The 144,179-nt window shown below is 37.1% G+C and overlaps 4 protein-coding genes and 4 pseudogenes across 4 annotated transcripts; 6 read left to right on the forward strand and 2 right to left on the reverse strand.

Moving 5' to 3' along the window:
- Positions 1 to 8,950: 8,950 nt before the first annotated feature.
- On the forward strand, positions 8,951 to 15,889 carry LOC147820579 (vomeronasal type-2 receptor 116-like; annotated as a pseudogene).
- Positions 15,890 to 25,476: 9,587 nt separating this feature from the next.
- On the forward strand, positions 25,477 to 26,439 carry LOC101714397 (olfactory receptor 7G2). Its single transcript, XM_004870730.3, has one exon. The coding sequence runs from the start codon at positions 25,477 to 25,479 to the stop codon at positions 26,437 to 26,439; it is 963 nt and encodes a 320-aa protein (XP_004870787.3).
- A 1,583-nt stretch (positions 26,440 to 28,022) lies between these two features.
- On the reverse strand, positions 28,023 to 29,061 carry LOC101708928 (phosphatidylinositol 3,4,5-trisphosphate 3-phosphatase and dual-specificity protein phosphatase PTEN pseudogene; annotated as a pseudogene).
- A 1,225-nt stretch (positions 29,062 to 30,286) lies between these two features.
- On the forward strand, positions 30,287 to 50,968 carry LOC110347223 (olfactory receptor 7G2-like; annotated as a pseudogene).
- Positions 50,969 to 60,611: 9,643 nt separating this feature from the next.
- On the forward strand, positions 60,612 to 61,651 carry LOC101706891 (olfactory receptor 7G2-like). Its single transcript, XM_087204036.1, has one exon. It carries the CDS (start codon positions 60,716 to 60,718, stop codon positions 61,649 to 61,651), a length of 936 nt encoding a protein of 311 aa, XP_087060162.1. The 5' UTR covers positions 60,612 to 60,715.
- A 13,539-nt stretch (positions 61,652 to 75,190) lies between these two features.
- LOC101707501 (olfactory receptor 7G3) lies at positions 75,191 to 76,800 on the forward strand. The gene is made up of 2 exons (XM_004874701.2): positions 75,191 to 76,104; positions 76,776 to 76,800. Exons 1-2 carry the CDS (start codon positions 75,191 to 75,193, stop codon positions 76,798 to 76,800), a joined length of 939 nt encoding a protein of 312 aa, XP_004874758.2.
- A 39,270-nt stretch (positions 76,801 to 116,070) lies between these two features.
- On the forward strand, positions 116,071 to 117,182 carry LOC101699613 (26S proteasome regulatory subunit 4 pseudogene; annotated as a pseudogene).
- A 19,781-nt stretch (positions 117,183 to 136,963) lies between these two features.
- On the reverse strand, positions 136,964 to 138,137 carry LOC101706779 (olfactory receptor 7G3-like). The gene has a single exon (XM_087204028.1). The coding sequence runs from the start codon at positions 137,963 to 137,965 to the stop codon at positions 136,985 to 136,987; it is 981 nt and encodes a 326-aa protein (XP_087060154.1). The 5' UTR covers positions 137,966 to 138,137; the 3' UTR covers positions 136,964 to 136,984.
- Between the last annotated feature and the right edge of the window lie 6,042 nt (positions 138,138 to 144,179).

Genomic DNA, 144,179 nt, shown 5'->3' on the forward strand with positions numbered 1-144,179 from the left:
GTGGCACCACTGAGCCAAACCCCCAGCACACCCATGACAACTTAGATATTAACATACCATAAGAACCAGTTGGTTACCACCCTTATTCCTATAGAGGAAAATGTCAATTAAGATGTAAATATTATTGCAACACAGATACTGACTTATAGCTAATATGTACTAAATGGAACCACTATATCTCTACTAATGGAAAAATAATTCAACAGTAATTTTAAATGTAAACATTAATTTTAATTCAACAGTAATTAAAAATGAACAAAGCTTTATAGTTATACTATTAAAGATTTAAGGTTTGGGAATGGAGGATGCAAAAGGAAAACCTTGAAACATTAAACTCTATGATATGAGAAGAGGGAGAGAGAAGTGGTACAAAGGATCTTATTGTGGAGTAGAATTATGTCTATAAAATGAAGTAGAGGTAAGAGAAAAACCAGCAAGAAAGGAAAGATACAAGAAAAAGGACAAAAAAGAAAAAAATTATATGGAGAGAAAAAACAAAAGAAAAGTAATCAAGGGTAAAAAATGTAAAAAGGAAAAGAGAAAAAATAGAAAAAGAAAGGAAGCAATTGGAAGCAAGTCTGAAGGATAAAGGAAGATTACCCAAGCCTTGGGAAACTGATGAAGTAGACAGGAGGGGAGGAAAGAAAAAAAACAAAAGCACAACTGTAACATAAAAAAACCTAAAAATTATGTTCACACTAAAAAAATAAAAGAAAATTTAAACAAAACCAAAACAAAAAGCAAAGAAAAAACACTTTCTCTGGGATTTCAAGGCTATAGTTATCTTCTGGGCTCTAGCATTTTGGGCAATGTCAACTGCAAGGCATGACTCTGCCCTCACTGGCAGATGTGGGAGGCTGTCACAGCCCAGATCCATGCTGAGTAAACACCAGCAAGCTGATAGTAACATTAGGTGGGGTGGCCGGGGATGTAGTTCAGTGGCACTGCACCCACCTCGCAAGTGCAGGGTTCTGAGTTTGATCCCCAGCACTGCCATAAGATTAGGCAGGATGACAGTACTGTGACTTTCAAATCCATGGAACTTCAGGCTGAGCCTGGCCTCTGGTCACAGGGTTAAGGCCTGAATTGTTTAGAATATAACACTTTGGTATCTCTTGCCCATCTGCTACAGTCCCCTGGCCATTGACAATCTCCTATGGTTGTCTCTCACCCAGTCACTGTGGGAGTTTAACACAGGGAGCCCTGAGATGAAGCCAACCCATACAGAAAGCAGCATGAGTATTCTTCAAAAAATAATACTTTGATCAAGCTATACCACTCTTGTATTCATGAAAATATTAAAAGAGTATATTATGATATATGCATTTCCAATTTTATAGTGGCATAAATGACAATAAGTAAGCTAAGGAAGTGTGATGCTCAAAAGATTAGTGGATAAAGGGAAAGTGGTATAAATACACAGTGGCCATTAAAAAATGAAAAATCATTTCATTTGAAGGAAAATGGATAGAACTGAAAACAATGTACTTAAATCAAATAACCCAGTCTCAGAAAGTTAAAAATGGCATGCTCTTCTCAAGTAATAAACCTCCAAATAAGTAAAAATGAATGCTAACACCAAGGAAAGAGAACAGAAAACTAAATGATGTTCTTCTTCTGATGGGAAGGTGTATTTGGGGGAGAGGGAAAAGGAAGAGAGAGGGAGGTAATGGGGAAGAAAATAAATAACATTAAACACATGTAGTAATATACAATCACAAACTTTTTCTGTCCTACAAATATGCATTAATAAAAAGCTTGAAATGTAGTAAAAGTTACTTGACGTGTACTGACAAGGGAACACTTGTACAATGCTGAAGGGAATGTAAAGTAGTGGACTATTAAAGAAACAGTTTGGAGGCTTCTCCCAAAATTAAAAATAGAACTACCATAAGATTGAGCAACTCCTCAACTGGGTATATATGCACAAAATTTAAAAAATGACTTTGTTTAAGAGGTACTTGCACTGCCAGTTCTTTGTAGTGATATTCAAGTAGCCAAGATATGGAATCAAGCTGAGCATCCATCCACAGGTGAATGCAAAACAAAACTGTTGTACATATTCACTGTAAAATATTATGCCTTTTATAAAAGGAATTCGGTAATTTTCAACAATATCAATAAATCTACAGGATATGTTAGATGAAATAAGCCAGACACTGAGAGGAAAACTCTGTAGATCTCACTCATGACAAGGGTTAAAAAGTCAAACTCATAGAAAAAGGAAGTAAACCAAAAATTGGAGGTATTTAGGAAGATTTAGGGCAAAGGACATAAAATTTAAGTCAGACAGCAGGAATAATTTTAACAGTTCTGTTTTACCTCATACTCAATATCGGTGACAATAAAACTCTGCACTTTGTATCTTTTACCACAATGATATATGAGATGCATAGTTTGATAGAACAATCCCACACCATATACTAATGACAATATATCTAGTTCAGTTGCATGAATATATTCAATTTGTACTTGTCCACAGCAAACTATTAATTAACACATAAGCAGGAAACATAAAAGTTTTCTATGAAGAGTTGTGGAACACAAGGGTAAGAATGCAGGACATAAGTATTGGGTCAGAAATAAAGTTCCTTTTCATTGTGACACCAAAAAACAATGTGGGGCCAGGGATGTAGCTCTATGGCACTGTACCTGCCTAGCAAGTGCAAAGTCCTGAGCTTGAATTCCAGTTACAGAAAAACAAAAAGAAAAAAAGAAAGGAACAATGTAATAGTGTGAGAATTCAAAGTGGGAAGAGTACAGATCGAGCTCAGAGATAACAATGGGAATTCTGAGATGTGGGAGGGCTCCTGGTCTTCTCTGTGATGCACCTTACAGCATTGCAAATTGTGAGGTCCAGGATTTATTCCAGGAGTGTACCACAGGAGTGAGACTGACACGAAACCATGTAAAGTGTATTCTGGGGGCTGCACAACTGCTCATCAATGCTTAACCTCCATCATGCACTTTCTTCTTAAGACATCATATGGGATTTTGCCAATAGATGTTTTCTTGATTTCAAAACCAACTTTCAAAATATGCCAAATTCCTCAAAACATTCTCTGACAAACAGACTGTTGTCCCTGATGACACAAAAATACAAATCCCTCTGTTTTAGGAGGAGGCATCTCCAAATCCTTGGTGGACCATGGTGAAAAAACAAAGCCAAGGGAAGGAGCCCCAAACATGTTTTTCAAAAATGTTTTTCCACCAAGTTGGGGGTGACAGGTGCAGAGCCCCAGGTCAGGTCGATCCCCAGAGCTCCTAGCTGAGGAGACATGAGGCACTGAAAAGAGGGAACCAGCAATGCTCTGGCCATCATGTCATCATGGGTGACATGTCACCACCATGGCTACGTTACTAATACATCACTGTGCCTCTAGCTCTGCTCCTGTGTAGAAGCTGGTTTTTCATGTTCTCCACTTTGGGGAGGCCTATGATGACTGTGGGCCTTCTCTGTGCCTTACACAGAGATTGATTCTCACTACAGAGGGCTGAGTTGACAGACACGACCCCGCTCCATTTCCTCACCCCAGACTACAAAAAGAACTTGGTCTCCATTTGGGCAGAGCCTAACACACTCTTCCCAATTTTGCTCTTCCTACTCCTGGAACCACTACACACATCCCAGTGGGACATTTCATGGTGTTTAGGATACCTGAGTCCAAGTGTTTACAGAGATGGAGACTTTGTTCTTGGTGGGATTTTCCCTCTGTACTACATGAACCAGGACCCAGAAATATCCCATCTATCTTTTTATTCCAGCCTAAAACTAGCATGAGAGCCAATAGGTAAGTTCCTGGTTGTGTGTGTGTGTGTGTGTGTGTGTGTATTAAATACACTATTAATTCTTTGTTTGGAAGTGCTTGTGTATGTGCAAATCTGTGGTTCATATTTATAGAGAACTGTACTTTAAAAAATGTAAAGACATGGCAGAAAAGCATGATTACTGAGGTTCTTTTACTTCCCAATACTTGCATATTTTTTCACTTATCTTTTGCTCTCCTCTCCTTAAAAACAGATGATAGAATTCCTCATCCTCTTGTCCAGTCTATCAGATGCATGCTTATTACCAAGCAGGGGATCCTTCAAATGAATGACATTGTTGCTGCCTCAGAACCTGCTTCTTGAGCATCTATGATGTGACAGCCATAGGCACCCTAGAAACTTAGCCCTGGCCTGACATTAATTTTAAAATCAGTGACTCACTATAGGTGCCCAGTTTGGACAAGAACCTTGTTGAACTATGACTCATGGTGAAGCCAATTGTAGCTGAGATCCACCAGCCAAAACAGACCACGTCCCCCAAAAGATCCATAATTGAATCTTTTCTTTCCTTAAATCCTTTTATTGGTACATTTAGTTATACAATATATTTACATTTACCATTGCATACTTGTACCTGTACATGACATATCTTGGTTATTTTTCCACAATTCCTGTCCTCCCTTCACCCCCTCCACCCTTCCCTATTTATAAAAACTTTGTTTCCATTTTTTCCTTTTCTCATAATTTTCCTTTCCCCTTCCCCTCCTACTTCCCCTACTCCTTTGGACATTTTGTTCCTATTTCAAGTTATCAATTATTCATTTTAATCATTTTAATCCTTATTTACACTTTCAGTTTCTCATGCCAGAGAAACTATTCGGTATTTACATGTCTGTTCTATTTATTTCACTTAAGAGTATGGCCTCAATATGCATTCACTTAGCTACAAATGTCTGTAGTTTCTCATTCTTTATCACTGAGCAGTAGTCCATTTTATAAAAAACCCACATCATCTTTATCCAGTTTCCAGTTGTTGGGCACTTGGGCTGTTTCCAAGCTTTAGCTATTGCAAACTGTGCTGCTATAAACATGGGTGCACATCTATCGCTGTGGTATGATTCTTTTAATTCTTTTGAGAAGATACCCAGCAAGGGAATAGCTGGGTCAAATAGGACCTCTAGCCCTAGTTCTTTGTGGTATCTCCATACTGATTTCCTCAGTGGTTGCATCAGTCTGCACTCCCACCAACAATGAAGAAGCGTTCCTTTCTCCCCATAACTACACCAATGTTTGTTGTTGGTTCATTTCTTGATAGCAGCCATTCTTTCTAGGGTGAGGTGTGTAGGGAACAGGGAAAGCGGATGTTACTAGAACTTCTGCAGTAAGTCCTAGTCTCCTGTGAGCCACGGGAGCACAAGGTGAATTAACTTATTATACAGGAAAGGTAGAAAAAATGAGACTTTGAGAAGAAGTTGAGCTTTAGACCTGATCAGTGCTGCTCTGGGCGGCAAAGAAAAAGCCCCCTGAGTTCGCTGCACCTTTTATTCAGTACATTGGGAGAAATAAATGTAACAAATGACTCAGAATAGAGCATTTGGTACATCGGGAGAAACAAATGTAACAGACAACTCAGGACAGAGAGTTCAGTACCTGAAGTGCAGTGGAATATCTAGATCAATGAGGAACTATGCAGATGAAGATTTTGCTCCTCCAAGGATATCTTCAGCTGCTATAATCTTGACCTGGAGCATCACAGCATCACCGGATCATTGAAGTCTCAGTTGTTACCAGAGACCAAAGTGGAATTATGTCTTGAATCACCATAGCTGGCATGTAGGCAAGAGAACTAGACCTAATCAAATGATTTTTCTCCAAAATTATGTAGCATTGCTCCCAACAGAGGTGGAATCTCTGTGTTGTTTTCATCTGCATCTCTCGAATGATCAGTGATGTTGAAAGATTTTTCATGTGTGTATTTGCTGTTTTTACTTCTTTCTGTGAGAAATATCTATTCGTTTCAGATGCTCATTTTTGAATTGGGTTTTTTAATTGGGGGTGTTTGATTTTTTTAAGTTCTTTATATATTTTGGATAGTAGTCCTTTGTCTGAGGTTCTGCGGCTAAAAATTGTTTCCCATATTGTAGGTTGTCTCTTAGCTCTGTTGGTGGTTTCTCTTGCAGTGCAGAAGCTTTTTAATAAGATGAGATCCCAGTTGCTGATTCTTTATGCTAGTTCCCATGCTACTGAGGAATTGTTCATAAAGTCTTTTCCTATGCAAATGTCTTCAAGAGTTTTATCCAACTAATCTTCCAGCAAGTTTAGTGTTTCTGTTTTAATATTTAGCTCTTTAATCCCCTTTGAGTTTAGTTTAGTGCATGGTGATAGATATGGGTCTAGTTTTAGTCATTGGCAGGTTGAAATCCAGTTTTTCCAATGCCATTTATTAAATATTTATGTTTTCTCCAATGAGGGTGGTTGGCTCCTTTGTTAAAAATTAGTTGGCTGAGGGAGGGAGGGATAGATAAGTAGAAGGATAGGGAAAGGTTAGCAGTGAGGCAGAGGACACAGGAAGATCATGCAAACTCTAAGAAACTGTTGAAGACAAGAGTAAAAGACAGAATTAAAGAACAAAGAGACCAGAACAACCTAACAGCAATAGGGTGGCTAGAAATTTTATTTACTTTCTTTTAAAACTAATGACAATTGAGAGGAGGAAAAATAGAAAAAGAGAAAAATAAAGAAGAAATCCAAATTAGGGCCAGAACAGAAACAAAAAAGAAGATGAAGTACAAAGTAAGACAGAAAGAGAATGAGAGAGAGAGAAAGAAAAAGGAATAAAAAAGAAAAAGAAAAAAGAAAAAAATGAAGAGTAGAAAAAATAAAAACTAAAAATTAAAAATAAGAGCAAAAGATGTTTTTGAAAATAAGAAATAAAAAATAAAAATGAAGGGCCTCCTTTAGGGTATGTCTCTGCTGTCACAATAGGCAATGCAGGCAGCAGTGTGCAGATGTAAGTCAATGAGTCTCAGCAAGACTGTAGCAGACCCATGTGATTCAGGCAGATTTCTGGCTCCAAGGGCCAAGTTGAGCTCCCTGTCCTCCTGCAGGGTTGAACCCTGCAAGGCTCTACTGCAGGCTCCGGCTGCCCTTCCCTATAGGATAGTCCATGTTCTGATGGGAGGTGATGATCTGTCCACCTTACCAAGTATGGTGGTCTGGTGTGCCTTTATTGCAAAGATTCTCTTCACTTTTCTAATAGGCTTTAATTTTCATCAAGGAGCCTGAGAAAGGCCCTCTTTTTGTTGTTCACTTTTGCTGTATCTTCTGCAGTTCAGGACAATGGCCTTTATGCCCCACTTTGCCTCTGTAGTGTGGAACCAGGAACCGGCACAGCCAGGAGGCCAGAGGTGAGGGAAGGGTGCAGCAGGTCCCCACATGGCTAAACTAGTCACTGGGGGCCGGGGCACAGGCAGGAGGGAGCCCAGCTCCATGTGGTGAGGTCCTCACTGTCTGCTCACTGGTCCCCGTAATTGAATCTTATCAAACATGAGACATTCATTCCCCTAAGCTTGATGTTCACGAGAAGAAATGAAACCATCTTTTAAATGGGGTTAATGCCTTACTCCAGGAACCTCATTGTTAATTTTTCCAGAAAAAAAAGCAGAAATTCATTCATTCTAGACTTACTCAACAGTATGGCATGTGTTTGTACTAACTGGTTTCCAGATTGATTTTATTAAGGGCTTAATTGTAGATTACCATGTTTCTCCTTACATGGTTTGCTTGTGCAACAGTAGAGCATACTGAAAGAAGGGCTCAACACATCAATATATCCATATCCCAAGAGAGTTGGTCATTATGCAACTTGATTCCATGGGTGTCTCTATTCTTACCAGTATCTGCTGACATCATTTTAAGTCTTGTCATTTCAGCAAAACCACATTCAATAAGAAGAGAAGATATTGGGCTGCCAACTTGTGGGAAGAATTTTAGTTTTCTGACTCTCTGTCTTTAGTATTCTGACACATCCTGCCTGTTATCCTTCCTTTTCATGTTTTAATTTTGAGTTTCCCTTCCTTTAATCTCTTTCTCTTCCTTTACCAAAAATATAAAATGGACTATTTTCTGGCCATTGCTTCATGTATGTGAAATCTCTGGTTAGGTGACAGCTACTGATGCTTCCCATCTGTCTCAGTTAGGGTGTAGGCACTGATAATAGAGAAGGAAAGAATATTTAATCCCAGGCATTCTGTGGACCTCCTAAGAACCTGTGGGTCAAGAGAGTTCATGAGAGCCAAGGGGGTGAAGAAGAAAAACTGTCACCCGATTTCCCAAAGCTGGAAGCCCACGTTTGCACTCTGTAATCTATTGTCCAGCCAGGGAAGCCTCAGGCCACTCTCCTTCTCTGCAAAATAGCCAGTTACAATTAACATGGTCAGAAAACAATAAAAATACATATTCCTATACTTGTGCAAGCCTAATATGGGCACAGACTCTCAGCTTTATTCTGTAAATGGTCTTCTAGTCACTAGAAGTATATCACAGTCCTAATTTTGTAGGAGTAATGAACATTTCTGTTATTTTTGCCAGGCCTACTGTCATTTTACTTGAGTATGCCACCATTCATTTAACTAATTTTGGACGTTTTGGTTGTAACTCAATTTCTGTACCCATGATACCTAAATGTCCAATATTTTTAAATTATGCTATGCACATTTTCCCTGATAAATATAAGTAAAATAAAAGTATTGGTTACAAAGGTATCCTCATTGACAAAGCTGATGATATTTAATGCTAAACACTTACAGGAAAGCCAGTGTATTTTCATTACCACATATTCATTTAGAGTTTCTCATCATTCTTCCTTCCATTCCTGGAAGGCAATAATTTACTTTGCAATGCTATATATTTGCCTACTTGAAACATCTCCTATAAATGGATCCATATGATTTGTGATATTTCCATCTGGATAATTTCATGTTTTGCAGTGTATTCGGGTTTCATTCATAGTGTAGCATGTATTAGTCTGTACAATAATCATAATCTTACAACCTCTTAGTATCTTTGTGCATTTGACAATCAAGTAACTTCTGTTTGCACAAAATAGGAAATATACTATGTTCTAAAATTTTATGGACACAGTTTGTAGAACTGATATAATTTCTAATTTAATAGATGGTTTTGGAAGAGCTACCAGTACATACTGGCTTTCTACTTTGCCATGGAGGAGATCAACAAGGACTCTCAGCTCCTCCCCAATGTGACCTTGGGTTTCCATGTCTACAATGCCATTGCCAGTGACCACTTCTCCTTGTGGAGCACAATGCTTTGGCTGTCTGGAACAGTGAGGGAATTCCCAAACTACAACTGCCAGACACACAGTAAACTTTCTGCCATCGTTGCAGGAACCATGGCAGCATTTTCAGCTGAGATTGGAACACTTTTGGAACTCTACAAATTCCCACAGGCAAGTAGGACATGAATTTTGGAAAGAAAAATTTTTTAATGCTTCCAATGTCATTCCCTCCCATCTGGTCAATAGGACATATGGAGACTAGGAATGGAAATCCTTTAAATGCCTAAGACAGATTATAGGAAACTCCCTGCCTTTGGAGATAATTGAGATTAAAAAGAGAGAGAGAGAGGGAAGAAGTAGTTACTGTGAGCTTCAATCCATATTTATGCCTTGTGCCAGTGCATTAATTTCCCAACTTCCTTTACCATTGATTGCTAGCAGCTCACAGCTGTGTGTTGTGGGGAATCTCCACAGCACAATCTGCACATCACAGAGCATGACAGTCTCAGGAGCCTCCAGGGGCCAGTGACTCTCCAGTGTGGGTCGAGGGACACGGGGACATCTGATTTATTTGAGACAACACTGAGGGCTTAAAGTTTTAGAGATCCAAAGTGTAGCTGAAGCTCCTACAACTCTATTGAGATTCATCCACTTTGCACAAACCTGCCTTAAATTCACCCACACAGATATCTTGAGAAGACTCCCAGAGAAATTTCTACTACCAGGTATCAGTATCATATATTCTTTCCTGAAGAACCTAACAACATGAAGATCAGTTAGGGGGCATAATGGATAAATAGATTTGTTACATTGGGAGCATTCTGGAAATACTGTCTTTACACAGTTACCCATTGTAGGTGATTGTATTTCTCAAGACACTCTAGGTAACTGCAGGAATAATTTGAAGACATTCAGAGATTAACACAGTAAATACCTGTTTCTTTCTCAGAGATTACATCCAGTATTGGCTGCTGGCAGGTGGCACTGGAGCCCAAGGGAACAGGGAGGGGGTGAGGCAGACACCAGCCAAAGTTTACTCCTTCTTGACCTATCTGCCAGAAATGAAAAGAACACGTGGATCTTAAGAGTTCTTTCATAGAACATCACATATACACACCCTTCCCTAAATGCTACGGATCAAGAAAACCCACAACTCTGCCTGTTCAGAATGAGAGGACTGTGAAATCTCTTAAGGCGATACTCTTAAGTGAAGTAAATAAGACACACATGTGTAAATACTGAATCGTTTCTCTGGTGTGAGAAACTGAAAGTGTAAATAAGGACTAAATGTATAATACGTAATGTGAAATAGGAAGAAAAGGGGCCAAGGGGAAGGAAGTGAGAGGGCTAGGGGAAAGGATAGAAGGGAATGGGATTAATATGAGAAAATGGAAAAGTAGTAACAAAATCTTTGTAAATAGGGAGGAATGGAGGGGTTGAAGGGAGGGCTGGGCAAAGGTGAAAAATAAGAACCAAGAGAGACGATGTAAAGGTGCAAATTTCCAATGATGAATGTCATTATATTGTATACCTAAAATGTACCAATGATTAGAATGAATAATCAATAATATAAAATAGTAAGAAAAGGTCCAAAGGGGTAGGGGTAGTGGGAGGGGCAGGGGAAAGGAAAGAAGGGAAAGGAAAAATGCTGAGAAATGGAAAAAATGGAAATAAAGTCTTTGTAAATAGGGAAGGGTGGAGGGTGTGAAGGGAGGGCTAGGAATGGGGAAAAAATAAGAACCAAGATGCATTATGTAAAGGTACAATTCTGAATGAGAAATGTAATTGTGTTGTATACTTACAATGTACCAATAAAAGAATTTAATATATTTTAAAAAAAAGATCCTAAATGAATTCACTCATATAGATCCCTTTTCAGTGCAAAAGATTGACATGTACCAAATCCAAAATGAACTTAGAGCTCAGAGTTGCAACAAAGATTGTGCAAAATGCTGCACAGGAGCCAATATCCTAAAATTGTTGTGATTGGTTTCCATTACTCCCCCACTCTTTAATGGGGAGAAGAGTTCTCAGTTGGACCCATGGGGTGGTGAACACCCAAACACAACAGACCATCTATCAAAGATGAAACTTGAGTGTACGGTGGAGGGAAAAGCATTGCTTAGTACACATTGGTTTTCCACCTCTAATTTGCATGAATTTCTCATTTTCAAACTGAGGCCTTTCCTCTAGCTTCATCCATTCCTGAAGAAAATTGAATTCAGAAACAGTGTGAGGATGCACATTTCCTTAGATGACAAAAGACACCATATGGCACAATATGACATTAAGAACACTGTGAATTTCCCAGCTGGTCTTGGGTTACTGGTTAAAGTAGGAGAATTTGTCTCCAACAGTCCACATAATCAGGCCTTGGTCATCAGCAAAGAGATGATAGAATGGCCTGTGGATTCACAGAGTTATGACTCCTTTCAATAGTGGATAAAGCAGATATATGAATATAGTCTGAGATCAGACTAAATGTAAGCCTTTAACTCAGCACTAAATTCACCTTTAGCATCTGACAGGTATTCTGAGCTAATTCTGGTAGAGAGAGCAAATTTATACCAACAGTTATATTTTATCAAGCTATATTTATTCATATTGCAGTGAATGAAAAAGGAATAAAAATAGTGAAAAGGGGTGGAGATGAAATAATAGGTAGATACCACACATATCCATCCAAATACACAAAAACCTTTGCCATACATTGTCAGAGTCTTTACTATACTTTGAAGGACTATAAAATGGCAAGTCTTAGATTGAAATAACATTCACACTATTCCTTTTTTCCTTTGTCCTTTGGCATAAGATTTAGTCTTCAGCTTTTGTTCTAGTTAGCATCTCAAAGCACTGACAGGATGTAATGTCACCTTTATATGCTTGAACTATCCCACAAAATTTTAGAGGCGATTTATATAATAGTCATGCTCTGTATGCAACAGACTGTTAGTGTGCAGAAAGCGGTGCCCGCCTTGATTTTGAAGTACAGAGAGGCAATAAATACACATACAGTTCATAACGTATTCTCTTTATTTCTCTATTGCATCACTCTTTATATTTCTTGGAGGTAATTTTTTCTGTAGTTAATTTCAGTGGTTGACCAACTTATCATGTCATTACATTCTGCTCTCTAGAACTTAAAAGATTATGTTCAATCAAGTGTGATGCCACTGTAAAATAATCTCCAGAGTAAACCCTCTTTGAAGCATTAACACATAAAGACTTAACACTCTAAAGATTTTGGAAGAGACAGGGATTTAGCTCAGTGGCACCATGTTGGCCTTTCAAGTGCAAGGTCCCGAGTTCCATCCCCGGTACCACAGACACAAAAAAGATTCTGGAAGAAGTTGGTAAATAAGAGAAAATAGTCAAGCAATGTTGCTGGTGACATATTAAGTTAATCAGGGTACTGTGTATTATATTTGGCAAATAGCTTAAACAAACAAAGGGAAGTTAACTATTGTAATCCTGAATTAGATGTCTAGGTAGTATCAAATTGGGAAAGGATGGGAGAGAGGAAGTGATGATCTCATAGAGAAAGTCAAATTTCTCTTTGATGAGGAGGGAAATATTTACATCAAAGCTAAGTTGCTAAGAATGTGCAAAATCATGACCAGTGCTTCTCTCTTCCTCTTAAGACTCCTCAATCAGTGTGTAGCCAGAGCTGTGGTCCAGGATTTAGAAAAATTCCACAGGAAAGAAGACCTGCCTGCTGCTTGACTTGTGTATTTTGCCCAGAGAGACACATTTCCAATCAGACAGGTAGAAAACATTAAGCTACACCACGATAATTGTGCCTCCAATACATTTATTTTTTAACCTCGATCACTAAAATATGTCCATATTCTCATCTGACAGTGCACATTCTATTATGCTCCTCAGAGGCACTGATTCCAGTGGTTGCCTTTCTTTGCCATCCAGGGCTGAGTCAGATGGCATTAAAACATGAGTCTCATGGTGAGCCATTCTAAAGACTGTCCAGGGAATGTAAGATATATAATTCCCCTACCTATCTGCCAGTGCTTTGAAGTTTCCCACCCAATAGTTTCCATAACAAAATATAAGTACATATATTGTTACTTTTTTATTGGAATATATTTGGAATGCTTTATAATTGCATTCATCTGAGGAATGTACACTCATGAAACAATAAACTACATAAAATATTGTGGAAATATTCCATTATGCAGTGTGCCATGTTCACAGTCTTAAGTGTGCAGAGTTAATATAAAGATAGTATAATATCAACTTTTATGTTATGGTACAATAAGAAAATACAAAGACACAATATTCCAGTGAAAGATACAATCATCTGATATCTCTGAAAGTAATGTCTACACATTTAAATTTATGCAGTTACAAATCAAACAAAATGCTTTTGTAAAATAAGAAATGCAGGACCAATTTAAAAATACTTCAATGTTAGAAAGTTTACAGAATAAACATTGTAATTGTTTGAATTCCTGCAAAACTACTGGGCCATTCCAATTATATCAGCGGGAAGCATCATTTGGTTGTATTCACTTAGCAAAGCTAGTAACTGTTTTCAGTAAAAATAAGTTACCAAAACTTATTCTCTTCCTTGTGACAGGTTTGAAACATCAAAGTAATTCATAAAATTAAAAAAAGAAATAAAGGATTTGGAATACGTGCTGCCACATTCACCTGTTTGTCTGTGTCAAGCAGATCTATGGGCAAAAACCAGGAGCACCTGGTGACTATGAAGAGGGATGAGTATTCCAACAAGAGAAACATGAAAGACAATCTGTATAAACAGTTCATAATCTTGTCCTCTTGCAAGAGATTTACCTATAAAATCTAAATAAGAGCCCAGCATGGAGGTGCAGTCTTGTAACCCCAGCTACTTAGAGGCTCTGAAGCAGGAAGATTGCAATTTGAGGCTGGCCTGAGTAAGTTATCAAGACCCTGTCTCAAAATGAAAAACAAAAGAAGCTGGGGATATAGTTTACTGTGAATGCATGTGTTAAATCTCCACCTGAGTGGGAAGAAAAAGCCCTTAGGACCCTTAAAATGGGAGTAGGAAAGTTCCTTATTACTTCTATAAATAAATTTTAAATTGAACAAAGAAATACTCATTAATAGAGCTGTGCCCCATGACTGCTTTCAAGCTCTATAAAAGCAGACGTGAACATTTGCAGCAATGATCATCATATATACTAAGGTCTCAACTTATTGTATAACACATAAAAAAAGGTTAGGAAATGATAATTTCAGTTGTAAGTGCATGAAGTTTTTAGAAATACACATATTCTTCACTAATTGGATAAAAATATCAGTTACTCTAAAGTGTTGTATACCAGCAATATAGTGGCATACAAAATACAAGTGTTTTCAATTCACAGTTTTCAATATTTTTATGAAAAATTTCCTGGAATAGTCACAGAAAAATAAATATGTTACATGAAGAAAGACTTGTTCTTCCATGAATTAAGATCAATTAGTTAAAACACTGAGCTTGTAAAAAGACAAATAAATATTTCTCCATCTGAGTATAGATATTGGAAAGCCTTAAATTCAATTGCACTAAGTGACTATTACAAATGTGTCTACACATGGATTTTCATGAGGAATGGGCTGTGGTGGTAACAAAGGGGCTGAGAGAAGTCCACAACCCATAGCCTTGATGACATTAACAAATCAGAGCATGATGTGACCTCAAACCCCTCTAACGTTGAGGGTCCATTTGAAGGACTTTGATATTAGTCACAGCTGAAAGCTTTCTCCCTAGGTTAGGCATGTACTCTGATGGATCTCAAAACTACATATGAGCCACCGGTACTTATAGAGATATTGCAAGGCTAACCACTTTGTTTAACTGGGCAGAAATGAAAAATTTGTGAAAAAGAAATGCTGAATCTTTGCCTTCTCCCCAGATGCAGATCAGTGTACATGGTGCCCAACGCATGAGTACCTGAACAGAGACAGAGATCGCTGTCTCCCCAAGACTGTGGACTTCCTGTCCTTCACAGATCCCCTAGGGATGGCTCTGATTTGCACAGCTCTGTGTTTCTCTGTTCTCACAGCTCTGGTTTTGGGGCTCTTTGTGAGACACTGAGACACTCCCATAGTCAAGGCCAGTAACAGGGCTCTCAGCTACACCCTGCTCATCTCCCTCCTGCTGTGCTTTCTCTGTGCCTTGCTCTTCATTGGCCATCCCAACACAGCCACCTGCATCCTCCAGCAAATAACATTTGGACTTGTGTTCACTGTGGCTGTTTCCACTGTTTTGGCCAAAACCATCACTGTGATTCTGGCCTTCACAATTACAAAACCAGAACAATCAATCAGGTGGTTACTGGTGTCAGGAGTCTCTAATTTTGTCATTCTCATCTGCTCCCTGATCCAAATTATTCTCTGTGCAGTCTGGCTGGGAACCTCTCACACAGATTTTTGTTGACACAGATGCACACTCTGAACATGGCCACATCATCATCGTGTGCAACAAGGGCTCCCTCACTGCCTTCTACTGTGTCCTGGGATACCTGGGCTCCCTGGCCCTCCTGAGCTTCACTGTGGCTTTCCTGGCCAGGAACCTGCCTGACACAATCAATGAAGCCAAGTTCCTGACTTTCAGCATGTTGGTATTCTGCAGTGTGTGGGTCACCTTCCTCCCTGTGTACCACAAGCACCAAGGGGAAGGTCATGGTGGCCATGGAGGTCTTCCCCACCTTGGCCTCCAGTGCAGGATTGCTGGGCTGCATCACTGCTCCTAAATGCTACATTATTTTGTTAAGACCTGATAGAAATTATCTGCATGGGTTCAGGGGTAAAGTACATTCTAGCAAAAAGAAAATTTATTAGTTAAAAAAATATGCTCTTTATAAAATATAGAGTGTCTCTAGGCAAATCTGCAACATTTTTTGTCTCAGGTTTTAGAATAAATCATGGCATTTACTTCAATAATCAAGGGACTCATTTTTTTCTACAATAGTCTTAATGCTACCATTACCTGTAACAATCACCTTTTTACTTTGAATTTTATTTTGGAAATTTTTTGTTTTGTAAATTCTGCAATAAATTCTTATAATTTTGCTTAAGACTGATTATATTATATATTTTTATCTCGTGATCCACTTGTTCTTCTCCATCACTTTTATGAATTACTCATATTATAACTCTTCTCTGCAAAACATTATATTTCAGAATTCCCTAATGTATTTCATTATAGTTTTTCCTCTTGGATAATTAGTGTGCCTTTAATATGCTGATTAAACTTTATTCTGGTAACTGGGTTTGTATTTCCTTTCTCACACTTGACTACCAATATTTCTGAAGCCCTTTATTTGCAGAATGTCCCTCTCGTTTCCTTCAGAATCCTAGGATTGGTTGATCATATGTGATATCAAATGTTCTTGGGTTTAAAATAGCAATGAATTGAATTTTTATGTTAAATTAAGGCTAACTTTGCAGAGCTTCCAGTGAATTTTCATATCAGTGGTTGGCTAAGTCTATTTATCTTGTTTAAATATCCTTTTATAATGGGAGACTTCTGTCAACAAGTTTATATCTTGTTTTACGATTTTACACACACCCAAAATATTATACACAATAGTTTTTCTCCTCAGATTTATTCCTGAATTTTTATAATTTGTTGTTAATGCAAAAAGAAATTATTTTATCTGCCACATTTGAATGTATTCAATGTTTTATAAAGGAACAGTTATTTGTTGAATCAAATAACCAAATTATTTGGGTGTGCATTTGTGTTTGTTGAATCCCTTGGATTTTTAATGCATATGATCTTGCAATCTATCATACATTTATCTTCTTTACTCCTTCTTTGCAGTTTCTTTGTGATTTTCATTACACTGCCAATATGGCATCTTGTTATAAAGGTGATCAGATATGTATTATATATTCCTCAGAATTTTCATCAGTTCATGGTCAAACTATTTCTTACTTCATAATACATTTTTCAGCACTCCTAAATTTAGAAATTTTATTAATAGTATTAACACTATTAGCAAGTAGTAAAAACTTAATTGTTCACAGTGTACTGTTTTTTTCTAAGATAATTTTGAGCAAAATTGAATTTAATCTGTTTGGATACATTGTCAATGATTTGATGAACAGCATTTTTTGTAGTGCCATTCTTGTTGGATTTTTACATTTAAATACACTGTAAAACCATTTCTTAAATGAGAGGAGGAACTGGATGAATGGGAGGTCTGATGATGAAAGCATGGGTGGGCAGAGGGAAGAGGCAGTGTTAGCAGCAAAACAACGGAAGTGGTCCACGCATAACTAGAAGGAAGCATAGAGGCAAGGAGTGCACAAAAAATAAAGCAGAGAAATGCAGAATTTTAATTTTTATTATATTTTAAAAGGTTCAATTTTAATCTATCAAAATTTATTCACTAAAATTTTAAAAATCATCACTTTCCTCTTTTGCCTATACCCACGGAAGTACACTTATCCTTGTTCTCTGCTAAACCCTGCAAAACCTTTAGCTCTGACTGATTCATCTGTGGGAAATAAACTTCACCCTACCCAGAAATTGATCATCCACTCTTTTTTTTTTTTTTTTTTTTTTGGTACCAGGGATCGAACTCAGATCCTTCCACTTGCAAGGCAGGCGGCGGAACCACTGAGCTAAAACCCCGGCCCAATCATCCACTCTTTTACTTATCTCTATTTTCTCTTTGTCAAAATATAAGCAAGCTCTATGCATTAAATTAAGTATTTAATTGTGCTTTTCACACCACATCTTGTCTAAGGAGAAATAAACCAAGGGAATCCACATCTCTCTTCAGTATATTTTTAATTGGGCTTGGATCCAAGTAGTATCAATTTTAAGAATCTGATTGGTTGTGTATCATTCTGTGCCACAGTAGTAATCAGAGAGTTCTGGGGAATCTTGCCAGGAGCTCAGACTTGTGAATGCATCTTGGCAACATTGGATAATTCAGGCTAAGACAAGAAAATTGTCCATCTGTTGGCAGTAAATGGCATTTTAAGAAACAGTCTAGGTCCCTTTGTTTTGGAGAATTCATTGTAAAAATCCTACCTGCATCCACCTTTCTTTGCCTGAGTCACAGCAGGCAGAGCTGACCAAGCAAGAAGAACTAAACTCCAGTCTTGAACAATTCCAGACACATCAGTTACAATTTCCCCCCCAACCGTCTGAGACTGACCCCTCCAAAGTCCATGCACATGTTCTTTCAGACTGCTCTGAAAAGCAGAGGGCGCTCTCTTCTCTTCCAGTGCCAAAATTCAGACTTTGGCTCTTACTGTGCCTAAACAATGTGTTCATCTGTGCATGGAGGTGAAGGCCTGCAGGCACAGCCTGTTGCGATGCTGATTGAGGAGGATCATGTGTTGGAGAACAACATGGGCAACAGAGTGAGGTTTTGTCATACACACACTCACACAAAATAAAACAGATCATGGTTGAAGATGTAGGTCAGTGATAAAGTGCATTGAGGTTTAATATTCATACCTATAAAAAGAATATATTTCTATGCCAATTTTTCATTTAAAAAATGAAAATCATTTTTTCAGAATGAATTTCCCTTATTGTTCAATCTTTCCTCCTGAAAGCCAAATCCTAGGATAACCTGATATATGTTGCACACTGACATTTTTCTCCTAATTGAAGAAGTCACTTTCAATTTTTAAAAATTTATTTTATCTTGGCTGGATATAAAAGCACGTTCATCCCTCACTGGTTCCAGAAGCTCAGAGCCTCACATGCTCCAGGGATTCTCAGAGGAGAAATAATTTTAGTGGTGTTAGTACTTTCAGGTAAGATATTCAGGCAATGCTGATGCATCCATCCTGACATGTATCTCTGCCACATGCATCCTCTGCTACTCTCTGTATTATTATCCAGCCCAGGATAGAGTCCATGGAAGGTTAGGCAGAACATGTTGGAGGAATTGGCACTCTTATGTGGCAAGCCTCACTCCCAAATCTGTTACCCAGCAAAGACACAATGTAACCAGGTCACGATGCCAGTGCTGTCCCATGTGTCCTATGACCCTGAGTAGAAGCAAGGATCATAAAGTATAGAGAGAAGGAGTCCAGAGAAATTTCCTTGGTTCTATCTGATGTACTAGCAATGTAATACTTCAATTCTGACCTGCATTAATTATCTCTGTGAGCTGCAATATCCCTCATGCACATTAGTGTATGCGAGACACTTCTAAGCTACAGTTCCCAGTCAGTTAATAATAAAATACACTGTATATATAAATGATGATATGTGTCATAATAAGAAGGGTGACTCAGTTTTTTCACTTTAAGGTACCTGAAAAAAGTATTATTAAGTATGAATATATTCATATTTTACACAGAACGAGCATTTAACATTCAATATACAGTTTGTTGTAGGCATTAGCTACCTACTTCTAAATGAGGACATGCATTTCTCCAACTTTTAGTAATAGATGAACATTCATGACTAAAATATGACATGGCTAGATTATAAACTTAGATGTGTCTATCTCCTTCCGGATCTCAATTTTCTAAACATGTTCCATTTCCATGACACACACACAAGATCTGTTTGTCCTGGAATATTATCTTCTAAATAATTCCCACAATTACTGCACATGACACATTTTTGTCATCATAAGGAAACCATTTCCATCTCTCCATTTTTACTCCTCTGTCCACTCCAGTTACTCCTTATGAATATGAGGTGTGATTGCAACATGGAGTGATTGTACAAATTAAAATAATTTTTACTGTAACAGACACACTGCCATTAATCCACCTAAAATACTTTCTCTTCCTCCAAGCACACCTACCATGATCCTTGCCACTTCCTGAGCAGTTTTGGAAGTTCTCTGCTCTGAGTGTCTTTAAAAGGTGTGGTAAAAAATGAAATGAATGTTACTGCTTAGTGCTGTCCAACAGAAATGTAGGCTCGTAGAACATTACTCTGTGCCCTAAGTCACTGTACTTACCAAATACAGCACCATTTCAATTCTGCCTTGAAGCAAAGTAAAAAGTTACCATGAAAGGTAAACATTTTGAATCAATTCAGAACACTGAGGCAGCCAGGTCGGTACAAATAAAGACATTCATAAAACAGACTTTCCAAGACTCTTTCAGAAAGAGGTAAGAACAATGGGCTGAGTGTGTCTCAAGTGTTTGGGGGAAATGAAGGCAAAGTCACTTTTACTGGGTTTTTTTTTATTAAATTCTTTTATTGGTACATTGTAGGTATACAACACAATTACATTTCTCATTGGGAATTGTACCTTTACATAATGCATCGTGGTTCTTATTTTTTCCCCATTCCTAGCCCTCCCTTCACACCCTCCACCCTTCCCCATTTACAAAGACTTTATTTCCGTTTTTTCCATTTCTTAGGTCACTGCCCCCGCCGCCACCGCCGCCACCACTTAGGTCCCTGCCGCCGCCGCCGCCGCCGCCTTGGTCCCTCCCACCGCCGCCGCCGTCGCCGCCGCCGCCCTCCGAGACCCTGCTCTCCTGTAAGTCCTGGGGCCCAGGCCCAGGCTTTCGCTGCCAAAGAGCCAAGCTTTTCCAGAGGGCCGCCAAGGCGCTGGCCAAGGTGCCGACCAGCGCGTGTCGGCGCAGGCGCTTGACTGTCTTTCGGACGCGGGTCTGCGCCAGCACTTGGGCGCTCACCGGCAGGGCGCAGAGTTTCCGCAAATACCTGGCAAGCCTGTCTGGGTCGCTGGTGGCCAGCAGGCGGCCTCGCAGCTTGTGCACTGCTCGCCCCACCCGCTCCTCTGTCCCCCCAGCCCTGGCCATCTCCGTCCGCCCAGGCCTCCCCTTCCCCGCAGGGCCCACTCGCTCGCTCTCTGGCTGGCTCCCGGCGGCTGCTTCCGCCTGGCGTCCCTGGCTCACTGAGCTGGCCCGACCTGGGTCCTGTAGGCGCGCTGGGGTGGCGGCGGTTGGGGGCAGCGCGCGGGCCGTGGGAGGACGGCCCGCGTATCCTCGCGGCTCACCGCCGGCTGGGAGGTCAGCTGAGTGTCCTCGGGGTGCGTGTGAGGCCTAGGCCTGGAATCACCCGTGCGCCGGGCGTGCTGTGGATGTGCACTTACCGACGCTAGAAGCCTTGCTGAGGCTTGGTCCTGGCTGCCAGATCTCGCGAGGTCTCCTCTCCTCTCCTCTCGCCCCGCCCTCCCCGCCTGGAACCCCTCTCCCGAACACCTGCTACTGGCTACCTTTGTGAGCCCAAGGACCCCGACCATACCCACGGACCAATCAGCTCCGGCCTCAATCCCGCCCCCTTGCACACACTTCCGGGGAGCCGAGTTCTCAGGCACCACACACCCATGCGCGGGCATCCAATCACATCACACGGAAATAACAAGGGGCAGCCAGAGCTGCATCCGGGTAGCTGCTTCTATTGCAGTGTGTGCGGAAGCCTTGAGCCCTGGACAGAGGCACTCCTCTTCAGGGAAAAAGCTGAGTTCCACGAGGGCAATCTTTGGCCTCCTGTTTCTCCCTTGTCTCTCAACACACGTCTCTTGCATAAGCATCACAGAGAGTCGTCTTCAATGGACCAAAAAAAGAAAAGAAAAAAACCCAAAAAAACCAAACTGCCCGGGTGAATGTGTGGATGTATGAATGGCTGGCTGGCTGGCTGGATGGATGGCTGTCTGGATGAACGGGTGGACGGGGGGATGGGTGGATGGATAAGTGGATGGATAAGTGGATGGTTGGTTTTGTGGCCGAATGGGCCTCTGGATGGTTGGATGAAGGATGAGGTTGGCGTTTGGTCTCCTGGGTCTGGAAACCGAAGAGCCCAAGATTTTCCCAGTTTGGTCTCAGGGGTTCAGACGAAAGGAGGTTTGCTCTGACCTGGTTTCCCACAATGCACCTGGCCAGGCCTCCCACCCACTTGGGGAAATCTCGCAGGTCGGTCTTCATTTACCCTATGGTAATGATCAAAGAAATCTAGAACCTTGCTCTTCTCCCCACTCTGTCTGTGTGTCTGTCTGTCTGGCTGGCAGGCTGCCCGGGTTTCTTTGTTTCTCTCTTTCTCGCTCTCTTGCTAGCCCTTTTGAGTCCCCTGCTGCTGGGCCAGTAGGCAGAGACGTTTGAAATGAGCTCTCTCCCCGAGGGCATTTTGCAAAATGTTTTCATTTGGGGACGGCTTCTCCGTCACCCGCTAAACGGTTGGGGCTGGGCTCGAATGACTGGCGGTCCTCCTGCCCCCGCCTTCCAGCGTTGTGGGGTGAAAGGTGTGAGTGAGTCTCCGGGCCCAGCCTGGGGAACTTTTCTCCATCGACTCTCCCCTTTTCTTGCCAGCGTATTGAGCCAACTGTACTTTGCCCTCCTTGTAGGGTTGGAAGAAAAGTCACGAGGCTTAGATTTGATGACAAGACAGTGCTCCTGAGAGGATGAAGGGGGCCTGTGCTGATCGGGGGAGGATGTGTTGGCCGTTGTCCTGTTGAGAGGCTGGTGAGGTGACCGCCCCTACCGTTTGCTCAAAGATAGTGGAATGGTTCGGTCGGTAAGGAGGTGGTAGAAAAAAGCCAAAAGATCTTCCCACGATCCAAATCTATCATCTATCTATCTATCTCTCTACCTATCTATCATCTATCTATCTGCCATCATCTACCTATATGTTAACAGGCATACAAATCACTTGCGGACAATAAATTGTACTGTGACAAGAAAGTGGGATGCTGTAATAGTAAAAATTTATAAAGAAGGACTAAATGCAACAAAGCTAATTTTAAAAAAATTACCAAAAACCATTGATTATAAATATCATATGCTATAAGATTCTATTTATATAAAGTTTACCAAATACAACATTATGCAGTTTTTATTATTTGAAAGAAAAATATCAATTTGATTAAAACTGAACAGAATAATGTATGTTTCATGAGGGTGGTACTTTCCCTGGGGAAAGAAGAAAATCAGTTTTATGGAAGAATATAAAATGGAGGTTTCAAATATGCCTCTAATATTTTTGCACTAAAGATGTCTAAAGGAAAAATGGTGAAATATATGAGTTTTTATCCTATGATACCGTTTATTTTATTTTTATTAGTACATGTTTGCAGTACATATAGTTTACAATCATCTTGGGGAGTGGGTACAAGTACATAACACAGCTTGATTCTTTTTTAAATGCCCTAACTCTTCATGAAATAGAATAGTTTTAACTGGTGAGTGATGAATGCTGACTGGCATGATTTTACTTCCCATCATGCCTGAATAATCTGTAATAAAACACACTTCTCTGAGGGTTAAAATATTTCCGGTTTTCTCAAGGAATGCTACTTACATATACATTTTTTCCTATTTAGGTAGTCATAATTTTGTGATTCCTGTGTCTAATGCATTTACCATTTGATTCATTTTCAGTGTTAGATGTTATATGGCCAAAGGAATATCGGTATCACTGATGCATCTTTCTGTACTTTTCTGCAAACCAATATTCCTAGTGGTAGATTCAGCACATAAAATCTTCCCCAAAGTGTGCAGTTCATATGCTGGAGATGTTCTGTCTTTCTTCCTTTCCCTGCTCCAGACGTCTATTCCTTCTAAGGGGTGAACAACATCACTTGCTATTGTCATGCACACGATAGGACAGATAAATGCCAGGGTTCCAATTGCCAGCACTGTGCTGGTCACTTTGCTGTATTCATTTCTCATCAAGCAAAAGATTCACATGCAGTTTCCTCCCAAATTTAGTGAGGCATAATTACACAAAGAAAAACTGTGTATACTTAAGATACACAATATGGGCAGAATTCTAAACTGAGAAATGATTATCAAACTACAGCTAAAGAACACATTCATCAAACAGTTTCATTAAGCAAACGGGGACACCCCGGCTTCTTATATTGTTGAAGACTTTCCCTCATTCAGAAAGGAAATACCAGGTCCTGGATTAAATTCAGACTGTGTGAATCTAATGTTACACCAAATGATCAGCATCCTACTGCTTCTGTCTTCCCCAAGAGAGGAAGATCTTTGCTCTAGAGAGACCCTCTTATTAGGAAACCTGATTATCTAAATCAGTGTCATCTTGACATCTCTGCCATCTGAAGATTAACAAATTGGTTGTTATTTCAATCTGTCTATATAAGAGCCTCTACATTTCATTCTTTCACTCATGTGGCTAGTACTTGTTTATTCTGTGTAATGATATGATACCTCTCTCACTAAGAAAAGATGTTCCCTTAGGATAAGACAAAGTGTTTTCAACATGATTACCCATTTCTTCTAGAATTTATTGCTAAAGCAGATTTCTGGCATTTCCAGGGAGATTCTTATGGGCTTGAATTTAAAAGCAATATTTTCTAATTATTGTTCAAATCTACCTGGATGAATCTCCCTCTCCTTAATTGTAGAAGTGGTAGAAGTGGGCATACCTAGAAAGAAAGGAAAACAAAAAAATATCTTTGTTCATGACAGTTTCTCGGTGTGAGAAACTGAAAGTGAAAATAAGGATCAAAATGTATATTAGATAATGTGAAATAGGAAGAAAAGGTCTAAAAGGGAAGGGGAACCAGTGGGGGGAAGGAAAAGAAAGAAGGGAAACAAAAAATATGAGAAAAGGAAAAAATGGAAGCAATCTCTTTGTAAGTAGAAGGGTTGAAGGGAGGGCAGTGAAATGGGGAAAATAAGAACCAAGATATATCATGTAAGGGTACAAATTCCCAATGATGAATGTCATTGTATTGTATACCTAAAATGTACCAATAAACCTAATGAATAAAAAAGAACTATACTGAAAATTTCAAAGACCTATGTGATCATTTAGCATTACTGAATTTATGCTGTCCACAATCATTAGCAGAAGTTGGTCATGAGAATCAATCGATCCAGCAGCCAGATAACCTAAGTTCTGACTCAGAGTTTGCCAAACATGAACAGTGTAGTTTATGTGCATTACATAACCTTGTGACATTCATGTCTGGCAGGGAGAGAGCATCAACTATCGCAACTATAATTTGACAAGCCCTTCAGATGATCTGAAGCCCTTGAGATGCCAACGCGGCAGACCATGGCTTTGGAAGACATATTTGATAAGTTAATCCTCATCTTTATTTCTATTGAAGGCATGGACTAATTCTTATGGAAATTGCATGTCTTATTTCTTACAGTCTCAGCACTTACAACAATGTGTGAAAAAGTGTTGGTTTCCAATAAAGGGTGTGGAAGTTAGAGGAGGAGAAGAGAGAAGAGGAATGGAAAGAAACAGTGACAAAAATACCTGAATAACCCTTTGGTTCCATTGTATACACAAGATAATTTTCCTTTTTTTGTAAAAACTCTGGTTTTCAAACTTTAGATATATAAAATCCACCTGCAGCGTGGGTTCCCATTCCCATATCTTGTCATCAGTAACACTATAACAGTACCAAGGATTTTCCTTTCTACCAAGTCACCATGTCATACTCCTGCTGTTTGGCTAGAAACAAATATTTTTATTGTATTTTCACACCATGTTTTCTATGAGATTTACTAGTAACATGAAACTCAGTAACCAAACAACTGTTTTAGAATTCCATCTTATGGGACTGACAGATGACCCGGAGCTACAGCCCCTCATCTTCAGCCTGTTCCTGTCCATGTATCTGGTCACAGTGCTTGGGAACCTGCTCATCATCCTGGCTGTCAGCTCTGACTCCCACCTCCACACCCCCATGTACTTCTTCTTCTCTAACCTGTCCTTCATTGATATCTCTGTAAGCACAATCGTGCTTCCAAAGATGCTGGTGAACATCCAAGCACAGGATCAGAGCATCACCTACACAGGCTGTCTCTCCCAGACCTGCTTAGCTCTGCTTTGTTGTGGCTTGGAAAATTGTCTGCTTGCAGTCATGGCCTATGACCGCTATGTGGCCATTTGTCATCCTCTGAGGTACACAGTCATCATGAGCCCCTGCCTCTGTGTCCTGATGGTTCTACTTTCCCTGCTCATTAGCACTGTGCACACCCTGCTCCACACTTTCATGGTGCTGCGGCTGTCCTTCTGCACAGACCTGGAGATCCTCCACTTCTTCTGTGAACTTGCTCAGGTCATCAAGCTCGCCTGCTCTGATACCTTCATCAACAACCTGCTGGTATACATAGTGGGTGTCATACTTTTTGGTGTACCTCTTTTTGGGATTATTTTCTCTTATATACAAATTGTCTCCTCTATTCTGAGGATCCCATCAGTGGGGGGAAGGTACAAAGCCTTTTCCACCTGTGGGTCTCACCTCTCAGTGGTGTCCTTGTTCTATGGGACAGGTTTTGGAGTCTATATGAGTTCTGCAGCTACTGACTCTTCCATTAAAAATGTAGTGGCTTCAGTGATGTACACCGTGATCCCTCCAACACTGAACCCACTTATCTACAGTTTGAGGAACAAGGAAATGAAGGGAGCCTTGAGGAGTCTGATTGTTGGACTATCTTTTGTGTGATTGTGCCATTGGCTTGGAGCTTTGGTTTCTAGAATAAGTTCAAATTACAATATCAAGGAGCCAAAATGCCCAATTCTATGATGTCTGAGTACCTTTGAACTTGGACTTCAACCCCGATTTTACTGTTTTGCCAGGGGTGTGATGATTGACAAATGATTTTAATCTCTAAACTCCATCTTGTTGCTTGGACTTCATGGAAGTAGCACTGGAGTTAGACATTCAGTTTTAGCAATTCCATATGGCTGAATCTCAGAGGGAATGTTGGAAAAGGTGAATGGGGAAGAGAAAGGTTTAAGCAAGGCTGTGTTAATATACGGGGTTGGCTTCTGTGTTTGACATTCATGGTTAAGGTCATATGGGTTGCACCCCCATATATACTTACTATGAGCCAAAATCAGTAACTTCAGGCTCAATGAAAAAATTTCTGAGACTTGTCATGGGAAAACAGTCTCCTATAAGGGTCATATTACCATCTACCTTACTCAGTTTCACTAATTATATAATTATCACAATTATATCACCTCAGAAGTTTAAGACGGTCTTGTGAGATTCGAAATTTTGAACTTCATCAGTGAAAAATGCCTTCATTTCTCATAAAAAGGAACTCTAAATGTATTATGCTTAGACAATGAGGACTACTGTTCATTATAAGGACTTAGAAATTGGGGACTTAGAATAGCTTCAAGGATTAGGACTTTATTTAGAGGTGCCTCTTCCTAGGATAATTCTCAGTTTTTATATATAGATGGAGGCCAGAAACTGAAACGGATGTTCTTCTCCCAGTGCATTGATTATAGACCTATCTATGGAGTCAATCAAATATATTTCTGTCTTGAGTTAAATGGTGGCTGTCCAAATAATACTTCCATATCCCGATCCCCCTCAATGGTGACTATGAACTTATAACATGAGAGGGGGGAATGTCCCTTATATACAACAGAGGTCTTTGCAGAGAAAGTACATATGCCAGTTTATTTTCTTTAAGTGTACTTTTATACACTCTTTCAAGGTATGCAGAAGTAGAAATAGACATTGAATTAATGCAACCAATTTTTGATGACTTTTGCTTACATAGTTGTCCACAAAACCAATTCTCTATGACTATAATGTCTCATAGTCACATTTAAAACATGCCCGGATAACTTGTAACATCAGTTTGCTTTTTGTGACATTGATAAACTTAAGGTGATGAATTATTTCTATATTTTTGTTATTTTCTATATATTGTTATTTTCCTCATTGATTTTCTGGTATTCCATCATGTCATCTAGTTTACCAGTGATACATTAATTTACAGTGTTCTCCATTTTACATGATGTATTGTGACAAAAAATAAGGAGTCCTTCTAATATTGATGAATTTTTGGTAGATCTTTTTCTGACCTTGTGGATAAACTGAATGTTCTCTCATGTTTCCACATGAAAATGAAAGATAGATTTTTTTGTGTGACATTATTAGTTTTAAGAGTATAAATTTTCTTTTTTTGTGTAATCCCCCAAAACATCTTCTAAATAGTTGAATTAATTGACATTCCCACTAGACGGTTTGTAATTTCTACATCATCAGAAACATTTTCAGTTACCCTAACAATCTGTAAAATATTGTTTGGTTACTCTATATTTCTCTTTTTTCCCATGGACCATATCTTTATTTTCATTGTCAAGATCATTCTTTGTTAAAATAAGACCTTGAGATTCTTTGTCATTATCTGAATGTGCTGTACTGCAAATATAAATTGTTGGATCATATGGACTTTAATTTTCTGTTTTTTCTGAGGCTTCAATTCTGGTCCAGGTACAAAGAAAATATTTACCCCAAAGTGGAATATTTTGTTCCTTTTTTAATCATCTTGTTTTGTTTTAGGGAAGGAAGAAATTTTGTTTTCACTGCACATAGGCAATGGCCGAGTGAGCTCAAATGAAGTGAATTTGCATTCTTGTCTTGTGGGCCCTGAATAGGAGGGATATATCTTCACTTTTAGCAGGCAGATCACAAACAGGATTGCCAGTTCCCCAACTCAACATTGCAACAGTTTCAAGCATCATCTTGTGAAACAACAGTGACACAGGTCTATAATCCAGATGATTCTTTTACAGGGAGCTTTAACAACACTCATAGTGTCTCTGAGTGGGAATAATTTCTTCTTTTTTGTCTTCTGGCCTTGATTTCAGCATGGAAATCCAAGGCCTCTTATGCCTTTAAAAATTTGCCATGATGTAATAAATATGCATGAACCATTTCATCAGTAACTCCCTTTCCAGCTTTACAGTGAATTGCCACAAGATAATTGTCATCTTCCCTTAGCCATTGGTCAAGATCTTCACAAAAGAGTGCTACATTCTAGTTGTGGTGAGAGGCTCTTCAAATGAATACTCTGCAAGTGAAGGAAATTTGGGGTGTTATAATGTGTTTCAGCACATACACTGTACACCTTGTAATGGTTTTAGGCTTTGAAAGCAAACACCACACTACATCATCAATGTTATTCCTGTGTATACTTTCAAGTCTCTCTGCAGGAAATCCCATAGTAATAATATTTGGATAAATATAAATCAAGCCTAACTTAAATTTATTCTCTTGATATCTCCTTTTGTTTCTGCTAATGATCTCTTTTGCCATGTCTGGGACCCTGTGGCTGAAGAAAAAGGAGAGAGATGGTGGAAGATGCTTGTGGTGGGTATTCTTCTTCAGGATGAAAATGGCTCTGGACTTGGTGGTTGTTGATGCCCCTCTCTTGGCTACAGCTTGGCTCTGAACAACAGCTGAGTAGAGGCCTCTGTATTAGCTGCTTGATGATTGCAATGATTTTCTTTTTGTTTCTCCTCGGCAGTCACTGACCTGCCAGTAGCAGCCTCAGCAGCAGCAGCAGCAGCAACAACAACAGTGGGAAAATGTGGAGAAGACAGTCTTTACAATTGCCTCCTTCAGTGGCCTCTGGAGCTCAGTCAGGAAGGATGCTGTGGCAGGGAGTGGAGGTTTAAAATCAGCCCCAAATGACCAATAAATACATGACAAAAAATCTTCAACATCTTAGGCCATTAGAAAATGCAAATCAAGTGCTTGCTTCAGCAGCACATATACAAAAATGCAAATCAAAACAATACTGGGAATCCATCTTATTCCAGAAATAATGGCTATCATCAAAAAAATTTTAAATAAAACAAACAAATGCTGGTGAGGTTGTGGGGAAAAGAATCTTTCTCCATAATTGGTGGTAGTGTCAACCAGAACAACCAATATGGACATTAGATTCTTCAAAAAACTAAAACTAGAAATTGTATTTGACTCAGCTATTTCACTTCTAGGAATCTTCTCAAAAGAGTTAAGGACATCATATTTCAGTGAACCATGCATACCATGTTTATAGCAGCATATTTCTAATATCTAAATCTTGGAAGTGGCCTATATGTAGATCAACAGATGAAAGGAAAAGGAGAATATAGTATATATACACAACAGAGGGATAAATTTGAGTCATTTGTAGGAAAATCGATGCACCTCGAGACCATAATGCTAAGTGAAAAAAAGCAGGTACAGGAGGTTAAATATCACATGGTTCCTCTTAAATGAAAAACTCAAAATACAAGTAAAGGGCAAAATAAAAGTTAGATGACAGAAAACAGGAAGGTAGACTTGCTGGAGATGGGAAGGGGATCTGGAGGTGGGGGAGAAGGGAGAGAGATAAGGGGAAGGGGAAATAAAATGATTAAAGTGTGATATGTATTTGTACAATTCCCCAAGATGAGTGTGATTGTTAGGTATTGCAAACGGATGCTATTACAAATACTGTCATGTGCTGCTGCCATGTTGGAGGCAGCAGAAGGGGAGGGTGTTTCCAGGCCTGGGAATGGTGACAGGTGACCCTGGTCCCCCCTCCAGACCTGCAGCCACCTCTCTGGAAGTGGAAGATGCAGCTGTAGATCCTCAACGGGCTCCTGCCCTAGCCCACGGCTTCCACTTTCCTTCTAACAAGAAGCCAACAGGATGCTGCACAGTTATGGAAGAAGAGCAAAAGGAGGTGGAGAATGCTGCTGCTGTCACCTCTCTCGCCTTCCTAACCCAAGCCAGGCCTGGTCTCATGGAGATGAACTCACACACTTCTATCATGGCTGCAGTTTCTGCTGGGACAGGTTCTATATTTCTCTTTTTCTGGATATTTCTCTTATTCTTTTCATATATTATGGAGCATTTGCATTTTCCGTTTTGGAACACTATGCTTTTAAAATTTTCTGTTGAAGTGTTTGTCACTCCTGTGGTTTGAACCCAGCACCTGTACATGCTAGGCAAGTGTTCTACTAACAAGTTATGACACCCGGCTTGTCTTTTTAAATTAATGTGTACTTGAAAGCATTCTTAAATTGGCATATGGTATCAATGTTTTTGTGAATTATATGAATTGCTAATTTCTTTAGATATGTGGCTCCCTTTCAATCATCTATAAAGTGTTCAGTCAGTGTATGCACAAAATCACTCAGTTTCAATATGGTTGCATTTGGCAATATTTTTCCTAAAGACTTGTGATCAATTTTTTGAAAAAAAAAAAAAAAAACTTTGTGGTACTGGTAATAAACACAAGGTCTTCACATTGCTTTCTACCTCAACCTATTTGTTGATTTTTTTAAAAAAGTTTCTTTCTAAGTTGTTAAATTGTTAAGACTGAGTTCAAACATGCAATCCTCCTGCCTCAGTCTTCCAAAGTCAAACGCCATTATGCTCCAATGTGCTTAATAATTCTTGATAATGAAAGCCATACTTACATCAGTACACTTAGAGCACTGACTTGTAGACTTGTAGTTTAGACATAATACCACCTGGAATTTAGTTTGCCTTTGAATTGAGTCAGAAATCTAGGGTCATTTTTGTGCTCAATTCACACATGAATAAATATCATTTAGATGATATTTTCTTGACATCTTTTCTGAACAATGGGGTGATCATATTTATCCTTGCCCTAATCCTAATCACGTCTTAATGATTGTAGTAGCACAGTGCACGTGTTTTACTTTCTGTTTTTGGAGGATGATAACAAACAAATGATAGTTTTGTATTTTTGTATTGGGGATTGAACCCAGGCCTTTATGTATCCCAGGTGAGTGCTCTATCACTGATCTGTATCACTTTCTTCCTTTTAATTTTTTAATTTTAAAATTATTTGTTAATTTCCCCAGACTGGCTTTCAAGATTTGGTTCTCTCACCTCAATTTCCTAAGTGGCTGGGATCACAGGCTTTGTGTCATCACACACAGCTTCATGAGTTACTCTTAATTAAAAAAAAATACTCTCCAAAACTCTCATTCTGTTCTTGCTACAATCTCATTCTCTCCTCCCTTTGAAACAATACCCCTCAAAGGTGTATTCACTCCTCTTAATTCTTCTATATTTTTCTGAGGTCAACACAATCAGGCTTTAGTGTGATTTTTCATCTTTCATTCTCCACCAGTCAGATCTTTGCTCCTGGATGCAGCTTCTTGACTTCTGGTGCCTGATGATGTGGAATGTGTCCCCAATCCATCCAGCAAGCCAACAGTGAACTTGCATACATTCTTCTTGGAGACATTTCTGACCATTTCAGGTGTTCTGAATCTATAATCATGGGGTATAAAAGTAATATAAATAGGTCCCTAACACCCGGAAGGAAGCTCCCCCACCACTAACCCATGCTCCTAGGACAGAGAAGGTGAGCCAGTCCCAGAACCCGGAAGAAAGCTGCCCGGCCACCATCCCATGTTCCTAGGGCAGAGAAGGTGAGCCATGCAAGTGCAAGAAGCACCACCCCCCTGGAAATGAAAAGACATGCAACCAAGACTCAAAAACAGACTTCCAGATCACCTACAGCAACCCCAAAAGGAAAGGAGATGGAAAAATCTGGTACTCAACCACCTGGACTCTCTGAACTGGCAACAAAAGAGGATCTGGAAAAAATGAAATCAGAAATAATAAATCAGATAACAGCAAAGATTATGCTTATAGTGCAAGACATGATTAATAAATCTAGAGAAGACATAGATGAAAAAATAGAGGATCTGAGGAACATGATGGAATCCCAACAAAGGAAATAAATGGAATGCATAAAACAGATGCAAACAGATTTCAGGAGATTAAAAACTCCATCAAAAGTCTGCACAGCAGAATGAACCAATGTGAGGATAGAATTTCAGATATAGAAGATAAGATTGCAATTAGTGAGGAGGAAAAGAAAAAATGTTTTAAAATTGTAAGGACCATGAGAAAACAATCCAACAGCTGCTAGATGAAGCAAAGAAGAATAACATAGGACTGACTGGAGTCAATGAAGAAAGAGGAGAGAGTGCAGATGACATAAAAAAACTCTTCACAGAAGTGATGGCAGAAAACTTCCCAAGGAGGGGAAAAGAACTTGACATACAGATAAGTGAGGCATATAGGACTCCAGCTAGCCTTAATCAAAAAAAAAAATCTACACATAGGCATATAATAGTTAGGATTCCAGAAATCCAACAGAAGAACAAAATTCTACAAGCAGTGAGAGAAAAGAAACAAATCACATACAAAGGGAAGCCTATCAGAATCACAGCAGATTTCTCAGTGCAAACCCTCAAGACAAGAAGAGCTTGGAGTGATGTATTTCAAGCCCTAAAGGAAAACAGCCTCCAACCCAGATTGATATACCCTGCAAAACTATCTTTCAAAATTGATGGAGAAATAAGACACTTTCATGATAAAGAGCACCTCAGCAACTTCATGAATACCAAACCAGCACTCCAAAAAATTTTAGACAATATCCTAGGAAAAGACAATGAGGATCACATCCCCAGGACACCCAGCAGAATGAATCCATTGGGCATGACAAATTAAATGCAAAGGAGGAGAATCCAACAAAAACAAAAAGTCATGACAAGGCTTTTAAAACTTTTAATTTCATCTCCCTAATGAGTGTATAATTCAATCTTGTTATTGTACAGATTGGTATTTTTCTGGTTCTAGAGTTGTGCACCTTTCCTTGTACTATACTGGCTATTTATCATCTTCTTATGTCTACTTTTTAATTGGGTTGTCTATTACTGAGCTGTAAGAGTTCTTTATATATTCTGGTCATAATTTATATGCATTGTAAATATTGCCTAAGGACTAGTTTTCATTTTAATGGTGTCATTTAAAATTCTAAATTTTTATGGAATCTCATTTATCAATTTTTTTTCTTTTATGCATCATGTTTTTTGTATCCTAGGTAGTTCTTGCGTACCCTAAATTCATAAACATTTTAACTTAAAATTTCTTCTTAAAGTTTTATTCTTTTAGGCTTTCATATTTAGTTTCATAGATCCCTTCAAGTTATTTTCATGTATGAAAATAAAGGATTGAGGTTAATTTTTTGCATATGGATACCAGGTGTTCTACTGCCATTTGCTAAAAACATTGTCTTTTTCCTCAGCTCTTGAATTGAGTTTATATTCTATAAAATGCTAATGTTAAATAATCTTTCAAAACTGAGTGGACCATATATGTGTGGTTCTATTTTTGGATTCTCTGTATTATTCCAATGTTCCATATGTCTTTCCCTACACCAACACTGCCTTGATTACTGTAGCTTTAGAAGAAGTCTTAAAATTAGGTACTAAACATCTTCCAACACTTTTTTAAAATTTTTCTAGGCCCTTTTTACTCCCTACATAACTTTTAAATTTCAATATCCAATTCTTCATTTATAACAAGTATACACAGATCTGAATTTTTATATATACCTTGTGTTTTTTAATCCTGCTGAATTCAAATACAAGTTCTAGGGGCCCCTAGAGATTTCTTCCTATTTTCTCTGTACATAATCATTTCATCTACATATAAAGATTTTGCTTCACTACCTTGCCAATCTAATTGTGTCATTTTATTGCCAGACTATTTTGGTTGGGGCTAGGTTTCAAAGTTTAATGGACAGATGAAGAGTAAGCATATCTGCCCTTGTTTCCCACCTTAAGGAGAAAGCATTGTATCTTCTCCATTCATATAAGGTGTTCTCACTGGAAGTATGGAGTACATGTCTTTAATCTGTTGAGAAGGTTCTGTTCTACTTCCAGTCTCCTGATAACTTTTACCATGAACAGCTGTGAAATTTAGTCCATGACTCTTTCTCCAACTAGTGACAGGATCATATGGCTTTTTCCTTTCCTCTGTTTAAATGACGACTTTTTGGGCTGGATATTCCAATGCTGAACCAACACTGCCATCCCTAAAATAAAACCACTTTCTACATACTGCCAGAACTGACTTCTAATAGTTTGTTTTGTCAAACAAATTTCTATCTATGTTAATACTTTTTTCTTCTATTATCTTTATCCAGTTTTAGGATTAGCACAATGTTGATTTCCTAAAATGAGGGGAGAAGTGTTACTTTCTTTTTCTGCTTTAATTGTTTGATATAATTTATCAGTTAAAATGTTTATGAGCCTGCTGTTGTCATATAGGTAGGTTTTCAAGCTAGGAATATACTTTCTTTAATAGATGCTATTCAAATTTTATATTTCCTCCAGAGTTAGTTTCATTAATTTGTCTTCGATGTTACTTCTTAGAAGTTGTCAAATTTATTTCAAAAAAGATTTTTTGTAATATGCTTTCTATATCCTTTTAACTTCTGGAAAGTCTGTGGTAATGTCTCCTGGATCTTAATATTGTAATTTAAAAAATGTATAACTGATATTGTGTAACAGGAAGAAAAGGTCTAAAAGAGCAGGGGAATTGGGAGGGGTAGGGGAAGGGATAAAAAGAAAAGGAAAAAATATGAGAAGAGGAAAAAAATGGAAACAAAATCTTTGCAAATGGGGAAGGTTGGAGGAGGTGAAGGGAGGGCAGAGGAAGGGGAAAAAAATAAGAAACAAGAGACTCATGTAATGGTACAAGATCCCAATGATGTATGTAAATGCATTTTATACCTAAAATGTACCAATAAACTTAATGGGGGAAAATATTGAAAAGTAATATAAATAGGGAAGAAAGAAGTCAAACTGTCTTCATTTGAAGATGATATCATCCCTTACAAAAATGACCCAAAAAAATCCACCAGAAGACCTTTGAGATAACAAACAATTCAGCAAAGTGGCAGGATACAAAATCAATAAAAAATCAACAGTATTCCTGTACAATAACAATGAACCTACCTAAAACTTTATGAAGCAAATTCATTCTTGGTAGTTTACAAAAAATTAAATCCCTGAGAATCAACCTGACCAAGGAGGTAAAGACCTGTATAATGAAAAGTAAAATCTTTGAAAGAAGAGATTGAAGAAGATGTTACAAAATGGAAAGACATCTACTGTTCCTGGATGGGCAGAATCTATATTATTAAAATGACTATATCACCACCACTGTTATATCAATTCAATGCAACTCCGATCAAAATGCAAGTAGTATTTCTTTCTGTTTTTTAGTACCAGGGATTGAACTCAGGTCCTTGTGTTTGTGTACCAGGCGGTGAAACCACTGAGCTAAATCCCCGGCACAAGCAGTATTTCTTACTGAACTAGAAAAACCAATCCTAAAATTGATAAAATGTATAGGAAACCAGAAGAGACCTAGAATATCCAAAACAGTCCTGAGCATAAACACCAAAGTGAGATATTTTATAATCCCAGATTTCAACTTACACTGCAAATCAACAGTACTTAGAACATCATGGTACCAGAACAAAAATAGACATATAGACCAATGGACTATAATAAAAGACACTGAAATAGGCCCACTTATTAACAACGTTGTTGAAGACCCCTGTAGTGGGACAAAAAATTGAGTCATTTGTAAGAAAATGGATGAATCTTGAGACTATAATGCTAAGTAAAGTAAATCAGACTAAGAAGGTTGAATATCACATGATTTCTCATAAATAGGAAGCCAAAATATAAATAATTTAAAGAGAAAAAGAAATGAAAGATGATAGGAAACAGGAGTTAAATATTTTAGAGATGCTGAAAGGGATAGGGGAAGGAGGGAGACGGTAGGGTGGTGGGGAAAGGTGATTAAAAGTGAACGAGATGTGATATGTATATGTATTGATTCTCCAAAATGAATGTAATTATTATTGCAAACATACTAAGAAGATAAAATATTATATCATCATAAAAACAAAAGACAAACATGGGTGATATCTCTCATAAGAGGAATGTAACTGATTTGGTCTGATGGAAGTGGGGAGCAAAATAATTATTACTGGAGTAGGGGAGAGTAAGAGGGAGGGGTGAGAAGGTGCTGTCAATCAATAGGCACCATATTATTGACTGAGAATCGTAATGAGTTCCAGTGTTCTAGGGCACAGCAGGGAGACCATACTTAGCGAAAATGCTTTGTATATCTCAATCTAGGTAGAAGAGGAAAATTTGAATGTACTCACCAGAAAGAAAAGACAACTGTTTAAGGAAATGGATAGGGTAATACTCTCAGTTGCTTATTACCTAATGGATACAAGAATCAAAACATCTCACTGTACATCAGAAGTATGTGAAGATATTAAGTCAATCAAAAAGAAGAAACATTACATGCCCATCTATATATTCCTGCCTGCCACACCATATGTATATATGCTTATATCTATCGATACCTATATTTCTGTCTGTATGTCCATTTGCCATCTATCTATTATCTATCTATCTATCTATCTATTATCTATTATCTATTATCTAAAGAAGCTGGTTATCTTTTCTTGGAGACTCATCTCCTTCCTGGACCTTTGGTTGTCATTACCTAGAAAGAACTACTTTCTTGCTCATGGAGATGAATCCATAGAGCCTTTGACTTCAGCGTGCTTATTGGGTCTTGTTCGCATTTTAAAAATTTTAATTTTCATCATAGGAATAATTTTATCTACTTTTTAATGTAACTGTCCTCTCTGTGGTTCCTGGAAAATTTGAAATTATTTTTAATCCTGTTAATGATTTTCTATTTTTATTTGCTATTCTTTTTTAAAAAATGAATTAAGATGGTGAATAAAGATATCACAAGCCCATCTTGCCATGAACTTCAAACAATTTTCCTGAAAATTATAAATTCATATAAAATCCTTCAATGTGCTACAAACTGTGTTGATACACACATGAAAATATTGACGTACTTTTCATGGAGCACTGCCTATAATTATGAAATGATGGTTGAAATCTGAAATTATGTGCTCAGAATATAGACACATTTGCATAGTACTACCACTTAGTGATTTTGTAATTGAGTGAACACCTTTCTTTATTAAAAATGAAGTACTGAGTTAGGAACAGTGGTGCATGCATCCCAGAGTTCCAGCACTGGGGGAGGTTCAGGCAGAAGAACCTCAAGTATGATCTTTCCCTGGGAAATTTAGCAGTCTAGCGAGAACCTGTATAAAAATACAAATTAAATGGCTGGATGTAACTCTGTGTTCAATCACACCAGCCCCAAATAAAACACAAACCATAACTTCCACTAATGTTTTCTTTTTGTGAAAAAAATTATTGAAACTATGGTGACAATATTGAAAAACCTAGTGAAATTAGGGCTTCTAATTCTAATTCTAATCAGGGATTGGGAGTCCTGTGTGTATTTCTTGCAATCTACATTGACCACACAAATGAATTAAATCTTCCGTGTGAAATATAAAAAATAATCTTACGTTGGGACATCAGTCTTATATAAAAAGACACTCCAGAGAGCTTACATTTTATAATAATTGAAATAGGGCCAGGGATTTAGCTCAGTGGTGCCACTGCCTGCCTCACAAGCACAAGGTCCTGAGTTCAATCCCTGGTACCAAAAAAAAAAAAAGAGATAATATTAATAACTATGTTTTTTGTACTGACATATATATGGCATACATTCATGCCTAAATTGGGAATCAAGCTGCCTGATTTAAGTAGAGTAATTACATAGAGATACCTTCTCTTGTAACTTAAAAGGAACATGGGAATATGTTAGAGAAGTGCTCTGTATTTTGTATTCAAGATTCACTAAATGGAAAGGAACACAGCAAACAATCTCAAGGAATCTGATTATTTTAAAATTCTCACTTCAACAGATTTGACCTATGAGAATATGCATCCTTGAAATCAGAGTGATTGTAAAGTAGCTGATCTAATGATGAGCTTCGGATATAGACACTCCCACCAGGATTGCAGAGACTATGGGACCACCTTTTTCAGCAGCCTGTCATAGGGCAACACCTGGACATTTTCCAAGAGGTGATGCTTCCTGACTTAGAGCCTGGTGACCGTTTTATGCTATTTTCACTTCCTGATGGCACGGTTTCCATCTTACATATGCAGGTCAGATACTACTGATCATTGTTCCTCTTGGAACCAATCAGGTAACAGAGTGTCCCTTACCAAATGCTTTGAAAGTGAGGAGAGATATTCTACTAAAATTTCATTTTGTGAAGAAAAGAGAAGGAATGCATAAAATGATGAAAAATAAAGCCTATGAAAAATAAAAATAAAATAAAAATAAAGCCTCTCCCATCAAATATTGCCCATCCTCTTGGCAGTTCTCCTAAATATTTGCATCCACACTCAATTACTCAATCCACAAGGACTACTTCTTATGAGAAATCAGCTGTTTCTAAAGTGTGATGAGCATTACAAAACATTTTCACATTCACTTTTATTCTCATGGTAATGTTGGGCAGTGGGGATTTGATGAGTGTACTTATGGGTAGGGCTCTCAGAAACAATTACCAGAGATTACAATAATTAACAGTAGAATTTATTTTCACAGCTTCAGAGACTAAAGTCCAAAGATCAAGGTGCCTACAGAGGTGGGTAGCTAATATATTTCCATCTATGTTGTACATATATTTTAATATTTACCCCATTTATATCAAATTCTTCAATAGCATAAAATCTATAAACTAAATAGCTCTTCAGAATTCCTTCCCCTAGGACTATCAGATGACCCAGGGCAGCAACCTGTCATCTTCACCCTCTTCCGGGAGATGTACCTGGTCACCATCCTGGGAAACCTGACTCCCACCTCCATAACCCCATGTATTTCTTCCTCTCCAACCTGTCCATGGCTGACATCTTTTTAAGCACCACCATAATCCTAAAGATTCTGGTGAGCATTCAAGCACAGGATCAGAGCATTATCTAGAGGGAAATCCTCTCCCAGGTTGGCTTTATCATCACTTTTACATTCTTTAAAAACTCCCTCCTTGCTGTCATAGCCTACGATTGCTATTTGGCCATTGGTCACCCCCTCAGGTACACAATATTCATGAACCCTTACCTATGTGGTCTGCTGGCTCTGTTGTCTCTGTTAGCATTGTGCATGCCCTGCTCCATAGCCTGATGCTGCTGCAGCTGTCCTTCTGCAGAGACCTGAGAATCCCCCACTTCTGTGAACCTACCCAGATTATCAAACTTACCTGTTCTGATACTCCAATTCATAAGATCCTTATGAATGTTGTATCTGACATATTTGATAGTGTTCCTCTCTCTGGGATCATTTTCTCTTAATCTGCACTGAATTCTCTATTTTGAGAATGAAGTTCTCAGGAATATTGCATAAAGCCTTTTCCACCTGTGGATCTCACTTGTCTTTCATTTTCCTGTTCTATGGGACAGCTTTTGGGTGTGTACATTGGGTCCACAATTACTGATTCACCCAGGAAGGCTGCAATGGCTTCAGTGATGTATACCATTTTCCATCAAATGATAAATCAATTTATCTACAGTTTGAGCAACAGGGACATGAAAAAAGCCTTGAAAAAACTCAATGGTAGGTTAGTTTCTTATTCATGATGATGTGTAATTTGCTTTGGACTTATGTTTCTCGAATGAGTCAAAGAAACAGCATCCCTAATGATCTCAAATGTATGAAACTTCTGTCACTATTACCTGTTAAATGACTAAGCAATTGACTGACCAGGTGCATTTCATGTTGCTTAGATATGGGCTACTCCTTGGTCACATGTCCACCTCTGTGATGTGTAATGCCTGATTTATATTTTCCAAATACAGTAAATTTGTCCAAGTTCCACAGAAGCAAAATGGGAAGCAAATGTTGCAATTCTGTGAAATATTTTTGGTACACACTTTAGACATGGCAAGTTGGAGAAGATGTAAAGGATAGGACATTATTTAGTAAAGCCTTTGACCATATCAAAAGAATAGTTTCTACCTGATAGTGTAGTTAAAGTCATGTGAATTGCATCCTACAGTGGGGCTAAGCAGTGGAAGCTCTCTGTATGTGAAAGAATTACTAGGACCAGCTCTTGATACATTATTTCTTTCTGACACAGAAGAGAATCCACCATATTCAGGATCATTGTTTATAAAACTATCATTATTTAATGATAAGGTTAATTTGGACAGATTATGTGATATTTGGAACTGATCAATAAACATTTTAATTGTAATAAGAAAAAAAAACACCTTAATTTCAAAGCACTAATATCTTTAAACAATAGAGTTGCCTTTTGTTAACAAGGACTCCAGGGGGCAGGTATATATCAGATCAGTGTTTAGAACCTCATTGTAATCTCCACGAGCTATTCTCATCATAGAGCTAGTTCTCCTTCATGTTAACAGGTAGTTGTGGTAAATGCAGATGTCATACCTGGCCATGATGCCAGAGACAGGAAACTGGTTTTCTTGGTCCATTGGTGGTTAAGTTTCTCATGGATCATCTGTACTATCTCTGTAATGGACAGAATTGAGGCTCAAACATATGTCCAGATCCTGTCCCACCAGTATCATATTTTCTCATATGTCATATGGGTGAATGTTGCTTGTTGGCAGAAAGGAGTAATTTCTTGATTGTATGTTTGACTCCGAAAACGTGATTATATGTTTCTTTATTAGAGAGAGAGAGAGAGAAAGATAGTTCACTGGTAAAGTATGAGTTAACTATGGGGGCAGTAATTGGATTGATCAGCCCATATGTAATTGCTCCTATCTACTCATTTTTGCCCACCAAAGCCATTATTCCTCAGATCAGTTCCACAGACATCCCCAGTTTCTTTAACTAGTCTTCTTTTTGAGCCCATGGAGGTTCAAACTGCTAGAAGGATCCTCTATCTTGTTATGTTCCCCAACATTGTGTTTCAGAATCAATTGGTTGGATTTAGCTGTCATTTACCTGTTTTCAATGTTTTTCTTTTTACATTGGGTTTGATGGCATTAAAAAAAAGAAGCTTTATTAAAGTGTGTGTTAGTAATACAGAATGGTGTGCTTTGTTTTAGGAAGTTCATACACATATTTAATATATTTTGACCATTTTTAATCTCATTACTCCACTATCTGTCTTCACCCTCTCATCTTCCCCATCTCTAAACATCTACATCCTATTTTCCTGCCAAATCAAGTAAGGATATTTCTGATGTAGCCTAAGGGTTGGGGATTTTACCTACTCTTGGGATTGAAGTTAGGACCTCTGCACTGAGCTATAGCCCCAAACTTCTTGTCTTATGTATGTATGCTTGTATTTATGTATTTAGAGATATGGTTTCACTAAGGTGTTGTTACCTAAGTCAGGCTCTGACTCTCTTCCTCTCTCTCTTTTTCTTGAGTGGTCAATTCCATTGATTATTATTCTTTTAAGATGTTTGTGGTATGCAGTGTTTTTATTCAGCCTGGGAATATGCTATGTACACATATCACCATCTTCTTACTCTTCCCTTACCATTCTAGTCCTTCCCTCTCCCTCCTTACACAGATCCCCTTCCAATCTCTACAGACTATCTCCTTATTCCTTCATGTGCTTCTTTATTTTCCTCTTTAAATTGTTTATATTTTGGGTCATTTATATTAAAGAGAACATGCAATATTTAATGTTTCATGACGGACATTATCCTTAGCATCACTGTGTCAAGATCCATCCATTTTTCTTTGAAAAATTTCAGATTTATCCATTATGGGTCCAGAAATTTAGCTCAGTGTTACTGCACCTGCCTCATAAGCACAAGGTCCTGTGTTCGATCCCTGGTACCAAAACAAAAAAAAATTATCCTTTATAGCTGACTAGTGCTTCATTGTGTATACAAATCACACTTTCTTCATTCATTCATCTATTGATGGCTTTTTCCATGATTTACACATTGTGAGTTGTTTTGCTGTAAACATGGATATGCATATATCAATGCAGTAGAATAACTTTAGCTCTTCTGGGAACATAACCAGGAGAGAGAGGTATAGCTGGGTCAAATGGAGTTTCTATTTTCAGTTTCAGGAGAAATTGCTGTGGCTATTTTCAAAGTAGTTATAATTGTCTACTTTCCCCTCAACAATGTAGAAGGGTTGTTTTTCACTCAATTTCTCTAGCTTTTGCTGTTTTTTGAGTCCTTGATAGTGGTTATTCTTACTGAGGTGAGAGAGAATCTCAGTATTGTTTTATGCATTTACTAATAGCTAAAGATGGTGAACATTTTTTCATGTATTCATTGACATTTTGTATTTATTCTATATTTCATTAATATTTTATGAAGTGTATATTTCAATTGCCTATTTTTTTGATTGGGTCTTTTTATTTATGTGGTCTTTTTTTTTAGTTCTTTATTCTAAATTAAACCTCTGGCCATAGAATAGCTGATCAAATTTTATTTTCTATTCTGTAGGTTGTCTTCACTCTGGTGGTTGTTTCCTTTGCTGGGCAGAAGCTTTTTAATTTGATATAATCCAAGTATTTGATTCTTGGTATTATGTCTTGTGAAATTGTTTTTTCTAGTAGGTCTTTGCCTATGCCAATGTCTCCAGCAGTTTTACCAATTTTTCTTCCAGAAGATTCAGTGTTTCTATTTTTATATATAGGTCTTTAATCTATTTTGATTAGATTTGATTTGATTACAGGATGGGAGATATAGATCAAGATTCATTCTTCACCATGTGGCTAACTAGTTTTACCAGCACCAGTTGTTGAAGAAGCTTTTCTCCCATGTTTATTAGTAACTTCTCTGTCAAAGATCAACTGGCTAAAGATGCTCTGTGTTATTTATCCACTTTGTATTCTATTTCATTTATCAATATGTCTCTTTTGATGCCAGTTCCATGTTGTCTTTACTGCCATGGCTTGTAGTATATCTTGGAGTCTGGGATTGTAATGACTCCTGCCTTGCTCTTGGTTTCCAAGATTTCTTTGTCTATTCTGTTTCTTTTCTGTTTTCATATAAACCCTAGTTTTATGTTTTCTAGTTCTGTATAAATAGCTGCTGTATTTTGCTTTGAATCCATATCTAATTTTTAGTAATAGGGTAATTTTGATGACATCTGCTTATTCAAGAACAGGAGATGTCTTTCCATTTTCTAATGCCCTCCTCAATGTATTTTTTCAGAGCAATTTAATTGTTGTAGAGCTTTTTCAGTTGGTTAGGTTAATTACAAAGTTTTTTAATTTTTTGAGGCTTTTGTGAATGGGATTTTTTTTTTTTTTTTTTTTTTTTTTGGTACCGGGGATTGAACTCTGGTCCTTGCACTTGTGAGGCAGGGGACAGAAACACTGAGCTAAATTCCAGGCACCGAATGGGATGTTTTTGCTGATTTCTTTCAGTAGGCTCATTCTTAGTGCATAGAAATGCTATTGTTTTTTGTGTATTTGTTTTGTATCATGTCACTTTGCTTAAATTTCTTTTTGAATTTTAACAGTCTTCTGATGGTGTTTTGAGAACCTTTATGTAAAGGATTCTATCATTTGCAAATAAGGATATTTTAACTTCTTTCTTTCCTATTCAAATTCATTTTATTTCTTCTCACCTAATTGCATTAATTGCTAAAATATTGAGTTCTGTATTGAACAGAGTAATGTTAGTGGGCACTCTTGTATTTTTCTGGGGTTTTTTTTGTACCAGGGATCGAACTCAGGACCTTGTGCTTGGCAGGCAGTCACTGCACCACTGAGCTAAGCCCATGGCCCCTTTTTCTGGTTTTAATGTGATGGCTTTCAATTTTATTCCCAATTAATATGTTGTTGGCAGTGAGTTTTAAATCTTATCATTTGAAGGTAAGATCCTTGTAAACAAATTTTGTCAAGGTTTTTCTCATGAATAAATATTGGATTTTGTCAAAGTAATTTTTCTGTATCTATTGAGAAAATCATGTGAATTTTATCCTTACTCCTGTTTATGTGATGTATTATATTTATTGTTTTATCAATGTTGATCCATCCTTGCATTGGTAGTAACTGGTTATGGTGTTTGATCTTTAAAGATCTTGTTCTCTGGGACAGATTTGGGAGAGTAAATTTGATACACAGTTACTGATCACCCAGGAAGATTTCTGTGGCTTCAATGATGTATAGTGTGGTACATCCACTGCTGAATCTCTTTATCTATAGTTTGAGGAACTTGAAAACAAAAGAATCCTTGAGTAAATTTATTGGAGGGACAGCTCTTTTTCTAATATGTTATTTAATTTGGATTTGTGTTTCTTGAGTAAGTGGAATACACAGCATCCCTAGTGATCAAGAGTATCTGAAACTTCTACCATGACAGACTGCTATATGGCTAATCTAATAACCAGGCTCATTTTCACTTGACTTTAACTAGGATATTGATTTTTGTCTAGTTCACTAATTTTTGACACCTGCTTTATATTTTTCCAAACATAATCCATGCACAATTACATTGTTCAGGTTTCATAAAAGTAGAATTTGAAGTAGGTGTCCTAGTTTTGGTGAATTAGGGGGGACCCTTTAAATGTGATGTTGAAGAAGGTGTACAGGGCTAGAAGTGTTTTAAACAAAGCTTTGGTCCTATATAGAAAATATGTAGAGAATGGGTTCCACCATGTGCATTGATTACTAGTGTTAATCCTACTGCAGGAAAAGCAGCAGACATTCATTGTTTGTAAAGCAATTAGTAGGATCATTTGCTGGCAAAACACTCTTCTTTAAGGTAATAACAATATGCACCATATTCTGGGAAATCATCCAAAAATTGGCTTAATTATATGTTCTTTCAGTATTGTGAATTATGTCACATGAATTGTCTATTCCCCTTGTTCTGAAGGAAATAAAAGATACTTTTTTATTCAAAGGGGAACTATTGGCTGTAATCGAGTGGTTTTTCATATTTGGATATTTCCAATGAATTTTCCTAAGTGATTTCTATCACAATCTGTGCATATTTAATATTTCCATTAAGCTTAATATCTGATTTAAAAGCTTATATTTCTATATAGTTGAAGTAGATATCTTTGGGGCTTATATGTGTGTGTGTGTGTGTGTGTGTGTGTGTGTGTGTATAATTCATTTTAAGAGCATATGTCTTTGTGGATACTTCTAGTGTTTAATTCATGACCACAAATACTTAGTTTTAACATAGTTTAGGATTTTCCCTCATAGTCTGTGCTAAATAGGTTTTAATATCAAAATCCATAGTTTTCTTATAAGATTTGTCATCTTGTGTTTAGTAAATGAGACTAAAAGCACCTGAAATGAAGAAAAACTCAAATCAAGAACAAGACAAGGGCATCCACTCTTACCACTCTTGTTCAAAATACTACTTGAAACACAAGAATCAGGCATGAGAAAGCAATAAAAAGGATCTGGATAAAAATGAAGTCATATTATCTTTATTTACAGATGACATGATCTTTTACATAGAAAATTAAATATACTCCACCAAAATAATCTTAGAAACATGAAAAACTAGAAAATCACGGGTTACAAAAGCACTACACAAAACCAACCACTTTTTTGTATGGCAGCAATGAATGCACTGACAAATAAATCAGGAAGATAATCCCATTTGTAGCACTTTAAAAGTGTTTAATAAAAAGGAATTAAACAAGCAAGAAAGGAAAGACATCTATAATGAAAACTATAGTAATTTGAAAAAAGAAATTAAAGATGATAGAAAATAGAAAGACATTTTTACTTGATAAACGGGAACAATATTGTCAAAATGAATGTATTATCAATGATTCATAAATTTAATGCAATTCCAATAAATAAACCAACAACATTCTTTAATGAATACAAAAATCCTACAATTTATATGAAACCCAAAGGAGCCCCAGGATACACAAATCAAACCTGGGTAACAATAGCAAAGCAGGAGGTATCACCATCCCACTCTTCAGATAATATAACAAATCTGTAGTGATAAAACCCTGATACTGGCACTGAAACAGAAGAATTGATTAACTAACCAGCATTGATCATGAAGAAAAAACTCCATGCACTTTCAGCAATCTTATCTTTGACATAGGGGCCACAGACATACACTGGAGAAAAGATAGCCTCTTTTACACATGGTGTTGGGAAGACTGATTAATCCACATGCAGAAGAATGAATCTACACTCATTTACCTCACCCTGTAGTAAAATGAAACAAAAATGTATGAGATACCTACATAGAAAAGCAGAAACACTGAATATGCTGGAATATAAAATAGGTAAAACTCTTGAGATTATTGGTGTAGTCAAGGACTTTCTGAGCAGAAACCTAATTTCAGGAGAAATAATACTAAGTATCATGAAATGGAATTATATCAACTATAAATATGCACAGTGAAGGAAATAACCACAAGAGTAAAGAGACAAATTTTGGAAGGGGAAAAATTTGTTCAGCTATTTTTTGGATAGGGGAGTAACACCTAGATTATATAAAGATGTCTAAAAACCAGACATCCAAAAATTTAAAAAATACTAAATTAAAAATGGGTGATTGAAATGTATAGCCACTTCTCAAATGAAAAAATACAAATGATCGATAAGTTAAAATCAGAATTAGACTTTTATATTATACATTACATAAGGATTCATCTGAAACTAAAGGGTAACACTGGATGTAATATATGTAATGAGAAGTATGTAATATATGTAATGTTTTCAGGGCCCATGAAATGGAGATGAACAGACAAAATGCTGAGAAATAAGTGATGGAAACATGTTCCCATGGGCCAGAAAATCCCTCACTTCTATAGAGTTGATCTTTAAGGATATGTACTTCTGGGAGCAGATTTATAGTAAAATAGCTGGCTTAATGAGGAGCTTTGGATATTGATCCCCTGGGGATCCAGATATTGTAGAAGTCAGCCTGTGACCACTTCCCCCACTGTCCTGACCAGTTAAGAAGCAACACCTGAGCTTCCTGCCAAAGATGATCTTTGTTGACCAGAAGCGTGTTGATTCATTCAATCCACTAGCCCTTCTGGAGGACACATCTCCATTTGCAATACTCAGGTGAGATACTGAGCATCATTTTTTTAAAGACAACCAGGTAATAAAGTCTCATATTTAATGCTTTGGAAGTGAGGTCAGACATGACTCATATATCTAATTCATTTGTTATTTATTTCACTTTAGTTGCTACATATTTTATAATATATCTATGCCAAAGGAATATTGGTATTATTGATTCCTTTCTCATTTTTTCACCATGACCATCATAACCAAAGGTGGCTGCAACACATAAACACTTTCCTAGGATTTTCATTTATTATGCTAGCAATGCTCTCTTTCTTTTTTCTTTCCTCAGTTGCCTTGGTACACTGCTTATTTATGAAGAAAGAATAGTTCCATGTATAATAGTACAAGACAACACAAAAATAAAAGAATATGAAATGTGAATACAAACATTCCATGTGCTGATCTCAGTGCTGGGTGTTTGAATCTATTTGTTTCTCACCATATAACACCCCCATAGTTTTTTCCAGGTCTGTATAAAATCATTGAATAAAATGTATCCTTGGAAGGGATACAAAGTGGTGGTTGGTACCTATATAAAATGAAAAATGATCATTGTAATCAAACAGGAATCATATTACTCCTGCTGTACAAATATGAGGTCTGGATTCTCATATCCTTGAAGATTTTCCCCTTTCAGAAAGCATGTAATAAGGCCTGGGTCGGATTCAACATGTATGAGTCCAGAATTGCACTGAATGATAAATGATGTTGGAACCTCTTTTTTATCTCTTTGAAGAAAGGGACCATTGCTCTACCATGACACTCCTAGTAGGATCCTGATTATCTTCTATGTATCTTACAAATCTGTGTTTTCTTGTAAGTTTCTGTTTTCTGAATATGACCAAATAATTTTTATTTTCATGTTCTAGAAGTCTATGTATGTCACTATTTCTCTCATTTAGCTGCTTTAGTAATGATATGTTACTTCTGAAATTAAGAGAAGAAATAGCCAAGAGACAGAGAATGATATATACAGAGGTGTCCAATTTGTTCTAAAATTAATTGCTAAAGAACATGGCACACAGTTTGTAGAAGAGTCTTATGAACTTGAAGTTTACAGGTAACCTTCTGTCGTCTTTGCTCAGGTCCACTGAATAGATGTCAAAAACCTGCTGCAACTAATTTCATAGGTAGAGATGGACAGATCTTGAAAGAAAAAGACTAGAGGAAAATATTAAAATAATGAGAATAAATGGTGAGATCTCAATTATCAGTGTGCAATGACAATTCTGTCGTAATTGTCATATGCTAGTGTAGATAATCATTTTGTGTAAGATGGAAATCATATAACTCTAGGCCTGAAGAGAAAATGAAGTGAAAATTTATTGTGAGAAAGAAACACAGCTGGGTGCTCCATTGATGGAGTCCAGAACAAAGGAGACATTTGACTCTTATGAAGTCTTCAAAGAATATCATTAGTCATTAAAGTTTTCAAAGGTTCAAGGGTCTACAGTTGGAGTGGAGTTTGGTTTCTTGTATGAGCTTCTCCAGTTTGCCCAGGAAGTCTGCTATCTTATCTCAAGGAGTGTAGCCAGCTGCCCCTTTGATGAAACATCCACTTTCTTTCTCTCATTATTGCACGGAAGTGTAACTGCCCACTTGTTTCTTTCTTTCTCTCTTTTTTTTTTACTTCTGTTCTGCATTCATTTATTATTTATTTATTTATTTATTTATTTATTTTTGCTTAAATTCTTCTATTGGTACATTTTAGGTATACAATACATTTACATTTATCATTGGGTGGTTGTACCTGTACATGATGTATCTTGGTTCTTATTTTTTTCTCCATTACCTGTCATCCCTTCACCTCCTCCACCCATCCCTATTTACATAGACTTTGTTTCCATTTTTTTCTTTTCTCATAATTTTTCCTTTCCCTTCTTTCCTTTCCCCTTACCCTCCCACTTCCCTTATCCCTTTGGACCTTTTCTTACTATTTCAAATTATCAATTATTTGTTTTAATCCTTATGACCACTTGTTTCTTTCCAAGTTGTTACTTCAAAGTCTTTCCCTGCCTCAGTATCCAGAAGCATTAATAGTGCAAGCTCTAGAGAATTATCTCAGCAGTTAGTGTAGCTGAGGTCAAATATAGGTTTTTCCAAGTACTGTTTATTTCATATGCACAATGTAACATTGCTCTACCTGAGGATTCTCTTAGATAAATAGGGATGGTAGCAGGAAATCCCATGTGAATTTGACACAATCTACTGGTTTTCTAAGGCAAGCTAGATTTAGGGAACCATTGCATTGGAAGACAGATTTCATAACTGCATTCTCATCTTTGGTTTGCCTGAGACATGGAACATTTCTAATTGTCAGGTCATACAGAAGGTTTATTGACACATGCACTGCTGGCCCCATCAGCAGAGTTTATGTTGAAAAAGTTTGGAGATGGGACAATGAACTTTCATTTTTACATGCTTCCAAGTGATACTGCTGATGGTGCTAACACATTATTTCATGCCATATTTCCATCAGATGCAATGTGGAAGCTAGAAACCAAACAGATGTTGCAATTTTTTTCTTCTTGCAGTAACAGATGATCCAGCCCTGCACCTGCTCATCTTCAGCCTGTTTCTGTCCGTGTACCTGGTCACCATCCTGGGAAACCTGCTCATCATTCTGGCCATCAGCTCTGACTCCCACCTCCACACTCCCATGTACTTCTTTCTCTCCAACCTGTCCTTCACTGACATCTGTATGAGCACCACCACAATCCCAAAGATGCTGGTGAACATCCAAGCACAGGATCAGAGCATCACCTACATAGGCTGCCTTACTCAGGCCTGCTTTGTTTTGTTTTTGCTGGTTTGGAGAATTGTCTCCTGGCAACAATGGCCTATGATCACTATGTGGCCATTTGTCACCCCCTGAAACACACAATTATCATGAACCCCTGCCTCTGTGGTCTCCTGGTTCTACTTTCCTTGCTCATCAGTACTCTGAATGCCCTCCTCCTTACTCTGTCAGTGCTGCGGCTGTCTTTCTGCACAGATCTGGAAATATCCCTCTTCTTCTGTGAACTTGCTCAAATCATCAAACTTGCCTGTTCTGACACCATCATCAATAACATCCTCATATATGCTGCAGCTTTCATATTTGGTGGTGTTCCTCTCTCTGGAATTGTTTTCTCTTATGCTCTAATTGTCTCATCTGTTTTGAGGATTCCATCAGTTAGAGGAAGGTCTAAAGCCTTTTCAACGTGTGGGTCTCACCTGACAGTTGTCTCCCTGTTCTATGGGACAGGATTGGGTGTCTACATTAGTTCTGCAGTTATGGACTCCTCCAGAAAAACTGGTGTGGGTTCAGTGATGTATTCTGTGGTACCTCAAATAACAAACCCCTTTATTTACAGTCTGAGGAACAGAGATATGAAAGAAGCATTAAGGAAGTTCTTCAGTAGAGTGTCTTCTGTTCTGTGATATGTCTTTTGCTTTGAACTGGGATTTACACAGTAAGCCACAGTGACACAAATACTGGTGTGTTAGAATGCTTGATTCTTCCATCACCAAGTTCATCAAAATGACCAGATCATGATATAAAGGCTAAGTATATTTCAACTTTGTATTTCATTCAACTTTGTATTTCATGTATTGGTTCTGCCTATCCAGGGACAAGGTTGTCTTTCCATTTATGTGTGTCCCCTTAGATCACAGTTCTCATTGTAGAGGGCTTTCTCTTCCTTGCTTTAAATAATACTTAGGTATTTAATTGTTTTTGAAACTATTGTAAAAGGTATTGTCTCCTTGATTTCCTTCTCAGTGTGTTCACTGGTGATATACAGGAATGGTATTCATGTTTGTGTATTGATTTTGTGTCCTGGAACTTTGCAGAAATTATTAGTTTTGGTAATCTTTTGGTGGAATTTTTGGGTCTTCTATGTATTAGGTTATGTCATCTGCAAATATGAATACCTTGACTTTTTCCTTTTCTATGTGTGCCTCTTTTATTTTTCTCTTCACAGAGAGCTCTGGCTAAAGTTTTTCTTTCTTGAATACAGTTTTATTAATTCCATCCAGCAATGAAAAATTATGGTGAATGGGCTAGTTCAGGCCCACTAAGGAAAAACATGTGACATTAGAAGTTTTATTCTTTGAACGTAGCAATAAACTCAATAAATAAAGTTTTGAATTATGTTGAACAGAAGTGACAAGAGTGGAAATCTTTTCTTGTACCTGACTTTAGGGGAAAGATTTCAGATTTTCCCCATTTAATATGATGGTGGCATAGGTTTGTCATTAATGACTTTGATCAGACTGAGATATGGTCATTCTATATGTATTTTTTTCTTCAGGTGTTTTTATTATAAATGGATATTGGGTTTTTTCACAGCCTTTTTATGAATCTAATCAGATGATCATGTGGCTATTTCCCTTGCTTCTGTTTAACTGATGTATTACATTTAGTAATTTATACATGTGGAACCATCCTTGCATCATGAGGATGAATTCAACTTGATCATAATGTATGATTTTCTTGATGGTGTGCTACATTCTATTTACTAATATCTTGTTGAGGATTTTACATCGCTGTTTTGTAGAAAAATTGGCCAGTAGTTTCTTTTTTACATATTTTTTTCTGGTTTTGATATCAGGGTAATGGCACCTTTCAGGAATGAGTTTGACAGTACTCCTTCGATTTCTATCTCAGTAAAAATTCTGAGGTGTATTGGCATTAGATCTTTTCTAAAGTTCTTGGGATTTCAGTGGTGAATCTTTTCAAGCCTTCATCTTTTCTTTTTCAGTAGATATTTTATTACTGCCTCATTGCCTGTTATTGGACTATTCAGTTTTTTATCATCTTGATTAAATTTTTGGAACTCATATGCATTTAGAAATCTACCCATTTCTTTTAGATTCTCCAGTTTAGTGGAGTACAAGTTTTCAAAGTAGATACTTATAAAACTCTGGATGTTAGAGTGTTCATAGTGATTTTGACTTTTTCATTTCTAAACGCATTGATACAGTTTTGACTTTCTTTCTCTTGGAAAGTTTGGGTTAGGATTGTCTAGTTTGTGTATTACAAGAACCACCTTTGTATTGATTGATACTTTGTACTGTAATTTTACTCTCAATTTCAGCTCCAATATTTAAAATTCTTTTCCTTGGGCTAAATTTGCATTGTTCTTGTTTCTCTAGGGCCTTCAGATGCCCTTAGGTTACTTATTTGAGATTATTCTCTTCTGATGTGGACATTCATAGTTATAAACTTGTCTCTTAGAAGTGGTTTCATTACCTCACATAAGTGATGGTAAGGTTTACTGACATTATTGTTTGATTCTAGAAATTGATCGATTTTTTTCCTCTGTGACCCATTGTTATTATTGTTACTGTATTGCTTAATCTGAAGTGTATTAATAATTTTTGTGGTTTATTTTTGTCATTGGTTTTTATTTTTATTGTTCCATGATAAAAATAACATGGGGTTATTTTGATCATTTTTATTTAAGCAAGATTTTGGGGCTGCTATGTATTCTATTTTGGAGAAAAGTTCTATGTGCTGCTGAGAAGAATGTATGTTCTGTTGTTATTGGGATGAATACAGATATCAGTTAAGTACATTTGTTCTAAGGTGTGGCTCAACTCTGCCATTTCTTTGTTGATATTTTATCTTGTGGATCTGTCTATTTCTGTGTGTGGTGTATTGAGGTCCTTATTACTATTGTATTGATGTTTGTCCAATGTTTTGTGTTCAGTAGTATTTGTTTTACAAAGTTGGAAGTAAAACTATTTGATACATTTACAATTGTTATCTCTTCCTGTTGAATTCTTCCCATTGTCTTTATATAGCCCCCCCCCCACACACACTTTTTTCTTGGTTTTCTGAGACAAGGTCTTGCTTTGTAGTTCAGGCTGGTCCTGAAAATAACCTCAAACTCAGGCAATCTTCCCGCCACTGACTCTTGAGTGTTGGGATTACAGAAGTGTGCCACCATCCCAGGCTTCTCTGTCTCTTCTGATCACCTTTGACTTGAAGTCTACTGGATAGCTACTCCTACTTCCTTTAAGCCTCCTTTTACATGAAAGATTGTTTTCCATATTGTGATATTTAATCTACATTTTCTTTAATATTAAACATGTTTCTTGTATGTATTATTCCATAGGTTTTTTATCTAGTCTTCCAATCTGTGTCTTTTAATTGGAGAATTCAGATCTCTTACATTGAGAGTTATTCCTGAAATGCATTGATTGATTCCTGTCATTGTGTTGTGTTTCTATTGTTGATTCCTTCATTTTCCCTTTTCCTTAACTCCTCATCCTGCTTGTTCTAGTCATTCCAGTATCTGCCCTGGTGTTGTCTTTATTGTCTCTGTCTAGGATATCCTTGAGTACTTTTGTAGCATTGGTTTTATAGTCATAAATTTCTTGAAGTGCTTTTTGCTGTGAAAGTTTCTTAATATTTCTCCAGTTTTTATTCCTTAATTCATTGGTACATTTTAGGTATACAATATGCTGTCATTCATTATTGGGAATTGTACCTTTACATCTTATATCTTGGTTCTTATTTTAAAGATAGTTTTGTGGAATATATTAATCTAAATTAAAAATTATTTTCTTTAAGCACTTGAAGAACTTCCCTCCATACTCTTCTTGCCTTTAAGTTTTGTGTTGAGAAATCTGCAAGAATTTTAACAGTTTTACATTTATAAGTGATTATTGCTTTTCTTTAGGAGCTTTTAAAATTCTTTCTTTATGCTTCACATCTAGGATTTTATATGATGTATTGTGGGGTAGGTATTTTCTGATCTTGGGCCTTCAGGTTTCTATATGTCTCACTTATCTGTATGTCAAATTCTTTTCCCATATTTGAAAATATTCTATGATATCTCCAAACATACTTTTATGCCATTTGTGCTATCTTTTCAACTCTTTTTAATTCCAAGTAATCTTAGTTTAGTCTTCTTTGTGCCATCTAGCAACTGTTGGATCCATTTTCCACAAACTCTGGTTTTTTTCAGGTATCCATGAGTAGCTGGCCACCTCATCTCATCTCATCTTATCTCCTAGTGCTGACACTCTCTTCTCACAAAGGAATTACCACAAAGGAATTATAAATGTTTAAAATGATGCAGATGCAATGGACACATGAACGAAAGCATCACATTGTGGCCATACATATGTACAATTATTGTGACAAAAATTTGAAAATAGCAAATATTTGAGCAGAAATACAGACAGCAAATAAGCATCTGAAATACTGCTTAGCCTCATTTGTCACTAGTTGTCACTAGGGAAATGCAATTTAAATTCACACTGACCATGAATATGCACTTCTAGAAAGGTTATAATTAAAAAGACTAAAAAAATCAGAAGGATGGTAGAATGTTGAACTAGACTTCTCTTCAAATATTGTTGATCATATTTAAAAGAAAAACTGCATTGGAGAACACTATGGCCACTTCTGAATCAGTCTGTGATAAATCTATATCATTCTTTACATTGAGCAGCATTTACCCAAGAGAAATGAAAACATATGTCTATGCATAGATTTGTACACAAACATCCACAGTAGTAACATTGGTAATGAGTAAAAACTGAAAAAAAAACTCAGTTCTCTCCAGAGTGCAATGGAAAAGCAAAGCACGAAACATCCAAACAATGGAAAACTGCTCAGCAATAAAAAGAAATGAACTACTGATACAAAGCCATGGGCAAATCTCAAAGCAATTGTGCTCAATGAAGATACAAAGAATTATGAAAGAGATATAAAAATGTGGCAGATGATAGATATGACATTAGTTTTGGTGATAAAATTTCTCATATATCTTTATATACATGTATATATTTGTATTCATGTGTGAATATATATGTATATATATATATACACTTTTTTTTTTTTGGTACTGGGGATCAAACTCAGGACCTTGCACTTACAGGGCAGGTGGCAGAACCACTGAGCTAAATCCCCAGCCCATATATATATACACACATGTAAGAGTAAATATCAGGTACATATCTATTGACAAGTCTTCCTATACATAAATACACATTTTGGTCATGTGATGAAGAATGCTCAGATGTGTGAATATATATATATATATATATATGATTTATCTATATATGTATTCAAAAATATAAAAATCTGAACACATTTAATATATAGTTACCATTTTACCATTTGCTAATTACAATTCAAAAAGCCTTTAAAAATAATAATAAAATTTCCAGGCGAGGCAACCCCAGCAACAAGTAGGAGACTCACCCCCACCATTCCACTACTCTTAGGGCAGAGGAGATGAGCCAATCCTAGTGCCTAGGAGGAGGCTCCCCGCCACCATTCCAACACTTGCTCCTAGGCCAGAGGAGGTGAGCCAACCCCAGTGCCCAGGAGGAGGCTAGTGGCTGCCATTCCAATGCCACACAGGTGCCAGCACCACGCTGACCATGGAAATGAGAAGACACATAAACAAGCTTCAAACACAGACTTCCAGATCACCTACAGCAACCCCAAAGGGAAACAAGATGGAGCAATCTGATACTCAAAAACCTGAACTCCCTGAACTGGCAACAAAAGAGAAACTGGAAAAAGAGAAATCAGAAATAATTTCACAGATAACAGCAAAGATTGTGCCCACAGCGCAAGACATGATTAATAAATCTAGAGAGGACACAGATAAAAAAATAGAGAATCTGAGGAACATGATGGAATCCCAACATAGGAAACAAATGGAATCCATAAAAGAGAGCAAACAGATTTCTAGGAGATGAAAAACTCCATTGAAAGCCTATGCAGCAGAATAAGCCAATGTGAGGATAGAATTTCAGATATAGAAGATAAGATTGTAATTAGTGACCAGGAAAAGAAAAATTGCTTCAAAATTGTAAGGGGACATGAGAAATCAATCCAGCAGCTGCTAGATGATGCAAAGAAGAATAACATAAGACTGGTTGGAGTCAATGAAGAAACAGGAGAGAGTGCAGATGACATAAAAAACTCTTCACAGAAGTGATGGCAGAAAACTTCCCAAGCAGGGGAAAAGAACTTGACATACAGATAAGTGAGGCATATAGGACTCCAATTAGCCTTGACAAAAAAAATCTACACATAGGCATATAATTTTTAGGATTCCAGAAACCCAACAGAAGGATAAAATTCTACAAGCAGTGAGAGAAAAGAAACAAGTCACATACAAAGGAAAGCCCATCAGAATCACAGCAGACTTCTCAAGGCAATCCCTCAAGGCAAGAAGAGCTTGGAGTGATGTATTTTAAGCCCTAAAGGGAAACAGCCTCCAATCCAGATTGATGTACCCTGCAAAACTATCTTTCAAAATTGATGGAGAAATAAGATACTTTCATGATAAAGAGCACGTTAGGAACTTCATGAATACCAAATCAACACTCAAAAAAACTTTTAGACAATATCCTAGGAAAAGACAATGAGGATCACGACCCCAGGACACCCAGCAGAATGAATTCATTGGGTTTGACAAATTAAATGCAAAGGGAGAGAATCCAACAAAAAGAAAAAGTCATGACAAGGCTTTTGAAACTTTTAACTTCATCTCCTTAAGGAGTGTATAATTCAATCTTATTATTGTACTGATTAGTATTTTTCTGATTCCGGTGTTGCACACTTTTCCTTGTACTCTACTGGCTATTTATCATCTTCTTGTGTCTACTTTTTAATTACAATTTTTAATAACAATTTTTAATTGGGTTGTCTATTAATGAGCTGTAAGAGCTCTTTATATATTCTGGTCACAGGTTATATGCATCGTTAATATGGTTTGCAAAACTAAATGTGGTTTCAATCATTCATAATTATTGCTATGATAGGGTTAAGGAAAAATAGAATTCAGCAACAGAACCAACATGAGTAAAAGAGTAAGGTACTTGAACACCCCCCCGCAAAAAAGGAGGTGGTTTTCCTTGGCCTATCCAGGAGAAAGAAGCAATCAAAGCCAAGTACTTCGTCTCTCAGGCTTGCTCCCTATGGATTTGCACTGCCCTGTAATCACATGAGACTGAAAAGTTTGATTAATAAGAAGCTTTGGATATGGAGGCCCAAGGGCCACAGAGGCTGCAAATAGTCTACCTGTGGCTGTGCCCCCACAGCCTCACCCTAGTCTGGAGGCAGCACCTCTGACTGGGCCCAGCAACCAGCATTTCCACACAGGAGCCAGGTGCTTCTCTACCTTTCAGTGTTCTCTGAGAACAGAGCTTCCATTTATCTCCATCACACCCAGCCAAGATCTGAATGTCCTTCTTCAGTGTTGGCATCCAGGTAATGTTAAGTCTGGTGCTTTACCTTTTGTCAACAGTGAGAAGTGTTTGTCTACAGTCTCTGTTGTGGGCTAGGAGATGAGACACGAGGAACACAAGCAGAGCTCAGTCAATTGTGTGGCGTCTGGATAATTATCATCTCCAGATATTTGCCTCTTTTCTGCAGCAATATCGGAGCAGTTTTCATTCTGCTTATGTCTAACTCTGACCTGGGGTCCAGGGATGTTTTCTACCCCAACAGTAATCTTCTGTTGCTCACCTTGAGGGATGTTCTGAAATTCTGTATCCAGAATTTGGCAACTGGCAAAGGTGTATGCCCAGCTCTTCATACTCTTTCCTTCCCTAATTATAGTGCACATCCTTAGCTGACACTTTTCCCTGGGATTATTCTACAAGAGAGCAGGTGGAGAGGACAGCAGATCCCAAGACTACACACTAGCCTGCATGTTATTCTGTGACATAATGAAAACTGAAAAGGCAGAAGAGAGGGAACAAATAAACTCATATCATTGCATTTAATCTTAGCCAGTGTTGACATTTTGCAAGTACAGAATCTTTCTTAAAATAACAAAAACCCACATATCCATAGACATAATATTTATGCTCCATTCCTTCATTTTGCAAAGTTAATTTTTCTTCAGATGTTACTCTAAGGTTTTACCCATTGCACAATATTACATGTGTGTATATGAATGTCCATAAATGTCCATGTGATGTACAAACATGTGTGTGTGAACTTATGTAATGTATGTTTATTTAATGTGATGTAACTAGATATTAGAATTTGGTAAGGTCAGGGGCGAGGGATTTAGCTCAGTGGTTCCACTGCTTGCCTCACAAGCACAAGATCATGAGTTCAATCCCCAGTACCAAACAAAAAAAAAGAATTTGGTGAGGTAATTAAAATTAATGAACCAGACCAAAAAAAATGAAGACCAAAAAGTAATTAAATATACTACTTTTGACAAACTAATGAGAAAATACCATGTTTAACATAACATTTCAGCAAGTTGGTCTGTCTCACACATGAAGTCTATAAAAACTCAACTAGACTGGTGAATAGTAGGCATTTGGAAAGATTTGGGGGGGGAGATAAAAGACAAGCATTGGATTTTATCAGGGCACTCTGCATGCAGGCATGGAAATACCACACTGAATGCCATGAAATTATAAAATTAGTATGCATTAATTTTTTTAAAAGGAGAAAGAAAACCAGAACATAGTTTCCAGGAAGAAAAACTCAATGTATTGAAATTGCAATGGAATAATCATTGCCAAGTTCATGGTGAGCAATGGTTCCTTTGGGAAGAAAAAAACATGATCGTCATATGACTGAGACTATGTATAAGTAAATATGTATTATTTTATATCTAATGCAAACATGACAGTCTACTTTATGACTGGTATATACCTTGGGCTTTAATGCCTTGAAGTGTTATTTTTTTGTATATGAAATATAAGAAATTAAGAATTAATATTGGTGGTGTCATGGGCAGAGATAGGAGGAGAATCCCTGCCACCTGGGGCCTGACTCTCCCAACCACTCAGAAGGTTGTGGAAGAATCAGATACAGGTCAAATGTGTAGATACAAGGTTTGTACTTTTATTCAGCAAGCATGCAAGAATACAGCTGCCTTCTCTCAGAGACAGACAGGGGTGCCTGAAACGGAGCCACTCTTGAACTGGGGCTTGAGGTATTGACTTTATAGTAGTCGGGGGCCTATCCTGTCTCTGCCTGAGGATGGTCCTACTTGATCGGTTGATTGGCTGATTACTAGGGAAGATGGGGAAGGGTCTTGGGGGGCTTTTCACACTTTAAGGTCAGGTTTCCTTTTTTTCCTTTTAACTTTTGCAAGTGAAGCTTTGGCGGGTACAGGGTAAAGAGGAAGTGTGACCTCCGGATGTCAGCTCTTCACAGGTGGTTAAGCCTGTTTAACCATCTGTCTAAACTCCTTCCAGGGGTCTCCCTCATCTTTCCCTACCTACAGGTCTCTATCCTTACAGTGGTATTTTAAAATCTATGTAAATTTTATCATTCCATAGATGCTTTATAAGACAAATTACTTTTTTTTACATTTATCTTATGTTTGCTGCCACAGGTAGATTATTTATTCTAGTTGCTTGCTAGACATTATCTTGTAGTACAAGTGAGGTTAACGTGGAGGTGATTGATTTGTCCATTCTTCTCACTTCCCTATATATCCAAGATTCCCAATGAGACTTTGAGTACATCAATCTTTCCCTCTGATGTGCAATTATCAGACTAAGGAGTTTTAACAAGGTGTTGTATTATTCTTTCATCATTCTACATTGTGTTCCACTCATCATTTTTCTTGCATTAGCAACCATGCCAAGCAGTCTGATCATATCTATGGCAGAAACAAATTATAACAGACATATTGAGCATCTCATACTTAATATTAAGTGCCTAAAGATTTGGTCTTCTTATTTCTCATTCTTGCAACATACTTGTAAGGTTTTGTAACATTTTCCCCATTGTATCAGTGAGAAGACAGACTTCTTACACAGCTCCAAACCATTTCTCATTTATAGAGCAAGCACTAGAGCAATTCTGTCTCAGTTGAAATATGGATTGAAGCTGAGATAGTTCATTTAGATTTATCATTGTTTGGTTTGGGTTTTCCTGATGATTTAAGGTTTGGAGAATTTTCAAGGGCAAAGGCAAATGTGTTTTTTCTATTTGATTCCTACTTGTTGCAATGTAGGAAAAGAGTAGATTTCCGCAAATAAAATTTGGTTAATAAGATAGCAGAGGACAGTAGAGGACAGAAAGAAAAGAAGGTAGAAAGGGAAAGTGAGCAGAAGATAGAGGGAAAGAGTAATATTTGCTTCACTTTAATATATAGCTGAAATAATTTTCTAAAGTAATAAATCTCATCTCTCTCCCATTACCTGTATTTTCCTATTAGTCTCCTCACAAATATGGAAGCAAAAAACCAAACAAGTACAGCAGAATTCCTACTTTTGGGTCTCTCAGAGGACCCTGAACTGCAGCCCCTTATCTTTGGACTGTTCCTGTCCATGTACCTGGTTACAGTGCTTGGGAACCTGGTCATCATCCTGGCCATAAGCACTGACTCCCACCTCCACACCCCCATGTACTTCTTCCTCTCCAACCTGTCCTTCACTGACATCTGTTTCAGCTCCACCACGGTCCCCAAGATGCTGGTGAATATCCTGAAACAGAGCAGAGCCATCAATTACAAAGGCTGCCTTACCCAGCTCTGCTTGGTCCTGGTTTTTGCTGGATTAGAAAACTTTCTGCTTGCAGCAATGGCCTATGACCGTTACATAGCCATCTGCCATCCACTTAGGTACACAGTCGTCATGAACTCCCGTCTATGTGTTCTGCTGACTCTGTTCTCATTGCTCACTAGCACTGTAGATGCCCTGCTGCACTGCCTGATGGTACTTCGCCTGTCATTCTGTGCAGACCTGGAAATCCCCCACTTCTTTTGTGAACTGGACCAGGTCATCAAGCTGTCCTGTTCTGACACCCTCCTCAACAACATCTTGGTATATGTAGTGACCAGCATATTGGGTGGTGTCCCTCTCCTTGGGATTATTTTCTCCTACTTTAAAATTGCCTCTTCTGTTGTAAGAATGCCCTCAACTGAGGGAAAGTACAAAGCATTTTCTACCTGTGGGTCTCATCTTTCTGTTGTTTCCCTGTTCTATGGGACAGCTTTTGGAGTGTACATCAGCTCTGCAGTGACTGACTCATCCAGGAAGACTGCAATTGCCTCAGTGATGTATACAGTGGTCCCTCCAATGATGAACCCCTTTATTTACAGTCTGAGGAGCAGAGACATGAAGGAAGCCTTGAAGAAACTGATCAGCACATCTCACATTTTGTAACTGTCCCATCTGCTTTGGACTTAGACTTCTAGAAAGAATCAAGGAACAGGTAGACCCTTCTACCACTAAATGCTTAAGAGAAGGGTGTTTCAGCATAGATTAGAAAGCTGAATTGGTGTTCTATAGCATAGATTCACAAAAATTTGTTACATTTCTGAGCTTTATTTCCTGGTAAGTTTGCACAGAAGTAGAACCTGAGCAAATAATTCTACTTGTAGTGGCTGGGAAGGGGGTTGCTTCCCAGGAGAATGTTAGTAACAGCAGGATTTCAGGACAAAGCAAGGAGCTAAGTAAGTATTCCATTATAGTTAGAGAACCAGGCTTCATCCATGGATAGTGCCATATATATAGTTTCCCTGAATTATTCTTATCTGAAGGCCTGCTTTATAGCCCCCTGTAATATCCTCAGCATTGTTACCTGGGCTATGACATGGATTTCCAGACAGAGTTTTATTCAGCTGAGGTAATTTGCCAGAGAACAGAGAATCTACTCATTATCATCACTAAATGCTGGCATTACTGAGGCTGGGCTCAGTGGTTAATAAAATTGTTGTCTGTACAGCAATAATATTACCAACTACACTTGGCTTCCCATCAATGAAATTGTTCTAAATTTCCTATTCTAGAATTTAACGTGATTATGAAATGTTTGAATTCCACCCATTAGTATGGCTGTGTCCCAGATATTACCAAAGTGATTCCAATCCAATTTGCTCAACTGGAATGATCGTCTTCAATAAACTGAGTGAAGGAGGGGTCCATCCGGGCAGAGCATACTGTGTTCATCATGTCTGAGTGAGCTTTACCCTGTGCTATGTCTCCTCATGGCCAACAGATAAAGCCAGGATCAATTGCAGTTGTCTTATTCTGATGTGACACTGAGAGATAGAAAGGTGACTAGGCTTTTCTTGGGTCTCATTTTAATGGAGTTATTCAGAAGCCTTACTTTGACATATTGTAGGCCAAAATTGGGACCTCTGCCCATCTGAAATCTAACATGGGGTTATCATGAGCAGAGAAGACTAAACACCTCAGTGGTTCACAGCCTTTGCTATGTTATTTGAATCTGCAGGACACCTTGTGGCAAGGTTCTTTGGTCCAGTTCCATTGTTCCCGTCCTGAGAGATTGGGCTTCACTTCAGCACATGGAGTGGGCCATGAATGTGGCTTTCTAACATGACCTTATGTGATGCTAACATGAGCAGCCTGAGGATGATCCTTTCAATGCTACTGATGTAGTGTCCAATTTTGGCATGTCTCTTAGCAGAATTCCTGGAAAATAGAAAATACTCAATAAAATTTGGTATGATCATATTCCACATCGAGCCCATTTCTTATTTTATTGCATATGAAGAAAGCCTGAAACAAGAAGAAATATGTTAACATGGAGAAACCCCAAGTTCTCAAATGCCTGCATCAGATATTTCTTATATATTTTTCATCTGTCAAAAGTTATGTGAAATAACTTTAAATATCTGTATGACTCGCTCTCTGTTTGAGAAAAATAAACACCACACATTGAAGCTACCATGTTTTGAACATGTTTTTTTTTTTGGTCCATATGTGTGTGTTGTGGAAGACAGATTGATTCTTTTACTTCCAACTAACTACAATTATGAACAAGTATACCTCACAGACAATCAGGCTTTCAACATTGTTATTGTTGGTATAGTTTTGCAAAACATAATTATATTCATCTTGGAGAATTGCTACATATACACATCAAATCATGTTTATTATCTTTTTAGTTTATTAGTACATATGTATAGTATGTAATGCTTATATTCATTTTCAAAAATGGGTACATGTGCATAATACACCTTATTTCCTTGTTTTATCATTTCTCCCATCCCTCCCTCCCCCTTGACCCCCTTCTTTTTCTGTATGTTTTCATATTGAATCTTGATCATGTTACTTCCCTTGGCCTCCTGATACTCTCTTTTCCTCCTTTCCTCAGATCCTCTTCGTGTGTTCATAGATTCTACATCTCATTTTACTACTACCTTTTAATAAGTATTTACATATTGAAGGAGATATGGATGATCATTTCATGGATATATGTGTTTATTAGATAAATCTTTAATTTATATTTATAATCCTTCTATGTATTTATAAATTTTATAGGTCTTGTTTTGTGGAAAGGTCTGCAATAGGACTAGGAATGTGGCTCAGTGGTAAAGCTTTTGCTTAAAGTGCAAGATCGTGGGTTTCGTTAGAGTAGTGCATTAATGAAATGATGATGATGATAGTAATAATAATAATGATGACAATAATAGTCTGTAATGAATCATCATACCAAGACTGTGAATGGTTAAATTTTCCATGGAATTCTGTAATATTTTACAACACACTGGTGCTTTCCTTTACTATATGTTCAGAATCTTGCAGTTCTCTATGGTTTTATAAGACAGAATTAACTATGTGTACTGTTGAATATTGGCAAAGATAAAAGGTACAATCAATACCCCTGAACAACTCCTCAGTCCTCATCTTTAGTAAATAATTGCCTGATTTCTGCTACTGGATGTAAATACGATGTGTATCCCAGGCTTTTTAATGGTTTTGTATGTTACCTGCTGCAACGTTGGCAAATTTAAAATGCAAAGGTGTGACATTCTGGTATATTTGCAGAGTTATATGCATTTTGTATGGAATCTCATATTGAATTACTTATGCCCAAATTCTTCTGCTCAAAATTATATTTGTGATACTCCCATAGTTTATTCCATTTAGTAAATGTGTATTCCCATTATTCTGTCCATTTCTACTGTGTGAGTATGCACAATTTATTTGTTTGTTAGGGTAGTGAGTTGTCTACAGCTAGGATTGTATTTTTATTTTTAAATTTTTTGAATTTTCTGAGAAATGATGTCACTGTGTATCCTAAGCTGGCCTCAAATTGCTGATCCTCCTGCTTCAGACTTCCATGAACTGGGATTACAGATGCCCGCCACCATGCCTGGCTAGAGCTAGAATATTTGCTCAGTAGCACTGCAAGGGGCATTCTCATCCAGGCTGTTGAGTGCACAATTTTGCACCTTTAGGAGTCCAATATTTATATCTTAGGGAATAGGTATGGGCATATTTATTGAATACCACCATACAATGCTCCAAAGCAGTTGCATCAACTTAAGCTCTCATTATCTTTCATACATATTACAATATCTGCTTTTTTCCTCTTGACTATGATGATTAGTATAAAATAGTGCCATACAGTTTTTCTTTTCTTTTAATTTTTAAAACCAGTGCTTTAGTGATCATCTCTACCTCAGAATGAGCTGGGATTTCAAACAAAGGAGGATCCCTCCCACTGTCTAGATGTCAGAGCCTGCATCCAAAACTGATATCCCTGGAAGCAAAAGGAGATGTGGCAGGAAAAGAATGTTGTGCACCTATACTCAGGTTCAGGAAATCAGTCACCAAAAGTTCTGCCCTTCTGTGATCTATACCTGAAGGCTCTTAGCTGCCTTGGAAGATAAATGAGAATGCACCTCTGGCTAATGAGGAGCTGTGCTAATTGAGTTCTCAAGGCCACAGAAACTGAAAATAGTCAACCTGTGACCACCTTATCAGCAACATGGCTCAGGTCAGGAAACACACACTTGAATCTGCTTCCAGAGATGAGAACTCACACCCAGGAGCTCACTGCCTATTGGTCCATCTGCCCTTCCTGATGATATATTTTCCGCCATCATCTGTCAATATCCAGTGAAGACATTCAGAATTCCTAGCTGATATCTTCCAGGTATTCTTTTTGTTTTTTTGGGGTTTTTTTAGTCTTGAGTTCTTTTATTGGTACATTTTAGGTATACAATACATTTACATTTATCATTGGGTGTTTGTACCTGTACATGATGTATCTTGGTTCTTATTTTTCCCCATTACCTGTGCCCCATTCACCCCCTCCACCCTTCCCTATTTACATAGACATCATTTCCATTTATTTTTCTCAAATTTTTCCTTTCCCTTCTTTCCTTTCCCCTTTCCCTCCCTTCACCCCTACCTCTTTGAACTTTTTTCCTATTTAAAATTATCAATTATTCATTTTAATCATTTTAACCCTTATTTACACTTTTAGTTTCTCACACTAGAGAAACTATTTGCTATTTACATGTGTGTCCTATTTATTTCACTTAAGAGTGTGACCTCGATATGCTTCCATTTAGCTATAAATGACTCTAATTTCTCATTCTTTATGGCTGAGTAGTACTCCATTTTATTAAAAAAAAACACATCTTCTTTATCCAGTTTCCAGTTGATGGGCACTTGGGCTGCTTCCAAGCTTTAACTATTACAAACTGCTGCTATAAACATGGGTAGACATATATCGCTGTGGTATAATTCTTTTAATTCTTTTGGGAAGATACTCAGGAGGGGAATAGCTGGGCCAAATGGGACCTCTAGTCCTAGTTTTTTGAGTTGTCTCCATACTGATTTCCACAGTGCTTGCACCAGCCTGCACTCCCACCAACATTGGATAAAGTTTCCTTTCTCCCCACACCCCTGCCAGCATTTGTTATTGGTTGACTTTTTGATAGCAGCCATTCTTTCTGGGATGAGGTGGAATCTCAGTGTTGTTTTCATCTGGATCTCTTGAATGACCAGAGATGTTGAACATTTTTCATATGTTTATTTGCTGCTTTTGCTTCTTTGTGTGAGAAATGTCTGTTCATTTCAGATGCCCATTTTTGAATTGGGTCTTTGAATTTGAGTGAGTCTGATTTTTTTCAGTTCTTTATGTATTATAGATAGTAGTCCTTTGTCTGAGGTACAGCTTCTAAAATTTTTTTCCCACATTGTAGGTTGTCTGTTAGCTCTGTTGGTGGTTTCTTTTGCAGTGCAAAAGCTCCAGGTATTCTGATGTTCTCCCATAAATGCTGAAAGAAATTGAAGTTCTTCCCTACATCCTTCCATTTATTTTCCTTCCTTTTTTCTCCCTCACTCTCTCCATCCCTCTCTCCTTTGTTCCTTCCTTCCTTCCTCATTTTTCACCAGCTCTTTCTTATTTTCTTCCCTCTTTAACTCCTCTATTTCTGAAGAAGATGAACTTCAACCAAATCTTAACTGAAATGTACTTAAGTCTCTAAGAAAACACAAAAGAAAATGTGTAGAATCTTACATTAGGTGAAGATTTTTCAATCACAACATAAAAAGTTGCTTCATAAAAAACAAATTATACATTTTGACTTCATCAAAAAATAAACCTTCCATTATCAAACAATATTTTAAGAGCACAAAAGACATTCCACAGATTTGGACAAAATAATTGTACATTTTATATCTGTAAATACATTTGTTGGAAGGCTGGTATTCAGAATATATATAGGATTCAAAACTTAGAAAATACAATAAAAACTGGCAAATATTGTAAAATATACAATGCATGTTTGTAACTTTATTCACCATGCCATGCAAAAGAATCAAGAACTTGTTCTTTCTATGTTATTCTAACATTGTACCCACTGACCGATGTTTCCCAACCCTCCTCCCTCATAGCTAAAAAGAGCGTCCTGGAATTCTCTTACTACAAGAGAATATAAATGTTTAAGATAATGGCAATACTAATTTCCCTGATTCTATAAATATAAACATATATATGAAACAAAACATCACATTGTACCCTGTAAATGTGTACAATCATCATGCATCTACATTTTACAAAAGAGCAAATATTTCCCCAGACTGATAAACTATACAGAGAGCAGACTAACACATGAACAGAAGCTCAATCTTTTTGGCCATTAGGGAAATGCAAACTTAACTCAATACCCCACTATCATGAATAGACAGATCACCTAGGCAAAAAAATCAACAAAGAAATACTAGAACTAAACTGAACTCTTGAAGAAATAGACTTAACAGATATTTACAGCCTATTCCATCCCCTAAAACCAGAATATGCATTCTGCTCAGGTGTGCATGGGTTGTTCTCCAAAATAGATCATATAGTAACTCATAAACCATGTTCAAGTACATGCAAGGGAATTGAATGTATCCCCTGTACATTATCAGATCATAGTGCAATGAAATTGGAGATCAATAGCAAAAGAAACTGCAAGAAATTCATAAAGATATGGAAAGTGAATAAAACTCTCCTGAATAACCAATGGGTAACAGAAGAAATTAAAGAAGAAATTAGAGAATTTCTACAACTAAGCAACCATGTCAACACAATACATCTAAATATATGGGACACAAGGAAAGCAATCTTATAAGGGAAATTCACAGCAGTGAATAACCATATTGAGAAAACAGAGCAAGCTCAAGTAAACAACCTAGTTCTGAACTTCAGGCCTCTAGAAAAGAAAGAGTAAGACAAACCCAGAGTTTCTAGAAAGGAGAAAATTATAAAGATCAGAGCAGAAATCAATACAACGGAGAATAAGAGAAAAATACAACAAATCACTGAATCAAAGAGTTGGTTCTTCAAAAATATAGACAAAATTGATAAACCCTTAGCCAACCTTCTCAAAAGAAGAAAAAAAAAGCCCAAAGCCATGCAATCAGGAATGAAAAGGGTGAAATTACAACAGACCCAGCAGAAATCCAGAGGATCATCAATACTTACTTTGAGAATCTTTACTTGAATAAGATGGAAAACACAGAAGAATTAGACAGATTTCACTGCTGAATTCTACACGACATTTAGAGAAGAGCTAATTCCACTAAGGTTTAAACTCTTCAATGAAATTAAAAGGCAAACCTTACTCCCAAATTCATTCCTGGAAGCAAGCATCATCTTGATCCTCAAAGCAGAGAAAGACCCAACCAAAAAAGAGTACTACTGACCAATCTCACTAATGAACATAGATGCAAAAATCCTCAAAAAGATACTGACAAACAGAATGTAGAAGATCATCAAGAAGATCATACACCCTGACCAAGTTGGATTTATCCCAAGGATTCAAGGATGGTTCAACATAGGCAAATCAATAAATGTAATGCACTCTATTCACAGAGCCAAAACCAAAAACCATATGATCATCTCAATAGATGCAGAAGAAGTCTCCTGGAATATTCAACACCCATTCATGATAACAATACAGAAAATTGGAATAGACACTCTTTATCTCGATCTGATAAAGCCATCTATGAAAAACCAATAGCTAACATCGTACTGAGTGGTCAAAAACTGAAAGCTTGAATGCTAAAATCAGGAACAAGACAAGGATGTCCACTATCACCATTCCTGTTCAACATAGTTTTGGAAACATTAGCCACAGCAATTAGACAAGAGAAAAAAATGAAAAGAATAAACTGAAAATGAATGAGTTAAATTGTTATTATTTGCAGATGACAATACTCTATTTAGAAGACCACAAGAACTCCACCAAAATTCTTTTAGACTTAATAATCAAATACAGTATATTAGGTGGTTATAAGGTCAAGACTGAAAAATCAATGGCCTTCCTTTACAAGAAGAACAGACTCATTGAGAGAGGAACTGGAATAACAACTCCTTTCACAATAGCAGCCAAAAAAACGAGAAATATCTAGGCATCAACCTAATGAAGGAAGTAAAAGACCTCTACTCTGAAAAGTACAGCACTCTGAAAGAGATCAAAGAGGACATCAGAAAACGGAAAAACATCCTTTGAACTTTGATAGGAAGATCCAACAGAGTGAAAATGGTCATAATTCCAAAACTGCTATACAGATTCAATTCATTCCTGATTGAAATTTCAACAGCTTATTTTTACAAAACTAGAGAAAATAATCCAAAAATTCATTTGGAACAAGAAGAAACCCAGACTAGCAGAAGCAATTCTAGGCAACAAAGACAAGGTAGGGAGTATCATCATCCCCAACTTGGAACTATACTCCAAAGCCACTGTGATAAAAACAGCATGGCACTGGCAAAGAAACAGACCCTAACATCAATGGAACAGATTAGAAGATGCAGAAATAACTTCAAACACACTCAGCCACCTCATCTTTGAAAAGGGAGCCAAACACCATAACTGGAGGAAAGATAGCCTTCTTTAATAAATGGTGCTGGGAAAACTGGGCTTTAACTTGCCAATGATTAAAACTAGACCCATGTATCTCACCATGCACTAAATTAAAATCAAAATGAATCAAAGGGATAAATATTAAAACAGAAACACCTACTAGAAGAGCGGTTAGGTAGAGCTGTTGAAGACATTGGCATAGGAAAAGACTTTATGAACAAAACCTCCGTTGCCTGGGAACTAACACAAAGAATCAACAACTGGGAACTCATCTTATTAAAAGCTACTGCATGTCAAGAAAGGCCACCATCATAGTGAAGAAACAACCCAAAATGTGGGAAAAAAATTTTATCCGCTGATCCTCAGACAAAAGCCTACTATCTAAAATATAAAGAATTTAAAAAAATATCCCCCATTTTAAAGACCAAATCAAAAAATGAGCACCTGAAATGAACAGACATTTCTAAAACAAAGAAGTAGAAGAAGCAAATAAACATGAAAAAATGCTCAACATCATTGGTCATTTGAGAGATCCAAATGAAAACAATGCAGAAATTTTACCTCACTCCAGAAAGGACGACTGCTATCAAGAAATCAACCAATAAAAATGCTAGTGGGGATATAGGGAAAAAGAAATCCCTCTCCAATGCTGTAGGGAGCAGAGACTGGTGCAACCACTGTACAAATCAGTGTGGAGATGCCTCAAATAAGTAGGATTAGAGTTCTCATTTGACCCAGGTATTTCCACCCTGGGTATCTTCCCAAGAATTAAAAGAATCACACCACAGCCACATATGCACATCCATGTATATAGCCACACAGTTTGCAATAGCTAAATCTTGGAAACAGCCCAAATGCCCATCAACTAGTGAATGGATAAAGATGTGTTTTTAAAAGTAAATGGAGTACTACTCTTCCATATAGAATGATAAATTAGAGACATTGATAGATAAATGGATGCACCTTGAGATGATACTCTAAGTGAAATAGGAAACACGTGCAAATTTCAAATGGTTTCTCTGGTGTGAGAAATTAAAGTGTAAATGAGTAGTGAAATGTATAATAGATAATGTTAAATAGGAAGAACTCGCAAGCCAAGGACCTGAGTTCGATCCCTCGTAGCAAAAATACACAAATAAATAAATAAATAAATAAATAAATAAATAAATAAATAAATGTATGTTAAATAAGAAGAAAAGGTCCAAAAGGGAAAGCAAAGTAGGGAGGGGCGTGGGAGAAAGGAAATGAAGGAAAGAAACAATGAGTAAAGTAGAAAAAATGTAAACAATGCTTTTTTAAATCGAGTGGGGTAGAGGTATTGAAGGGAGGGGAGGGGAATGGGGAAAAAATAAAAATAAAGATCTATCAGGTACATGTACAAATTCCCAATGATGAATGTAATCATAATGAATACCTAAAATGTGCCAACAAACTCAATGAAGAAAAAAATGCATACTAAGGCTTAATGAATATTAATATGCATTTTAAAGGCTATAATTAAAAAGACTAATACAACCAAAAAGCTACAAAAATGCTTAGGAGCTTAGAATTCTCATACACTTCTGGAAAATATTTATTTATTTATTTATTCATTTATTTTGTATATATTTTTATTGGTACATTTTAGGTGCACAATATAATGATGTTCATCACCGGAGATATGCACTTTACATACTCTCTTGGTTCTTATTTTTCCCCCTTCCCCTGCCCTCCCTTCAACCCCTCTATCCTTCCCTATTTACAAAGACTTTGTTTCCATTTTTTCATTTTCTCATATTAATTCCATTCCCTTCTTTCCTTTCTCCTATCCCTCCCACTTCCCCCTCCCCTTTGCCCCTTTTCTTCGTATTTCACATTATCTATTATACATTTTAGTCCTCATTTATATTTTCAGTTTCTCACACCAGAGAAACTATTTGGTATTTACACATGTGTGCCCTGTTTATTTCACTTGAGTATCACCTCAGTGTGCATCCATTTAGCAATAAATGTCTCTAATTTATCGTTTTTGATGGCTGAGTAGTACTCCATTTTATAAAAAATCAATCACCTCCATGTTAACCTCTCTTGTACATACAAAGTAATGTCTAGCAATCAACTAGAATAAATAACCTACCTGTGGCAGCAAACATAAGATAAATGTAAAAAAAAGTAATTTGTCTTATAAAGCATCTATGGAATGATAAAATTTACATAGATTTTAAAATACCACTGTAAGGATAGAGACCTGTAGGTAGGGAAAGATGAGGGAGACCCCGGAAGGAGTTTAGACAGATGGTTAAACAGGCTTAACCACCTGTGAAGAGCTGACATCCGGAGGTCACACTTCCTCTTTACCCTGTACCCGCCAAAGCTTCGCTTGCAAAAGTTAAAAGGAAAAAAAGGAAACCTGACCTTAAAGTGTGAAAAGCCCCCCAAGACCCTTCCCCATCTTCCCTATAAATCAGCCAAATGACCGATCAAGTACGAGCATCCTCAGGCAGAGACAGGATAGGCCCCCGACTACTATAAAGTCAATACCTCAAGCCCCAGTTCAAGAGTGGCTCCGTTTCAGGCACCCCTGTCTGTCTCTGAGAGAAGGCAGCTGTATTCTTGCATGCTTGCTGAATAAAAGTACAAACTTTGCTTCTACACGTTTGACCTGTATCTGATTCTTCCACAACCTTCTGAGTGGTTGGGAGAGTCAGGCCCCAGATGGCAGGGACTCTTCTCCCATCTCCCCCCACAACACCGCCGATATTAATTCTTAATTTCTTATATTTCAAATACAAAAAATAACACTTCAAAGCCATTAAAGACCAAGGTATATACCAGTAATGAGCCAAAATGAACAAGTGGAAGGAAGAAGGTGACATGCAGTTGACCTCCAGGTGAGGGAATCAACCAAAGCCAAGTTCTTCATCTCTCATGCTTGCTCCCTACAGACTTGCACTGCCCTGTAATCATGTGAGACTACACATGTTGATTAATAAGAAGCTTTGGATATTGAAGCCCAAGGGCCACAGAGAATGCAAATAGTCTACCTGTGGCTGTGCCCCCACAGCCTCGTGCAGGACCAGAGGCAGCACCCCTGATCTGGCTCACTGACCAGCATTTCTACTCAGGAGCCAGGTGCTTCTGTATCTTTCCATGTTCTCCAAGAACAGAGCACCCATTTATCTCCATCACACCCAGCCAAGATCTGAATGTCCTTCCTTAGTGTTGGCATCCAGGTAATGTTAAGTCTGGTGCTTTACCTTTTATTGATAGTGACAAGTGTCTGTCTATGAATCCCTGTTGTGGGCTAGGAGATGAGGCATGAGGAACATGAGCAGAGCTCGGTCAATTGTGTGGCATCTGCATAATTATCTTCAGATGGTTTCCTCTTTTATGCAGCAATATTGGAGCAGTTTTCATTCTGTTTATGTCTAACTCTAATCTTCAGTTACTCACCTTGAAGGATATTCTCTAATTCTTTGTCCTATATTTGGTAAGTTGCAAAGGTATATGGATAGCTCTTTTTACTGTTCCCTTTCCTGCCTCATTATAAAACACGTCCTTAGCTGACACTTTTACTCATTTATGAATATTTCACAAGACAGTAGGTGAAGAGGAAAGCAGATCCCAATGCATATTAGCTTGCATGTTAGTCTACAAAATACTGAGAATTTAAAAGACAGAACAGCACAGAAAAAAACCCATAACAAATAAATGCATATCCTTGCATCTAGTAGTAGCCAGGGTTGATATTTTGTGAGCAGAGTCCTTTTTTTAAACCACAAAAAACATGCATAAACTTAGCAGTTATGCTCCACTGCATCTTCCTTCTTTATGCAAAAATATTTAACTTAATCCTCCATCATATATCCTTTTATTTTTTACAGATTGCACAATGTTAATAACAATATGAATATGTCCATAAATATGTATGATGTACATATATGTGTGTGTACATATGGAATGTATTGATATATAATGTGATGTAGTAAGGCACTAGTATAAGATAAATTCATTAAAGTTAATCATACAAAAGAGTGCCAAAACTAAAAGCTGATTAAATATACTGTTTTTGACCAATCAATGAAAAAAAGCCCTGTATAATAAATAATGTTTTGATATTTAAAAAAAGAAGGTGATTTGCCTTACATGTGAAAACTTTAAAACAAGTTCACCTGAAAGTAGACTAATGAGTAGTAGTTACTGGGAAGAATTTGGAAGGGAAGGGTAATAGAATAGTGCATAACTTTGATCAGTACATTCTGTATGCAAGTATGAAAATGTCACACTAAACCCAAGTAATATATGCAACTATTACACATTCAATTTTTAAAAAGGAAAAAAGAATATGATTTATAGATAGAATCACAGTATTGAAACTATAGAGGGATCATCAATATCAATTTCAGTGTGGTTAGTGGTTGCATGGGGAAGGGCAAACATGATTCTCATGTGATTAAATAATATATAAGTGTAAATATGCATTCTCTAATTTAACAATATATAATGTAAACATGGTGATATAATGTCAATTAATGGAGCATGGTACACATTCAGGTCTCTATTGCTTTTGATATCTTTTTTTGAATACTTGAAATATTTTATAATATTTAATAATTTAACATTTGTGATATTTCAAAGCATTTATATATTAACATGTTCTAAATGTCCTCCTATGCAATTAATTTTTGTTTCATATTTTTAATGTTTTTGTGGCTACATCTAGATCTGCTTTCTTTTCTTTTTTTTTATTCAGTACTGGCGATCAAACTCAAGACCTTGTGTTTGCCAGGCAGGCATGGCTCCAGTGAACTACATCCTCAACATTTAGGACTGCTTTATTTATTCTAAATGCTAGACAATTTATTGAATACACATAGAAATGTGAATGGATATCATTGATGTTCATTGACTTGTGCACTTTTCTTGCTTCTTTATATATGCAAGATTCTCAGTTGGAGTTTCAGTACACTGATTCTTTCCTCCAATGTGTGGTCATCAAAAAAAAGGTTTATCTTAAATAGTGTTCTCTGCACCTTCTCTTTTTACATTTTCTCCTTAATATCACTTCCTTCTGTTAGCAATTTTAGCAGACAGTTCATTTGTATCCATGACAGAAACAGATCACAGTAGAAGTTTTCATTCTCATCTCTGCAACATATCCATAACATTTTTCAATGGTTTTCCCATTATACAAGTGAGGACACTGTGCCTTCTCATACAATTTAAAAATTTTCTCATTTACAAAGCAAGCACTAGAGCACATCTTTCTCAGTAAAAATATTGATTTTATCAGTTATTGTCGATTTAGATTTAGTACAGTTTGCTTTTAGTTTTTTTGCTAATTTAAGACCTTGTGGCAGATACTCAAGAGAAAAGCCACATATATATTGTTTCATATTTGATTCCTATCAGTTGGTACAAGGTTTTCAGCAACTAAAATTTGTATAATCAGGAGAATACAGGGGATGGTAAAAAAGGTGATAAATGAGAGATAAGAAGAAGGTGAAAAGATTAGCAATTTTACTTCACTTAATAATGTATCTTTCTAAAAGGAGCAATGTGATCTTTGTTTCATGTCCTGTGTTTTCCAATCAGCCTCTTCCAAAATATGGAATCAGAAAACCACACAAGGTTAGCAGAATTCCTACTTCTGGGTCTCTCAGAGGATCCAGAGCTTCAACCCCTTCTCTTTGGAGTGTTTCTGTCCATGTACCTGGTCACAGTGTTTGGGAACCTGCTCATCATCCTTGCCATCAGCTCTGACTCCCACCTACACACCCCCATGTACTTCTTCATCTCCAGCCTGTCCTTCACTGACATTTGTTTCAGTTCCACCACAGTCCCAAAGATGATTATGGACATCCAGATACAGCATAAAACTGTAAGTTACAAAGGCTGCATTATCCAGATTTGCTTTGTCCTGACTTTTGGTGGGCTGGAAAACTTTCTACTTGCAATGATGGCCTATGACCGTTATGTGGCCATCTGCAATTTCCTTAGGTACACAGTCATCATGAATCCCCATCTCTGTATCCTACTGATTGTATTGTCTTTGTCAGTCAGCATTGTGGACGCACTGCTTCACACTCTGATGGCACTGCAGCTGTCCTTCTGCACAGACCTGACAATCCCACACTTCTTTTGTGAACTTGCCCAGGTCATCAAACTTGCTTGTTCTGACACCTTTATCTATAACATCTTGGTATATATGGTGGCTGGCATATTGGGTGTTGTTTCTCTTATTGGGATTATTTTCTCTTATGTTAACATTTTCTCATCCATCCTGAAAATGCCTTCATCTACGGCAAAGTATAAAGCATTTTCTACCTGTGAATCACATCTCTCAGTTGTCTCCTTATTCTATGGGACAGGTTTTGGGGTGTATGCTAGCTCTGAATTGACTGGGTCATCTAGTAGTTCTGCAGTAGCTTCATTGATGTACTCTATGGTCCCTCCACTGATGAATCCATTTCTCTACAGCCTGAGGAACAGAGACGTGAAAGAAGCCTTGAAGAAACTCATCAGACCATCTCCTTCTTTGAGACTGTCTCATATGCTTTGAACTTGAGCTTCCAGAATGAATGAAATTACAGGAGCTTTGAGTGAGCCAACATAATAGACACTTCCACAACCAAATCCACAGGCTTCAAAGTTTAGATGCCATAATGGTAAAGGATGTTTAAACTTATATTTGAAAACTGACTATAGTGTTCTGTGACACTGTAACTTGTGAAAATTCATGTGAAAATTCTGAGCTTGATTTCCTGATCATTTTGCTTTGAAGCAAGAACATGAGCAAATGATTCTTTCTGTACCAATGAGGGGGTGCTTCTCAGGAGAATGTTAGTGACACAAAGGCAATACATCAAAGGTGGGAGCTAAATAATAGTTTCACTATGAGTAAAGAACCAGCCTCAAACTATTGATAGTACCATGTGTATGGTTCTCCAGAATTCTTCTTACCCGAAGACCTATTTTAATTCCTCCTCTGATAATGTAGGTTTGCCACTTGGTTCACAACAATGTATTGTCCTGACATGCTTTTATTCTGTTTGGGGAAAACCTGAAACAAGAAGCATATGTTAACACAGGGACACCACAAGTTATCAAATACCTGCACCAGATATCTCTTCTGTTCTCTTAATCTATCAGAAGCTATGTGACAATTTGATGCTGAAAGAAAATACTTTAAATATCTGTGTGGTTTGCTTTTTATGAAAAATAAACAACAAAAGTTTAAGTTACCATGTTAGGAACATGTGTTTCTTTGTCTGTGTGTGTGTGTGCATACATGTGTGTGCACATGTTGTGGAAGAGGGGTTGATTCTTTTTCTTCCATTGAACTGCAATCATGAACCAATATGTCATGCAGTAAATAAAGGTTTAAAAAATGTTTTTGGTATATTCTTAGTGTACATAATACTTGTCTTCAACTCCTACATATACATATCAAATCTTGACAATTTTTACCTCTCCTCATTTTTTCTTTCTCCTCCTTTCCTCAGATAACCTTCCTATCTCCACAAATCCTGCATACCCTTTTCCTAGCATCTCTTATACAAATAATTATATATAGCAAAATATATAAATAATAGTAAAAATAATTTTATCGGTATATTTTATGTATATAATGACATTCATCATAGGAGATTTGTAACTTTAAATAATATATATTGATTTTTATTTTTTCCTCATTCTCCTGCCCTATATTCAACCCCTCCTCCCCTCCCTATTTACAAAGACTTCACTTCCATTTTTCCATTTCTCATATAAATTCCATTCCCTTCTTTCCCTTCTCCAAATTCCCCCCAAATTCCCCTACAAATTCCCCTTCCCTTTTGCAACTTTTTTTCCTATTTCAAATTGTCTATTATACATTTTGATCCTATTTTAACCTTCAGTTTCTCACTCTAGAGAAACTGTTCAGTATTTACACGTGTGCCCTTTTTATTTCACTTAATAATATCACCTCAATGTGCATCCATTTAGCTATAAATGTCTCTAATTTCTCATTCTTTATGGCTGAGTAGTACTCCATTTTATATAAAAAAATAAAACACATTTTCTTTATCTGGTCTCCAGTTGATGGGCAATTGGGCTGTTTCCAAGATTTAGCTATTACAAACTGTGCCCCTATGAACATGGCTCCATATATATCTATGTGGTATGATCCTTTTAATTCATTTAGGAAGATAACCAGGAGGGAAATAGTTGGGTCAAATGAGACCTCTAATCTTAGTTCTTTGAGGTAACTCCATACTGATTTCCATAGTGGCTGTACCAGTCTGCGTTCCCAACAACAGTGGAGAAGGGTTCCTCTTTCCCAAAAGCCCTGCCATCAGTAGTTATTAGTAGATATCATGATAGCAGTCATTGTTTCTGGGGTGAGGTGAAATCTCAGCATTGTTTTTATTTGCATCTCTCAAATAACCAGTAGTTTTCAGCATTTTTTCATATATTTATTTTCTATTTCCACTTTTTTGTCTGAGAAATGTCTGGTCATTTCAGATGCCCATTTCTGCATGGGATCTTTAAGTTTGGGAGGTCTGATATTTTTAAGTTCTTTATATATTCTAGATAGTAGACTTTTGTTTGAGCAAGAGCTGCTGAAATTTTTTTCCACATTGTGGGTTGTCTTTTCTCTTTGTTGGTGGTTTCTCTTGCTGTGCACAAGCTTTTTAATAAGAAGAGATCCCACTTGTTGATTGTACTAGTTTATGTGCAACTGAGGTTTTGTTCATGAAATCTTTTCATATGCAAATGTCTTCAAGAGTTCTACCTAACTTCTCCTCCAGCCGGTTTAGTGTTTCTGTTTTAACATTTAGATCTTAAATCCATTTTGATTTTAGTTTATTGTGTAGTGAGAGATACAGGTCTAGTTTTAATCTTTGTAAAGTTGAAGCCCAATTTTTCTAGCACCATTTATTAAAGAGGCTCTCTTTCTTCCAGTTATGGTGTTTGGCTCCTTTTTGAAAGATGTGGTGGCTGAGTATGATGTTCTTTCTGCATCTTCTAATACGTTCCATTGATGCTAGGGTCTGTTTATTTGCCAGTACCATGCTGTTTTTATCACAGTGGCTTTGTAAGATAGCTTCAAGTTGGGGACTGTGATACTCCCTACCTTGTCTTTGTTGGCTAGAGTTGCTTTTGCTATTCTAGGTCTCTTCTTTTCCCAAATGAACTTTTGGATTGTTTTCTAAAGGTGTGTGAAATGAGCTGCTGGTATTTCAATTGGTATTGCATTGAATTTATATAGAGGTTTTGGAAGTATGGCCATGTTCATTATGTTGGTTCTTCCTACCAAGGAGAAAAGGATGTACTTCTATTTTCTGCTATCCTCTTTGACCTCTTTTTTCAGAGTGCTATAGTTTTCATTGTAGAGGTCTTTGATTGTTTTTGTTAGATTGATTCCTAGGCATTTCATTTCTTTGGACCGTATTGTGAAGGGAGTTGTTTCTCCAGTTCCTTTTTCAGTGAGTCTGTTGTGTGTGTTCATGAAAGCTTTCGACTTTTGTGTGTTGGCCTTGTATCCAGGTACTCTACTGAATTTGGCTATTAAGTCTCGAAGAATTTTGGTGGAGTTCTCGGTGTCTTCCATAGAGAGTATCATATCATCTGCTAGTAGTGACAATTTAACTTCATTTCCTATCTTTATTCTTTTTATTTCTTTCTCTTGTCTAATTGCTATAGCTAATGTTTCCAAACCTATATTGAGAGCAGCTGCTGCCCATGCTGGAACCCATCTCTGAGGATGCTAGCAGCCCCACCAGACCCTGCCCCTGTGGATGGTAGCAGGCCCATGGGGCCTCACCCAGAGGACACCACTCTGGACCCACTGTGCAGGCCGTGTCCCATTGGACTGGGCCATGCCCCATCAGACTGGGCTGAGGGCCGCCAGACTGGGCTGCACCCCTCTGGACCCCACCTTGAAGGCCACGTGGTATATGTGTCTGCATAGCAGAGGTGCCAGGGGTAACTTAAAGGCCATAATTATGAGCCCCAGAAGATAGAGCAGAAGTGAACAACAGAGAGAGCCTCTCTGAAGCTCCTCAATGATAAGTGAAGCCCACTGGGTAAGTGAAGAAAATATTTTCAATAAAATCACACTGAACCATTGTGGATGGTAAGTTGGTGGGATCAGTACTTCCCATAGAAACCCGGATTGGCTTAGGGGAGAGGACAGCTGGAACATGCAGTTAAGAATGAAAAAGGTGAAGCCACAACAAATCCAGCAGAAATCCAGAGAATCATCCATACTTACTTTGAGAACCTGTACTCTAATAAAATGGAAAATACAGAAGAAATGGACAGATTCCTAGATCCATACAAATTGATAAAGTTCAATGAAGAGGATATAAAAATTCTAAACACCACATTTACAATGAGTGAAATTGAAAATGTAATGAAAAATTTACCAACAAAGAAAAGTCCAGGTCCTGAAGGCTTCACTGCTGAATTCTACAAGAAATTTAGAGAACTATTGCCATTACTCTTTAAACTCATCAAGGAAATTGAAAGGGAAGCAATTCTTCCAAATTCATTCCTGGAAGCAACTGTTACTTTGATTCTAAAACCAGGGAAAGACACAACCATAAAGGGAACTATAGGCCTATCACCCTAATGAACATAGATGCAAAAATCCTCAACAAGATACTGTCAAATAGAATACAGAGGGTCATTAAGAAGATAACACACCCTGACCAAGTCAGATTTATGCCAGGGATGCAGGAATGGTTCAACATACATACATCAATAAATGTAATACCCTATGAAAACAGAGCCAAGGACAAAAACCATATGATCATCTCAATAGAGGCAGAAAGAATTCAACAAAATCCAACAACCATTCATGATAAAAACCCTACAGAATATTGGAATAGAAGTTCTTTATCTCAACCTGATTAAGGTTCTCTGTGAAAAACTAACAGCCAACATCATGCTAAAATCAGGAACCCAACAAGGATGTCTACTATCACCACTCCTGTTCAATATAGTTCTGGAAACATTAGCAACAGAATTAGAAAATAGCAAGAAATAAAAGGAATAAAAATAGGAAAGGAAGAAGTTACACTGTCGTTATTTGCTGATGATATGATACTCTACATAGAAGACACACAAAACTCTGCCAAAAGACTCCTAGATTTAATTGACCTATTAGGTATAGTAGATGGATACAAGATCAAGACTCAAAACTCAATAGCTTTCTTGTACACAAACAGCAGACTCACTGAGAGAGAAATTAGGGAAACAGTTCCTTTCATAGTAACATCAAAAAAGCATGAAATATCTAGGAATCAATCTAATTAAGGAAGCAAAAGGCCTCTATACTGAAAACTACAGCACTCTGAAAAAAGAGATCAAAGAAGATATAAGAAAAAGGAAATACATCCCATGTTCCCAGGTAGGAAGAACCAGTATAGTGAAAATGGCCATACTTCCAAAAGTGCTATACAGATTCAGTGTCATCCCAATTGAAATTCCAAAAGTATATTTCACAGAACTAGAGAAATCAATCCAAAAGTTCATTTGGAACCAGAAGAGACCTAGAATAGCAAAAGGAATTCTAGGCAACAGAGACATGGCAGGGGGTATCAAAATCCCCATCTTGAAACTCTACTACAAAGCCCATGTAATAAAAACAGTATGGTACTGGCAAGGAAACAGACACAAGGATCAGTGGAATAGATTAGAAGACACAGAAACAACTCCAGACATACTCAGCCACCTCATCTTTGACAAAAAAGCCAACCACCTTCACTTGGGAAAAGATAGCCTCTTTAATAAATGGTGTTGGAAAAGCTGGATTTCAAACATCCAAAGATTAAAACTAGACCCATACCTATCACCATCCACTAAACTAAGATTGAAGTGGATAAAAGAACTAAATATTAAAACAGAAACAAAACTTGCTGGAAGATAAGTTAGGTAGAAGTCTGGAAGACATTGGTATAGGAAAAGTCTTCAAGAACAAAACCTCAATAGCATGGGAAGTAGCAAAAAGATCAACAACTGTGATTTCATCTTACTAAAAAGCTTCTGAACTGCAAGAGAATCCACCAACCGAGCTAAGAGACAACCTACAATGTGGGAAAAAAAATTTGGCACCTGTACCTCAGAAAAAGGAGTACTATCTAGAATATATAAAGAACTGAAAAAAATCAGACCCACCAAATTTAAAGACCTAATTCAAAAATGGGCATCTGAAATGAACAGACATTTCTCAGACAAAGAAGTAAAAATAAGAAATAAACGTATGAAAAAATATTCAACACCACTGGTCATTGGAGAGATACAGAGGAAAACAATACTGAGATTCCACCTCACTTCAGAAAGAATGGCTGCTGTCAAGAACTCAACCAATAGGAAATGTTGGTGGAGTTGTGGGGAGAAAGGAACTTTTATCCATTGTTGGTGGGAGTGCAGACTGGTGCAATCACTGTGGAAATCAGTATGGAGATACCTCAAAGAACTAGGACTGGAAGTCCCATTTGACTCAGCTATTCCCCTGCTTGGTATTTTCCCAAAAGAATTAAAAGAATCATACCACAGCTATATATGAGCACCCATGTTCATAGCACCACAGTTTGTAATAGCTAAATCTTGGAAACAGCCAAAATGCCCATTAACTGGAGACTGGAAAAAGAAAATGTCTTTTTTTTAAAAATATAAAATGGAGTACTGCTCAGCCATCAAAAATGAGAAATTAGAGACATTTATTGCTAAATGGATGCACATTGAGGTGATATTCTTATGTGAACTAAATAGGACACATATGTGTAAATACCGAATAGTTTCTCTAGTGTGAGAAACTGAAAGTGTAAAGAAGAACTAAAATGTATAATAGAAAATATGAAATAGGAAGAAAAGGGGCAAAGGGGAAAGGGAAGTTGGAGGGGTAGAGGAAAGGAAAGAAGGGAATGGAATTAACATGAGAAAATGAAAAAAAAGGAAACAAACTCTTTGTAAATAGGGAGGGATGAAGGGGTTGAAGGGAGGGCAGGGGAAGGGGGAAAATAAGAATCAAGGGAGTATGTAAAGGTGCATATCTCCAATGATAAATGTCATTATATTGTATACCTAAAATGTACCAATAAAAGGATATACAAAAAAATTTTTGGCACTTATTTTTCTAGTATTGTGAATTTAGCTGAAATGTTCTCCTTCATATCTCCTAAAGAATGATAAGTTTGAAGGAAAAATGAAAATAAAGCTTGGGCAAATGAGAAGGGGACCAAGAGTTGGAAGGAGCAAGGAGGGATAGGGAAGGGGATTAAAAGAGAGTGAGAGAAAAAAAGATGTATAATATACATGTACCCACTGACCATATAAATGTAATTGTTGTATATTGTAAACAAATACTAATTAAAACATGATGGTTTTGAGGTTTGTGATATACCTAATTGGTGTTATACACTTACAGCATGCCTGATTTTCTGGATTTCATCACCAGAATCTAAAAAAAAAAAAAAAAAGAAAAAAAAAACCCACTTAATAATTGGAATGAATTTACTGACTATAGCAGAGTAGGTTTTCCACCTTTGGGGACTTTAAAGAGATTAACCTGCTTGACTTCCTGTTATATATTCCTGGGTTTCTCTATCATCCCCCAAATATTTTTATTTATTCAGATATAAAGTTTGTAATATATTGTTGTTTTATGAACATAGATATTTTGTTCTGTGTAGGTTTCCCTTCTGAAAAATATGTTATTAAATATCTCTTGAAATTTTATCATTTTATTAATTAATAATATTGATAGATATATTTGGCAATGCTTTGTATTTTAAATGCATATTGAAAATTTACTACTTTTAGCGGTATTTTTTAAACTGAACCCAGGCCTTTGCAGTGAGCCCTGTCCACTTCTAATTATATTTTTAAATTTTGAGTAAGAGTCTTGCTAGGTTTTTGAATTGCCCAAGCTGGTCTTGAAAATGGAATCTTCCCCCTTCAAGTCTTCCAAAGTGCTGGAATTAGAGCCATGCACCATGGTGCCCCAGGTGCAAATTCATTCTTGCCAGGCAGGTGTGTCACCACTGAGCTAAATCACAGGCCCTTCTGCAAATTCATTCTTTAGGACTGTGGCTTCTCTTGCATGTTCTTTAGAGTGTTTAATATGTGCTTGCAAGTGCTTAGTTTCAATATGGTTTAATTTGAAAGAACTCTGAATACATTCAGCCACCTTATCTTTGACAAGGGCCAAACACTTTCATTGGAAGAAATACTCTTTAGTAAATGGTGCTGGAAAAACTGGCTTTCCACATCCCAAACACTGAAACTAGACCCATGTCTCTTACCATGCACTAAACTAAAATAAAAATAGATCAAAGATCTAAATATTAAAGCAGAAAGACTAAATCTTCTTGTAGAGAGAGTAGGCAGAACTACTCTCTACTATGAAGACCTAGGTATAGGCAAAGACTTTATGAACAAAACCCCAATTGCACAGGAAATATTACAAAGAATCAACAACTGGGATCTTATCTTATTAAAAAGCTTTTCACAGCAAAAGAAATCACCATGAGTGAAAAGACAACCCATAGAGTGGGAAAAATTTTTACCAGTTGTTCCTCATAGGTCTAATATATAGAATATATAAGCATTCAAACAATCAGACCCCATAAATTTAAAGACCCAATACAAAAATAGGTGTTGAAATGAATATACACTTCTCAGATGAAGAGATATAAACAGCAAATAAATACATGAAAAACTATTCAGCATCACTGGTCATTTGTGAGATGAAAATTAAAAAAAAACACTAAGATTCCATCTCACCCCAGAAAGAATGGCTACTTTTAAGAAAGCAACCAATAACAAATGCCGTCTGGGCTTTGGGGAGAAAGGAACCTTCTCCACTGTTGGTGCAAGTGTAGACTGGTATAACCACTGTGGAAATCAGTGTGGATATTCCTCAAAATCTAGGACTAGAGGTTCCATTTGACTCAGCTCTTTCCATTCTTGATATGTTCTGGAAAGAATTCAAAGCATCATACCACAGACATATAAGCACACTCATGTTTATAGTGGCACAAATTGTAGCTAAATCTTGGAAACAGTTCAAATGCCCATCAATCAATGAATGGAAAAAGATTTCTTTTATACAATGGATATTCAGTCATAGAGAAAAATAAACGAGACATTTATAGGTAAATGAATGCACCTTGAGACTATACTCTTAAGTAAAATAAATTGAAAACACATGTGTAATTACTGCATTGTTTCCCTGGTGTGAGAAATAGAAAGTATAATTCAGGACCAAAATGTATGGTAGATATAGTGAAATAGAAAGAATATGATCAAATGGGTAGGAAAATGAGGAGGGGGAGGGGGAAAGGAAGGAAGAGAAAGGAAAAGAATAAGAAAAGAAGGAAATAATGGAAACAAAGCTTTTGTAAATAAGGAGGGGGAAGAGGGGTTGAAAGGAGTGGAACAGAATGGAAAAAATAAAAATCATAAAAATCAAAATATATCATGTACAGGTACAAATTCCCTATGATGAATGTCATCATTATGTATACCTAAAATGTATCAATAAACTTTATTAATTAAAGAAATCTAAATGTTTTTGGTGGAATTTTGTGGGTTTTCTATGTAGAGTATCATGTCATCTGCAATTAATGATAATTTAGATTTTTCCTTTTCTATCCGTATTTCTTTTATTTCTTTCTCTTGTCTAATTGCTCTGGCTAATGTTTCCAGAACTGTAATGAATGGGAGTGGTGATAGTGGACATGTTTGTCTTGTTCCTGATTTTAGAGTGAAAGTCTTCTTTTTTTAAAATTTATCATGTTATTGGGTGTTGGTTTGTCATAGAGACTTTTATTAGTTTGAGATAAAGACTATCTATTCCAATTTCCTGTAAGGTTTTTATTATGAATGCATGTTGGACTTTGCTTTCTATGTATCTATTGAGTTATCATATGGTTTTTGTCTTTCTCTCTGTTGATATGATATAGCACATTTATTGGTTTGCATGTGTTGAACCATCCCTGTATCCCTGGGATGAATCCTACTTGGTCATAGTGTATAATCTTCTGGATGATTTGCTGCATTCTGTTGCCAGTATCTTATTGAGGATTTTTGCATCTATGTTCATTAGGGGAACTGGCCTGTAGTTCTCTTCATGGTTGCATCCCTCTCTGGTTTTGTTTTCAGGATAATGATTCATACCAGGATTGAGAATATTTCTTCCATTTCAATTTCATTAGAGTTGGAGCAGTAGTGGCAGTAGATCTTATCTATATTTTTTTGTAGAATTCAGCAGTGAATCCATTGGAACCTGGGCTTATCTTCATTTATAATTTTCAAGTTATATCTCCAATTTCATTGATATTGGTTTATTTAGAATTTTAGAACTTCTTGATTCAGCTTTGGTAACTCATATGTGTCAAGAAATTTGTCTATTTTGTCTGTGTTCTCCATCTTATTAGCATACAGTTTCTTGAAGTAGGTACTGATTTCTGCAGGATCTGTTGTGATTTCATCCTTTTCATTCTTTTTTTTCTGGTACTGGGGATTAAACTCAGGATCTTGCACTTGCAAGGCAGGCACGGTGCCACTGAGTTAAATCCTTGGCCCTTTTAATTCTTAATTGTATACATTTGAGTCTTTTATTTCCTTTTCTGATAAGGTTGGCTAGGGGGTTGTCATTTTTATACAAACTTTCAAAGAACTAACTCTTCAATTCATTGATTCTTTATATTGTTTTCTTAGTCACAACTGCACTAATTTCTGCTTTGATCTTTATGATTTTCTCCTTTGTGCTATCTTTGGGCTTGACTTGTTCTTCTTTTTAGAAGTCTGAGCTTCAATATTAGGTTGTTTATTTGAGCTTGTGCTCTTTTCCTGATGTGGTAAGTCACCGCTATAAATTTCTCTGGTAACACTGCTTTCATTGTATTTCATAAGATCCAATACATTTTATGGTCATGATCATTTATTTGTAGAAACTGTCTTATTTCTTCTTTAATTTTATCTGTGACCCATTGGTTGTTCAGCAAGTTATTTTTCAAATTTCCATGTGTTTATGTAGTTTTTGTGGTTTCTTTTGCGATTAAGTTCCAATTTCATTACATGTATAGTCAGATAATATGCATGGGATAATTTCAGTTACTTTGCATTTATTTAATCATGTTCTATGAGCTAGTATGTGGTCAGTTTTGGAGAACATCCCATGTATATCTGAGATGAATGTATATTCTGATGTTGTGGGGTGGAACATTCTGTACACATCTACTAAGTCCATTTATTCACAGATTTGGTTCAGTTCTGATATTTCTTTGTAGAGTTTTTGTCTAGTTCATCTGTCTATTTGTGACAGTGGTGCATTGAGGTTCCATATTACAGTTATGTTAGTGCTTATTTGCATTTTCATCCACTGTTTGATATGTATAGATAGTTGTGCTGGTATTTGGTGCATATATATTTACAATTCAAGAGATATCTCTTGGAAGAGATAAAAAATATGTAGTTACTTTCTTTGTCTCTCTTGATCACTCCTGGTTTGAAGTTCACTTTGTCTGCAAATAGAATAGCTACCTCTGTTTTCTGAGTTGGTTTCTGTCACATGAAGTATTGTTTTACATTTTTTGACTTTCAATATATAAATTTCATTTTCAGTTAAATGTGTTTCTTGTATGCAATATATTGTTGGATTTTGTTTCTTGATCCATTCTGCCAGTCTATTTATTTTGATTGGTGAATTTCACTTACATTGATGGTTATGACTGAAATGTATTGCCTTGTCCTTGTCATATTATTTTACTGTTCTTGGTTCCTTGTCTTTCCCCTCTGTTTAATTGCTTGCCTTGCATGATGGATTCTTTCTATTAATGTTCATGAAATTGTAGTCTTCCTTACCTCTTTCTAGAATATCACTTCAGAACATTTTGGAGGACTGGTTGGGTCAACCAGATATATTACATCTTAATATATTATATATTGTTCACTGATATCTTCTACTTAATGACATGGAAAATAGTAAGTATCCACCCTCTTTGACAGGGTGAGCTTGGTTAAATTCTCTCTTACTGTATTTTCTGAAATGTTCTGGTTTTGAAATAAATATTCATGGGCCATGCCATGCCCAACTTCTGATTTCATCAATACTTGTGAAATAAAAAAGAAAGTTCTGTCTTTTTCCTGGCAACCAATTTCCTTCCAGGATGCTGAGTCCTCTTTACCTTGAAGGAGGAACTATTTTCTTGCTTATGGAGATGAATCATAGGGCCTCCTGTATTCTGTTCACTCAGCATGTTATGTTTGAATCCATTCTTTGCTACATGTGAAAATTTATCTTTTTATAATATTATTGTTTCTTTTTTTTTTTTTTTTGGTACCAGGGATCGAACTCTGGTCCTTGAGCTTGCGCAGCAGGAGGTGAAACCACTAAGCTAAATCCCCAGCCAAAATATTATTGTTTCTTTGTGTTACATGAAAAAAATAACCTTGTTTTATAAGCCTGCTGATTGTTTTATTGTGAATCTATTAGTTTTTTAAAAAATCATTGTTTTTTTGATACATTTTAGATACACAATATGATGACATTCATCATTGGGAATTTGTACCTTTACATCATATATCTTGGTTCTTATTTTTTCCACATTCCCATGCTCTCCCTTTCACCCCTCCACCCTCCTTATTTACAAAGATTTTGTTTCCATTTTTTCTTTTTAATGTTAAACTGAATTGGATTAATTTGGTGAAGAAAGGCATCAAGAAAGATTAAAGAGTCATTTTTAGGATTGTTGATGCATTTTGATATTGGAGACCCCCATGGTGGATGCTGATCTCCTGCTTCGTGCTATGGTGGAAGCTGAGAAGAAAAACTCAGAAACAGAATTAAAGAGAGAAATGGGGATCCAGGATGGCCAGTGTTGAGCAAGAAGCAAAAGACCCTGGACAGCCAAAGCCCCTGATGTTTATTTGTGATACAATTATACTTACATTGGGGGAAAGGGCCTATGCTAAGGGGCCAGGTATAGTTGCTATGGGTACATTGCTTATGCAGCAAAGGCCTGTAAAGGAAGAGAAAAAGTATTCTTGAATTAGGAACAGAACACACAAAAAATAGGTTGTGGTTAATAATTAACCTTGTCTTTTTAGTATAGGTTTTATTTTTGGGAATGGAATTTGGGTGCAAATCACACTGCTTCAGCTGTTACATTATCTCACATTAAGCCCCAATGCCTCACAGGCCATTTCTTTTGTCTCTGTTGTGGCCATTTGTGGAGAGGTTGGGCTAATCTATATACCACCCATAATGCTCCTATGAGTCATGTAGGCTTTCATCAGACTCATTTCTTAAATTAAGCCAATTATGGAGTAACTCTTTACAACCTGCACTGCTTATAGCCTGCTTTGGGCATCATAAAGAGCCCACACCTTCAGACCATAATGTTAAGTGAAACAAATCAGATACACAAGCTTAAATATTGCATCCTTTCTCCTATACAAGAGAATGAAATTATAAATAAAGAGTGAAATAAAATAGAGTGTAGGGAGACAGGTCCTTCTCAAATAGGAAGGGTAGAGACAGGGAAGGAATGGGGAATAAAAAGGAATTAGAATGAGTTATGTACATATACCAACTTCATACAAGGAATGTAAACATTATGTATTGCAAATAGGTACTAATTAAAAAGTTAAAAAGATGATATGAGGTTATGTTGTCATAAACTTCAAGTAATACATCTTTTCATAAGCTTTAAATAATACATTACAAATTCATGTAGAAACAAAATGTTGTTAATTAAGATGATCAATGTAGGCAAACTTTGAAGTTCTTAAATATAAAAGATGGTAAAAGGAACACTAACATTGGGCAACATCTCCGCCTATGAAGTCATAGTTGAAATCTGACCACATGTGCTGAATGATAAGCACATCTTCACTCTGCTGCTGCCTTCTAGAGATGTAGTAATGGAATTAATACCTCAATTAAAAGTGCAGAAACAGAAATTGAGTTCAAAGTCTTCATGTGAAGAACATTACTGTGACAAAATATTGTCTTTATCAAATTTGGTAATGTGCTGCCAAAGCAAGCACAAATCTTTATCAAATTTGTAGCAGATTTTTTTACTACAGAGATTGTAAAAGGATTAGAATTTTCTGTGCTAATTATAAAGAACAAAAATTAAGTTTCAATGAACATTAGTGTTGTATAAGGAAAGATACCCATGAATGTTGCCTTTTTCTAATATTTAGCTGACATGTACCACTACATTGTTGACACCCACATGTTTAGACCATATTTTCACATTTCATATAGGGACAGGCTTCCAGATACCATGAAGTAGATAGAGAATTACTGAAATGAAATTACTGTAAATGAAAAGTAATAGTGAACTCTATTAGGGAAATGTTATGTGTTTTATTCAGGCAAAGTCCCTAAATGGAGATAAGCAGGAACAATGGAGACAAATAATGGGACTTACTGGGGCTCAAGGTTCAGAAAATCACCCACCCTGAATTCATCACCTCCATAGCCCTGGCTTTTTAAGTGTATGTCCTTCTGGGATTAGAATGATAGTTTAATAAGGACCTTCAGATTTTTGAGCACCCAAGGAATATAATGACTAGAGGGGTCAGCCAATGAAAACATCACAATACATTCCTGATCTGGTGAGGCAGCAACCCTGTGCCTCCTTCCACAGATGCCACTTCCTATGCAGTATCCCACTCACACATTTAGTCTGTCAGCTTTTCCTGGGGACACATCCTCCATCTTCAATATTCAGGTGTGGTGTTGAGCATCATTCATCTTGAAGTCAAACAGGGAATATGAAACTTACTGCTTTAGAAATGGGGGCTGATATTTTAAATAGTTTCACTTTGGGGAGGAAAGATAAGAGGACAGACCTAGGTTAGTGAGAAAAATACCGCCCTGACTCTGCTGTCAACTCTTTCCAACTTGATACAGTGTAATATAAGAGATGTTATCAAAATGTATGGTGAATGTTTATATTTTAAAAACTCATTAAAGTAAAAGACATTATCATCAATCCCCTTCAAATAATTCCCCCTTGTTTCAAATATACTTATCCCATTTTTAATTTTTTGAAAGTGTTATGGAATGTCTGTGGTACATAATGATTACATTTCTTATGTAAAGTGGGCAAATGTACATAACACATCTTAATTCTTTTGTCATCCCCTCCAATCCTCCCCCCTTTTCCATCCCATTGTCACCTTTTATTTGGAAAAGATCTATCTCCCTGACTGCTATTATCTAAATTTTATTTTACTCTTTAATTGATTGATACTTTGGGTTTCTCATACAAGAGAAAGCATACAGTATTTAAGTTGGTGTGTCTGATTTATTTCTCTTAATATTATGGCCTTAAAATGCATCACAAGAAATCAGATAACAAGTTTTGATGAGGTGGTAGGGGAAAAACTGAACCCTTTTACATTGGTGGGAATGTAAACTAGTACAACCAATACTAGTATGGAGTACTAGTACTATTATGGAAATCAGTATGGAGGCTCCTCAAAAAGCTAAGACTAAAAATTCCATTCAACTCAACCTTTTCCCTTCTAGCTATCTTTCCACAGTTTTAAAGACATCATATTACAGTGATCAATGCATAGCCATATTGATAGCAGCACAATTCATAATAACTAAGACTTGAAAATGGCCTATATGTTCATCAACAGAAGAATGGTTAGAGAAAATGTGATATTTATCTCTTTGCCCTTGGCAATTTCTGAAGCATTTATGGAAGTCCTCTTTTCTGAGTGTCTTTATGAGGTGTGATAAAAAAATACAGTTAATATTGGTACCAAGTGCCATCCAATGGAATAACAGGCTTGAAAAAAACACCATGCTGTATTCTCATCTCCTTGTTCACTACATCAGGCACTGAGCAGCTTCTGGTTTTGCAAAAACTCAAAATGAACATGAAAGATGAATATTTTGAATCAATCCAGGATATGGAGGCAGCAATGGCACTGGAATTAAACACACTTGAGGATCATGAATTTCACCACTCAGTGGCACCATGCCTGCCTCACAAGTGCAAAGTCCTGAGTTTGATCCCTGGTACAAAAAAAACCCCAAACAAAACAAAAAATACCACTCCAGAAGCAGGACACCCAGAACAAAATGTGTATTCAAAGTGAGAGGTAGTATTTTGAGGGTGATTACTGGCAATATACTTTCATTGTGATATATTTTAAAAACTTAAAGCATTCATTATATTTTATCATACTTTATATGTTTGTACTGATGCTCATTAACTTCTTATTCTGCTGGACTTTCATTTTTCCAAGGATATGTCCTATCTCCTTCAGAGAAAAATCAGCCTTTTTCCAATCACAATGACTTTTATAAAATAATTTTCCATTCACTTTTTGTATTGTGTGCGTGTTAGGTAGAGAGATTTGTGAGTGAAATACTTATTAGAGCTGCCATAAACAAATTCCTCACAATGGGAGAGTGAGTAACAAAAAAATTATTCATTCACAATTGTGAAAGCAAAATCCAAAAGATCAAGAAAGATGTACAAGGGATGATATTCTAACACATTATCCTGTTAAATATAGCTTCTGCTGGTCTATATGTTTTATTATCTTTTCATTACTTCTTTCAGATTATACCATGAGCTCATGGAATCTAGAAAAGCCACTGTCTCAGAATTCCTTCTCCTGGGACTGACAGATGATCCAGAACTTCAGCCTCTCACCTTCAACCGGTTTCTTTCCATGTACCTGGTCACCATCTCTGGAAACCTCATGATCATCCAGGGTGTTAGCTGTGACTCCCATCTCCACACTCCCATGTACCTTTTCCTTGTCACTCTGTCCTTTAATGACATCTGTTTAAGCACAACATTAGTCCCACACATGTTGGTGAACATCCAAACTCAGGACCAGACTGCCTCACTCAGGTCTGTTTAGTCTTGGCTTTGGGTCATTTGAAAAGTTGTCCTCTTGTAGTAACGGTCTATGCCCGCTATGTGGTCGTCTGCCATCCACTTAGGTACACAGTCATCGTGAACCTGCACTTATGTGTTTTACTGAGCCTAGTCTCTTTGTCTATTAGCATTATGTATGGACTACTCCATGGTCTATTGTTACTGCTACTGTCCTTCTGCACAGATCACCAAGTGCCCCACTTGTTCTGTGAACATGCTCAGGTTATCAGGCTTACTTGTCCTGATATGCTCATTGATAACATAATAATATATGTTGCAGCTTGCATCTTTGGTGGTGCTGCCGTGTTTGGAATCATGCTTTCTTATATTCACATTGTGTCATCTATCTTGAGAATGCCATCATCAGATGGAAAGTATAGAGCCTTTTCTACCTGTGGCTCTCATCTCTCAGTTGTCACCTTGTTCTGTGGGACAGGTTTGGGGGTATACATTAGTTCTTTAATAACTGACTCATCCAAAAAGGCTGCAGTAGCTTCAGTGATGTATTCTGTCATCCCTCAAATGATAAACCATTTTATCTATAGACTAAGGAACTGGGACATGAAGGTAGCTTTGTGGAAGCTTATTGCTAGGATAGATGCTCTTCTATTGTATCATTTGTTTGGATGTGTGCATACTTTATTCAAAATAAAATATCCCTGGTTAATAAAATGTCACTAACTAGAATGATCAGAAATTTAATGTCCAAGTATGTTACATTACAGAGTCAAACACCACATTGCTTTTTATCCTATCTGTAATATTTGCAATATAATTTCATTTGTAAATAAAATATTTGTTCATGTTCTCTGAAGGGCAGACTGGAGAGACAGAGAGAGGGAAAGAGAGAGAGAGAGAGAGAGAGAGAGAGAGAGAGAGAGACTGACTCTAGCCCTCACAATTTTTTGTATGTGCATGCTCTTAGTAAAGCAAATTAGAGCAGGAGATGTGAAGAGCGACAAAATTTTGAAAAAAAATCTATCATCATATTTTAAAAAATAGCTTCTTCCCAATCAGATGGTTGGGTCTTTAGAATTATATCCTAGCATTACTCCTCTTGGAAAGCAAAGCAGTGGACTTTCGTGCCTTGTGAAGTTAATAATGGGACCTGATACTGGAAAACTGTTTTCTTCTGAGGTAAAAAGAGTGTTTAGCATCATCAGTTTGATTTTTTCAATAAATGGCCCAATTACATGACAGTGATTTGAGATGATTGTGAAATTCACCAATGAAGATATCTTGAATGCTAACAAGAAAAGGAAACCTTATCATTAATAAGCTCAGGCAATTAAGAGAATTACCTATTATTACAAAAACTTCTGAGGCAGGGAATATACTGAAAAAAGTAGGACTTCATTCAGTCCTCTGTGAGAGTTGTCACCCTGGTCTGTTTGTCATCCAGGTCACCAAGTGACTGCAGGAAATGAATGTTTCAGGTGTCACACCCACTCCGGATGTCAGAGACAGAAAACTGCATGTCCTTCCCTAGGTCCCTTCAGATGCAACTCTTCTATGGGTCCACCAGACTCCATCTCTATTGTGCATTAAATGGTGGTCCTCAATATACCTTCAGATCCTGTCGCACTGACTTAGGATGATCTTATGTGATAAATGAATGAATGGTTTTGTTTGGGAAAGAAGGATTTACAGATGAAGTGTGTGTCCTGCAGTATCTGATGAGACCCTCAGGGATCTCTAATAAGACAGTAAGAAGAGCAGTAAATAAATAAAAGAAAAAAGAGTTGTTCTCACACACAAGAATGAATTGTTGGTATCAGGTTAGCTTGTTCTGATACATCTATTGATAACAGAGGAATATATGTTGCAGTTTGCATCTTTGGTGCTGTTTCTCTGTTTGGAGTCATGTTTTCTTACACTCACATTGTATCATCCATCCTCTGGATGCCACCATCAGAAAGAAGGTATAAGGCTTTTTCCACCTGTGGGGCTCACTTGCCAGTTGTAACCTTGTTTTATGGGACAGGTTTGGGGGTGTACACTAGCTTTGCAGTAACTGACTCATCCTGGAAGACTGAAGTGGCTTCAGTGAGGTATTCTGTGGTTCTTCAAATGCTGAGTCCCTTTATTTATAGTCCAAGGAACAGGACATGGAGGAAGTCTTGATGAGACCCCTTTGTAGAACTTCTCTCCTCCAATGCTCGTTTGCTTTCAACATCACTTTTCTGTATAAGTCTTAGTGACAGGATTCCTGATAAGCCAGAATGCATGACACTTGCTTCACTTTATTATTCTCAAATGATGAGGTGGTATAAAAACCAAGTATGTTTTAGCATAGAGTAAAACTCATCCTTTTTTATTCAAGCTCTATGTTGTTTGACTCATGATTTCAACTGTGAGCACTGTTTTTTATTAGTATGTGTTTATAATACATAATAATTATATTTATCTTGGGAAATTGGGATGTATACATACTGTATTTCCATCCCTCCTATTCTATATTCCCCTCCACTATTTCCTTTCCCTAAATTGCTTCCCATCTCTACAGAGTCTAACTCTCCAATTTCTATCATCTCTCTTTTATTTTGGTCTTTACATTGCTTATATTTTGGGTTTCACAGACTAGGAAAACAATGTGATATTCATCCTTCTGTTTCTGATTTATTTCACTTGGCCTAACAGTCTCAAGATTGACCCATTTTTCAATAAATGACTCAAATATATCCTTCCTTATATTGGAGTGGCAGAATTTAGATTTTCACTTTCCACAGATGCAGAGGCTTGTAGTTTCAGCAATTTTCTGACTTGTGTATGGTCATGAAGGGGTGAACTATTGAAGCAGAAGAGATCAGGGACGGTATTTAAGAAATTCTGTGGTCACAAAAATGTATATTAGAGACTGAAATGGGAAGAAAATGTTCAAAGGGAAAGGAGAACTACGGAGGTGGGCAGGGGAAAGGAAAGAAGGGAAAGAAAAAAATGAGAAAAGAAGGAAAAATGGAAACAAAGCTTTTGTAAACAGGAAGGGTGGAGGGGTTAGGGGAGGTAAGAGGAATGGGAAAACATAAGAAACAAGATATAGCATGTACAAATTCTCAATGGTGAATGTGATCATAATGTATACCTAAAATGTACCAATAAACTTAATGAATAATAATAAAAAAGAAATTTTCTGGTTATAACTAGATATTAGCTTCTACATATTGGCTAAGTTGGGTGCCAAATTACATCATACTGTTAGTTGTACTGAGGACCAAAAGAGTGGATATCCATAGCCCATGAAGGAATTACTGAAAACTGTTAAAGGCAACTCTTATGGTTCTGAGGAAAATACTATCCACCACATTTAATGCCATTGTCTTTAGAATTACCATCTTTAGATACTATCAGTTGTTTCTGATGACTGTGACATTTTTGAAAGTCATTGTTCAAGATGCCCTCTATCCTAAAAGAAAAATTATACCATTAATATTCTCAAATAAAGAGAGTCCCATTTTCTTCCCAGGACTTCAGATGTTAAAAATTCACCAGAGCAGAAGAGAATTTAATTTACTTCTGAAGTGGCCTCATCCTGGTATTGTTTCTCCTTCACATTCCCAGGTGATGATGCTAATGCAGTTGTCTACCTCTGGTCTTGATGAAAGTCACAAGAATCTGAGGGCCTGTTTCAGGGTTATTTGATAAGTACATTTTCCAAGGATCAAATGGATTACATCTCTGTGTCAGTCTGAATGGTGGCACTTAAAACATTATCTTCATCTGTGATTAACTTAATAAATATGTGACTATTACATTTTTAAAAAGGCAATTATTTAGCAAGAGGAGAATTTAATGGAATATTCAGGTGAGCTTTAAATATACTCACACATTTCTCTCTCTTTTTTTGCTTAAATTCTTTTATCAGTACCTTTTAGGTATACAATAAGTTTACATTTATCATTGGGTGCTTGCACCTGTACATGATGTATCTTGGTTCTTATTTTTTCCCCATTACCTGTGCTCCCTTCACTCCCTCCACCCTTCCCTATTTACATAGGTTTTGTTTCCATTTTTTTCCTTTCCCATAATTTTTCCTTTCCCTTCCTTCCTTTCCCCTTCCCCTCCCACTTCCCTTAACCCTTTGGACCTTTTCTTCCTATTTCAAATTATCAATTATTCATTTGAATCATTTTAATCCTTATTTACACTTTCAGTTTCTCACACTAGAGAAACTATTCGGTATTTACACATGTGACTCACACATTTCTTTATGAATAGAGAGAACAGAATAGAGAAGACAGTGCAAAGAAGGGATTGCTGTAACTATGAGATAGGAACTGTGTTGATGTAGCCAGCTTTTGAATGCCAGAAGTAGATCATTCTTCCCCCACAAAACTTATTTTCAGAGAACTCTAGCATTTTCAACACCTCTGTTGCTATTCCTGTACACTACTTTACATAAAAGTTACTTCTATTTAACCTCAATAAAGTTCGGACTGAAGGAATGAACACTACATCTTTCTGTTATTTCATTGTGTTTCACAATCCATTGTGTCATAGGTTTTAGCAGATTTTCCTTTGTATGCTCAAATTAAAATATAAAGAACATGTTTGGTGGTGATGTAAATTCGGTCCTTGTTTTTCTTGCCACTATAAATTAGGCTGTTTGAGTAGTTGACTCCGTATCTTCTGGGTTAGGAGGAGAGCTGAGTGGTAGTACACATTAATAACATGGTCATGTCATGAACTTTATTTTCAGGACCTTAAAAATGGGAAAAAACATTGTTTTATACTTGGGGCAGAATTATTGTATATAGAGGTGTGGTATTTATTTTTGAATAGTTTCAGAGTTGAATGTAGTTATATCTTTTACTTATTTCTGGGGATCCACATCATTCCCCAAACATTTTAATTTCCTTTAAAATTTCATGTATATAAAAATATTATTTCCTTAACTTATGTTTCATCTTTATGAGGTTATGAGTCATGTTCATATGATGGAAGAAGAGAGGCCACTTAATCCCATTAAATCCCTTGAGGCATATTTATTTATTATATCACAATCTCATCAAAAAGATGCTCATCTTTTTATTAATTCATAATAGTTACATACATATTAAAATAGCAACACTTTGTATTTTAAGTAAATATTGTCTATTTATTGGAGATGTTTGGTATTGAGGATTGAACCAAGCACATTCAGGAGGAACTGGAAGCCCAGTCCATTTTCCTGTTTATTTATTTATATTTGTGGCAGGTTCTCACTAAGATGCTAGTTTACCCAGGCTGGGCTCAAATTTTCAATCCTGGTGCCTCAGCTTCCCAGAGTGATGGGATTACAGGTCTGTGCCAATATACTTAGGTTGCAAATTTACTCTTGCGGAGTCTGTTTTCTTTTGCACGTGGTTTACGGTGTTTAAAATTTGCTCACGACTACTTTGTTTGAATATGGTTTAATTTGTCAATATTTGTCTTCATAAATAGGTCATGGCAATGAAGGCTCTAGTTATCTCTACAAATGACTTTTAGTCTTGCATTTTTGTGAGATATTACTCTATCTCGCTCTAGATATATTTAAAAAATTTTACTGTAATGTCAACCTTTGAGATAATGTATGGGAGCATGAGTGTGATGCTAAGCATACTTCTAGAAAAAGACCTAGAATTCAGGGAAGAGTGGTGAGTCTATCTGTGAATGGCCCTTGTGATTGACATGGCCAGAAAGAGCTGAGAGGAAGATGATTGCAATTATGGGGTCTGGAAATAAGAGATCAGCCAATGGAAGTTTGGGAAAGTTAAGGAATTTTTCAAATTACTATCACGTTTCCTCCATCCATTATCTCAATAACCATACAGTGCCACAATTTCTCATTCAGTGGGTGAGTTCTCTGCTTCAACATTTGTACAGATGAAGTGCTCAAGGATCCTTGGATATTGCAGCTCTTGGCTTGGCTTCCTTGTCCTTGAAGTCTTTCTCAACTTTCCTCTTGCTTAGTTGCACAAGCTTCCCAGACACTCGTGTTGGGAGAGGGTGTATTCGTCCTTCTAAAAATCACTTTAGGATGCAGTAACAAATGTTGATATTTTATTCAGCTTTGAAATCCCCACTGTTTTATCTTTCTTCTCTTTTCCATACTTCAAAAATAATATGTGCCTGGCTGGGGATTTAGCTCAGTGGCATTGTGCCTGCCTCACAGGTGCAAGATCCTGAGTTCAAAAAAAATGTGCAACATATTGGTTTAACAGAATGTGATGTAAATTAATCTTAATAAAATATGCAAAATTTTGAACTCCTTAAACATAGATGTCATAAAAAGGAGTAACATGCAAAGTTAATCCACCCATGAACCATCTTTCCCCATGTGCTAAACATATTGACAAATCTGTGCAGTGACCTTCTGTGTATTTTGTAGTTGAATTCAAAATTCAAAATTAAAATATAAATTCAGTCTCCACATGTGAAGGAAACTATTGTGAAAAAATTAAGAAATTATTTATCAAAATTATAAGAATGTCTTGTCTATATCTTTGGTCACCAGCAGTGATTATAAAAAGTAGATTAAAAAATTCTGAATTCATTATACAGAACAAAAACTAAGATTCAGTCAACAATGTTGATGTCTAAGAAAAGAAACCTCTGAGTATTACGTATTTAGCTAGTGTTTGTAACGACTTATACCTACACATATGACAGCTATTGAGGTATCCAGACTTACTATGATCAATGAGGTTTTTTTTCTTGTACAGATCACTTTTCTCATGAAATTGATTTTAATTAAAAGTATTGTTATTAAATTTGTCTTCCCATCCTTCCTCCATAACACTTTCCTATAAGCACTTCACCCTTCTAGGTCCATAGCCCAGGATCCAGCTCCTGCTAAGTGCCCAACAAATATTTGTTTAATTAGATTTCTATAGTATGCTTTTTACTTCTGCATTTAAATTTTTATTCATATATATGTGCAATAAATACAGACTACATTCAGCTTGAGGATTGACACATATAGTATCTTGATCATTCTTACTTCCCTTGTACCTACCCACATGCCCATCTCTGTGTTTCCCCAACCCCCTTTCCACCTTTACTGACTCTACTTCCCTGTTTCTCCTCATCAACCCTTTCTTAACTCTCAGCTCTCAGATCTGCACAAGTTATCCAGGTAACTGTGTTCGAAGATTATGTATTTTCCCTGAGATTTATTTTAGAACACAATGACACATGATGAAACTTTTGCAGGCTTTTGATTTCTCATTTATCTTTCCTCTCCTTTCTCTGGTTTAGAAAAATATGCAGAACATATCACTTTAATGGACACTAATATAATCTTCAAGTACTTATTAAATAGAAACCTCACCCAAAGAGTAGTGATGACACCTAAATTGTGAAGATTTCATTCTGTAAATTGGTAAATATGACAACTTCATCAGACATTTGGAGACCTGGAAAGCTAAAGTACATCTGTGTGTCTTTATTTATGAGTAATATTCAAGAGGCAAGTGATGGACTTTCATTTATCCATCACTATTCTTAATCTGCTATTTCTCAGAATCACATCAAGTGGTAGTATAAGGTCAACCATGCAGTCTGACATCCTTAATTTAAATGTACATTAATTCTTCTGAAATTAAAAAAAAAATCCATTTAGATCTCTCATTCTGCTCTAGCCACACACACATTCTTTCTCCCTAAAGGCAAAACTCTTCAAAAGATATTTTGCACTCAATCAACAATATCTTTTCCTCTTACATTTATCTGAGGTAAATCCAACCAGATATATTATAGCTTAATGTATATAAATGCTAATATAACATCATTGCAATACAAATGAAATTTGTGCTCCTTTTTCATCTGTCAGATTAACACTTCCTCCTATCCATCACAGGTCAGATCTCTGATCTGGAACTCATTTTACTGATTTCTACTATTTCAAGATGTGGAAAATTGTACAAATCCATCCACCAAATCTGCCCTCGCTCCCCGTGAGCTTAGTTCAATTATTCCTAGTAGTTTTTCCTGAAACTTTCACGTTTGGAATTCAGTCATGGTCTGAGACATGCCCAACTCTTTTATATTTCTCATATATAAAATCTTTATGTATGCCTTGGAAAATAATTTTACCTAGGACACTGAATCCATTTCACTTAGAAGGAGGTAGTATATTTCGTGGTTTTAGCGATAAATCATACCCTTAGATCCTGTTCCTTAGTTATGCTATGTTTGAATTCTTCCTTTGTATATATGGAAATTTATCTTTTTATAATATTATTCTTTCTTCATATTACATGAAATAATTAAAATCCCTCCTTTTTGTACTTTAATCTGTTATTTTTATTTTTAAACTGAGCTGGATTAAGAATGTGAAGAAAGACAGTACAAGGCCATCTTGTAGAAATCATCCAGTAATCCAACTTGTAAATTACAAAGTCACACAGAAACAGAAAATGTGGTGTAAGTGAAGTTGATAAATGTATGCAAACTCTGAAGTTCTGAAATAGAAAAGGTATTACAAGGAGCACCAGCATGGAGTGAATTCTCCACCCATGAATTGTTATGTGAAATCTGCCCACGTGTGCTGAGTGATGGCTTCATCTGCATGATGTTACTTTCTGGGGATGTGGTGGTTGAAATAACACTCAATAAAGAGTAAAGAGGGCCTGGGGATGTAGCTTAGCTGCACTTCACCTTCCTGGCAAGTAGAAGGTCCTGAGTTCAATCCCTAATACCAAAAAATAAGTGGAAATAAAACTCATGTGAATATATATGTTGTAACAAAATTTAAGGAGGTGCTTAACAAATTCAAAGCAGAAATTTTTTTTAACCACAAACAGATATCATAAAAAGTAATTAGAATTTTCTGTGCAAGTTCTGAAGAACAAAAAATATGTTTCACCCAACATCAATGTCATATAAAGACACCCCTAAGTGTGGCATTTTTGTAAAATTTAGTTATTTGCAATTACATTCTTTCTACTCACAAATTCAGGCTATATTTTTTTCAACTTAATATCAGAACCAGGCCTCCTGGTATCATGAAATGGGGAATCAATTTGTAAATAAAAAGTAATGCTGCACAAGAGCCTTTTCTGCCTGTGACTCTCATCTCTCAGTTGTCACCTTGGTCTATGGAAAGGGTTTGGGTGTGTACATTAGTTCTTCAATAACTGGCTCATCCAAAAAGGCTGCAGTAGCTTCAGTGATGTATTCTGTGGTCCCTCAAATGATGAATCCCTTCATCTACAGTCTGAGGAATGGAGATATGAAGAAAGCTTTATGGAAACTTATTAATAGGATAGCTTCTCTTCTCAATGTGACAGTAGCCCAAACCTGTGGGCGTTGGGCAGGTCAAAATAACACTGTTTGTGTTGAGTGAAAATGTTTCTAACTAAAATGATCAGCAAATGGAATGGTAAGTGCATTATAGTACAGATTGAAACCAGACATAGTCTTTTATCCAGTCTATAATATTTGTAAAATAATTTCAATTGTAAATATAAGTTTTCCTTGCATTCCATGAACAAGAGCCTTTAGAGAGCATTTTTAGATGTGCATGCTCTTAGTAAAGGAAGTTGGAGCAAGAGATAGGAACAGGAATATATTTTAAAAATAGCTTTCTCTTGATCATATATTTGGGCCTTTAGAATTATATCCTAGTGCTATTTCTGTTGGAAAGTGAAGCATTGGACTTTCATACCTTGTGAAGTTAATAATTCGAACTAATATTGGCAAACTTTTTTTTTGAGGTAAAAATAACATCCAGCATTCTGTTTGGTTTTTTTTTTTTGGATAAATGACCTAATTAGATGACAGTGATTTGACATAATTGTAAAATTAAGCAGTGAAGGTGTATTTAATGCTAACAAGAAAAAAAAATTCCATTAATAAACAGACAACTAAGAGAATCACTTTTCATTATAAGGACTTCTGAGGCAGGGAATCTAATAGAAAACAACTGGACTTCCTTTAGTCTTCTATAGGAGCTGTTACACTCATCTATTTGTCATCTGGATCATTAAGTGACTGCGGGAAATTAATTTCTCAGATTCTTGATACCAGAGGCAGAAAACTGCATGTCCTTCCCTAGGTTCCTTCATAAGTAACTGCTCCATGTGTCAACCACACTCCATCTATGTGGTGCATTAAATGGTGGTCCTCAGTATACATTCAGATCCTGTCCCACTGACATAGGTTTATCTCATGTGATGAATGAATGGTTGTGTTTGGGAAAGAGGGATTTGCAGATGAAGGTGTGCCCTGAGCTATCTGATGAGACCCTCAATATTTCCTAATAAGGCAGGAAGAAGAGTACAAAATATAGAAAAGAAAGAAGAGTTGTACTCATACACACAGGAATGAATTGATGCTGGCAGTATTAGATTGTCGACATTTGATCATTTTTTTGCCACATGAAACTGTTATTTTTTTAAATCTCATGGATTTTCTCAATCTTCTATATATTCCTATACAATTTTTAAACAAATATGCTTCTAGTTGACCATATTCAAATTTAACAAATGAATTCCATATCTTCTTGTTATTCATATTATTATGCTACAAATCAACCCAGTGGTTGTATTCATTTATTTTTAAAGCCCTAAATATTTGCATTATGTATAACATTAAAGATTAAGAACATTCCTTATGCTGATGAAATTTTGCTTACTATTTTTCTGTTATTGTAAATAAAGTTGTTTGAATATTGTCCTCCATATTTTCTAAAGGAAATCAATGAATGCTTTATAATTGGGGGTACTCAAATCTGTTTTGATTTTTTTTCTGGTACCAGGGATCGAACTCAGGACCTTGTGCTTGTGAGGCAGGTACAGTGCCACTGAGCTAAATCCCTGGCCTAAATCTGATTTCATTTTGAGACACCTATTTGCCTTGCTCAAGAATTTTTAGTCTTCCTTCTACAATGAAGGTTAAAAACAACTGAAGTTTGTTCTTGCCTTTGATATGAGAAAAGAATCCAATTTCACTTTTATTTCTTACCATCTTTAAAAAACTGTGCATTTATTCACTGTAAAGCCATCTAAGCAATAATCCATTGTGATGGTTAAGCTTAATTTTTTCTGTGTGATTTACTTTAGAATCTGCTTAGGATATCGGTGCAGCACACTTCCGATGTTGCTTGGCCCATAGAGGTGTGACCTGGGTGCTTCACTCGGTCTTTACCCATTCCTCTCTGACACTGATCCTCTCTTTTGCTTCCCACACACCATGAACTAATACATTTTGTTCCACCTTACTCTTCTGCCATAATGTCCCTGCCTTGCAGCCAGCTTACCTTGGACTGAATCTCCTTAAAATATGAGTCAAATTAAAACCTTTCCTTTAATTTGTGATTGTTAGGTATCGTGTCCAGGAACAGGAAATCTAATGCATGCTTTGATGTTTTTGTAGATTCTCTTTCTGGAAAAACAGCCTTGTGCTCCAATGGCACATCTCTTAAAGATTGTGCTATAGAAATTGGCTAGAATTAAGCTGCTTGTTACAATACACAAGCCCAAACAGTTTTAAAATTTACACTCACAAAGTACACTTAATAATAATTTAATTTCTTTCCTAATAATTTATTTCCTCCAATGTGACAGTATTTGTAGGTAGGACTTGTGGAGGAAATCATGTTTCTATGAGGCTATGTGTCGGAGCCTGTGATGGGACTGGTCATCTGAACCTACTCCCTAGGCTGTGAAGGATACACCAAACAGGTGGCCATTGCAAACCTCAGGGATGGCTGACATCATAGTTTGAATTTCTAGCATCTCAAACTTGGTCTTTGCCATATCTACAAATTTCAGAAATAAATATTTATTGCTTAACCTACTTAATCTAGGATATTTTTAATGTAAGTCTCTGTTAACTGAGAATTACGTTCATCCATGAATAGAGATAAGAGAAATAAACACTATAGTTTAGTGTGAAAGATAGAGTTATGCTGTTATATCTTTAACAGTAATGTGAAGAATTATTGCCTTCATAGTTATTTTTGGCTTACTCATTTATTTATTCCCAAACAAGAAATAAAAAGACAGTATATCTGTACTATATTGTACATGCTGAGAAAATAACAGTGCACATGCTGATGGGAACCCTTACATTCAAGGACTATTCACCCATGAGTTAAGAAACAGGCAAGAAACAAGTAATATGGGTGTGAGGTCCATGTCCTGCCTCATCTGGATCTGATATCTGGTGAGGAAGGGTGGAATTATCACCTCAGTTACTGGAAATCCTGGGAGCAGGCAGACCTTTGTTGTCAGCCACTTTGTGAGACTGACTGAGCAGAAGAGACACTGTACTCAAAGTCACACTTTCTTCCCAAGGTTGCAACAAAAATTAATCAAGCAGTTTAAAAACTTGAGCCTCATAGCTGAGCTCACTTTTAGATCTGATTCTAAGGTTCATTTATATTGGTAGATGGCTGCTTTGAGGCCAAAGAGCTCAGGTGAATTTACCAGGTTTTTGTGCTCCAAGCAGAAGTCCTGTAGGCAACACCTCAGCTTTGTCAAGGGTTTAAGGACAAGGTCATCTTTCTGTTCATCCATTCCTGCTTGATAATCTGATTTTGCCAGATAAGTGCAATCACTTTTTGTAGAAAAAAAATTTCTGTCTTGCAGTATCTGGAAATATCTGGTTACAATGAAGAATATTAGTTCCAATTTCTTCCTAATCAGTGCAATAACATGTTCTCCACTCACAAGAGAAACAAATCAAACCTCAACTGATGACTCCCATTCTCCACCATGATATTATTAGAAGTTCTTGGAGTTATGAGATTTGCATGAAAGGGCAAATTCTCATTAAGAAGGGTTGGGTTCTATTGTGGACATTCTGAAAAGACACCACCAACTGGAGCTGTCAGGTCTAGACAGTCTAATAGTGGGATGAGACCCACTCCACAACCGGCCCATGGGTAGTTCAAACATACAGTAATATTTGTGACTCACCAGACCAATAAATCTCATCTACTCACAATAATCCCACTCATCACCCCAGGGGTTAATTTATAAATGGAAGAGGTCTTAATTTTGGACTAAGTGAAAAGATGTCTCCTTGAAGAAGTCTTTTCTCTGTTGAAACAAAACCCAAAGAAAACATACTCAGCTATCTCTAGGAAAATATAGGCATCTGAAACTTGCCACAGATGCAGGTTAATGAGATGAGTCAGCACAGGATGAAGCTCACTCATGCAATAATAAATGAGCCCAGGTATCTTCTATCTGCAAGCACATCTTCTGAGCTCTTATATATTCAAATGCTTATCATATTTCAGCTAATTTGAGTAAAAGTATTTTTATCTTATTTAAGCTAGAGCCATCCTAACTCATGAAATTCAAACATTTCAGAATAATATCAAGTCATGCAATACAGCATTAAGGTAAAATTCACCCTTCAAGAAGATAAATGTCCTGGATTCTGTGGGTGCTATGCGTATAGCACAACTATCAATCTCTCAGTCCACCCATGCTGCCACCAAGGTTGACTAACAACAATGCATAGATACCCTGTTCTCTGGGGAAGGACCTCAGCTCAACAGATGCTATAAAGGATAATTGATTGTTGCACTCCCAGTAACAAAGCTCAGAATGCAATGGGGCTAAAAAACAGGACCAAAAATGGAATGATTTGGGAAATTCATACAGTGGTGTGGTACATGTATTAGAAGGAGGCTATTTTTTCTATTCTAATGCTTTACTGAGATATCTTTCCAAAATCAATAGAGCAATATTCTATGTTCTTCTATTCTCCAACCAACAAATCAAATTCAGAAGATCAAGAGTTATCAGAGTTCCCAATACCAGAGAAGAGGAGATCAGTTTGCAAATCTAAGTTCAAAAACCTTCCATCATTATGGCCTCACGTCATTGAAGTGTAAGAAACTGGTTGAGTAAGGGTCTACTCTTTTGTGAGCCCAGTGTTCCTGTGCTTTGATTCATTCCACAAGACCATATTTAAAGCAGATGATAAAATTACAAAACTGGAGATTATCTGATTATTTTCCTCAAGGCTTTCTTCCTCAGACTGTGGAAAAAGAGGTTCACCCTTCAAGAGAACACTGTAACATCACTGAGGCAACTACGGTACTGTTGGAGAACTCAGTCACTGCAGAGGTGATGTACACACCAAATCCTGTCCCATAGAACAAGCATACAACAGAAAGGAGCTCCACAGGTTGAAAAAGCTTTATATTTCCCCCAGCTGATGGCATTCTGAGAACAGAGGAGATAATTTTAATCTAGAATAAATTATTCCAAACACAGACTGATCACTATGCTAGTCAGTAAAAATACCAACATGTTATTGTTCAGGATATCAGAATAGGTGAGTTTAATGATCTGAAGAAATTTACAGAAGTGGGGGGTTGTCAGGTCTGCAAAGAAGGAAGGCACAACACCATCAAACTGCAGCTAAGCATCCACAATGCTAATGGCCAGGAACAATAGGACCAACAAAACACAGAGACTAGAGCTTTTGATTATTGTCTACCTAAGTGGATGGGAGACGGCTATACAATAATCATAAGCCATTGCTGCAGAAAGAAAGTTTTCCAAACCAACAAATACTAGAAGAAAGCAGATGTGGGCAGGGCAGCCTTTCTAACTGATGGCTTTGCTCTGTCTCTGGATGTTCACCAGCATGTTGGGGACCATAGTAGAGAGGAAGCAGATGTCAGTGAAGGACAGGTTGGAGACAAAGAGGTACATGGAGGTGTGGGGGTGGGAGTCAGAGATGACAGCTAGGATGATGAGCAGGTTCCAAAGCACTGTGCCCAGATATATGGACAGGAACAGTCTGAAAATGAGGGGCTGGAGTTCTTGTATGTCTGAGAGGCCCAGGAAGAAGAATTCTAGTAAACATGTTTAGTTCTGTATTGAGGAGAACCTCGTGTTATTGAGGAGGTTGCTGAGACAAATAAAGATAACAGTAATGAAATCAGATTCACAAAGAGCCCTCATAAAAAAAAGTTACATCTATAATAAAATGAAACAAATGCCATTAATCTCTGTTTGCCTCTACCTCACTCTCTTTTAAAGTCTTTTATTTCTGATTTCCACTCCCCTACACTATGTAACTGATATTCAAAATTTAATTCACTTAATAACAATTGTCTTCCCATATTATCTCACCTAATAACAATGGAACTTTTAAAAATATGGCTTTTTATTGAGATTGTTCCCTATACATAAACAAGAAGTAAATCAATGCAAAAATATGAAATCCAAGCAAAAAACAGCTGAGTTGAGTTTTCAATTCAGACAGACTTTAATTCTGTCTTCATTGCTTGCATCATAAAGAAGAAAATAAATAACTGTGTCTGTCGCCTATATTTTCTTTTTCATATAATGGAATACCATTATAAAACTTCATGGGAATGTTGCAAGGATGAGTAGCTTGACATATAAGCACTCATTAATTTACTGAGACTTTTTTTCCACCAAGGACAAGACCAGAACACCAAGGACAGTCCATTACAGAAGAGACAGGATGTGTGGAACAAAATGTAGAAAGATGAAAGAAAGATGGAGCATGCTTAGTTCAATAAATGCAAATTTCAATGAAAAATCAGTCCTCAAACTCTTACTAAGAATCTTGCACATAGAGAGAAGTATGAAGAATGAACAATGTGATGAACGTTAAAGAAATTCATGTAATACACACAATAAAATTGAGTAAACAAAATGAATAAATCAGATCTACATGTATCCACAAAAATTATTTTTTCACTTTCATACTTTATTTTAAACCATTCACATTTTGAGTTATTTAATTGTATTGGTACATTTTAGAAGTACATAAAGATCACTTTCATCATGGGGAATTTGTACCAGTGCACGATATGTCTTTTGATTCATTTTTCCCCAGTCCTCTCTTCTTCCTTCAATCCCTTTTGCCCTCTCTATTTATAAAAGTTTGTTTCCATTTTTTCCTTCTTTTTGCTTCTTTATTTTTCCCCTGTCTAGTTTTCTTTTTTATTTGAACATTTTCTTTTAATTGCACCATATCTAATATATATTTTGGTCCTTATTTACACTTTTATTTACTAACACCAGAGAAACCATGAAATATTTGAACATGTGGGTCTGATTTATTTTACTTAAGAGTATGGTCCCAAGCTGCATCCATTTACCTAGAAATATCTCATGTTTGCCCTTCTTTATGGCTGAGTAGTACGCCATTGCATAAAGCAACACACAATCTTTATCCATTCATCAGCTGATGGACATTTGAGCTATTTCAAAGATTTAGCTATTACAAACTGTGATACTGTAAACATGGGTGTGTGTCAGGAACAATACTACATACTTTTTGGGAAAAATTATTTCACAATTAAAATTATGATTAGGCCTAGTTCTCCTGCCTACAGGCCAGCTATGGTGTGTCCAGACATAACTCCATTTTGGCCTCCAGTCACAGCTAAAACCTCAGTGGTCCAGTGTACTTTGATGCTCCAGGACAAGATTACAACAACTGAAGACATCATGGGAGGAACAAAATCTTCATCTGCATATTTACTCATTATTCTAGGATTTTCACGGCTGCTGCCCATTGAGTCACATTTTACATTTGTTACTCTCCCAATGTACTGAACTGTCTGCCCTGAGTCATCTGTTACATTTGTTTCTCCTGATGTACTGAATAAAGGTGTGGCAAGCTCAGGTGCTTTCATCTTTGCCACACAGAGCAGCATTTATCAGGCCCAAAAGTTCAGCTTCTTCTCTGTCTTATTTCTTCTATTTTTTCTGTCTAATAAATTAATTTGCCATGTGATATTGTGGCTCACAGGAGACTAGGACTTACTGCAGAGTTTCTAGTAACATCTCCTTTCCCTGTCCCCTACAGGTATGCATATATTGCTTTTTTGAGGAATCTCCAAACTAATTTTCAGTCCTTGCACCAGTTCACACTCCCAACAACAGTGAAGAAGGGTTCCCTTTTTCCCACTGCGCCTTCAGCATTTGTTATTGATTGATTTCTTGACAATAGCCATTGTTTCTGGGGGTGAGATGGAATCTCAATGTTGGTTTACTTTGCATCTCTCAAATGATCAGTGATTTTGAACACTTTTTCATATATTTATGTGCAGCTTGTATTTCTTCATTTGGGAAGTATGTATTCATTTCAATGTCTACTTTTGGATCGGGTCTTTAAATTGGGGAGTCTGATTTTTTTTAGTTCTTTATATATCCTAGATATTAGTGCTTTGTCTGAGGAACACCTGGCAATTTTTTTTCCCAAGTTGTGGGTTGTCTCTTCATTCTGTTGATGGTTTCTTTTGTTGTGCAAAAGCTTTTTAATAAGATTAGATTCCAGTTGGCCTCCATCACAGGCTCCTAGGGCAGAGAAGCTCAGCCATTCCCAGCACCCAGAAGGAAGCTCCCCCACTGCTATCTCAGGCTCCTAGGGCAGAGAAGGTAAGCCAGTCCCAGCACCTGGAAGGAAGTGCCCCCATTGCCATCCCAAGCTCCTAGAGTACTGAAGGTGAGCCATGTGGGCCCAAGAAGCACAACCCCCCCACCCCCGTGGAAATGAGAAAACATATAAACAAGCCTCAAAAACAGAGTTCCAGATCACCTATAGCAACCCCAAAGGGAAACGAGATGGAATAATCTGACACTCTCTGAACTGGTAACAAAAGAGGATCTGGGAAAAATGAAATCAGAAATAATTACTCAGAAAACAGCAAAGATTTTGCTCATGGTGCAAGACATGATTAATAAATCTAGAGAGGACACAGATAAAAAAGTAGAGGATCTGAGGAACATGATGGAATCCCAACAAAGGAAACAAATGGAATCCATAAAACAGATACAAACAGATTTCCAAGAGATTAAAAACTACAGCGAAAGTCTGCACAGCAGAATGAACCAATGTGAGGATAGAATTTCACATATAGAAGATAAGATTGGAATTAGTGAGGAGGAAAAGAAAAATTGCTTTAAAATTGTAAGGGAACATGAGAAATCAATCCAGCAGCTGCTAGAGGATGCAAAGAAGAATAACATAACACTGATTGGAATCAATGAAGAAAGAGGAGAGAGTGCAGATGACATAAAAAAACTCTTCACAGAAGTGATGGCAGAAAACTTCCCAAGCAGGGGAAAAGAACTTGACATACAGATAAGTGAGGCATATAGGACTCCAGTTAGCCTTAATAATAATAAAAAAATCTACACATAGGCATATAATAGTTAGGATTCCAGAAATCCAACAGAAGAATAAAGTTCTACAAGCAGTGAGAAAAAAATAAACAAATCACGTACAAAGGGAAGCCTATCAGAATCACAGCAGACTTCTCAATGCAAACCCTCAAGGCAAGAGCTTGGAGTGATGTATTTCAAGCCCTAAAGGAAAACAGCCTCCAACCCAGATTGATGTACCCTATAAAATTATATTTCAAAATTGATGGAGAAATATGATACTTTGATGATAAAGAGGATCTCAGGAACTTCATGAATACCAAACTGGCACTCCAGAAAATTTTAGACATTACCCTAGGAAAAGACAATGAGGATCACAACCCCAGGAAACCCAGCAGAATGAATCCATTGGGTGTGACAAATTAAATGCAAAGGGGGAGAATCCAACAAAAAGAAAAAGTCATGACAAGGCGTTTAAAATTTCTAACTTCATCTGGCTAATGAGTGTATAATTCAATCTTATTATTGTACTGATTAGTATTTTTCTCATTCTAGATTTGCACACCATTCCTTGTGCTATATTGGCTACTTATCATCTTGTGTGTACATTTTAATTAGGTTGTCTATTAATGAGCTCTAAGAATTCTTTATATATTCTGGTCATAGGTTATATGCATTGCAAATATGGTCTGTTTAAGGACTACTTTTCATTTTAATGATGTCATTTAAAGTTCTAACTTTTGATGGAATCTCATTTATCAATTTTTTTTCTCTTATACATCATGTTTTTTGTATCCTAGGTAGTTCTTGCCTATCCTGAATTCATAAATATTTTCCCTTATAATTTCTTCTTAAAGTTTTATGCTTTTAGGCGTTCTTATTTAGGTTCATGGATCCCTTCAAGCTATTTTCATGTATGGAAAAAAAGGGTTGAGGTTAATTTTTTATATATGGATACCAGGTGTTCTAGTGCCATTTGCTGAAAACACTGTCCCTTCCTCGGCTCTTGAATTGAGTTTATATTCTATAAAATGCTAATATTAAATAATCTTTCAAAACTCAGTGGACCATATATGTGTGGTTCTATTTATAGATTCTCTGTTTTATACAAATAATCTATATGTCTTTCCTTACACCAACTCTGCCTTGCTTATTGTAGGTTTAGAAGAAGTCTTAAAATTAGGTACAAAAAGTCTTCCAACACTGTTTTTGTTTTTGTTTTTGTTTTTAACTTTTCCAGGTCCTTTGTACTCCTACATAACTTTTAAATTTCAATATCCAATTCTTCATTTATACCAAGTATACACAGACCTGAATTTTTATATATACCTTGTGTTTTCTAATCCTGCTAAATTCAAGTGTACGTTCTAGGGGCTCCTAGAGATTTCTTAGTATTTTCTCTGTAGATGATCATTTCATCTACATATAAAGATTTTGCTTCTGCCATGCCAATCTTATCCTAATTGTGTCATTTTATTGCCATACTATTTTGGTGGGGCCTAGGTTTCAAAGATTAATGGACAGATAAAGAGTAAGCATATCTGCCCTTGTTCCCCACCTTAAGGAGAAAGCATTGTATCTTCTCCATTTATATAAGGGGTTCTTGCTGGAAGTATGGAGTACATGTCTTTAATCTGTTGAGAAGTTTCTGTTCTACTTCTAGTCTCCTGATAGCTTTACCATGAACAGCTGTAGAATTTAGTCCAATAATTTTTCTCCAACTAGTGACAGGATCGTATATGGCTTTCTCCTTTCCTCTGTTAAAATGATGGCTTTTGGGGGTGGATCTTCCAATGCTGAACCAACACTGCTAACCCTATAATAAAAGCACTTTCTACATCCTGCCAGATCTGACTTCTAAGAGTTTGTTTTGTTAAACTAATTTCTATGTTCATACTTTTTTCTTCTATTATCTTTATCTAGTTTTAGGATTAGCACAATATTGAGTTCCTAAAATGAGGGGAGAAGAGTTCCTTCTTTTTTCTGCTTTAATTGTTTGATAGAATTTATCAGTTAAAATGTTTATGATCTTGCTGCTGTCATACAGGTAGGTTTTCAAGCTAGGAATATACTTTCTTTAATAGGTGCTATTCAAATTTTATATTTCCTCCAGAGTTAGTTTCATTAATTTGCCTTCCAAGGTACTTCTTAGAAGTTGTCAAATTTATTTCAAAAAAGATTTTTGTAATATGCTTTCTATATCCTTCTAAATTCTGTAAAATCTGTGGTAATGTCTCCTAGATCTTAATATTGTAATTTTAAAAATGTATAACTGATATTGTGTAACAGGAAGAAAAGGTCCAAACGAGCAGGGGAATTGGGAGGGGTAGGAGAAGTGAAAAAAGGAAAAGGAAAAAATGAGGGGAGGAAAAAAATGGAAACAAGGTCTTTGCAAATAGGGAAGGGTGGAGGGGGTGAAGGGATGGCAAGGGAAGGGGAAAAAAAGAATCAAGAGACTCATGTAAAGGTACAAGATCCCAATGATGAATGTAACTGTATTTTATACTGAAAATGTACCAATAAACTTAATGGGAAAAAAATAAGTTTCGATTCCAGTTGTTGACTCTTTGTAATACTTCCTATGCATTGGGATTTTGTTCAAGAACTCTTTGCCTACAGCTGTCTACTAGAAACTTCATTGGCCTCAAAAGACCTTTATAGCATGGTAAAATTTAAAGTTATAAAATAGCACAGATATGAAAAAATTTATTTGTTATAAAACATTTCATGTATTCAAAATATACAGTAAAAATAAAGACCTGGGCATCTATCATTTATCATTGAAATATATTACATTGCCTATTCCTTTAGTACTCTTCAAAAACTATAAACATTATATTCCATATCCTCAATAGATGAGGATTTTACATTTTTCTTCCCCCAAGTGAACTAAACCATTTAAGTTGAGATTTCATTATTCCTTTGTGATTTTAATGCATCCTGTGACTCTCTTTTGCCATTTTCTTGGTTTACATTTACAAGGCATTTTCTCATTTCAAAAATGATAAGAGAATCACTTCTTAAGCTCTCTATATTTTTCTTTTGGTCATTTACATTACCTTTTTGGAATTTCTTACAATTTAATTTTAACATTACAATTTGTCATTTTTCTACTAATGAACATTATTACTGTGGAATATATATATATAAAAATAAATATTTTGTATCATATATAAAATGGTCATTTTATGAATCTATAAAAACAAATGAATAATACATACATAAACAATGTACAAACTAAATCAATCAAAGTACTGTGTTGAAGACAAAGAATTGTTTTTTTTATGAAAGGAAAGACAATGGTGTGGAACTTAAAGATCGTATACGTTATTATAGTGCGTGCTACTTTGTTATTTTAAAATAAGAACATTAGTGACTAGATATCAACATTGGCAATTCTGAAACCATTAATATATGCATTTTCTTGTTATTCTGTGATATCATGTTTTATGTATTTCAGTAATTCATAAATTAACTAAAACAAAAACAGAGGACTGTGCCATCTTGGGTAGTACTTTTCTCTACTTGTTCATTCTGGAACTATTCATAAATAAGAAAGAGTATCAGCCAAGGATCTGATATTATAAACTAGGATACAAACAACAAATATAATATGAAAAAACTGGCTACATTATCATTTCACTTTTGCTTTTTGCTAAATACATTTTCTAAAATGTTAGTGAAATACAGAACACCATTCAAAACTAGAAAAGAGTACATTGCTGTTGAGAATAAAAAAAAACAATTCTTTGGTATTAAGAGTCAGATGAAGACATTAGCAGAATGAAATCCACTCAGATATTGGTTCATAAATAGGAGCAAAGGTGAACATGATGGACAATCAGGCAGAAACCTAACAAATAATCTAGTTCTGCTCATTTTCATACCCTCACTTTCTAGTCTCAACTCATAGACAAAAGCCTATCACTATTAACAAAAACATAAACCTGCAGGCTTAAGATTATCTTGGTGACAAGGGAGGTGATTTAATCATTCCTGGTTGTAATGGAGAAACAGTAAAGCTTTATTCTTATGTAGCAGGAAAAATCAGTGAAACCCCTGCCTCCTGAGCAGGACTAATGGTGCCTGAGATCTGAGATCGGGTCAGGTGTGCTGCTTCTGGAAGTGGGCAAGGCTCTTGAGTGGATAACCACAGGCCAACTATGCCCTTTTGTGATGGATAGAAGCTTCAATATCCAGAGCTACTCATTAGTCAAACTCTTTAGTCTCTAATGATTACAGAACACTTAAAATCCTTAGGGAGCAAGTCTGAGCAATAGATAATCTGGCTTTGATTGATTCTCTCCCCTAGAGAAGGCAAGTAGATGCCTTTTTTCCCTCTGCTCTTTTTCAGATCAAATTCATTTCAAGTACCTTAGACTTCTCAACATATCTTGGTTTTCTGATTAAATTCTACTCTTTATTAACGCTACTCTAATGACAATGTAAGAAAGATCTAAACCACATGTAATATTATAGATATGATATTTTTATGACTAAATATATACAAAACATATGAACTATTCCTCAGTAGTGTATAAGAGCTTCCAGCATACAAGTCTTATCATTCTCAATTTTATCCTTAAGGACTTAACATTTAAAACAGTTGAAAGAAATCATTACCCATGATCTATTCCTGACTGAAATAGACAACAACAACAAAAACAAAACAAAACAAACTTCCCATAGCAAAATACATATAGGAGAATTAAGGTCACCTAGGAAAACTCTTCATTAACATCACACTTAAGGTGAAAGACTGATGGTTCTTCCTAAGATAAAGAGAAAATAAGTCTTAGGCCTCCTTAGGCCTCCTTTTATTTTTGGACCAGGGATCGAACTTGGGTCCTTGTGCTTGTGAGGGAGGCAGCAGAACCACTGAGCTAAATCTCCGGCACAGGCCTCCCTTTTATTACTAATTATACTGGAGGCTCTGGGTAATCATGAAAAAAAAATACATTCAAGCTGAAAAGTAAAATTTATGGTAGTCAATTCAAAAAGTGTTTATGTGTATAAAAAAAACTGATGGAATGCAAAAACTATTTTCTAGCTTGAGCTATTTTCAAGTTTGTTTAGTAAGGCTTCAGGATAAAAGGACAACATAAAAATCAATTGCTTGTCCATCATAAAGTAAAAGGCATTTTATTACTTTTTTAAAATTTCAGTCCTGTACCAACTTTTTCCAGTTTCACCGACATAGGATTAATACCCAGTCTTTTTACATTATTGACCATTAGTAGAAATTACTTCTGATTGAGCAGCCAAGGAAAGAAGGATTAAAGTCAGAGTGGTGGTCATTGTATTGGAAGTGGTAAGAAGGATAAGAAGGACAGAAAGAAAAAGAAACACAAACTTCCTGTACCAACTAGAGTGGGGAAGAAGAAGAAAAATACAAAGGACAAGATGTTGTCAGCAAACTGCCCCTGGTGACAACTCACACTCAGTGCTGCTTAAAACTACTCAAGTAAGAGAGAAGTAAAGACTATCTTCTCATGGAATAAGAATTTATTAGAAATCAGGAACAAATGAAACCCTTAGAAGAAAAGCAAGAAGAGGCAAGGTCAAAGGTGGATGATCTGAGTGGGACCCCAATGTCAGTGGGAACCTCGGAAGAGAGCACTGATGACAATCACACCATTGTGTCTACATCCATGGGGTCAGAACACTATCTCAGCGTCCTTTCATTTGTGAAGAATCTTCTGGAACCAGGCTGCTCAGTGTTGCTCAGCCACGAAGTGCATGCCATGATTGAGGTGCTGATGGATGATACAGAGCCTCTGGTCACAGTGATGAAGGTGGAAAATTCCTCCCAGGAAATCTATGCTGACATTGGTGAATTGGATGGCCAAATCCAGGAAATTAAGGAATCTGTGAATCTTACTCCCACCCATCCTGATTACTATGAAGAGATTGGAATAAAGTTCTCTGAAGGAGTCATTCTATATGGCCCACCTGGCAGAGGTAAAACCTTGGTAGCCAAAGCAGTAGCACACCAAATTTGGCTCTGAACTTATTCAGAAGTACCTGGGCAATGGGGCAAATCATTTATGGGGATTTTTTCAAGTTGCTGAAAAGCATGCACCATCCATCATGATTACTGACAAAATTGATGCCATTGGGACCAAAAGATATGATTCCAACCATGCCTGCACACCTGGGATGAATCCCAGTTGGTCAGGATGTATGATCTTCTTGATGATCTTCTGCATTCAGTTTGACAGTATCTTATTAAGGATTTTTGCATCTATGTTCATTAGTGAGTTTGGCTTTCTCTTTTTTGGTTGTATCTTTTTCTGCTTTTGGGATCAAGGTGATGTGTGATGCATGTCTCCAGGAATGAATTTAGGACTATTGCTTCACTTTTAAATTTATTGAAGATTTTAAACATTAGTGGCAATAGTTCTTCTTTAAAGGTCCTGTAGAATTCAGCAGTGAAGCCATCAGGACCTGGAGTTTTCTTTTTTGATAAATTTTTAGTTATATTTTCAATTTCACTGATTTTCATTGACATGTTTAGAATTTTTATATCTTCTTTGTTCAACTTTGGTATTTCATGTCTGGGAATCTGTCTATTTCTTCTGTGTTTTCCATTTTAGTTGAGTAAAAGATCTTGAGGTAGGTACTGATGATCCCCTGGATTTCTGCTGAATTTGTTGTGGCTTCACATTTTTCATCCCTAATTGCATGGATTTGAGCCTGTTTTTCCTTTTTTTGATGAAGTTGTCTAAGGGTTTATTCTTTTTCTTTATTCTTTCAGAAAACCAACTCTTTGATTCCTTTATGTTTTGGACTCATTCTCTTAGTCTCCATTGCATTGACTTCTGTTTTGATTTTTTTTTTTTTTTTTTTTTTTGGTACAGGGGATCGAACTCAGGTCCTTGTGCTCGCGCAGCAGGTGGCGAAACCACTGAGCTAAATCCCTGGCCCTCTGCTCTGATTTTTATAATTTCCTTCCTTTTATGAGCTTTGGGTTTTTCCTGCTCTTCTTTTACTGGAAGATTGAAGTTCAGCATCAGGTTGTTTATTTGAACTCACTCTGTTTTCCTAATATGAGTATTCACTGCTATGAATTTCCCTCATAAGACTGCTTTCACTGGGGACCCATAGATGCTGGTACGTTGTATTAGAATTGTCATTTAATTGTAGAAGCTGTCAAATTTCTTTAATTTCCTCTGTGATCCATTGGTTATTCAAAAGTATGTTCTTCAATTTTCATGTGTTTATGAAATTCTTGTAGTTTCTTTGCTATTGATCTCCAATTTCATCACAGTATGTCTAATAATATACAGTGGATTATTTCAATTCCTTTCCACCTAATTAATCATGTTCTATGAACAAGTATGTGGTCTATTTTGGAGCATAACCTGTGTATAGCTGAAAATAATGTGCATTCTGATTTTCTGGGGTGGAACACTCTGTAAATGTGTGTTAAGTTCATTTGCTCGAGAGTTTAATTGAACTCTACTATTTAATTTTTAATTTTCTGTCTAGTTGATCTATCTATTCATGGCAGTGTGGTCTTGAGGTCCCCCACTACTATTGCATTAGTGCTTACTTGATTTTTCATGTCTGTTAGTATTTGTTTTATATAGTTGGGCACATGAGTGTTTGGTGCATATATATTTATGATTGTCATATCTTCCTCTTGTATTCTTTCCTTTACAAATATGTAGTGTTCTTCTTTGTGTCTCTTAATCAGTATTGGTTTGAAATCCATTTGATCTGCAAGGAAGATTTCAAGATATGTACTCCTGCTTTTTTTTTTTTTTTTGGTTCCTCTCACATGGAGTATTGTTTTCCACCCTTTCACTTTCACTCTATCAGTTTCTTTTTGAATTAAGTGTGTTTCTTTTATGCAGCATATTGTTGGATCTTGCATCTTAACCCATTCTACCAATCTAATTCTTTTCATTGGTGAATTGAGAATATTAACATTGATGTTCATAACTTACATATATTGAGTTATCCTTGTCATGACTTTTCCTTTTTGTTGGATTTTTCTCATTTGGATTTAATTTCTTGCCTTGTCTGATGGATCCATTCTTCTGGGCTTCTTGGGGTTGTGATCGTCATTGTCTTTTCCTAGGATATTGATTAAAATTTTTTAGAGTGCTGGTGTTGTTCATGAAGTTTCTCAGGTGCTCTTTGTCATGAAGGTATCTTATTTCTCCACCAATTTTGAAAGATAGTTTTTCAGGATACATCAGTCTGGGTTGGAAGGTGTTTTCCTTTAAGGCTTGAAATACATCACTCCAGGCTCTTCTTGTCTTGAGGGTTTGTGTTGAGGAGTCTGTTGTGATTCTGATAGGCTTTCCTTTGTATGTGATTTGTTTCTTTTCTATAGCTGCTTGTAGAACTTTTTTCTTCAGTTGAGTTTGGGGAATCTAAACTTACATGCCTAGGTATAATTTTTTTTAATCATGGCTAGTTGGAGTCCTATATGCCTCACTTATTTTTTATTTCAGTTTCTTTCCCCCTGCTTAGGAGGTTTTCTTCCATTACATATGTGTAATTTTTATGTCATTTTCACTCTCTCCTGTTTCTTCATTGACTCCACTCAGACTTATGTTATTCTTCTCTGCATCATCTAGCAGGTGCTGCAGTGCTTTCTCATCATCCCTTACTATTTTTAAGAAATTTTCTTTCCCGGGTAACTAATTGCAGTCCTGTCTTCTATATCTGAAATTCTGTCCTCACAGAATTACACAGCTCATTCTGCTGTGTAATCTTTCGTTAGGGTTTCTTATCTCTGGTTATCTGTTTGCATTTGTTTAATGGATTACATTTGTTTCCTATGTTGGGATTCCAGCATGTTCCTCAGCTCCTCTATTTTTATCTGTCTGCTCTAGATTTATTAATCATATTTTGCACTATGGACACAATCTCTCTTGTTATGTGAGAAATTATTTCTGATTTCATTTTTGTTCCAGATCTTTTTCATTGCCAATTCAAGGAGTCCAGGTTGTTGAGTATCAGATTGTTCCATTTCTTTGACCCTTTTGGTTGCCTTAGATGATCTGGAAGTATGGTTTTGAGTCTTATTTATGTGTCTTCTCATTTCAATAGATCCACCCTGCTGCACTATTTTTAAGGAGACTTTTTGCTCACCCAGTGGTCTTCAGTTCTCAGCAGGCCCCTGAGTGGCCTTTTTTCTGCTGCTCACCACTATGCCAATTCCTTTATTCAGAATGTTGGCCTTCTAGATCCCTGCTCTGTCATGTTGTACAGGCGGGGTTCTGGCTCAGGCCTGTGCCCACTTGTGATAATATCTGTGGGTGCCTCTGGCTGGGGCCTGTCCCTTTGAGTAGCTGTTGTCTCGAGAGCATTTGGCTGGGGGTTGTACATCCAAATCACTTCTCTCTGATTTGGCTTCTGCCTGGGGCCTACATGCACCTACAGATGGAATCTGGGCAGGCCCATGTCTGTTGCTTTTGTGCCTCTGCAGCTCTTTTCCAGATGGGGCCTATGGGTGCAAGCTGCTGGGGTTGGGGTGTGGCCCTGGCTAGGATCTGACTGCACTGGTGGTGCTCTGGTCCCCACCAGCTTCTAGCTGTGTTCTGTGCACACTTACCCATGAAATCCTGGCAGGCCTGTCTGTTGGCTACCTTTTCATGAGTCTAATTCTTTCCAAAACTGGTCATTCATGTTTTGTATTGTTTTATTTTTCTCAGCTTCTATTTTATTATTGTCATTGATCATTTTGTTTTTATGTCGATTGCCTTTCTAGTTATATCATCTTTCAGTTTGCTAACCACATTATTGACCTGGGTTTTTTGTGTTGTTTTTTGTCATTTTATATAATTTAGCTGTTTGGATTTTTACTTCCTTCACATTAATTTCACAAAGATAAGATTTGGAGGAGTTGGAAATTTTGGGAGGCATTTTGTTTTTGTCCTCACATTTCTATTCATGGGGGTAGGGGAGTATGTGTGCTGAGGTTTGCAGATTGATTATAATAGAAACAGTTATTTACTATAAAGATCTCTTCAGTGTTTCCTTTTCTATGGTGAACACTGGGCATGGCTATCTATTGTCCTTTGCCTCTGTCCCAAGCTCCAACAATCTTGTTAATTTGGATGGGGAGATTGTAGTGTACTTGGCCAAGTGCCTGCTTCTCTAGAAATGAAACAGTATTGTTGATAACACTGAGACCATCCAGATATGCTGTGCAGTAAAAACCAATTAATACCAATAATTATCCCATACTAGCAATAGGAACAATATCAGCAATAATAATAGAGTCATTTCAGACTGGGTACTGACCTACTACAAAAAAAATAGAAGCTACCACTGCACCACCTTAACCATAGAAAATTGATCTATAATTATAATTTAGACACGAAGATAAACCAAATATTTATATAGATAAATATCTACTAATGCAACCACTGTAACATCATTTACAGTAGAAAAGAATTCAACAATAATATCATATGACTGACTAAATATTCAAAGATTGATAATGCTTAATGTATACTAAATATATAAAGATTAAGAAAGCTAGGAAAATGCAGTGGGTAGGGACTGAGAGAAGGAAAGAAGTAAAATGAGAAAAATAAAGAAATGAAAGAGAAGAAAGGCAGAAAAGTGAAGAAAAGATCCTATTTCATAATAAAAGAAAATTAATAGTATTAGGTAAAGTAACAAAATAATGGGAAAAAAGAAAAATCAGAGAGTAAGTAAAGGAGAAAAAGAGAAAAAACATAAAACCCCCAAATCCAATGAAGAAAAAAAAATAGAAGCCCCTGAAAAACTTCTGGGTTTTTGAATGATCATTCTCTTTCCAGATCTGCAGTATTGAAATTTCTCAGGTATCTGGCTGAGATAGCAGATCAATGCAAGTCCTATTTTCTTTCCACACTTGGGTTTTTGTGTGTTAATGCTGAGTCCTGACTGCCTTTCCCACTGGATGTGGCTGGACAGTGTTCCACCCTAGGGCTGTAGTCACCCCAGCAGCTCTAGTTTCCATGTTCCTCTGCCCCCCAAGTCATGGCTTTCTCTGCTGAGCTTTGGGGCCTTTGGGTTTGATTTACCCGCCTCCCCTCCTCTAGAGACCACTCTGTCCATACAGTCCAGGCTGTGGCAATCATCCAAGCCAAGTCATGCCGATGTTCATGTTGATAAATGAAGAAAACAAACACTGCTGAGTTCTGTGCTGGATATAAAAAGTGGCGCTATGGTTCAGGCAGACCTATGGATCCAGTCCATTCTGACAACCTTACATGATTGGCCTGGCTTCTCACTACCTATGGAAGAACACTTGTGTCTTTCTTGGCCTGGGTGTAAAATTCTTGGGGAAAGAGAGCTTATGTCTAGCTTGTGACTTCTCCATCACTGTCCCTTGTGAACATGTGCCACCTGCCATTCTGGTAGAATGATACCAGTGTCTCTCAAGTATAAGTTCTGGAGTTGTTCTGTAGCTCAGTCTTAAACAATTGACAATTTCTAAAATGGTTCCTGATTAAATGCTATCAAATATGGTGGACACTGCACTGGATTTCTTCTACAGCTTTAGCTTGCCTTGTGGAAGGAATCACCTTCACAGTAAAACCTCAAACTGTTTTTTCAGTTTACACCAGCTGTGAGCTTTTCTTGCAGCTAGCTCTGCTGGCCATGTCTACAGAGGCTCTCCAAGTCTGTGACCCTCTCTGGGCTTACATTTTATCATCAGAGACTGGTTCCCCTACCCTGGAGCCAAGATCAGTTTTCAAGATTACTCTGTGTCCTGTTTTTCCTCTACATTATGCTCCATTTGTCTAGATTCTCTGAACTTTCTAATTTTCCCATCAGCTCCATCTTAATTCCCAGAGATCTACTTCTTTCTTTTTACCAAGTTGTTTTCCAGATATCTCATCTCTGGGTATTAGACTGTATTTTTCTTCTGGTCTCTATTTTAGCAATTGTAATCCTCCAAGCAGATTCTCTTGATCTCAGCTCTCTTCCCTTCTCAATAATCCCCCATGCCTCTGTGCTCACTTTCCATAGGGCTCCAGTTGAGTTTCGTATGTCTTGTACTTTAGCTAAAAGAAGTCTTGCCCTCACTTTGCCCAGCCTATCCTTCACAAAACTATCAATTTTCCTCCTGTGAGCTTGAAAGTATGTGGGTCTCAGAGCCCTCAGCAGCCTTCAGCTGGGGTTGGAAGAGTCTAAGCTGATGTGAAAGGTGGGTTTGGGACAGGATTTGTGCTGGCATGAGATTCTCTGGTGTTTGGGAAAGTATTACACAAATGCCTGCTCTGAGGAACCACTACTTTAACTTATTTTTTCACATCTCACCAGATGCAATCTGTGACTCACCATTTGTGGCTCCAGGGCATAAAGCATGCGGCAACATCTTAGTGGGGATGTAGAAGCTCCCTTGCTTAGAGCAAATTTTGGGCAGCGGAAAGGATATCACATCAACCCAGAACTCCCTGGTGTTTGGGAGAATGATAGGGAATAACTTGCTCTGTTGATGCAGGAACTCCCTTCTCACCCTGTATTATTGTCCTAATAGCTGTAAGACAGATCCCCGCACATGAGCTCTGTGGTCCCTAGGGCTCTGTGCTTCCTTTTCTAGAATTTAAGGAGTCTCACCCTGGGAGACATTTTTCCTTCTATTTCCCTGGCTGCACTTGCTAGATCCTTGAGGCATGGTATTCCAAGCTGTAAGTTCAGGAATCCCAATTATTCCTATGCTTTCTTCCATTTAGGTATTTTCCAGGGGCTCATTTGTGATTGTTCAATCCCTGTCCACAAAGATACTCTCTGGCTTTCCATTTCTTTGGTGCCCTAACTGGCAAATATCTCAGTCACTGATTTCCCTCTCCTAGTGGGGAAGAGAGTAGGTTAGAAGCCTATCGCAGGAGTCTAATTAATGCTCCTACCTTCAGGACATTAGAACCACTCCCACGATTGCACTTTCACTGCTCCGGGGGTGGTAGGAGTACTGCATATTAAATGCATCCTGCTTCTTTTCTCTAATGCCCCCCAAAAGGATTTGATCTAATGAATTTCTCTTTCAGTTTGATTCTGTGCATCTGGTCATTTTTCTGATTGTGCTTTCCAGTGGATCTTTCCCAAGATTCTCTCATGCAACTCTGACTCTAGTCAGCCATGATGGATCCCATCCCATTTGTATTTCTTTTAAGAAGTATCATTTTTTTTGTATTAAATTCTTTTATTTGTACATTGTAGGTATACAACACAATTACATTTCTCATTGGGAATTGGACCTTTATATAATGCATCTTGGTTCTTATTTTTTCCCCATTCCTAGCCTTGCTTCACACCCTCCACCCTTGCCTATTTAAAAGACTTTATTTCCATTTTTTCCATTTCTCATCATTTTTTCCTTTCCCTTCTTTCCTTTCGCCTGTGCCTCCCACTACCCCTACCCCTTTGGACCTTTTACTCCTATTTTACATTATCGATTATTCATTCTAATAATTGGTACATTTTAGGTATACAATATAATGACATTCATCATTGGAAATTTGCACCTTTACATAGTTTCTCTTGGTTTTTATTTTTCAATCTTGCCCAGCCCTCCCTTCAACCCCTCCATTCCTCCCTATTTACAAAGATTTTGTTCCTATTTTTCCATTTTCTCATATTAAACCCATTCCCTTCTATCCTTTCCCCTAGCCCTCCCACTTCCTTCCCCTTTGCCACTTTTCTTCCTATTTCACATTACCTATTATACATTTTGTCCTTAGTTACACTTTCAGTTTCTCACACCAGAGAAACTATTTGGTATTTACACGTGTGTCCTATTTATTTCACTTAAGAGTATCACTTCAATGTGCATCCACTTAGCTATAAATGTCTCTAATTTCTCATTTTTTATGGCTGAGTAGTACTCCATTTTATAAAAAAACCCAACATTTTCTTTATCCAGTCTCCAGTTGATGGACATTTGGGCTGTTTCCAACTTTTAGCTATTACAAACTGTGCTGCTATGAACAGGGGTATACATATATCACTGTGGTACGATTCTTTTAATTTGGGGGGGAAGATACCCAGCAGTGGAATAGTGGGGTCAAATGGGACTTCCAGTCCTAGTTCTTTGAGGTATCTCCATACTGATTTCCACACTGCTTGCACCATTCTACACTCCCACCAGCAGTGGAGCAGGGTTCCTCTTTCCCCACAGCCCCACCAGCATTTCTTATTGGTTGATTTCATGATAGCAGCCATTCTTTCTGGAGTGAAGTGGAATCTCAGCATTGTTTTCATTTGCATCTCTCAAATGACTAGTGATGTTGAACATTTTTTCATGTATTTATTTGCTATTTCTACTTATTTGTCTGAGAAATGTCTGTTCATTTCAGATGCCCATTTTTGGATTGGGTCTTTAAAATTGGGAGGTCTGATCTTTTTAAGTTCTTTATAGATTCGAGATAGTAGTCGTTTTTCTGAGGAAGAGCAGGTGAAGATTTTTTCCCGCATTGTGGGTTGTCTCTTCACACTGCTGGTGGTTTCTCTTGCTGTGCAGAAGCCTTTTTAATAAGAAGAGACCCCATTTGTTGATTGTTTGTGCTAGTTCACGGGCAACTGAGGTTTTGTTCATAAAACCTTTTCCTACACTGATATCTTCAAGGGTTCTACCTTAACCTCTGTTCCAACTGGTTCAGAGTTTCTATTTTAATATTTAGATCTTTAATCCACTTAGGGTTTTAGTTTAGTGCATGTGAGAGATATAGGTCTAGTTTTAATCTTTGGCAAGTTGAAGCCCAATTTTTCCAGCACCATTTATTAAAGAGGCTATCTTTCCTCCAGTGAGGGTGTTTGGCTCCTTTGTCAAAGATGAGAAGGCTGAGTGTGTCTGGCGTTGTTTCTGCATATTCTAATCTGTTCCACTGGTCCTCAAGTCTGTTTCTTTGCCAGTACCATACTGTTTTTATCACAGTAGCTTTGTAGTAGAGTTTCAGGTTGGGGATTGTGATACCCCCTGCCATGTCTCTGTTACCTAGAATTGCTTTTGCTATTCTGGGCCTCTTCTTGCTCCAAATGAATTTGTGGATTGTTTTCTCGAGGTCTGTGAAGTATGCTGCTGGGATCTCAATTGGAATTGCATTAAATCTATATAGCAGTTTTGGAAGTATGGCCATTTTCACTATATTAATCCTTCCTACCCAGGAGCAGGGAATGTCTGTCCATTTTCTGATATCATCTTCAATTTCTCTTTTCAGAGTGCCATAGTTTTCAGAGAAGAGGTCTTTGATTTCTTTTGTTAGGATGATTCCTAGGTATTTCAGTTTTTTGGATGCTATTGTGAAAGGAATTAGTTGCCCTATTTCTCTCTCAGGGAGTGTCATTCGTGTAGAGGAAAGCTATTGATTTTTGTGTGTTGACCTTGTAACCAGCTACTTGACTGAATTTGGTTATTAAGTCTAGAAGACTTTTGATGGAGTTCTTGGGGTCTTCTATATAGAGTATCATGTCATCTGCAAATAATGACAATTTGACTTCTTCATTACCTATCTTTATTCCTTTTATTTCTTTCTCTTGTCTGATTGCCATGGCTAATGTTTCCAGAACTATATTGAACAAGAGTGGTGATAGTGGACATCCTTGTCTTGTTCCTGATTTTAGTGTGAAGGATTTCAGTTTTTGACCATTTATTATATATTGGCTGTTGGTTTTTCATAGATGGCTTCTATCCGTTTGAGGTAGAGACCATCTATTCCAGTTTTTTGTAGGGTTTTTATCATAAATGCATGTTGGATTTTGTCAAATGCTTTTTCTGCATCTATGGAGATAATCGTATGGTTTTTGTCCTTGGCTCTGTTGATATAGTGTATTACATTGATTGATTTTCATATGTTGAACCATCCCTGCATCCCTGGGCTGAATCCCACTTGATCAGGGTGTATGATCTTCTTGATGATCTTCTGCATTCTAATTGCCATTATCTTATTAAAGATTTTTGCATCTATGTTCATTAGTGAGATTGGCCTATAGTTCTCCTTTTTGGTTGAGTCTTTCTCTTCTTTGCGCATTAAGGTAATGCTTGCTTCCAGGAATGAATTTGGGAGTATTGCTTCCCTTTCAATTTTGTTGAAGAGTTTAAACAGTATTGGTAGTAGTTCCTCTCTAAATGTCTTGTAAAATTCAGGAGTGAAGCCATCAGGGCCTAGGGTTTTCTTAGTTGGTAAGGTTTTAATTATATTTTCAATTTCATTGGTTGATATTGGGTTGTTTACAATTTTTAGGTCTTCTTCATTCAATTTTGGTAATTCATATGTATCTAGGAATCTGTCCATTTCTTCTGTGTTTTCCATCTTATTGGCATATTGGTTCTGGAGGTAGGTATTGATGATCCTCTGGATTTCTGCTGGGTCTGTTGTAGTTTCACCCTTTTCATTCCTAATTGCATGGATTTGGGTCTTTTGTTTCCTTTTTCTGATAAGGTTGGCTAAGTGTTTGCCAATTTTGTTGATTCTTTCGAAGAACGAACTCTTGGCTTCATTGATTTGTTTGTATCATTCTCTAAGTCTCCACTGCATTGATTTCTGCTCTGATCTTGATAATTTTCTCCCTTGTATGAGCTTTGGGTTTGTCCTGTTCTTCTTTTTCTAGAAGCTTGAGGTGCAAGATCAGGTTGTTTATTTGGGCTTGTTCTGTTTTCCTAATATGTGTATTCAGTGTTATGGATTTCCCTTGTAAGGTTGCTTTCATTGTGTCTCATAGATTCCAATAAGTTATATTGTCATTGTCATTTAATTGAAGGAACTGTCTGATTTCTTCTTTACTTTCCTCTATGACCCATTGGTTATTCAGAAGTGTGTTGTTCAATTTCCACGTGTTTATGAAATTTTTCTAGTTTCTTTTGCTATGGAACTCCAATTTCATCACACCATGGTTTGATAATATACAGGGCATAACTTCAATTCCTTTGCACTTACTTGTACATGTTCTATGTGTGAGTATGTGGTCTATTTTGAAGAATGGCCCACCTGCATCTGAGAAGAATGTGTATTCTGATTTTGGGGGTGGAACGCTCTGTAAACACTTGTTAAGTTCATTTGTTCAAGGGTTCGATTGAGTTCTAGTATTTCATTACTTAATTTTTTTTCTAGTTGATCTATGTATTTGTGACAGTGGGGCATTGAGGCCCCCCACTACAGTTGTATTTGTGCATACATTACTTTTCATGTCCGTTAGTACTGGTTTTATATAGTTGGGTGCACTAGTATTTTGTGCATAGATATTTATGATTATCATCTCTTCCTCTTGGATTGTTCCCCTTACAAGGATGTAGTGTCCTTCTTCATCTCTCTTAATCAGTGTTGGTTTGAAATCTACTTGATCTGCCAAGAGGATAGCTACTCCTGCTTTTTGGGGGGTTCCCATAGCATGGAGTATTGTTTTCCACTCATTAACTTTCAGTCTATGAGTTTCATTTTGAATTAAATGTGTTTCTTGTATGCAGCATATTGTTGGATTTTGCTTCTTGACCCATTCTGCCAGTCTGTTTCTTTTGATTGGTGAATTGAGACTATTAACTTTGATGGTTATAACTGAAACATATTGACTTATCATTGCCATGACTTTTTCTTTTTGTTGGTTTCTCCCCCTTTACATTTAATTTCTTGTCTTGCCAGATGGGTTCATTCTGCTTTGCTTCCTGGGATTGTGATCCTCAATGTCTGTTCCTAGGATATTGTGTAGAATTCTTTTGAGTGCTTGTTTGGTATTCACAAAGTTCCTAAGGTGTTCTTTGTCATGAAAATATCTTATTTCTCCATCCATTTTGAAAGATAGTTTTGCAGGGTACATCAATCTGGCTTGGAGGTTGTTTTTTTAGGGCTTGTATTATGTCATTCCAAGATCTTCCTGCCTTGATGGTTTGTGTTGAGAAGTCTGCTGCATTTCTGATGGGCTTTCCTTTGTATGTGATTTTTTTCTTTTCTCTAACTGCTTGTAGAACTTTGTTCTTCTGTTGAGTTTCTGGAATCTTAACAATTATATGCCTATATGTAGACTTTTTTGGTCAAGGCTATTTGGAGTCCTATAGGCCTCGCTTATCTGTATGTCAATTTCCTTTCCTCTCCTTGCGATGTTTTCTGACATTACTTCTGTGAAGAGTTTTTTTATGTCATCTCCACCCTCTCCTGTTTCTTCATTGACTCTGATCAGTCTTATGTTATTCTTCTTTGCATCGTCTAGCAGCTACTGGATTGATTTCTCATGTTCCCTTACAATTTTGAAACAATTTTTCTTTTCCTGCTCATTAATTGCAATCTTATCTTCTATATCTGAAATTCTGTCCTCACATTGGCTCATTCTGCTGTGTAGACTTTCAATGGAGTTTTTCATCTCCTAGAAATCTATTTTCATCTGTTTTATGGATTCCATTTGTTTCTTATGTTGGGATTCCATCATGTTCCTCAGCTCCTCTCCAGATTTATTAATCATGTCTTCCACTAGGAGCATAATTTCTCCTGTTATCTGAGAAATCATTTCTGATCTCATTTTTTCCAGATCCCCTTTTGTTGCCAGTTCAGTGGGTCTAGGTTGTTGAGTATCAGGATATTCCATCTCATTTCCCTTTGGGGTTGCTGTCAGTCATCTGGAAGTCTGATTTTGAGACTTATTTAAGTGTTTTCTCATTTCGACTGGGGGTCAGGCTGGGTGCTGTTGACATCCACGTGGCTCACCTCCTCTGACCTGGGAGAGGTGGGCCAAGGGCCAGGAGGGGCAGGATGTTTGGCAGCCTGGAAGCCCCTTCCTCTGGACCAGGAGCAGTGGGACAGTGGCTCAGAAGCCCCCTACCGCTGGACTGGGAGTGGTAGGATGGATGGCAGCCCAAAAACCCTTTCCTCTGGGCTGGGAGCAGCAGGAGGGATGTGAGCAGGCAGCCCCTTCTTCTGGAACAGGACCAGTAGGATGGTGGCTCAGAAGCCCATACCTCTGGGCAGGAATTATTTAAATGCTGAGAACTTGATTAGCTCCAGTACAGTGGTCTGGTGGTCCAGTGTCCTCTGCATCTTTGTAGTATGGAACCAGGTGGCTGTATAGTGAAGAGGCCAAAGGAGCAGGGGGGGGGCAGTGGATTGCTGCTGAGGCGCAGGCTGATTCAGTGTTTTCAGCACAACTGGTGACCTTGGAACCGTGTCTGCAGATGTGCCTGTCTGCAGCAGGCTTATTCGGTGTTTTCTGCATGACTGGCTACCTCAGGACTGTGTCCACGGACCTACCTCTCTGCAGTGGGCTGATTTGGTGTTTTCAGCATGACTGGTGACCTTGGGATGGGCTGTGGGGAAAGAGGAACCCTGCTCCACTGCTGGTGGGAGTGTAGACTGGTGCAACCACTGTGGAAATTAGTATGGAGATACCTCAAAGAACTAGGACTGGAAGTCCCATTCGACCCTGCTATTCCACTGCTGGGGATCTTCCCCTAAGAATTAAAAGAACCATACCACAGTGACATATGTGCATCCATGTTCATAGCAGCAAAGTTTGTGATAGCTAAAACAGCCCACATGCCCATCAACTGGAGACTGGATCAAGAAAATGCGTTTTTTTAATAACATGGAGTACTACTCAGCCATCAAAAATGAGAAAATAGAGACATTTATTGCTAAATGGATGCACATTGAGGCTATCAACTTAAGTGAAATAAACTGGACACACATGTGTAAATACTGAATAGTTTCTCTAGTGTGATAAACTGAAAGTGTAAATAAGGACTGAAAGCTATAATAGGTAATGTGAAATAGGAAGAAAAGGGGCAAAGGGGAGGTGGAAGTGGGTGGGATAGGGAAAAGTAATGAAGGGAATGGAATTAATATGAGAAGATAAAAAAATGGAAACAAAATCTTTGTAAATAGGGAGGGATGGAGGGGTTGAAGGGAGGGCAGAGGAAGGGTGAAAAAATAAGAACCAAGAGAGTATGTTAAGGTGCACATCTCCAATGATGAATGTCATTATATTCTACACCTAAAATTTACCAATAAAAGGATATCCAAAACAAGGTCTCTAATTTCTCATTTTTTATAGCTGAGAAGTACTCCATTTTATTAAAAAAGCACATTTTCTTTATCCACTCTCCAGTTGATGGGCTATTGGGCTGCTTCCAATATTTACTCATTACAAAATTTGCTGCTGTGAACATGGGTGCACATATATCATTATGGCATGAATTTTTAAATTCTTTGGGGAAGATCCCCAGCAGGGGAATAGCTGGGTTAAATCGGACTTCCAGTCCTAGTTCTTTGAGTTATCTCTAAAATGATTTACACAGTGGTTGCACATGTGTACATGCCCACCAGCAGTGCAGCAGTGTTCCTCATTCCCTACAGCCCTGCCAGCATTTTCTATTGGTTGATTTCATGATAGCAGTCATTCTTTCTGGGGTGAGGTGGAATCTCATCATCGTTTTCATTTGCATCTCTCAAGTGACAAGTGATGTTGAATATTTTTTCATGTGTTCATTTGCTACTTCTTCATCTGTGAAATGTCTGTTCACTGCAGATGCCCATTTTTGGACTGGGTCTTTGAATTTGGGAGGTGTGATTTTTAAAGTATTTTATATATTCTAGATAGTAGACCTTTGTCTGAGGAACAGCAGGTGAAATTTTTTTCCCATATTGTGGGTTGACTCTTCACACTGTTGATGGTTTCTTTTGTTGTGCATCTTCTTTTTAATAAGAAGATGTCCCAATTATTGATTGTTTGTGCAAGTTTATGGGCAACTGAGGTTTTGTTCATAAAGTCTTTTCCTACACCGATGTCTTCAAGAGTTTTACCTAACCTCTCTTCCAGGCTGTTCAGTGTTTCCATTTTAACATTTAGAACTTTAATCCATTTTGATTTTAGTTTAGGGCATGGTGAAATATATAGATCTAGTTTTAATCTTTGGCAAGCTGAAACTCAATTTTTCCAGCACTATTTATTAAAGAGGCTATCTTTCTTCCAGTGAGAGTGTTTGGCTTCTTTGTAGAAGATGAAGTGGCTGAGTGTATCTAGAGTTGTTCCTGCATCTTCTAATGTGTTCCACTGGCTCTCCTCATGTCTGTTTCTTTGTCTGTACCATGTTGTTTTTATCACAGTAGGTTTGTAGTATTATTTTAAGTTGGGGATTTTTATACCCCCTGCCATGTCTCTTTTTCCTAGAATTGCTTTTGCTATTCTAGGTCTCTTCTTGTTCCGAATGAATTTTTGGATTATTTTTTCAAGGTCTGTGAGGTATGCTGCTGGAATTGCAATTGGGTTTGCATTGAATTTATATAGGAGTTTTGGAAGTATTGCCATATTCACTAGGTTTATTCTTCCTATCCAGCAGCACGGGATATTTTTCCATTTTCTGATATAATCTTCAAACTCTCTTTTCAGAGTGCTACAGATTTCAGAAAAGAGGTCTTTGGTTTCCTTTGTTAGACTGATTCTTAGGTATTTCAGTTTCTTGGATGCTATTGTGAAAGTATTAGTTTGCCCTATTGCTCTCTCAGTGAGTCTGTTGTTCATGTAGAGGAAAGCTATTGAATTTTGTGCATTGACCTTGCATCCAGCTACTTTACTGAATTTGGTAATTAAGCATAAAAGATTTTTGGTGGAGTTCTTGGGTTCTTCTATATAGAGTATCATGTCACCTGCAAATAATGACAATTTGATCTCTTCATTTCCTGTCTTTATTTCTTTTATTTCTTTCTCTTGTCTAATTGCAGTGGCTAATGTTTTCAAAACTATAGTGAACAGAAGTGGTGATAGTGTACATCCTTGTCTTGTTTCTGAATTTAGTGTGAAGGATTTCAGTTTTTGACCATTTAGTATGATATTGGCTACTGGTTGTTCATAGATGGCTTTTATCAGAATGAGTTACAGGCCACCTATTCCTATTTTTGGTAGGTTTTTTATTTTTTATTTTTTTTGGTTCTGGGAATTGAATTCGGGTCCTTGCACTTGAGCAGCAGGCAGTGAAACCACTGAGCCAAATCCCCAGCCCTTTTTGTAGGTTTTTTATAATAAATGTTTTTTGGAAATAAATAAATGTTTGTTGGAAATGGTGCTCCATGTTAGCATGATTTTTGTTTGACACAGAGTCTCACTAAGTTTCCAGGCTGGCCTTGAATTCTTGATATTCTTGTCTCAGCCTTGTGAATGCACTACTGTGCCCAGGTCTTAATATACAGCTTAAAAATTTTTATATTTAAGAATTCCAATATTTTCATATGCCTATCAATATTTATAACATTAAATATATGAATTTATAATCTACAAGATATGTAATTCTTGATTTAAGACATTACAGTGTCTTTGTTCACCATGTTAAATTTATTCACTTTCCAAAACAATAAATAATGGCTAAAATATATAAAGACATCCATTACCTTATAGAGCAAAGTTAAATTTTATATGCCATAAAATAGAATGATAAGAAATAAAGTAAGATAAAGTTTTCCAGGTACCATAAAAGTAAAACAAAATATGATATGGAGAATAGATAGGAGCCAGCAGACACTATGTATGCTCCTTCATGAGTATGAAAGTACTTCCACTTTCCAGTTTTTTGAGGACTGAATGTCCTATAGGAGATTACACATCAAGAGGCAACATACTTAAAGTTAGTTTGGAACCAGAAGAGACCTAGAATAATAAAAACAATTCTGGGCAACAAATGCAAGGCAGGGAACATCACAATACTTGACTTCAAATTATATGACAGAGGTACTATTATAAAAACAACATGGTACTGGCAAAAAAAGACCCAAGGATCAATAGAACAGATTAGAAGATGCAAAAGCAACCCCAAAGACACTTAGAATCTTATCTGTGACAAAGGTGCCAAACACCTTCACTAGAAGAAAGACAGCCTTCTTAATAAATAGTGCTGGGAAAACTGGCTTTCCACATACTGAAGATTAAAACCAAATCGAAGTCTCTCATCATGCACAAAACTAAAATCCAAATGGATAAAACCTAAATATTCAAACAGAAACACTTAATCTACTGGAAGAGAGAATAAGTAGAGCTCTTGAAGACACAGGTATAGGCAAAGACTTCATGAACAAAACCCAGACTGCATGGGAAATACTACAAAGAATCAACAACTCTAACTTCATCTTATTAAAATGCTTTTGTACAGCAAAAGAAACCACCACATAGAGTAAAAACACACCCCCAGAGAGTGGGAAAAAATTTTAGCCAGTTGGGCCTCAGAGAAAGGACTAATATCTGGAATATATAAAGAATTGAAAAAAAATCAGACCCCCTAAATGTAAAGACCCAATTGAAAATTGGGCATCTGAGATGAATGTACACATGTCAGATGAAGTAGTAGAAATGGCAAACAACTATATGAAAAAATGCCCAAAATCAATGGTCATTCCAAAGATGAAAATTTTTAAAAAATGCCAAGATTCCATCTCACTCTTGAAAGAATGGCTATTATCAAGAAATTAAGCAATAATAAATGCTGACAAGGCTGTGGGGAGAAAGGAACCCTTCTTCATGCTTGGTGAAAGTGTAGGGTTGTGCAACTACTGTGGAAATCAGTGTGGAAATTCCTCAAAAAAATAGGATTTGAGGTCCAGCTTGACCCAGCTATTCCCCTTCTGAGTATCTTACTGAAGGAGCTGAGGGTATCATCCCACAGGTATTTATGTAGCCCCATGTTTAGAATGGAACAGTTTGTAATAGCTAAATCTTGGAAATAACTCAAATGACCTTCAACTGATGAATGGATAAAAAAGATGTTCTTTTATACAATGAAGTACTATTCAGCCATAAAGAAGAGTAAATGACACATTTATAGCTAAATGGATGCACCTTGAGGCTATGTTCTTTTTTTTTGTACCAAGAATCAAACTGAGAACCTCATCCTTGCCTGGCTGGTGCTGTGCCATTGAGCTACATCTCCAGCCCCAGTGAGGCTATATTCTTAACTGAAATAAATTGGACACACATTTGTACATATCACATTGTTTCTTTGGTGGAAGAAATTGAAAGTAACTAAGGACAGAGAAGCATAACAGAAAAAAAAGATGCATAACAGATATTGTGAAATAGGAAAAAATGTTCAAAAGGAGAGAGGAACTAGGGAGGTAGGAAGGGAAGAGAAAGGAAGAAAAAAGAAAAAATGAGAAAAGAAACATAAAATGGAAATAAAGCTTTGTAAATAAGGAGGAGAAGAGGGCTTGAAGACAGGGAAGGGAAATGGGAAACAAAGAGGAATTAAGATATATCATGTACAGGCAGAAATACCCTATGAAGGATGTGATTATTATGTAGATCTAAAGTTTACCTATAAAATGTATAAAAGTATATAACCATTAACTGTAGTCATGTTGATATACAATATGCCTCTGAAAGTTATTTCCCTGACTTTACTTCTGTGCCTGTGACTAACATTTTCTCATCACCCCTCTCAAGCATCCCAGACATGGTAATGACTACACTACTCATACTATTAGGTTATCTACCTGTTTAGGATCCTTTGAAAAGCAAATTTTATCTAGAAAATGTGAGTTCTAAAAGATAATTATAACAACAGTAATGACAAATAAATAGATGGAAATAGTTTCAAGGAAAAAAATGTCAAATAATATCTAATATTTTTCTAAAGGACATTAAATAAGACCTAAATAAATAGCAAGAATATTACATTTTTGATACATACACAAAACATCAGAGATACATCAATTCTCATCAAATAGCTTTATTAAATTAAAGCTAATCTTCACATTCTGTTGTATGTCAGAAGCATATTTTCAAGTATATATGAAAAAGCAATGCAGGAAGAATATTTGATTTGATAGAAAATAAATTGGATTTCTTGCCTTATGAAATATCAAGATTACAATATTATAGAGCTACATCAGTTAAAACAATATATTATTGCATTACAGAGAAAATTAGCATCAATTCTACCCTCACCTATATGAAGATGTCATTCAGAAAGAAAGCACTGCATACTTTACTGATGATAATTTGGCAATTCCTGGAAAGGATAATATCATTCAGTAAGTAGAGCTGAAATTATTGCTTATCTAAATGGAAAAATAAAAAAGTGGATCACATCATATTCAAATACCATTGAAAACTATCAATGGCTTAACCATGACAGACAAAATGATAAAAAATTTTAGGTAAAAATATATTTATGATGTTACAGAGTTAAACACACATAGTGTATAGCCATGTGTGGTGGCACATTCCTGTAATCCAAGAACTTTAAAGGGTGAGGCAGGAGGATCACTGCAAGTTTTAGGCCAGTCTGGGCAATGGAGTGAATTCAAGGACAACTGCAGCTACATAGTGATACTTTGTAGCAGATAGAGAGATAGATAGATAAAACAGATAGATAGATAGATAGATAGATAGATAGATAGATAGATAGATAGATAATAGATAGTTTATGGCTCTTGTGATCATGATGAATAGAATTTTAGATTAAATCATTGACAGAGAAAATAATGCAGCAGGTGTGCTAAACACAAGATATATGACGCTGTTACCAGGTGACATGGCATTGTGGTGCACGGTAAACTTCTTACAAAAAGGATCACATTGTGAAATGGCAATAATGTGTAGTACAGTAAATACACCAACCAGGAACAAATTTGTGTATTATCATTATCAAGTATCAGATACTGTACATGATACCATATGTTTATAAAAACTGATAGTGTGTTAGATTTGTTTATACCACCATCACCATGAGTATAGTATGGCATTATATGTTACCATGGCTATCAGCATCATTAGGTGACAAAGTTTTTAGCTCCATTATAATTTAGGAGCCCACCTACCATCATATATTCCAGTTCATCTTTGATGAAAATGTTACATTCCAGTGCAAGATTAATTATGAACTAAGTCTAATTAATCCACCTTTACAGATGAGCAGGCAAACTTAGCAAGTTGAAATAAATTGTGAATGAACCCACAGTGTCTTAGTCATTCCTATCAGTGGGACAAAATACCAACATGTACAACTTTAAGGACAGATTGATTTTGGCTCATAGTCTTTAGAGGATTCCGTCCATAGTCAGGTGGTTCTATGGCAGGAAGGGCAGAAATAGAAGGGTCTGGCAAAGGACAGTTGTTCACATAGTGGCAGCCAAGAAGCAGGGAATAAAGGAAGGAACGGGGAAGGGTGATGCACCCTTCCAGGTCAAACGTCCAGTGCATGGCCCCTTCCAACCTGACCCAGGTTTCTAACAGCACATTCAGTCCTGAACTCTTCAGGGGACTAATCCTCTATTGAGTATGGCATCCCTGTGATCCAAGAGGCCAACCTCTTAACACATGACCCTTTGTGAGGACAATTTAGATCTAAACCATAATACATAGCTACGGTATAGCACGGAAAGAATTTAAACCCAAGAGGTCTAATTACACAGTTCTCATCCTTTACCATTTGGTCTCTGCTAAATTATATTCAAGGACACTGGTGAGTCTTTATAAATCATTCATTATTTATTTCTCTTTGACTTGTTCCAGTAGTAAAAGCATCTGACATGAAAGGAAAGATGTTATTCTAGTGATGAGTTTCCACAAAGCCCTCAGCATATCTTTGTTCCTCAAGCTGTATATAAAAGGGTTCATCATGGGGGTGACCACAGTGTACATCACTGAGGCTACTGCGATCTTTCTGGAAGAATGAGTACCTGTAGAACTGAGGTATACACCAAAACCTGTCCCATAGAACAAGGAAATGACTATTAGGTGTGACCCACAAACAGAGAAGGCTTTATACTTCCCAACAGATGATGGAATTTTCAGGACAGAAGAGAAAATTTGAGTATAAGAGAAAATTATCCCAGAGAGAGGAACAATACCCAACAGGCTTGTCACCAAATACACCAGGATATTATTGATGAGGATATCAGAACAGGCAAGCTTGAGAAGATGATTAAGTTCACAGAAAAAGTGAGGAATCTCCAGGTTTGTGCAGAAAGACAGCTGCAGTGCCATGGAGGTGAGGAGCAGACCATCAAAGACACTGATGAGGAAGGAAAGGAGAACAAGCAGCCAACAGAGTTTGGGGTTCATGATGACATTGTACCTCAAAGGGTGACAGATGGCCACAAAGCGGTCGTAGGCCATCACTGTTAGTAGCATGTCATCCATACATCCAAAATTTATAAAAAGAGACATTTGTGTCAAGCAGCTCACATAGGAGATGACCCTGCTGTGAGTTAGGATGTCCACAATCATCTTTGGGACTGTAGTGGAGATGAAACAGATGTCATCCAGGGACAGGATGGGGAGGAAGAAGTACATGGGGGTGTGGAGGTGGGAGGCAGAGCAGATGGCCAGGATGATGAGCAGGTTCCCAAGCACTGTGATCAGGTACATGGACAGGAATGGTCCAAAGAGGATGGGCTGCAGGTGTAGATCATCTGACAATCCCAGGAGAACAAGTTCAACAGTATTTGACATATTTTCTGGTTTCATGTTATTGATAAATCTGGTAGAACAAAAAAAAATAAGGAAACAAACTCTAGAGAAACCATCTGAATTTTGTCTGTTTTAAAAACCAAAACAGGTAAGCTTTCCCCAGGAATATCTTTCTCCTCTTCCTTTTCCTTGCTTTGAACTTCCCTCAGCATTTCTTTTCCCACACACTCCCCATCCCAAGTTCTCCCATATTTATTTTTTTAAATTTTTATTTAACCTTTGATAATTATGCATTTTTATGAGGTATATTGTTACAGTTTGATATACATATGTATTATTTAATGATCAAATCAGGGTAATCAGCATATCCACACCATATATATTTATCATTTCTTTCTGGCAAAAGCATTAAAAACCTCCCTTCCAGCTGTGGTGTATTTCTACCTATTTGGAAACACACAATTCATTGTTCCTAACTATAGTTCCCAAGTCTTTATTTTCTATCTGTACTTTAAAAAATATACTTACAGAAAATAAAATAGAAAGGAAACATTGTTGTGTTTTCCAAGGTTTGAGTCATTACATCAGTTAATAAAAATTTAGAAAAGAGTTATATTACCTCATCATTTTCAAGTTCAAGTCCATATCCTGCTGTCCTCATTGCTGTTGGCTTGTGTGGTGCATCATGGCAGGAGAGAGAGCACATCAGTGCAGTATGTCTCACCTCACAGACAGGGAGTGACAAAGAAAGACAGGAAGAAGCCAGGATCCCAAAATTCCATGTAGGGCAGCCGCAAGTGTCCTTCTTGGCTCCAAGGAGGTCGTACCTTTCAAAGGCTCCACCACCATCCAGTAGCACTCAGCTGGGGACCAAACCTTCAGTACTTGGTCATTCTGGGGCATGCCAGAGCCAAGCTATATGAATTACTCTGTCCTTCAAGATGTCTTCAGCCAAATCATTCTAGAATAAAAGTTTTAATGAGTAAAGTTTTGGAAAACACAGTTTTGGAGGCAAACCCTTCCTGTTTTATATTTTTGTGACTAAAGGTTTATTGGTGCCGAGCCATTCCTTCATGTGTTTGGGCACGTAGCTCAGTGATATTGATACAGTTGCTGGTTAGACAGGGGTGGACATGGGGACATGGGGACATGGCAGCAGGACCATAGAAGAAAATTCTAAGAAAGGGCATGGTCTAGATTTCCTGAGTTTCTATTCCACAGGCCTCCTGAGATGAGCACATCAAACCCACTTTGTGCATTCCCTTTCCTAGTCAGTCTTACACACTTAATTTCTACACAGTATGATGCTAGAGGCACAGACCCCAATTTAAACTGTAGTCACCCTGTCAGCCCAGTGAAGCTTTATGTCCATGCATTTGTATTGTAGTTAAACTCCCTACATGGGCATTAGCCACCGTACTGCTCTGACCAAATATGCATGAGTTCAAAAGCCTCCTTTCATGACATAAAGAGGTTGACTCACAGTTTGAGGAAAGAAGCCCTGTTAATTGTCACCTCTGACCACTTCTCCAAAATCTAGGAAATGAAAAGAAAGAAGCTGTCCACTCACTGCAGTTGCCATCTCTGGTCCTGAGCCCCCAACCTCACCCTTCGTGAGGGTCTAATTTCATTACTGAAAGTTGCTGTCTCAAGATCTGACCACCTACAACTCTCCCAAGTGTGCAATCTTACTCATAAAAGTTAGCCTTGTTTGGCATGCACTGTTTGTCCTTCAACACACATGCTTGCTAAACCCAACTACTTTCTGATGATGAGTCTCTTTCTGTGGACCTCCTCTCAAATCTTCTTGGGGAGCATCCAAGAGGCAAGGTTTCCACAAAATACAGAGCAGCACCCAAACCAGGATGACGCTGATGTGTGGGTATCAGTGGAGCTATTGCCTGATATGGGCAAGGTCCTGAGTTCCATAAGTAATAATAATAATAATAATAATAATAATAATAATAATAATTTATTATAAGAATAAATTTAAAATATTTATATTTATCATACATTATCACTTATCAATAAGAGGAATACAATTATTATATGTCAATCTAAAATCCATAATAAAAATAACCAATTTGTTTCTAGTATTACTCAAAGACAAGCATCATATCATTAAGAAACTTGGAATTTAAAGGCATTTGACATATTTCACTTCATTACAGCTTATTTTCTCAAATTAATCTCTACTTTGTAGTTAATGCTATACCTACCCATTATAGTTCTTTCTTCCAGAGCTTATGGACAAATTTATAGGCCCAAGAATTTACACTTTGATAAGGATTTATAAGGAAACTATTGGCATGGTTCTTCAATTTGATGAGTTTTTCATGTGGCCCTGGAAGATTAAGATATTAAAATCAGACCAGAAAGAATATTTCTAGATTAGATAAGAGTTTGCTAAATGGAAATAATGTATTATTGATCCCTGGAGAAGGGCCAGAATTATTTTTTAAAAAAAGAAAAAATGAATTGACATATGCTGGCAATGTCATAACACCATTTCTTAAGGAATTTCTGCTAACAGTGTCTGAAGAGTCAGCATAAAATGCAGAATCACAGCATGTGTGCTGTTCTGTGATGCAATGAACCCACCTAACATGGGCTTCCTGCTTCATACACTTTGTCTCTGAACAAGAGAAGACTTCCCCTGTTGCAATACAAATGACTATAAAAACATCAACCGTCCAAGTATAAGACAGGGATTTGAAGAGTTACAGGTCCAGTCACAGATTTGGCTATTGTGTCCTGGATCTGCAACTCATGAGATCCCTGAAGCTTTCTAAGAAGACTCAATTTTCTCACTTGTATAACAGGAACTGCCTTAAAAATGTGCAGTGATGTGTCAGAGAGGAGAAAGAAGTCAACGAAAAGTATCTACTCACAGGAACAGAAATGACTGTTCCCATCAGTTTCATTTTCACTAGTGCACAGCCCTGGATGCTTAGGAGAGAAGTTGAGGGAGACAGGTAAAAAGCAAGGAAGCAAGAGTGACAGATTGGGTTCACCTCAGGCATCAAGTGTCAGAGCTGAGCAAAGCAGGACTGTGTATAGTTTGGGCTTGTCGTTTTTACTAATAAAACTATACAAGAGATGAAAATATGAGAGTTTATTGGAAAGTATGTGAAAATGAAGAAGTAAATCCCTTAAGAGGGTCACAAATTAGTTTGGAGTGTCATTTTTACCTCGAACCAACTGACCTTTCTTTTATCTCATAATGTCTTAAAGAAAACACACAAAGAGGGATGGGGAGAGAAAGGGAGGGAAAGGAGGAAGAAGGACATGGAAGAGAGGGAGAGATGGAAAAAGGAAAAGAAATGGACAAAGAGCGAAACAAAAAGGAAGGAAGGGAAAGACTTTTCAATACTTCCTAGCATTTATTGCTCAAATGTCAGATTACCTTGAAGATGCTAAAAAGGAATTGTCCATTTACTCTCTGGATATTGAAACATGGAAGCAGAAGTTGCCCCAGATGAGATAATGGGCAACAAACTCCAGCAAAGAGGTATCATATCTGGATGGAGGCCCCAGTGTGTGTTTTCTGACCTGAGCAAGACTACAGATACTGTGGTTTATGGTGACTATTTGCAGTCTCAGTGGACCTGAGGGTGCCATTTTCAAAGCTCCTCTCTAACCAAAGGTGCCGGGGCATCTATTCCCCAAAGCAGCTCAAATCTTCAAGGCACACACTACCATCAGGGATGTCCTGACCCCGAGAGCCAAAGCACATCTCATCCTTGTCCTACTGCATTTCTCCTTATCTCTGGGAGGGCTCAGTCTGGGATCTTAGGGTCTGACCTCTAGGGGGCTCAGGAATTCTTCTAAAATAACATCTAAGCTTATTATGGTCACTAAAGCACTAGAGAACCAGGGCCCTGGGGGACCCCAGACAGAATCAGGGACGAATCAGGGGACCATGTCCAAAGTGACACTTTCAGAAGTGCTGTCTTTTTGAAATCAAAGTCCCTTCATGAATGAGGCTGGAGCTGGCACAGTAGAGAGATGATGAAAAGTGATTCACTGATTACATGGAGGAGTTTTCAGGGATTTCCTGAAAAGCAGATTTAAATGTACACTTGCTGGGTGTGCTGGCTCATGTCTCAAATACCAGCGCTAAGGAGGTTGAGGCAGGAGGATCACCATGAGTTCAAACTCAAGGTACATAGCAAGACCCTGTCTAAAACCATTCTTAGAGTGGTGACAAAAACACTAACCATAAACAAGTCAACATTTGACTATGTCTAGCACTGTGCATACAGCAACCCTCTGCACAAATTCTGCAACCTTTCTGCAGTAAAAATTTAGTTCAAAATTAAATTTAAAAAAATTTCAAAAAAACCAAAGCCAAGTGTGGTGGCACAGACCTGTAATCTCAGCATTGAGGAGGCTGAGGCAGGAGGATAGATAAGTCAAGGCCACTCTAAGATACATACAAAGTTCAAGGAAGCCTGAGCTAAGTAGTGAAAATCTGCCTGAAAAACCCAAACAAGCCAGTCATGGAGGTGCATGCTTGTAATCTCAGAACTCAGGAGGCTGAGGCAGGATGTTTTCCATGAGTTCAAGGCTAGCCTAAGCTACAAGTAGTGAGTTCAAGACCAGCCTAGACTACAAAGCAGGACCCTATCTCAAAAACTAAACAAAGAAAAAAGAAAGAAAACCAACCAAACAAACAAAAAATTAAAACAAAATATGTATACATGTATGTGTTGGTCACAGATAAGAAAAATGATGCAAGAGATGACCTATGCTCCAGGTGTATGAGACTGCTGTCAGTGTGACATGGCATTGTAGATCATGGTAAACTTATGAATGGGAGCACATTCTGAAACAGCAATAATGTGGGTACTACAGTATATATACCCGCCAGAAACAAAGATGTTCACTATCATTATCAGTGTCATACACTGTATATAACAACATTGCCATGCTCTTTTATAAGGCATTAAATTCATTACAACCTTTTAGGAATACAATATGATGACATTCATCACTGGAAATTGCACCTTTATATGATACAGTTTGGTACTTACTTTTTCACTTTCACCTTCACTCCCTTCAGACCCTTCACCTCTTCCTATTTACAAAAGCTTTGTTTCCAATTTTTCCTTCTTTCTCATATTTTCTTTCTCTTCTTTCCTTTCCACACACTCCCACTCCCTGGTTTTCCTTCCCCTTTGAACATTTTCTTCATATTTCACAATATCTATAATATATTTTGGCGATAATTTACACTTTTAGTTTCTCACAGCAGAGAAACTTTACAGTATTTAAACATGTGTGTCCTATTTCACTTAAGAGTATGGCCTCAATGTGCATCCATTTAGCTATGTATGTCTATACTTTATCATTCTTTATGGCTAAATAGTATTCCTTTTTACTTAAAAAAACCCCACATCTTTATTCAATCACCAGTTGTTGGGCATTTGGGTTATTTCCAAGATGTAACTATTACAAACTGTGCTGCTGCAAACATGGTACACTTATGTCACTGTGGTGTGATCCTTTTGATTCTTATGGAAAGATACCCAGCAAGAGAATAGCTAGGTTAAATGGGATCTTTTTCTTCAGACAAAAGTCTTCCATCTAGAATTTATGAAGACTTTGAAAAAATCAGACCTCCCAAATTTAAAGACCAAATCCAAAAATGGTCATCTGAAATGAACAGATATTTGTCAGACAAACAGAAGAAATAGTAAATAATCATATGAAAAAATGGTCAACATCATTTGTCATTTGAGAGATGCAAATGAAAACAATGCTGAGATTCCACCTCACCCCAGAAAGAATGGCTGTTATCATGAAATCAACCAATAACAAATGCTGTTGGGGCTGTGGGGAAAGAGGAACCCTGCTCCACTGCTGGTGGGAGTATAGACTGGTGCAACTGCTGTGGAAATCAGTATGAGGTACCTCAGAGAATTAGAACTGGAAGTCCCACCTGATCCAGCTTTCCTCTGCTGCATATCTTCTTCAAAGAATCAAAAGAATCATACCACAGTGATATATGTGCACCCATGTTCATAACAACAAAATTTGTAATAGCTAAAACTTGGAAGCAAACCAACTGCCCATCAACTGAATACTGGATAAAGAAAATGTTGTTTTTTAATAAAAGGGAGTACTACTCAGCCATACAAATGAGAAATTGGAGACATTAAGAGCTAAATGGATGCACATTGAGGTGATACTCTCAAATGAAATAAATAGGACACAGATGTGTAAATACCAAATAGTTTATCTAGTGTGAGAAACTGAGAGTGTGAAT

This window comes from Heterocephalus glaber, unplaced genomic scaffold (assembly GCF_053883595.1).
Source record: "Heterocephalus glaber isolate CG9 unplaced genomic scaffold, H.glaber_assembly_v1.0 deba00001845, whole genome shotgun sequence".
In the NCBI taxonomy this organism is placed as follows: Eukaryota; Metazoa; Chordata; class Mammalia; order Rodentia; family Bathyergidae; genus Heterocephalus; species Heterocephalus glaber.

What these genes read in the sequence shown, in the direction of transcription:
- LOC101714397 (XM_004870730.3), top strand. Translation starts at nt 25,477, where the DNA reads ATGTTTTCTATGAGATTTACTAGTAACATGAAACTCAGTAACCAAACA.
- LOC101706891 (XM_087204036.1), top strand. Translation starts at nt 60,716, where the DNA reads ATGGAAGCAAAAAACCAAACAAGTACAGCAGAATTCCTACTTTTGGGT.
- LOC101707501 (XM_004874701.2), top strand. Translation starts at nt 75,191, where the DNA reads ATGGAATCAGAAAACCACACAAGGTTAGCAGAATTCCTACTTCTGGGT. An exon ending in GAAGCCTTGAAGAAACTCAT is followed by an intron (nt 76,105 to 76,775) that starts CAGACCATCTCC and finishes AAATACTTTAAA; the next exon opens with TATCTGTGTGGTTTGCTTTT.
- LOC101706779 (XM_087204028.1), bottom strand. Translation starts at nt 137,965, where the DNA reads ATGAAACCAGAAAATATGTCAAATACTGTTGAACTTGTTCTCCTGGGA.